This window comes from Corvus moneduloides, chromosome 1 (assembly GCF_009650955.1).
Source record: "Corvus moneduloides isolate bCorMon1 chromosome 1, bCorMon1.pri, whole genome shotgun sequence".
NCBI lineage: Eukaryota > Metazoa > Chordata > Aves > Passeriformes > Corvidae > Corvus > Corvus moneduloides.
The window spans coordinates 33,958,554-34,102,732 of NC_045476.1; the positions used below are offsets into that span (position 1 = coordinate 33,958,554).

Below are 144,179 nucleotides of genomic sequence, written 5' to 3' on the forward strand. Positions count from 1 at the left end.
AACAAGTTCAACTGTTCTTCCTGTACTAAAATCAGCAGCAGAGTTTCCAAAGGGATTGGGGCAAAGTGGCTGAGTCACTTAATGAAAGCTGTAATTTTTAGGAAAAAAAAAGAGAGCTCAGACTATATTGTCCCATGACTAAATATAGGGGGAAACTAAGCCTTTCTGTCTTTTTTGTATGATTGCAGAGTGGTGAAATTCTCAGAGGATAAAAGGACCGATCTGGGCATGATATTTCCTGAGAGAAGGATGTTAGTTTCATGAATCTAAATATAGAGAGTGGACAGACTGCTAAGCGTCACTCCTAAACTCAGTATGAGAGAATTATAATCACCAGGAGTATAAAATTGCTATTTGTGTAACGTCAAAAGAATCCTGACCCATGCCAGAAAGAAAGAAGCCAGAAAGAAAGAAACCAGAAAGAATCCATTTTCAGAAAGTTATGTTATTCACTGACAGGAGCTCCTAACATAGACAGAAGGATGTGCCCTGCCATGTGAGAATGGATTTCCCGCAGAGAAGGTAGATATGTATAGAAAATGAGATGATGAGAAAATGCAACTTTTTGAGAACCCAAGATTCAAAAGATTAGCTGCAGAAACTGAATGTAAACAAAAAACATTCCACTCCAAAACTGTTTTTATACAGAGATCCAGACTGTATTCCAAAGCCTTTCAAACTTCTTTTCTCACTTGACATCCATTTCCAGGATGCGTATTACCAGGAAGCATAGAGCAAATTCCTCTTATTTTATTCTTCCTCCTCTTCAGGGCAAGAATTAGTTTTCACGAGGTTTTGCTCTTTAATGCTGACTCCTGCATCTCCTTGGTTGTTATCAGCTCACACTGAGCGTTATAGTAAAGCTCAGGTAGGTTACTTGAGAAGAGTTTTGCGGGGAGGCCTTTGCCTTTTGATTGCAAAGCAGCCTTTAGAGAAGGTACTGTAACTGCACAGCTTCTTACCCAGGGGGAAAAAACCTATAGAGAAGGCCCTAAAATCAAGCAGTGAGTGTGAGAAATTCCCTCTCAGTCTAGAGGGAGGGTGGTTACTTCACAAGCTGGTGGTCTTCCCTTTTGTGCTGCCAACAGCTATCTCTCTTCTATTGACAAGACAGAGAAACCAGAACCACTCCGACACTCACTGCTGTCCCTGTTCTGTGGGGAATCGGGCAAGAAGCTTGTCCCTCTCATTAAATGCAGAATTTGTCTGCCTGGGGCTGAGTGGAGTGATGTTGTATTGAACGTACTCCACTGCACTGAACCATTGCACTCAGGAAGGGCTTTTGAGTTGTATCCCTTTGAAATAAAAGGTTTGTTCCATCTCTACCAAGAGGGTTTTTTTCCAACTCCAACAGCATGGATCACTAGTGGGTTTTGTGTAAGTTGCTAGTTAGGGAACAGTTAGAGAGAATTATTTACCTCAAGGGAAACTCAAATAAAAATTCTTTCAAATCAAAAAGCCATGTCTGTTCTTTAATACTATTTTTTTTTAAACTTTAGTCACAAAATAAAAAAAAAATAATGATGAAAAGATAATGGGGAAATATTGAGATGGTAAAGAAAATAATTTGATGGTCTTAATGAGTTATATCACTGCTTTGCTTACCATCTTTTTCAATTTCTAATTAGCAGATAATGGACATACACACAGGAGCGTTTCCTCACACTGGCTTGTAGCAGAGCTCTAGGTTCAGCTGCTTATGATCCCTCAGCCAGTCCTCTTCTCTGCCTTTGGATAAGTAACTCCTCAGGATGCTATTGCAATGATTGGATATTTGGCCATTTCCAAAAATAATCCATTGTGAATGTCTCTGAGTTTGTAAAGGAATCATTTCAAACTATGAATCACTGAGATGTGCTACAAGGGGAAAACGATAGGCCCAGTCACAGTTAAATTTACGGTTAAAAAGCTATAAACCCAAGGCTTGTAGAAACAGAATTCTAATTTGGTGAAATACTCCAAAACCAAGATGGAGAACAAAGACAAGAGCTGCCTCTGAGCACCTTCTCATCAAGCAGCTGAAGCTGTTGTCTGTGGTTTGGGGTGTTCAGCTGCAAAGCTCTCCTGTGCTGCTCCCAGGAATGCAAGTCTTCAGCCTTCTCTCCCACTCAGTGTTTAGCAGAGCAAAAATGGGACACTTGCATCTCCTGGGAAGCATTCAGATCTTCTTTAATTCCCAGCAGATGCAATCAGCACTGGCACTGATGACCATGACTTGGGTGTGTATTTCAGGCATGGTCTTATGTGGTATCTTCTGCTTGCACTGCCTGCTATATCCACAGAATCTAAGTTGCCATCATTAAGGCAAATGAGAAACTGCCCTTCCAAAACAAGATTCTTTTGCACTGCCTCCATATTTTGGTAGCATCAGCCACAACCTAGTCAGTTTTATTGAGATTGTTGACATCTTCAAATGGACAAATAAAATAAAATAGCTTTCCTGGTGTACTAGTTTGAAAACAAACCAGTGGGAGGCACCAAGTCAGAATAACAATTTAATGGAAATTAAAGAAAAGGGGAAAAAAGGTAAAAGAAAACACTGTCAAACTGACAGAGTCAAGGTACAACCTGACACCCTGTTAGGCAGGGTGGTGGTAGCAGTCTGGTAGAATGGTGGCTGCAGTCCTCTGAAGCAGTGATCCTGTAGTAAAACAGTCTGCTCTTCCTCAGGAAGTCCAGTGGTGGCTGTGTAGCTCCTGTCCTCTGGAAATCCAGTGAGAAGCCCGTGTCTCTGGTGTTCAGCCTCAGATTATATCCACGATGGAATGCTTGGTTCCTCTCTCTGGGTGGAGCATCTCACAATGGGGTAATGAGTCATGAGGCAAAGTGTTGATTAGGCTCATTAACAGAAGATAGTCCGGAGGGAGTTATCTCTGAGTCAGGCGGCAGGATAATGATGGGCAATTAACAGAAAGATAGTCTGGGGGGAGGAGGCAAGGAAACACTGCCCCACCTGATTTCAACAGCTGATGGGGATGGTAATAGAATACACTGCAACCCAGGACACCTGGCTACAGAAACTGCTGTGATTTACATTGAAAAAGCTCAATAGGCCCCAAGACTATGGTAGAGCATTTGAATTACTGCTACACACCACACTTCTTCAGCTCCACCTGTGAATTTCAGGTAAAGGCAGGGAAATGTCATCCTATTTAATTATCTATTTATATGTGTATGTGTTTTTTCTCAGGAGAAACACATTATGGTGTATCTGCCACAGAGCACAGAGCCAGGACATAATGTTTTATAATCCTTTTTATCCTCTCTTCTTTAGATCCCCCCAAAAATATTCTTACAAATTATTTTTCCGTTTTGTCTTCTTAATGTTTTTTCCTCCTCTTCCAGCCATAGTGGGATTATCTACCCTGTTCCTAATTTTTTTATTAACCAGACATGTTTTTGTACATTGTTACATATAGGTTGTTTTGCAATCTTCTCCAGCACTATACTTTTGTAGATATAAATATTTTTTTCTGTCCTGGCATTCTTTAAACCTTCTTAAAATGTCTCTAACTGACATCACCACATTTTTAAAGTGCACAGAATGCTAAGTGTGGGCATTTGTCTGCAAGTATGTTTTATAAATACATGTCTGTGCATGGAGAAATGGGGTTTTTTCTTCCATTATTACACATTTTTCATATATGATACGATATGATTACATTTAGAGGGACCTGAGGGTCCAGTGTGTTAATTCCTAGTGGGTGCTAGTGAATTCTAGGGAATGTGCAATCAGAAAAGACCAAAGCTTTTAATATACTTCATATAAATGTGTGGTTACTGAAATACATATGATTTAGTTCAATGTGCAATTACTACTTGATTGAATGGCATACCTGATTTTATCTATCTTTAAGTAAATGTTAGGAGATCTGGAAAGTAACCTATGAAATGAGGTTAGGATCACTGAACTGTTTTAGATAAAACTGGATGGAATATTAGATTAAAGCAAAAGTTTTCAGTCACATTGTTCACTAGCTGGAAAATCAATTTTTGCATGACCTAAACAATCTCCCAGTGGGGAACTAAGTTCAGAAAAAAAATTCCTTCTGGAAAATTAAGGATCTTATAATATTCTTTTTCGTATTTCTTGCAGCACTTTCAAAGTGAAAATATTTTCTCTTCAAATCCTCAGTTTAGATCATGAGAAACAAAATTAAAATTTAAGAAAGAGATACGCAGTACTAATAGAAAAGTGCAGCTTTAAATTCTAAAAAAAAATGGTTTCAATTTTTCTTTCATCTAGTGATGAGTTGGAGGAGGAAAGCACCTTATGCAAACTATGTTTTATTTGTTGCTGGCTGGTTTATGCTTTCAGTCACTAGCCCAAAATAATCAATTACTTCTGAAGTTCCATCTTTCCAAGAGTTATGATGAAAAACAGCTTAACATATTTAAGACTTTCATTAATTATTCCTACAACCATGGACTTCTGTGTTCATACAGAATTTGGAAAATTGCAGGAGGAAAGCTGTCTTGCTTTTAAGTATGGAACTAGAAGGAGGTGTTTGAGAAACTCATGAGGTGACCCATTTTTACTAGACACAGAGAACTTGTCAAAGCTGACCAAAATAAAAAAAAAAGAGCCATCAACACCACCAACACAAAAAAAAACCCACCCCAAACCCAAAACATTGCAAGACCTTCAGAGAAATATTCAAAAGGCCTCATCCTGCTATAACTGATTCCTGAGCTTCCCAGCTGTTAAGATTCTGCCACCTTTGATGAATTAGTTTCACTTGAGCAGAAAGAATCTCCTCCTGTCTACCTCTCCCAAGAAGAATCACCTGTAGGGCAGAATATAAAGTGTTAGGTTGTTTTATGTTGGGTTTTCTTGGCAGGAAGTTCAGGTTAATTATTCTATGTGTTTTATCACATTCCTCAGGAAAACAAATGCCATTTTAGAAAGTGTTCCTGGTTCTTGATTCTGAAGTAATTTTAAAAATGCTATAATAGGAAGTCTGTTTCTTTAATCTTCTTTTTGTGTTTTTGTCCAACTAAATACATTGTTTTGGCCACTGGAAAGAAGAGAGAGAGAAAAAAATCAATAACAGGAGTTCATCATATAATTTCCTCGTCAATCTACTCAGAAATTAGCTGTCAGGTTAAAAACAAAAGAAACAAACAAAAAACAAACAAAAAAAACCCACAAACAAGCAAACAAACAAACCCCAACCAACCAATGGAAAAAAACACAATGTGCATTCACAATGGGACAAAAAAAACCCCAAGAAAAATAACAAAACAAAACACTGGAAGAGCTTATCTGGGACTTTGCTGTTTATATCCTTGTGGCTGTAAATCTGTAGAAGTGAAAAGCACTTTGACATTTCATGGTAGCGATGGTGTCTATGTAGTCCTGTGAAGACATCTCCAGCAGCATGTTCAAGGCCGAATGCCTCAGATGTCTGCCTGCTGTGAAATTCTGGGAACTGTCAGGCAAGCACATCACCTGGCATGCTGGGAGTCCACAGAGGATATTTTTGGTGCACCTGCCCCTGTTGTGCTGGAAATAGGAACTGGTGTGAACAGCATGGCTGCAGACAGATGCGAAAGGCCCCTGATGGTTCTTGTGGCTCCCTTCCAACTCAGATTATGCCGTGATCTGTGAAACTCCTCCCTCCTAGGGCTGTGTGCTCATGGAGCACAGCCATGGAGTACAGACCTTGTTCCTGGAGAAACCCTGGGCTGTACCACTGATACAATCCAGTTTAAACCCAGAAAAGCAAAGCAAGCTAAGTCTCTGTGCATAAACCAGAAAGAATTTAGAAGTTCCAAAATATTCCCAGAAACGAGATTAAAACCAAACGAGGCTAGATGTTGATGCCAAAAAATGGATGTATTTTATTTAATAGTAAAAGAGGCAAAGAGAAGAGAAAAGAAAGAAAGAAATGAAAAAAAGAAGTGTGTATGGGGGGTGGGGGGACAGGGAGAGGTGACAGGGGTTAGGTGGAAGCAAATCACCCATCCGAGGGTCCCAACAAGGTCTCGTTGCTCCCCTCCATCTGGTCTGCTGGTGGTGAGGGTCTCCTGTCGCCGCCGTGGCCACGGCGCCACTCGCTACCACACCACACACCAGAGAGTGCAGAATCCCGTGGATTAATGTACGCTGTGGGCCAGGTGGGAATGGCCACGTGCCTCCTCTTGCAGGGGCTGGCTTGACACACTGTCCCTTGCAACACTGAGGCTCTGTTGCCTCATCTCTGGTGCAGGGTCTGGGGACCCCTTTGGGGGGCCCCTGTGATGGGCCATGTCACCCCTTCTGCTGTGGATGAGCTTCCCCCCCTGGGTGAGGGTCCCTCAGCTGGGCTCCTCTGCACAGGGGAGGATGGGCGGTCACTGCGCCTCTCACCAGAGGCGTTTCCAGCACGCACCCAAAGCCTCTCCTCCCTCCCCCCTTTGGTGCAGGGGGTCTGTGCCAGCCTGGCAGCTGATTGCCCTGGGGCTGTGGTCTCCACCTTGGAGGTGTTAAGCCGGTGCTCTGTGAATGTCCCCAGCCCTGAGTTGTTATCTTATCTTTGTCAGCAAGCAGTGTAAGGCCTCAGTCAGGGCCCCATTCAGGGTGCCATAGTCTTCTCTGCAGCTTTTGTAATACAGTTTTAAAAGTCCTTCAAGAAAATGTTTAAGTCATAAATTGTAATATTCCAGTCTCTGACAACCACCCTTTGCCTCACTGGGCATCCCTGGCACTGTGGCAACACCAGGGCAACACTGCTAGAGCTGTGCCTTTTGCAGGTACTTTTCCTACTGCCCTTACCACAGAACAAACATGTCACAACCACTTGGGACACCTGAACCCTGCCCTTCTCATCCTCATCAGCCGAGCCCAAACCACGGAATCTTAATAGTTTCAAGCAGTTTTCCTTCTGGCAAAGAGCTACAGAAAAGTTTAATCATTTTGGTCTTCCCTGAAATGCAAGCAGTCCCTCTTTATCTAAACTGGCAGACGGTTTTTATTTTTCCTTTTATTGGTTTTATGACATATTAATTAATTTTTAAAGTGCTTGTATCTCTTGCATGTTTTAGTGGTTCTTTAGATGTTTGTGAATCTAATCTGAGCACAAGTTAGGTGGTCCTCATGTTCCAGGCCAGATTCTGCAAATTGGTTTAATTCACAGTAAGTATTTACACACCAGGCTAAGAGGCTGCATTTTCAAAAGAACTCAAGAAGCTAGACTGTGTAGATGCTTAAAATTCCACCACAAATGATACAGCAGTAAGATGTTGAGAGTTCTCTAGTTTTCAAAACAACATACACAAAAAAAAAGTTATTTGTCTTGGTAAAAGAAGAGAGAATTGGAAAAATCATCCTATATTTGCAGACACTAATTCCTGGAAGTTGCACTGCAAATACTCCTGGATTGATTGTTCAATATATTCAGTGAAAACCCAGTTCTTCCTATCAGTAATACAGAATTGCAAGTCTTGTGTATTATGCTGGCAGATAAAGTTTATCTGCCTTTGTTATCAAGTTTTCTAGATTTTATTTTTCAGAACTTGAGTAAAACTTGTTTTTCAATCCAAAATAATGTTCAGGCAAATGCATTTTCGCTTCTAGTTTAATTGGAGGCGAGCATGTCTGGTTGGCTTTGTTTGATGGATTTTTCAGTTCCTTGAAGTTACAGTGGTTTGTGATGTCTTTTACTTGTAAGTAAAGGCACAGCCAGCTTTTTCCCAGGCCTTGTTATTCTATTATAAAGTTACATAAAGGAGTCAGTGACTATTGGTAATGAGCAACAATCAATACTGCTATGTAACCAAGTCACCAGCTTCTGCTTCCTATCTTTTCATTTTGTCTTCAAAGTCCCCTTCTCTCTACAAGTATTCTGCTTGTGCTAAATAGCTGCTGGTGTTGAGTGGATACAGAAACAGTGAGGTTGGCCCTACAAGGTCATACAGATCTCTAACTCATCTCTGTGAGGGCAGGGCTTTAGCATAAGCCATGCCCAAGGTACTGGATTAGGTTTGCACTTGGATCATAGGCCAAAAGGGTCCTGGTAGTGGGCTACATGGGTAAGGAAAAGCTGTGCTACTACTGATGCTGGCTGGAGATAATGACTCACTTCTTTCCAAGCATGATGCACCACAGTCTGATGTGATCTGCAGCACTTCCTGAGAGACCCATGGGTATTATGCCAACCTTAAGATAAAAATTGAGAGAATGGTTCTTCAATTCCACTTACAGAGGGGAAGGTTTCAGCTGTGTATTGAGGAAATATGTTACTTCCACAAAGTGGTAGCATTAAGGAAAGGTCTCCATCAAGCATCTAAAATGCCCTGTATGCAGCTGGGAAAGAATGAGGACTGGAGAAATGGAGAGGAAATGTAGAAAATTGAGTCAGGAGATTTAAGACCAGAACTGAGCACCATATTTTTTCCCTTTTCAGCCAATTAAAGAGATGATTTTGAAATCCCTGATTTCTTTTAATCTTTCCCCTTTTCCTCTTTAGAAGAATCACTCTGTCTTGCATGCCCTGTTAGGAACTTTGTTCTGTTCCTTTGTAGTCTCTGGCACATTCAGGACCCCTGCCTTTCATTCTTATAGGTGACATTAACAGCCGTTTGTCAGGAATCTTTCTGTAGTGACATCCTCACAGAAACACTGTAAGAAGTCTGCTGCTCAGGCGAGAATTATCAAGCAGCACAGAAGGCAAGCATTTCAAAATGGAGTCAAAGCTGCAGCGAAACATTTGCCTCGAGCTAAAATAAGCCACGTAGACTAGAACTAAAACAATCACATGGTGCAGACACATGCTGAGTACATGTAGCATTGTTATTTTATCATAAAATCGTCCCCACTTCATAGTGTAATGTAAAAAAAAAGCATGAGCTATGCAGCACTACCGTTCTCTACTCTCTCATGGCAGACTGACACCCTGTAGTGGCTCAGGGCTCCCCCACTATCATCCTGGTACACATAATAGAAAGCCACTCAGAAAGACTCATCATTTAATATGCCCACATTGTATATACTCACTATCTTTCTGATTTCAGTAAGATTTTTAATTTTTTTTTAATTTATTTTAAAGTCCCACTGCTTTGTTTCTCTCTCCTCTTTGTTTTTAACCTAAACTACTGGCTATAGGAGTTTTCTACAGAGTGCCCAGCAAGGTAACACAGGTGAAGCATGCTGAGCTCCAGCTGAAATTAATAAGAGGACTTTTCATAACAACAGGAATCCTGGCATGCGCTTAGGAGCCTGTGAACTGGATGGTGGCTTTTAAGCCAGAGACCTGGTGTCTAATTCCTCACAGGCAGTGGGAGGGTAAGCTTTTAATCTCCATCAAAAGCGCTCTCCTTGTCCTGGGTGTGGACCTGTTGAGTGAGTGGTGAAAAGGGAAGAAAGGCCTGTCACTTCTCCAGATTTCCGTAAGCTTCCTGCTTCCCCTTCATGACAGAAACAGTAAAAGAATAGTTTCTGAATGACCTAAAATACAGGAATTGCTCTTGTCTGACCTCCCCAACTGGCTGGTTCAAAGGAGGAAAACTGTGCAACTGAGAGATGTCAGAAGAGTAGATGAGGTGGTTTTTCTTTTTTGATTGGAAGTATAGAGGCATAATAACACTTGAGCATATATCTTTCTGAATTATATTAGCCCTGGGGAGAAGGACTTGTGCAGTCTTACTGTGTACATTGTTTTAATTGTGCAGCAAAGGAGGAAAAAATATATATAAATACCTACCTTTACCACCTTTAACCCCGCTTGTCATATATAAGGAGATCCTATCATTAGAGAGCAATTGAACTTGTTCTGGTCATACTCTACGTATATGAGAGTAGTAGTTGTTTCTATGATTCCCATTCTTAAATGTCCCAGCAGTACCTGAAAGGACTCAAAGTTCAGTGTAAATGTTATGTGCTGTCTGCTCTATATTGATATTGGGGTTGCATATTCCCCAGTAGCAAAGTGAATAATTAGCACATGAGAAGTAGTTATTTTTAATAAATGGCCTACAGTGCCAGATTGTCCAACATAAACCTGTTGGATCTGTATGCCTAGGCAGCACATATAGTCATTGGGGCCATGGCCTCAAGAATTCTGATACAGATAGGATAAGGGTGGTTGCTAAGTAGCTGGAAATCTGGAACCTTGGAGGAAGAGATGATTCTAGAGTTGTGCTTCTACCTCAAATTCACCATTGATCCAATTAGCTGTAGGGGATTCTCTGCCTCTGGATGTGCTGCCAGATTAATAACATTCAAAACAAAGGCTCTGAAGAACAGTAGGCAGAGCATAGTCTCATATGCCCTGCCATGAGAGTGGAATTTCCTATCCATTCTAGTAAGGATGATTGCAATAATGTCTGTCTCAAGTTCTTCTTCCAGGCAGACTGAACATGATCCAGTGAACCTGTCTGTGTAAACTGGTGCAGACCAGCTTGTCACACAGGAAAAGGTAGTCTAGTTTAGCAGAGGAGGCAGTGCAGCACCCTTAGAAAAAGTTTCCTAGTAAACCCTGTAACACAGCTCGATTTGGCTGAACAGTTGGTCTCTAACCCTCCTTTGACCTCCTCGAGAAGAGGTGAGGATCTGGCTTTTCATACAGGTGTTATTGAGAGGAGGGGATGGAGACTGGAGTCTACCTGCCTGGCAGGCCACCAATAAAGTTCACTCTCTGAGTGCCAGGAGGGAGAGCTGACTGTCAAGAGTAGGATGATGACCCCTTTTAAATTAATTTACAGTGGTCCAGGTAAGATTAACAAAGATAGCCCCTGAACTTCTTGCTACTTAGTGATGAAAGGAACAAAAGCACCAGCAAATTTAAAGATCACCCAGAGTCTGAAGAGTCACCCTCACTGAGTTGGCATTTGCCCAAATATGGGACACGAGGAGAGAGGAAGGGTATTGTGGGATAGCAGTGTGGTTCAAAAGAAATAGATTAATTAAGATGACTCCTTTCCTAATAGGAATAATGGGGTTGAATTTCCTTTTTCTTGAAGATGCAGCTTTCCAGAATCTGTAATGCACTCTTAACAGCTACACTGGATGATCCCAGAGGTCTTTTCCAACTCAGACAATTCTGTGATTCTTAGACTCTTTCCTTCCATCTGTCATGCAGTTATCAGATGAAAGGATAGTTGCCTGGAGCTTGAAAGTGAAACTTTCTTTACCTTAGAAGTACTATTTCTCACTCCTCTTTGTCATTTTTTGAATCACTGCAACATGCAAAACTGCTAACCTTAGCTCTCCTCCTCCTAATTAGGTAACAGCATTAAAACTCTTTATTAATGCCATCCCTCCCGGGTGGCTGCAGATATATATACTTTCACGGAGTAATTGCTTTCTGGGCCTCATTTTAATTGGTGTCCGTGGGGGGGGCCTGTGGAATTCCTCGGCCTTCATCTCCCACTGGCTCATTGTGCCCGTGACACAAATTTAGAAACAGGGAATTGCTTTCCAGATCTGCATCAGAAAGAAAATGTAAGTGAGGGGGAAAAAATTAACGATAGTTAGTAGATGAGATCTAAGAGGAATTAGACTGGAAGAAAACAAAGTCTTTCACTTTGGTTCCTTCTTTTACTGGGAGAAAAAAAAATGCGAAAAAGTTTTCTGGCATTTCTGCTTTCTGTCTTTTGTCTAATGTGGTGCAGCTTGTAACTAGGTTAACCAGATCCTGAAGGAACGTGAAGACCGTTTAAAGCAAAGCTTAAATAAAACCTATTTTGCAAACGTGACCCACAGCTTTCTAGGTCCTTGGAGTCTCAGGCAAGGAATGTAACCCAAATATGAAAGGAATTGCATCTTCCAATTCAGACTTTGTCAACTTCAGCTCCAGAAAAAATATTTCAGCTTTATTGAAAGTTCATATTTTGTTGAAAATGGACCCTTTTAAAGGCACTGAAAGAAATCATTTGCCTGAAGAAAACATTTCTGTCAGAGGAACTCCAAAAACGCAACAGGTTGGAAGAAGAATATATGTTCATGCTTGATTACACAGAATATAGTCCAGGAGGGTTTTATGCATAGAGACAATTCTTGGGTTTATGCTTAGACTTTTTGAGATGTGTGCTTTAGCTAGATATTTCAAATTAAATGAATAGCAGTAAAATGGTAATTGTATTGTTCTTATATGTCTTCAGAGTTAATATATACTAAGATGAACGAACTAATTCATATCCATCCAAGCTATTGTTTCAGGCAGTAACTGCAGACACTTCTACTCTGTATAGTGTTCCAATTAATGTTTTCTAAATTATAGTCACAATCATAAGGACTGGAAACTATAATTTTTTCAAAAAAGTGTGCAGCTACAACAGCATGAAAAGAAATTCTGTCTCATTTCAACATTTTAAAATAAGTTTTGTTCAATTTTTTTGTATTAACGCAGAAATAACTTCATAAAACTGCAGGTATATAATTGCCTCCTTTGGATTTTTTTTTCAACATCTCACAGTTTTGACAGTTTTCAATTAATTCCACTGGAACTTAATATACATCCTTCGTTCTTCTTACTCTTTTTTTCTCTGTAAGTCTAGCTACTGGAGCAGAGTTTCACCACAGGCTAAAAATTCCCCAGTGCCACACACACACAGACAGACAAGTTTCTGCACCTGAGTGTCAGTCCATGGTAATTGTGGAACTAGTGTTTTGTTTCTTTTCTCCAACAAAAGGCTGATTACTGTTGCCAGCTCTGTGCACAGTTGGGTCTTTCTAAAGAGGACAGTAGCTTCTCATCATGTCTATCTAATTAGGCTGATTGGTTCACAGTGCAGAGCCAACCTGATTGAAAGGTGTGCTTGGCTCAGTGTCCTTATTTCTAACTGCCTTTTTTTGTGTTAAATGAACCTTTGCTGAGGCCCTTTGTGAGCCACTCTGTCAGCTTGAAGCAAAGATGCATGACCAGTGTAATGCTGAAGAAGTAAAACCTATCCTGCTGATTAGGTGTGGGTGAGCTATGCTACAAATACTTCAAGGTCTTAGTTTTAAGTTGTGGCTGCATTGAGAGAAAAAAACAGCCTTTGAATGGAGTTCAAAGATTAAGGATTTGGAGAGACATTCACAAAACAGGGATCTAAACATGGAGATTAGTGCAGGCTGAATTCACCCCTTTTCCACTTAAAGGTAGTTTGGCCATCCCAGATTGCTTTAAATCTGTATTGTAGAAGGTATAAACAAAAAAACCCACTGTCCTTGTTTTAGGGGCTGTAAGCCTACAGCTGATATAGTTTTAGGCCCCAATTCTTGCAGCCCTTTCATAACCCAGTGATCCTGTTCAATTCTCCTCCAGGGCCAGAGACATTTGCTTAGGACCATTGACCACAGAAACGCAGCTTCCAGTGTTGCATGAGAAATAGATTTTTCTAGTAGGAGTATCATGAGAACACGAGGAGGCTGATGATGAGTTACACAGGAGCAGCAAGAAGCATGAGACAGGGCTGTGCCTGGAACGAGCTGTCTGACTTCTGTGCTGCAAGACCAAGAGGGAAACGGGAGAGAAGGAGGCTGCATAGTGTGAAGCAGAATTCAGATATTGGTTGATCTTTTACATCCTAAACTTAGAGATGTTTAGATTCATGAGATTTATTCACCCCATAGTGGTGGACCAGGAGCTAACTCTCTGTTGCCTGTAATTTTTGTAATCAAAATAATTATTTCAGCACACAATGCCTAGAAAAGCACTTGCAGCATTCATATATATATATATATGTGTCAAATTGGATTTTGAACTCTCCTAAATGTGCAATTGCTCTACTCTCAAAGAATCTAGAGCTCCTACATTACTGCCTTCAAGTTATCCATTGACTTTGACAAGCAGTCACAGGAATGCTGTGCTATTTAATATGGGCTGTGAATTTAATATGGGCAAATGTTCCTTTTTGTTGAACCTTGTGATGCAAATGTCTCTAAATATCTCTAAACCTGAAACTATCAAGTGCTCTACTGGGTTCAAGTTCTGCTACGGTTAAGTAACAGTTAATGTCAAGTGCATCAAAATTTGCAGAAATCATGTTCCTCTAAAACAGATGAACCACCTGACAGATTTACATCAAAATCACAGGCACTTTTTGCAGTTTCATTTGATTGCATGCGAGAGTGTTTCATAATCCGATGTTCTGCTGTGCAAATTTAGTGCTGCCATTAGCTTTGAAAGCATTGCAGTAAATCCACCATCCATGTATCTGACCCAGCAAAACTAAACTCCACATTCCTTTTCAGAAACTAAGTTGTTAATATTCTGCTCTTTTAACTTTGTTTATTCTTAAGGGATCCAAAAAAAAAAAATCAAATTGTTTCATTTTGGAAGAGAAGGAAGATGTTACAGCTGAAGCACTGTGCAACATTTGATCCATTTTCCATTTCAAATATACGTTGGTATGTACAGCTGACATCCACGAAGAATTTTGCATTGAGAATTAAAAGCTCATTTGAACACAGTATTCTCAGTGCATTACCTCCTTTTATAGAAAGACCACTACTCATGAGTAGTTGTCTAGAAAAAGTCTTACTTCAGACACGTCAGATAAGAAATCAAAGCATTGCAACAAGCACACTCCTTCTTCCTGTCATGCACCCACAAGACTTGACGAAGTTGTAATGACTCAGGTTTGAAAGGGCTTGTCCACATCATAAATGTTAAACACTGAAGAGATTTGTCTGAAGAGATGAGATAAATTGTGCACAACTATTGCAGTCAAAGGCCAAGGTAGATTGTGCCTGGGAGAGGGTAGTTTGCACTGGTCTGAGAGTGAGGGAGTTAGGAGCTGTGTTTGGTGTCTCAATAAGTATTATAGGTATTGGTTTTCATGCCTACATGGCTTAAGGCCATTACAGCTGAATATCTGGGCTTAGGGAAGGCTCAACAGTCTAATAGGATATGTTACATTGTTGAATTAGAATTTCAAGGAATAAAAAAACACCTCTTCAGTCTGAATAACAGATCTTCATGCTTGCATCAAGCTGAAACAGCCAATGAGCCTATGGCGCATAGGTGTTCCTTTCTAATAAATAGGAAGCAGTTTTTCCTCTCACCTCCATCAGCTAATCACTGACCAAACCCTAGCTTTCTCCTAAACATGTTTATAAATCTGCCTGCAGTCCGTTCCTGAGTCCACATGGTGTGAACACAGACACATAGGTTCTGTCAAACACATTGATAGACAAATCACCCTGTAACTCCATGGTCTTTCCTTCCCCACCTGGGGAAAATGGGAAAACCCTCAAGCAGCAGCTCAGACGGACGTGCTCACATGCCTTTAGAAACTGTCCCCCAAGAAGGCTTATAGTTGATGGATTTCTTCCAGATCTCCAGTGAGTCCTTAACAAAGGCCAGGATACCAGCAGTGCACTTGCTGAGCAGCAATTCACCTCCTCCACACTGGGAAAACTTATCCTGCTGGTTATCTAAGATGGCAACCATGCTGCTTTACATCTGCCAATAAATCCCAATAGAGATTTGTACTTGTAGTATAATCTGAGTGAAAAAATAGTAGGTTAAATTTGTTGGAGAGACCTGGCAAACCATTTGTTAGATAAGGTGCCCAATATCAAAGCTGCTGTTGTGGGGAATATATAAAATATTTACATGTCCAGGACAGATAGTGCAGTAAGAGCTGATAACTAAGGTGACTAATTAAAGCAGAAAACCCTTGCTTCCTGAATTAACATATAACATTTGAATGGAATTAATAGGAACCCCTGAGGCTGAAATAGGGACATGGCTTTTAAACTGTGCTGAAATGCACTGGAATAGTTACACTTCTTTGTGAGACAGACTATATAGAAAAATACAGAAAATAGGAATGTGTGTGCTAAAAACAGGGACTGTCCTTTCTGCGTTGGAATGTCTGACAGCTAAAACAAACTGGTTTGGCTTTGTCGTTTAAAATAGTGACAGATATTTTGTGAAGTTGTTCCCTTGTGGATAGATTCTTACAAAATGAGAGCAATGATTCCATTAATTTGTGTCTCATCTGTGGTCCCAGGTGATGTAGTTAATATAGTTTCTGTAATGTCAAGTTAATACTTGTTCCTCCTTTTGGTGAATTCTTCTACAAACTTGCCCTCAGCTCATATTATACCCTCTGCTAGTAGAGAAGTTGAAACTTGGGAACAGAGGTTTTAGGCTTGATCTAAAATAAAATTTATAAGATCTAAAAAAATGAAACTTCCACATATGTCTTCAAATGCAAGTTGGGTTATGGCTCCCCTGCTTTCCAGTGGGGGGGCCAACCCAATGCCTGGACATTTCACAGAATTTTCCCTCTTCTTCACTTTTGTTTCCATTTTCTGTGTGAAGAGCACAGTCCCACAGCATCTCAACTAAAGAGGATGACAAGGTATTTCAGCTGGAGACAGTGGGACAAAGTTGCCAAATGCAAACGTGCTGTTGACATGGATAATGCTTCCCAAGGGGCCTGGTCCTCAGCCCAGGGAGCCTCTAGGCAGAAGATGGAAAGAAGTAATACTCATCATGAGAATATCTAACTCATTTCTTGAAACAAGCTGGACATCTATGCAGAGAAAATGTATGCTTTCAGGGAGAAATTTCACCTTAACTTTAAATACATTTTTAAGCATTAATCACAATTGATGAGCTTAACTATTCAACAGAGCAGTTATTTGTATTCTTTCATCCCTTTAGGAATTTTTGAGAGGTCTTGTCAGAGATAAAATGAACACTGGTGTAAAACTCTGTTTCACAAAATAATGTTGTATGTTTCAGGAGATGCTTCTCTCACAAGGATGGAAAGAAAAATATAATTAGCATAATTTGGTACAGTCAGATGGTACAAAAAGAACTGGGAAGAGGTAAGCACTTGAGAGTAATAAATCTAAGGATTTTCTTTTCTATTTTTTCATTCCACGTGGGAAAAAAAAAACAACAACATAGTTAAAACATAGAATTGATGCTGATCACTCTGGCTAACATCTCAATGAGTTAAAACTTCAGGGATGTTTGGCTGTATTCCAGTTTTTTTCAGTTCTGTGCTCTTTTAGGAATTTTAATTTTTCTTGGATAATTAGATCTCTGACATTAGACGCATATAATTAACAGGGAAAATGGCTTGCATGCTGACTATAATAGCACTGTCTGATCTGTTTGCCAGATAACTGTTATGACCTGTTTTTTTGGAATCATTTTATTCCCACAGATAGCAGCAGACATGCCTAAGTGGAACCACTTCAATTTGTTTGAAAGGATCAAATCCTGGGACCTTTTACTGATTTCAGTGGTCCCAGGATTTTGCAGGCATCCTGAAAATTTCCTTTTAAGATAATCCTTCAAAATATTCATTTTTTTGCCAGTTGAATGTGAATACTCCCCCATGTCAATAGAATAATAGGACTGAAACTTCATGTGCAAAGCATTGCTCAGAGATGTTTCTTAAAATTGTCACAGAAGCTTTTACTGTAATTTTCAAAATGTGCCTCTCTGGGTGTGAGGGAAATGTGTTCTCTTTAAACTAAAATATTAGCTTTATCTGCCTGTTGTTAACCAAAGTTCAGGACTTGAGTGTCATTCACGTCTTTTGGAAAATTGTCCCCAAGTCTTTTTTAATAGCCTATTTACCAACTGCTAAATAAACAACACCTGACAATAAAGGACTGGAAAAAAATGTTTTCAGCTGCTTGTTTCTATGTCTTTTATGCTACTTACAACTTACTTTTTTGCATTTAGATCAGAGAAAGTTTTGTTCACAAAAATAAAGCTTTCACTCCTGATTTTTCAAGGAGTAAAAAATATGGCTATGAGGTGAGTGAAGCCAGCACCATATTACTTTTTATTTTTGTTTCTGAGCATGAGGTCTAGGAGAAATTTTTAGGCGACTAATAATAAAAATTTAAAAAACCCAAAACAAACAAACAAACAAACAAAAACCCCACCAAAAAAAAAAAAAAAAAACCAAAAAATATACCAGCCAGAAAAATAGGCCTAAAGTGTTTTGGACCAAAGTGGTGGTAGAATTTTCAGCTGAGTGCTTGATTATGGTCCAACTTTTTTGGTCTAGGCCACAGGAAGGCAGGTTTCACATCTGTGGCATAAGAGAAAGGTCCATTAAGCATTTTTGAAAAATCCTGGGATGATCTGAGTACATTATTACAGTTCATGGAGAAATGGCTGTTAAGATATGTTCCAAGCACCCTTATAATTCCACTGGGTGCAATGGATTAAAAAAATAGATCACAAAGAATTCAAAACCTTTACCAGCTATCTGCAGCTAAAGCATGTCATCCACATCACTCTGCATCCTTTGCTTTTCTATGTGGGAGATAAAAACATATTTCCTACACAAAGATCACATAAGAGGGTCAACAAATACAGAGCAGATTTTTTTTTCTAAATCAGATTGTTCTCTACTTTTGATGTATGGAGTCCTCAGTGCAGTGATTCTTTTCCCCCATCTCTCCTGAGCATAACTCCCTATCATTCAACGTCTTCAATACATGAAGCCACTACTGTGATAAATATGCAGCCTGTGAATGTATGTGGATGGGTGTGTATATATAATTAATGATTAGGTTCCATCTTTTCATTTCTATGTCTTTGCTTAAGATATCAGGTTTGAAAACAGCAGTGGGCTTCTTTCTAAAAAGAAAAATGGTTTTCTACTTCTTCCTCCAGTTTCTAGTAACCAGTGCAGAACAGAATTCTGTTCATCATATCAAACTGAGAGGAGGGGAGCAGCAATGGGAGAATTTTGGTGATAAAATATTTGAACTACGGTCATTTTATTGCACAAGTTAGATTTACAGTGCCACTGGCATTGAGTAAACGCATATCCACTTTTTAAAATGTTTGTTTGTTTTCTGTAAAATTTAAGACCAGACAGAATCTCAAACTATCTACTAGTTGCTGTACAAGCTCAAAATAGAACAATACGTAGCTGGAAGAGCTCGCAATTTACATACAAATTTTCTGTGTTTGCAGAAGTTCATATCAGAGGGCTGATCACATCACCTCCTCTATATTCCAGTTTGATTGCTAGAACTTTCCTTTTCATATTTTCCTGTGAATCAAACCCTTTTTCTGACAGAAAATATCCTGTGTCTCATCTCTTGAATGTTGAATGTGGAATGCAGAGTCAGCTAGATTTCCTGGTGTCTGGCCTTCCAGAGGAAGGCCCTAGTTTGAAACAATCCCTTACATTAGGAGATGATGGATATCCCTTCTGCTATAAAATTCTGCTTTCTTTAGTTGTTGGTCTATTGAGTTTACGAAAGTCCGACAACCTGCACTCATTTCTGTTAGTTCTGCTTTTGGCTAAATTTCAACCATCCTGATGCTCATTTCTCAGTAGTCTTTTCTTTCCTCATGGTCCAGGTAAAGAGGCTAATAAGACAAAGAAGTATTATGGATTAAAAATTAAAATAGAATTTTAAAATTATGGAGATATATTACTTAAATCATCATTCATGTAACTTTAAGTGTCTCAGTTATCTTACCAAAATCATTTTGTCCAATTATATGGATAAATCTCCAACCTACTTCAGTACCCTGCTTATTCAAAGTCTGAAATCATGGACCTCAGTTATTAGGCATGTGAATTTGAGATACCCCTTTCCATGGAAACAGCAGGAGAGATCCAGCTCTTACTGTGTCCGGTGTGCAATGCCATTCTGCCTGAAGAATTCAGACAGCTTCTGAGACATCAGAATGACAATTATTGACAGGTTTTACAGCAGGTGGTATGACTAACAAACATAAGGAAACCTTGAGCGAGTCTTTCTTGATTCCAATGAAAATATAAATAGTTATGAATGAGGAAGGTAAAGACATACTTTGGACAATTTCCCCCTCATTTTTCTTTTATTTCTCCTTTTTTATGACATTTGCACTTCTAAAATCCTGAATATCTTTGCTAGTAAAATCATTTGCTCTTGCAGCTGAGCTTGACCCTTTGAATAATAAGAGGCTGTGATATGTAACTCTCAAAAGAAGTGGTGGCTCCCGGATGCTCTGTGTTGAGATTTCAAATGGACATCAGTGATCAAATCCTCTCCTATTGCTTTAAACATCAAGATGAAACAATGGTTTGAAATGAAGAACAATAAATGTAGGTGTTATTTCTATGAAGAAACCAGGTTTTAAAGGTTCTCAACTACAATACTTAGTAGTTTAAGTACAGCTTGTATTCTTAATAGTAAGATCTGATTTTTTCTATGTAAATTGACCTGAATACTATAAAATAGTATATTTCATAGGCTCATGGGATTGTGATAGTCTTGTCTTTATTAAGAAGACAAACTTACCTTCCTATTATCAGTTTTCACTGAGCTCTAAGACTTTTTACTGCTTCAAATAAAACAATACAAATCATTATAGATAATCTCTTGCAGTGTTTTTAAAGTTTATGTTTTGCTCAATTAAGATTTTATTTCTGTTTCTATTTTGAATTGGTAAATATATGCAGAGCTAAAAACCCAGCTACCATCAATATCTTTCAAATTTTGCATCTTATCAAGAATCATGGAATAAACCGAATATACTTGGTCTGCAAGATATTCACCTTTTCATCTAATTTATAAGGGACTGAACAATTACTTTCTTGATTCTTGTTTGAGAGCTGTGATAGATCTTTATAGTAAGTTACATAATTGTGGGCAACCCTCATCATACACACTTCTATTCCAGTTGACACATGCACTAATCTGATAGAGTGAAATGTTAATCTTGATAATAATTTCTTCTATTTCTACAAAGCTTTTCATTCTTTAATGTCCAAAGGCATTTGAAAGATTTGCTGTGCACTACTGAGTTCTACAAACCCTGTAGAAAAGCACCCTGTCCTGACCAAGGTCATCAGCACATTGAGAAATCTTTTTTTCTTCCAAAGCAAAATATGTTAGTACAGCAGTTGCAGGTTTGCAGTCAACAGTGAGGTTCGTTTTGCATTCAGCATGCATATTTGTGCCTAAATATTACAGCGATAAGCGTGCTCTAACTACCTAAGACAGGAAATACTGTGCATGCACAGCCTGTTAAAAATTGGTGCATACCCGTAAGATATCTAAACAAAAAAAAAAAAGCAAACGATATAGATATGGATATAGATATAGATATAGATATAGATCCTTGTGTTCACCACCAGTTATGCTGGGAATGTTTGCCAGACCTTATTTTGGATTCTATTTACAGTTTAAGCAAAACATTGCTCTCAATGCGTTTTCACTGACATTAGTTAAGAAATAGCTCATGATGATGGTATTCAATACCAGAGCAAATGGAAAGAACAGGAACCTGAAACAAATCCAGTAAAACTCTGCAAGCTGTAATACCCAGCTCATGCCTGGAAAGAATAACAACCAGACAAAGGAATTTAAGGAGCAATTTAGGTCAAGGAAGGTCTAGGGAAGAAAGAAGTGATTGAAGCCCCCTTCTATTAAAAACCTTTCAGGAAAAAAAAAAAAAAAAGCCTGAGATCCAGCATGGTTACCCTGTTGGGGCTTCCTCCCACCACATCCTGGAAAATGCTGAGGATAAAAGAGACATAGACCTGGCTGAGACGGTATGATTTTGTGAGACCATTTTGACTGCTACTGAGAGTCACGAGGAAGAGTCTTAATGACTATCCCAGGAAACAGAAGTGAAGCAGAGTCTAGAAAGAGTAGAGGAGATTATGTTATTTATCATAACCCTATTATCTCCTTCGATTTTTTGTGGCATGGATACTCTGAAAGGGCTTAGTACATGGCTAAAACAGCACTGCCTCAACCCATTGAACTGGTTCAGGTCATTCCTGTTATAGTCATATTGGATCAAATCAGTAAATGGCTATTAAAAGGCAGGAATTTCTAGGAGCATCTGTGAGTTGCAGGAAATGTTGCTACTGATTCTTCTTTTTATATCACATTCCTATAAAAAGTGAGAAGGAATCTTATTGCCAGCAGAGATGTAAAATCAGGTCGGGACTGTCGCTGGTTATTTAAAGGTATTGCCATGCTTTTTGTAAGACTGAACATATTACACGCTGTATCTTGGCTAAATTCCATCTTTTATAATTACATCCTCTTCTCCCCTTCTCAAACATTTCTCGCTGTCACAAGAGGATGCAACATTCTTCATTTTCCTAGTCTAGATGCTGTGTAGCAGTGTTTCAATCTCATCATGACCTCCCTAAAAGATATATTCAAGCTACCCAAGATGCAGCGTGATCTCTGCATCACTCCCTGTGGCATTGTGTGGATGGAGGGAGAGAGGGCTTTGAAATTAATACTCAGGCAGAGATTACGGTTTTTTCCCGCTTAAGTACAAGCACAAATGTGTTGGTTTGGCTTCCTCCACAGTTACTCATTCGCTACACTCCCTGGAGCAGTGGGAGGCTTAATACTTTACCTCTAAAAAATACTTTGAGATTATTTAGTCAAAATGCAAACCACCAGTGTTCCATTAGTACTGGGAATGCTTTCAGAGCATTGACCAGCTTTTGCTTCCAGCTTGATGAGCTGATGATTGTAGCCCTGGGATGGCATTTAGATAAGCAGAATCCACAGGGATTTGTTAGTATGTTAGCTGCTCAATGAACTGCCAAGACTGTATAGTAAGCACAAGGGGTGTGTGATTATAAACAAAAAAATCCCAGCCACGTGATACTATTTTATTCTTGTTTTCCCTGTGGGTACAGTGTTTGCTGGAGAGAAGAGCCCACTAGCCTGTCATTTGGAAACATGAAAGATACTCTGGGCAATGGTCCTTGCAGTCTAGTAGCCAGCTGTGGGTGAAGCAGATATTTGAGAGAAGAGTCCAGTGAAGATATCAAGCAGTACATCTGGCCAAAAGCACCATGCCAAAAGTAAAATTCCCATCACAGATGGCACTAGATGGGTATCCTGTTGCCAGTTTCCACAATGACAAAGTCTATTCAACAAAGAAACAGAATTATTTCTCACCTAGAATGCTCAGAAATTGGACTGAGGGACTTGGGGTGAGGCTGATCAAGTTTCACTGCAAGTGCCAGAACTACAACTAGGTTTTTTGTGTCTAATAGATTTCTGTGGCTCTCAGTCTGCATCCTCTTGAAAGTTTGACTCTCGGTGGACTTAATTCTGCTTTCCTTCAAGAGTCTGCTTTAGAGGAATCCATGCTGCAGCAACCAGACTGATTCCTCATTGCTTTGTGAATTTCTAGAGTGGCACATAGTGATTTAAACCAGAGTCATCTATAAGCAATATCATCCCTATATGCTTCCTTAGACCCTCTTTGCTCAGAAGCACGGGATGGTTCATGCACCAAGCTGTGAATGCTGATAATTATATCTCCCGCTTTCTTTTTAACTTATTTTTTCTCTAGTAACATGGGAGTCTAAACAGAAATAAAATATTTGATAAGTACTGATTTTTTATCATTCCTTTAGTGAAATCCAGCACTGTGCATGTATATTTATGGCAGAGAGGTTCTCAAATATTTCAAAGGAATGTCCATACCAAAAAAGCAAAAAAAAAGGGAGGTAAAATACACAGCATGGGCCAAATCCCATCAGCTTAACCTTGCCACTGTGGAGGTCTCCAGCAGGTAGGACTTGGGGGTACAGCAAGTGTGTATTTATATATTCCTGGAGTCAGGAGCCTCAGGGATGCTCTTACCATGCTGGCTTCAGCCAGATCTTAGGAATAACTGCTGGAGTCCCAGCGTAGAGGGCTATGCCACACCACACCCTGTCACCTTTGTGTGAGGGACCAGAGAGTGGGAGTGAAGGAGAGCAGACAAGACGCAGCACCCATGCAGCCAGCACCAGACCACCAGCAGAGGAATGCTTGGCAGGGACTCCAGGCAACGCTCAACAGCCTTTACACAGCGAAACAACTTCAGCTGGGGGCTGAAAATTGGTGCTCATGTTTTATTCATCCAAATTGCTTTTCCCCACTCCAGAAATCTACTCCTCTCTACACTACAGAAGCTGTTCAATTTCCTCTTGTTTAGCACTGTGCTGCAGTGCTCCCATTTCCACTGAGTACCCTCATGTAGAGACTGATCGGCAGTAATCACAAGTCCAGCTTCTCAGGAGTAAAGTGTGGGTGAGAGATGTAGGTTCGTCTAACTTGATCAGTCTGTTTTGTTATACTGAATATTAGATTTTCGATAGCCAGCTCCTGTGGAAGGAAATAAAAATGTTACAAATCCAGTTTCTTTTCCTTTTTGCTTTTTTGGTAAAATTTTATGTTTGAGTCATCTTTCCCAAGCTAATTGTCAAGAAACTGACAAATCCATCGTGGTTGACAAGTGAGTAATTGGGAGAAGAGAGGGAGTGCAGCAGGTGTTAGTACTAATTTGGTAAAACAATTAGAGTAAAGAGTGGTATGATAGTCACTTACACAGTCATGACGTTACAAGCTCTTCATACAAAATGCATGCAGGATTTTACAACACTTAGAGAATTAACCATTAACCGGCCACTCCACATCCATTTCAAAGGTAACCTGCAAGTTCGCTGTGTTTGTGAACCTCTTAATGGGAAAGACCAGATCACAACACTAGTGGGGAACCAGACAAAATTTAGTTTTATGATTCTCACCTGTCAGGTTGCTGGGCACACAGAACAGTCCTTGCAGGGGACAGATGCCATGCACTGGATATGGCTTGGCTGTTCTAGGCTGGACCATCAGGGAAGGATGCTACTGCCAGAGCTGGAGCATTCAATTGCTGATGCCCTGCCAAAATCTCCATTGACCACAGCTGCCCTAATTCTCCCAAACTGTGGCTCTGAGCAGTCCCTGCTCATTACTAAGAGGATGATTTTATAGCAAAGCCCAACTCTTACTTGTTGAGTGAATGAATGACCTTTGTACCTGGAGAATTCCTCTGGCTCTGAAGGGAGTGGTCTAAGACACTGCTGCATTTTAGAAAGCAAACCCTTGGAAATAAATTCTTCTACTTACCTGCCAAATCTGCCCCTCTGAGCTCTGTATTTCCTTGCTTCAATCTCAGTTGTCACTGCCACTGCCTCAAGAGCAAGCAGTGTTGTCGTTTAGATCCCTGTAATCGTGTTAGTGACTACAGGCCAAATAATAGGTTCTGCTGGCAGACCTTTAAGACACTCTTTTGTTCTGAAGTAGCTGTACAAATAGCATTGCAGCATTTCATCTTTATTGTCTGCTAAGGATTTTGGTATCTTATATGCTCTGTTTCAAAAACATAAAGATCTTTTCCCCATCTAAGTTCTACTCCTGAAGATTCACTGGGGATTCAAAGAGAAGCTAATTTTTTTTTCTGACTTCTGCATAGTTGTTAAGAACAGAGAAGCTGCAGGGCAATTTCTGCTCTGGCTTTCATCTGTATAACCCCTACCATCTTGTAAACTTGCTTTCACTTTCACACACTGATTATTTGAGGTGAAGTGGGCCTGCAAGGCAGCTCCAAGTAGCAGTTGTGTTTCTAAAGGATGGGGCCAGAGCAGAATCTGGTGTCCTCTCCCAGAGCTGCAAAGTACTAAAGATAATCTCTGACTCAGACTCCAGCAAATCACCTCCAAACACCTGTATAGATCCACTAAGCAACTCTTTTTTTTCTTCTCACTTTCCAGGATGTAAGTATTGCTATTAGGAACACGTTTGGGTTGGGGTTTTTTTGTTTTCTTTAAATGAAAGAGTCATCTCCACCAGCCATATGGAGTGGCTCCCGCTCAGCAAAGCATATCTGGTGGGAAGCACATCCATTCAACCTTTCACAGTACAGACCTTAATTCAGCAGGGAAGAGAGCTGACAGGCACCTTTGCAGCAGATTTAAATCAGAGGCAAAACCTCAAGCAATATAAAGCAATCTGAGCCAGACAGCAAAGTCATGCTGACCTTCTGCCGGTAGTACTGCAGACCCAAGCGTGACTTCGGGTTCTGCATCCTCAGGAATGACAGCACTGGGGAAGCCACCAAGCTCTTCCCAATGGCTGCCTCTGCTCTGCTGCTGCCTGATGGAGTGTTATCACTATGACAACCTACAGGTATGGGATGTGCACGATAGTGGGAGCTCCGGATGACCCAGATTGCGTGTGCATGGCTCAGAGCTGGGCTTCCCTGCCTGGGAGGGAGCAAGGAACACGTGGATACACAGGTAACTCTCCCCTGACTCTGTCCTATCATTTGCTAGCAAGTTTGGGTTGTGGGCAAGGTAGGAGCCTTAGAGACACTGAGTAGCTAGGATTTTAAATAATCTGCTCTGAAACGAAGAACGGGAAGACTCATTTTTCTCCTCTTTCTAGTGCCCTTTTCCTGGGCTTTTTTTCTTCAGTAAAAGACATGAAAGAATATAAGGGCACCCTTCAACTCTGTCTTCTCCAGCCTGTTAAAAGGTAAAATGCTTCCAAACTTCATATACACTGCCTGCCTCTGTGTGTGCATGCGTGTGTGTGTGTGTGTGTGCATGCGCGCATTACTTTGTTTCACTACTATGACAGCACATGCTTCTCCGAAGCTATTCACAGCATTAGAAATACAACTCCTCCCTCCAGTGCCCCGTGTGTGTGTGTGCGTGTGTGCGTGGCTTGGGCTTGCTGCTTCAGCTCACTCCTCTCAGATTGTGGGGCTGGCGGTCACGACTCTGCTCCACACCTCCAGGCTTCATATGGAGGGGAGGAGTACCGGGGAAAAGCAGGCACACAACTGACCTACAGAACCATCGATAACTTACTCCCTCGCAGCACAATTGCATAGGAAAGGGGAGGGAGGAAGGAGGGGAAGGAGGAGGAGAAGGGGGGGGAAAAAAGAAAATCCAGAGAATTCTAGTCTGGCAAATATAGTGAAACCAAGCGGTTGGAGTTCATTTGCTCTAGAAGACCAGAGAAGAAAGAGGACGTTAAATGAAAAAAGCAAGAACCATCTGTAGCTTTTTTTCCTGATAGTAGCAGTGTTTTAGAGGTAAAATGATTCCTCCAAGCAGCACGACTGAAGTCAGCGTGGATAGTGTGGAGAAAGAGAATGAAGTGGAGAGCACAGAGCAGCCCCCCTCTCCAGCATCAACTACCAGCCAGGAATCAAAGGTACTCAGAGAACGAGATTTGTTGGGGGGTTTTTTTCCGTCTTTCTTTGTTTTGAAAAGAGATGCATTGCTTTGATTTTCATTTGGAGCCCTGTGCCAGGATCAGCAGCAGAGTGCTATGAGCCACCTCTGACTGCGGTGCCTGCTCCGACACTCCTGCTTCTGAATTCTCCCTGTCACCTCAGGAGTCTGCACTGGGAAAATACCTGCCTTTTGAGATGTTTGGGTTTGTGGATTTTTGCCTGTGTTTTCTCCTCCTCATTACAGTAACGTCCTGGGGTAGTGACAGAGCTCAGGGAGGGGATCACTGTCAATGGATATTGTTAGTTATTTTCACATCAAGTATCACTGAAAGGGTTTGGTTGGAAAAATTGATTTTTCTCAAAGGTTCAGGGAAAATGATTTTGTCTGGGGGCTTGGGGTATTTCACCTGATTTTCCTTCTCTGGCAGACTCATAAGTGAACTTTCACTGTTTAATGAGTCTGTTAAAACAGGAGATAAGTGACAGTTTTATCACAATGAACGTTATGTACACCACCCAGAAAAGGATTTTTGTTTTCACAGCCTTTTTTCTGAGTTTTCAATGTGGTTCAATTTACCTTACTGAAAATCAACTTTTAGCTTAAATGGCATAGCCTCTGAAATTTTAATTGACTCGCATATGAAAAGTTTTTCAGACTGCCAGGATGTTACTCGGAAGACAGAGAGGTAAAAGGTAGAGCAGTAACCTTACATAATGAAAGTTCTGTGCATTGGATAATGTGCTTTTACTGATCCTCTGTTACTTATGATTGATTCCATGATAGCACCTGACAGATCTTTCTGTGAACTTCATAGTGATGCTGTGTAAACATGTAAAAATAGGGAGGTCCTTGTCACTAGGGGCTTACAGGTGGGTAAAGCCTCAGGAGGTACTGTGTGAGGAAAACAGCTGCTAGACAGGGAAGGTTTGTGCTGGCCTGAGTTTAAAGGCAGTGTCTTCCTGGCTTTGATATGGAAAGACTGCTACATTATTCTGCAGTTATAGCTCTCCACTTTCTGGAGAGTGAGTTGAAATTGTCTGTGTGGGTAGAGTTTTGACGTGGGCTTTGGGATTTTTTATTTTATGTATTTATTTAGATGCTATACTCCAAGGAGGAGAGCTAAGGTATTCCCTGTGTAATACACCCTCTTTAAAAGAAAAGAGCTCTTCCAGCAACAATAGCATACAATATTCACTATACACATTTAGCTCAACTGGAGTCTCCCTGATTCATGGAAAATGTAAAGCAAATGGATTATTGGTATAAGCCCAGGCTGTAAAAGGATATGGTACCTAAATCCCACTCCCCTGAGTCCACTTCTCTGGAACTGCTGAACTGTTACACAGCAGTGGGAAGCTTTGCCCCTAGTGAGGTCCCAAAAGTAACTGCAGCCTTCACTGCACTGCCAGCACCAGCTGCTCCAGTGTTCTGGGCTGTGCACAGGGCCCGGTGGGCTGTGTGCTCCCCGTGATCCCAGCTATGCTCCTCGCCCTGTGCCAGAATGGTTAAGGAGCTCCATGTGCCACTTGATAACAATGGTGCTTGAGGGACTTTCCCGCTGGATCACAGAATGCTGTTCCCAAAACAAACTGACTGGCATGGATCCAAAACTGAGAGAAAGTGAAGAGCTTCACAGAGGGTTCCTTCTTGCTGTTTGTGCTTCCAAGGATGACAACAGGAATTAGGCACATCTGGCCAGGGAACAAATAGGCTACAAACTAGTTTATAATCAAACATTATCATCATCTATTGTCTTTTGAGCATTTGAAGCAATACACTGGAATAGGCAAAAGCTATGACCATGGAGTTGATGCCATTACTTGGATAGAGATATTCTTAGTAAACAAATTATCTGTGTGTTCACATTTTAGAGCTGCAAATATGATCAGATAGCATGATGTACTGTCATTTCAATAGATAGAGTCAAAAGAGTCTTCTGATCACTGGGGTAATAAGCTTTCATTGTTTGGTCCAAGGAAACAGGAAGATGGAAAAAATTCTGTGATTTCATAAAGATGTTGTGTGTGCTTGGGGTTTTTTTTTATTTTCTAGGATAATTGATATACTTCAAAAACTAGAGACTGACAGAAGCATTGGTCAGTGCTTTTATCCTGTGGTGTCCCATGCTGAGGGAGCTAGCCTGTCATTCACAGAAAACTAAGCTTTCTTCAGGTACTCTCTGCTGCTTAGGTTAACAAGTTCATCTGCTGCATTTACTGCAGAACAGTTTGTGCAGTATCTAACTACCCCACAATGACTTTTTTGTGTGGCAAAACACTCCAACCTTGACAATTTTTTTGTGTGGCAAAACACTCCACTTATTATGATTCCAAATGTATGAACAGAACCAACACGGATAATAGCAACCTTCAAAATGCATTTGATAACACTTCAGCAGAAAAGCAATTTTGAAAAAATAACGTAGAATTAATAGCTGCAAGCTTGTGTCCAGTCCAACTGAATCATAGACATTGGTGGCACATAATCCCTTGTCATAATAAAGCCCAGAAATCAGTTTTATCTTGCACCCTCCAAACTGTACTTAGAAGATGTCAGGGAACAGGTACTGCAACTTCTGACTAGCGCTGAGTTTGAGAGGCAGAACTTCAGGCTGCTACAAGCAGCCAAAATTTGGAAGGATGACTCTCATGTGTTAGTCACACACCTCTGTTACAGGAAAGCAGCTCACTCTTAAACTCATGTAAAAGCCTCCCACCACCTTTTCCTATGGATTAGGAGCATTGTTGCAGGTGAGAATACCCTGGCTGCTGAAAGAGCCATCCTGTGGTACTATGGGTACAACTATTGTGCTAAAAACACTAGAACCTGAACGGCTAAGAATGTTGCAAAACTAAAAATTAATTTATTAAATTTATTGGCTCTTGAAAACATTCATTTCACACCTTAGTATGACTTGAGTGAATACTTAAAGTTCACTAGGAGAATGACTTCAGGAGAGTACCACAAAAATGCATGTAATTGCTAAATTTATTACATTCATGTGTTTGTGGTTATGGCTCCCACCTGTTTGGGTCCTTTACATCTGGTTTTCAAGAAGGCAAATTACTAGTTTGCCAAAGACTTTTTTTAATTTACAACTCAGCAAGGGAGGAAGTCATCATTTAATGAATCCTGAGGGAAAATTTCTTCCTGGTGGTAGCAATTAAAGACACACTGCACACTTGTTGAATCACTAACTTAGCAATATAAGCAGAAATCTAGTAACAGCAATCAGAGATCATATTTCTGATGTCTTTTATCTAAATGTACCTTGGAATTTAATAAAGAAAACTAAAATTTGAAGGAATATGTGTCCAAAGAAAGGAGTCCTACACATGGCATGATTTCTTTATGTTTTGGTGTAGCTGGCACATAATTTTAACTTTGTACTTGTTTTATTTCACTGACGTTTGTATATGAAGAGGAAAGAACCCATCTGCTCATTTCTTTAGTATGAATCAAGTTGTTATCACTCTTCTGTGAGCAATGGCTGGGGTATTCCTGGAAAACAGGGTCTATCTTTGAAAATTCCCCTAGCACTTTTACGTTTTAGGGGACACCTGAGCATCTACAATGTTTGAGCTAGTACCACTAGGGTGGATTAGCACTGCTGATCTTCAAGCTATTAGTTTCATGTCAATATGTTAAATGTCTTTCAGGCTTTCTCATACACCTCAGAAGGGGTATCAAGTCCTGCTTCTACCATTTTAGGCAATCACGTAAAAGTTACTTATTTAAAAATATTGATGGATTTCTGTGAAGACCAAATTTTATTTCTCACAGTTTTTCCATTTCCACCTACTTTATTTAATAAAATACAGCTGTAATTGGGTTGTACTGTAGTCACGCATCTTTGGAAGGATTCAAAATTTTCCTCTGAACCGCAAATTTGTGCATCTAAGAAATTGCTTACACTCAGGTCAGCTAGGTAATTTGAACAGCTAAAAAACTGAAGAAAAAAAGATAAATTGGATCTCCAAATAAATATGGTATCTGGACTATGTATTTCAAAAAATAAATGAGTCAGTCTCAGTCTGACACTTTCACACACTGACCACCTAGTGGGCAATATTCAGGGAAATGCAGACCATTATCTTCAAATTCAGGTGTGGCAATTCAGGAGATGCAGCACAGTTGTTCCAACATGAGCTAACCTGATAAGCAGTACATAAAATGGAAGTTAAAAAGAATAGGAAGCCAATAAAAGGATTTAGCATTGAAGTTCAAGATGTAGACTTCATTTATTAATATCCCCCACATCGATCAAGAAGATTGAACTTACAGACCTGCTGGATCAGTAGAGCAATATTGCTTACATGAGGTTTCAAAACCAGGAGTTAATATTGGATATTGAGCAAACATAAACAGCTTGAAACTCTTTGGATTGTGTGGGATTTAAATCACATAGGACTTGTGCTATGCTGTTAAGCAGAGATCTTCCCCACTTAAAGAGTTAATACTTTATGAGGCTCCATAGATGGTTACTCATCAATATTTTAAAAGGGCAGGGAGTATGGTGTGCAGTTAGTGTTTCACTCTCCACACCAGTGATAAATATGCAGCATGTAAACTACTGCTGTAGTCTTCAAAGGAATACCAAACAGCTTAAAAACATCCCGTGAAAGGGGAAGAAAGAACAGTTCTCCTTCTGAGTGTTACTTCCATGCCTCTGTGTAAAATGGTGAGTACATGCTGTGAAGGTAAGACTAAGGGAAAGAAATTAGATTAAGTATTTTTATGTGTTTTGCAACAAATTATGTAAAGGAAGGTTTCCTTAAAGCAGGAAAGTAATACTCTAACCTATCAATGTCTCTTCAGCAGACTCATTCTTGTGTTTACACTTATTTTGAATTTTCTTTCTTACTCTCATTCTGATTGAAACTCTCTGGTATTGTTTTTACTTTGATATATATGTCAGATAAATTTCTAGGCACTTTGGGATATCTAAGACAAAATAGAAATGTGATCAGTTCATTCTCTTCTATCCACACTTTCAATGGTGCCAAAATGGAGAAGACATCTATTATCCTTCAACAACTAAAAATGACTTGACTGAAATCTAGTGTGGTAAAAAGAAAAAAAAGAAAAAGGATTTTAAAGAAGTGCAAATTTTCACTGAAAGAAAACAAGTTGTTTACGCAGATGGAAGAGAGTTCAGTCCACAGTCTCAGTCTCTTAAGCTGTGTTCTTCTTCAGAAAGTCATTCTGTTGAATTCAGCTTTTACCGCTACTTTTGAAAAGCCTTTCCAGCACCTGTATGCTCTAATAATGTCATGGGGATGTCCTCTAGCCTTCACCCTCTTGTAATTTCAGTCTATGTTTATTTTTTTCCAGCTTGTGTGGCATTGTAATTTTAATAATATTGCTTTAGCTTAAACATCTCTTTTCCATTCTTGGTGAAGGTTTCCATCACATAAGAATAGACTTTCATCTCTCTTACCAGCCTTTTATTTTCTATACTAAATAATCTGGACTGACATAAAATAAACTCTCCATTCTTCATCTCATTCTAGTAGCAGAGCTGTGCCCCCATTTCGGTATTGAATAATCTTTCTTGGAAAAGGGTGACTGAATTTGTGCATGGCATTCTCTACGAGAGCTTGTACAGTATCACTAACTCCCAGAAACCTTGCCTCTAATGTTGTGTCTCCTAGTCACTCCTTGGTGAACCAGAGGTCTCCATTCTATTTTTCTGCAATTTCCAGGGGATCCAGGCAGGATACATTTGTCTGTCCTCATCTACAGTGGCTTGAATCAGGTCTCAGGCACAGAAGTTTGGATTTCCGCTGCTGAACTTCATCACATTTCCCTGAGCCCATCCCTCAAGATCCAGGCCTCCCCACATGTGACAAATGCCTCCCACCTCATGTTAAAGAAACTTCCCTGTCCAACCATCCAGGAGCCACTCTGGCACAGTCACTCTTGGACCACCCAAGCTGGGACCGAGGCCCCTTCCCAGCTGCACATCCCATACTCATACAGTCACACCAGGTTTCCTTCCCCACTTGATCCCAGATTTCCCATAGCACATTCTCAGCCATTTCAATCCTTAACACAATTTAATCACTGTACAATAGCAAAACAACAGCTTGAGGTGGATGCCTCCAAGGAGGGACCCCAAACCAAGGAAACCCTGGGGGTTTATACCTTTACAGGTAAGCGTGGGAGAGTCTGGAGTCCTCGGCTCTTGCCGTGTCTCTGAGTGCCACCAGGCTGTGCCACAGGTCCCCACACCCTTTGTTATGCAAAGGGTCAGCAGTTCACAGTCTTGCCTGGGGTCCTGCCACCCAGAGCTCAGTCTGCAGCTGCACACAGAGCTGTCTGCACTAAATGTATTCCTCAACAATGCCAGAGGGAAGTGGCCTTATGACGTGTAATCTTTGCAAAAAACCCAGTAATAAGAGTAGAGAGAGCAATATTGACCCTAAGACTATGTCAGTGCTGTTCTCTGAAGAACTCTGCCAATAACCAACCCTCAACTTCTCCTTTCAACAGTAACCATCTCCCGCTGAACTTTCCATAAAACTTATTTACTATTTTCCTTCTTTTCTGTCTTGGCTAACAGATTTCCTTTCAGCAGCATATTCAATAATTCAAACAAAATCCAAGTAGACACAATCTACCTTTGACCTAAAACATTTTCCAGAAAATTGTCTAGAAAATTGTTCATCTTATTCATTACAACTGATCTAGGAGGATTTATCTTATTTTTATTGTTTCATTTTGATTTGGTTTTGTCAAATTCTCTTGAGGTCAGATCTACAAATCTGTATTTGCTGGGATCACATTTTCTGCCTCTTGACAGAGACCTCCATTTCACTTTACATCATTTCTGTCTTGATAAAGCTTGTTAAGGAAACTTGTTTCTAGACTTTCAAAGTAAAATTTTATAACAGAGTTTAACTAGTTTCTTTTCTCCCTTTCACCTCAACAGACACATTCAACTGCTTTTTTATGTCATGCCATAAATTTCTGTAATCTCTTTCCTATTATTCCTTCTGTTTTTCCCCAGGATCATGGTTCTGAGAAGAAGGTAAGCTGAAGTGTTTGCTGAAGTTCCAAACCAGTCTTTTACCCTGTCTTTACTGTGCCACAGCCTTTTTCTTCTTTTTCGTTCTGTAGCCCAAATCTGTTCATTGACATTTCCTTAAATACTTTTTCAAAGAACTCACTCAGCTTTTCTTGATAATTAATATCATTTGACCTAAGGAACTGTGCTTGAAACATCCAGGGTTTTTTTCCATACCATTTGTTTTACTATTTTCTTTCTCTTGTTCCCCTCCCCACCATTCTTTGCAGACTCTTTTCTTAGTCCAAATTTCCTTTTTGAGGTAACTATTTTCATGCAGTTTTCCAAGAGCACCCATTCACAGAGCCTTTTTATTTATCTTCATTTCATAGCATTCGTATTAGTATTACAGCTTTGAAGAAATTATATATCCCTTACACATCCAAGCACATTCAAGACAGCTCTGCTGCTTTCCAGACCACTGCTGAGACATTCATACCTTCCTACTGATACTAGTTCAGGTCCTTCTGTGCCATGCTCCAAAGAGTGATGGAGTCTAAAATATACCTCTAGGTATCTGAGAGTGCTGAAGGCTTGAACTTTCTACAAGGGAATGGAGAACATCAATTTTGGATTTTTGAAATCCAAAACCTGGCTTAAAGGTTCATTTTTCCCATGCATTTTATTTAATTTAAATGCAAGTAAATCATAACAACTTGATAGAAAACTGTAATTCTTTGTATGACAGGCATTTTGCCTATTGCCTAGGAGTCATTGCTGTATACTCCTGATGGGTAGAAGTTTGCATATTTGATAAATTTATACTCATGTTTGTCAGGCAGAGGACTAGGCTTTCAGATGTGAGCATGAGTTGAATATTCTTAACACAGTACTCAGTCCTGCACAACTTCCAGTTGCATAGGCAAGCAGTCATTCAGTCATTCAGTGTTAAATGAGCACTTCCAAGGCAAGTGCTGAAGCTTAAGCAAACTTTGCACGTTCGTTAGCAAGGAGGACCAGCTGTGAAAATGAAAAATCTATGTGTGAGCAACTGACTTGACTTTGTTTTCCTTTGACATACACCTCAGTTGGAGGAAACTCCCTTTAATTCAGTAGACCAATTGATAGAGTAAATGCTCCTTGTCAGGGAATTTAACTCAGGAATCCTGTAAAACGTATTTACAATGGATGTCTGAAAAAGAGTTTTCTGGAGTCTCTGACATCAGCAGTTAAATACGACAAATGGCTTGCACATCTTCTTATTTATTAAAATGAAATGAGTTTCATGTCTGTAGTCTCACATAAACATGCTAGAGGCTCATGGAATATTTCTCCCTGACAGGTCAGCATTTCTTAGCTGACCTGTTTCTAAGTGATGAGAGTAGTTTGCTAAGTACTGTCAAATGGAAGCATTACTGTTTAGGGGCTACAGTGGTGTTAAAAATATCATAGCATGAATAATTGTGAGAGAGAGGTATTTCCCAGCACAGGAGGCTGCAAGTTCAATATGGAACTGCAGTCCTTTAGGCAAGTAACAGCAACAACTTTAATGCTTTTCTTTTCTGTAGACATAATATGCTCCATCTCTGAGTGCCATTTAAAAGCTTTATTAAAATGCCACACATGCACTGCTTTATTAATAAAGATCATTTTAGCAGTCTAGTATTCTGAATAGAAAAGGAAAATGAAGCTGACCTATAGTAACCGATGATTAGGCTTAACGAAGAAAGGAGCAAGATATTATAAACTTGTATTCACAAAGCTATTAAAATCTGCATTTAGAATATTTTTTTTCACTTATTCATCAGAGTAAGACAAAGAAATGTGTGTTTTGGAAGCACAGCTACAGGTGAGAGGGCAAAGTCAACCTGACAGATTATTATAGCAAATACTGTTAAATACGATCTTACAGACAGATGCCATTACCACAGTATTTGACTTCTTTTTTTTTTTTTTTCCAAAATTGCTCATTCTTAGTGAAGGGAGGCATCAGCTTTTGTCAACCAAGGGTCAGATTTCTGGCATGATGCAAAAAACGTCACCTTCTAAAATGTCACTTATATAGGTGCACTATTCATCATTGATTTAACAGTGTTTTCCCTGCCAGTTTAAATGCTGTGGTTCCCAAAATCAAACTATCTTGAGACTGAAATGAGAGTCTAAAAGCCCTTACCCAGCCTTTGTGCATACAAAGGGTGAGAAATGGCCTTGGACTGGGTATCTCCATGATCACAAATAATAAACCTTCCAGGCAAAATTCAGCATGGTAAACTTCTGTGCAATTAAATTGAGAATCCAGTTGTTCAGATGTTTCAGCCTCATATGCATTTTTAAAATGCACCTACTGTTATCAGCTAGTATCAGTCAACTCAAGGACCCAGCATATACCATTATTGTTGTACCTCTTAGTGTACTTATTTATATTATTTGTAAGTGTTATTAGATAATTTCTCACTTATGTTCACACATCCTCTTTTAATTTAAATTATCTAATCAAGGAATAATTTACAAATAAACACAAGGTAACTTATTTTCCAGACATTTCTGGTAAGGAGCATTCCAGTGAAATGCGTGCTTTAAATAAAAGCACTTAGTGTTTATTTTTCAATGTCAAAACATCTGATTTTGAGGAATTGTTCAGTTTCTTGATTGTATAAATTTTTGCTGGGGAGGTTTCCCTGACAGCAGGTGAAATTTCCAGAGAAAAGAGAAAAAAAATTGCATCCTAGGTTATGTTGTACAGCCTCACCTGTAATTAGAGCCCAGCTATAGGCAGGTAAGTTAGTAGTTCAGTTCCCTTATGTTATAAATGGAACACAGACCAAAACTGTTTTATCAAAGGTGATTTAGAGGAAAAGCCTGCTTTGTGTGATCTAAATTAGCCTCTCTGAGCAGAAATCTTTTTCCATTGACCATAGCAGGCAGCTACAGCTGAGTTAAAAGCTCAGATTTAAGTGAGGTGAAAACCACTGGGATTCTGTCAGAGCAAGGTCTTGAACCTTGCGTACCAAGACTGGTCAGCTGTCTGTTCCCCTGCATGGCTAGTCTGTCTGACTTTCCTCTCTCTGGCCCACAGCTCTCTCAAAGACATTCTGAAAAGCTGCAGTTGTTTTTTATGCATACATGGAACAAAATCATTCAAACTTTGAATATTTTTGCTAAGCAGAACTGCTGTTTTCTAGCCAGTCCTGTAATGGAAAGCTACGCACCTATGACAAAAAGAGAGAAAAGTGTGAGCCTATCCAGGCTTCAGAATGTGAAGTGCTGCTGTTAAACTGTAGCCACAAGATGAATCATGTACCAGTTTCGTGAAGTATGGGCACGCAGGAGTCTTTGGCAGGTTCACAGCAGTTAGATCTACCTCCTGTAGTTAGTTGTAATGATAAATGGATTTCATCCTCCTGACCGTTACACATCTAGGCAAACAGTTACCTTTTTTGTTACCTCACCAACTCACTCTCTGCCTTTCTTTCTTCCTCTCTGTTCCTATTCTCAAATGCTGTAAACCATGACGAGGCTCTCTGATACAATGAGTCTTTACAGGAAAAACTTCCATATTTCCAAGCTTAGCCAAGTTTAGAGATTTCTGTTAAGAAAATGGATGGTGGTTCTTCTGTTAGGGAAAAGGCCTTTTTATAAACATTGTGTGGATGCAGACACTCATGCCATAAGTACACTTGGGAAAAAAGCAAACCCACAGTTTGTACTTTCCCTTTCACCTATACTTCAGCTGTACTTGCATTATTCACTTGCATTTAATTTCCTCACATTTTCTGGTTTTACGTAGTCTGTTCCTCGTGTGTGGATGCCTATTTATCTCTTGATGTAACCTCATCGTGCCTTTGTATGTAGATACAGGAAACTATACACAAATTTAAAATGTGGACAATGAGGTAATACAAAACATTCCTTAAGGAGAAGAAGTAAAGCCTTCTTCCTAGTTTTTCCATCTTGTCCCCTCCTTTCTGGGTAGGTAGCTGGGGACCAATGCTACTCAGAAGATCCCTTTTCAAGTGCAGTGCTGGTGAAGGGCTTTTGAGCTCCTGCCTACCCCAGAAGCTTAGGCTCCCACAGACTTCCCCAGGCTGCAATTCTGCCCTTCAACAACACTGGCTTTTTTAACAGTTCCTGCCTGGCATCCAAGAAAAATGCTCTGGACATCTTCCTTAGATATTATCAAAGCTAACATGAATGCCAACAGCTGTAATAGACCTACCTGAGTCCTGCAAGAATGTAAACAAATTGAAAGCGTTTCATAAAGGTCCAAAAAAATGACAGTCAAACCTTAAATGAAAAATCTTAATAGAGTGATTTTCCTTTGAGGATAATGCAACTATGACTAGATGCTGGCCAGAAGTAGCCACTCAGTCTGCTCAAAGAAGCATCAGTTCTTTTTTAAACAAGATGAGAAAGCTAGCCTATTTTTTTTCTGGCATTGTAGGGAACACACTGTAATAAATACAATATTCCTGAAGTAGCAATAGAGGTAATGTCATTTCATCTTTACTACCAGCTACTGAATTCCAGGAAAAAAAAAAAATCTCCTTTCCATGAGTTAATATCCTTCCAGTACAGTCACGCTCATAGCCTCTGCTGCATATATTAAAAAAAAAAAAAAAAAAAACAAACAAAAAACTAATGGGAGAAAATTGATATAAATCTCAGAATTTAGCAATACACTTGATCTTTAGTTCAGCAGTAGGCAGTAACTGTATTTCTGCTGTAATATTTCACATGCCTTATAAGTCAGTGTTACTCAGCTAACATCAAGAATTTTACCTACTCTGACTGTAGAATAAATGAGACAAAGCTAAACTCTTCCTGGAAGTCCCCCCTCTTTTGCAGGATTCATATTCACATTCTTTAAAACTCTCTTTTAACTTGACTTTCCTTTCTTCTTCCTTCTATGTCCCTGCTTTCCTCCCTGCCTGAATCCCTCCTGCAGCCCCATGCAATATGCTGTTCCTGTTAAAGTCACTGATATTATTTTTGTCAGACAAGGCTTCACAGTTTTACTGGTCCAAGATCCCTGACTTTCCTATCAAAGCAGTAACTCCTATTACATTAAATAACTGATAACTTATGTCAATGACAACAGCTCTTTTCTCTTGCAACACCAAAATTATGAAGCTCCATTTATTAGGTGAGCACAACATCATGACAGTATTACAAGCTTTTTTTCAAAAACATTATTACTATTATTAGGTGTTTGTGTGCAGGATTTCATTAGCAACAGTTTGACTTTAGAAAATTTTGATGAACTTAAAAAAGATTCTTAACATTCAGAAAAAAAAACTTAGTTCTTCAGAAAGAAGAACTTATAGTCTTAAATTCTCTTTTTTCATATGGCATTCTGTATGCAACTATCTTTTTACACAAAACCAGCTATCTCAGTATGAAACCACATTTTTACAGTTCAGTCAATCTTGAAATTTTGATAGAGGTAATTTGAGAAGGAAAGTTGTGCAGCTGGTGAGGATAAAAATAAAATGTTTTTGTTTTGCAGGGTTGATCTTGAAACAGTAGCTGGCTAAAGATATGTTCAGCAGCTTGGAGGTTTAGGAAAAAATATAAAAGAAATGGATTAGCCTGAGGCAAAAGGAGTCAAAAATAGATCATAAATCTCATACTTAACAACTCCTGCTAACATCTCCAAACATATGTATTTACATTGTCAACTTCTTGAAGCAGTGTTTAGGCCTTCAAATGTCTCCATAAAGTGCCAAGTAACTGTGTGTCATCTGTATGACAGTATCATCATCAAGTTAAACAGATTTTCCATGTGGAGAATTGGCCTATTCTTTATGTAGGACATTGAATGCAGTTTTTGCTGGACATGACTAAAAAGTAATAACTAAAAGACAAAAGACAGAGTGAGACGGAAACTTTCTGTAGCAGTAACAGATTCCTTGGAAACTGGTACTACAAGCACAATTTTCCCAAAAGTTTTTGGAAATGCTTTTTGAAAATCAGAGAGCTGCTAGAGTATATTTGCTTAAAGGGATAAATGCATGCTGTATTTTGCACTTTGAGAAGAGCTATAATGGAAAATGTACCAGATCTGGACCAGATCTGAAAATAAACGATCTTTGTCATGATGGACATTAAGATAACTGGCTGCAGAACAAATGACAAGGAAAATGTTATCAAGGTAGAAAAAACTTTTAATTGACACAGCATTTTTTATGTATGAGGTAGCTGCCATAGAACTTTAGAATTGAAAATACAAGATGAAGGAAACCCTGTGGGTACCCAGGAAAAGCATGGAGAAGCCCAGAGGGATTAACTAACTTTGCTCCTCCTATGCTATCAGCCCTGCCCCCAGATCCAGGACTTCATGCCAGCATGGTGTCAGGGCAGCAATGTGCACCAGGACCATGTGGATCCTGTTAGACTTGTGGTGTCTAAACCAGCATTGCCAGGGTGGCCAAGTGTCCTGGCCTTCTGAGTGGCTGGCAAGAAGCAGCGTTCACATGATGAGACATGCAAGCGTTCAGGAGGGATAAAAGGCAGCAAATTTGCTAGCAGGTTGCAAAAGTATACACAAGAAGAGGAAGGGAACCATGAAAAATTGGAAGGGAACCAACAAACACTGCTAATATTCTGTGTATAAGTTCCTATGCCATATCTCACTGAGAAGGGCTTGAAATGGAAACATGGAAACGAGTTATAGGATTTGGATCTGAATCTCTGTTTGTGAACAGGGAGCAAAGAAGGCAGTGAGAAACCTGTGGGATCAAGTGAGACAAAATATCTGCTTGTAGGCTTCTCTTAAGCCAATAGGCCATACAGCACCCGAGTTCTGGCATTGTTTTCTTTCTTTGACTGAAAACCAGAGTAATATAATCTCAAAGTTAAAGCACAGTAGCTAAGCAAGAATTGGACAGAATTTATTCACACAAAGTATGAATTGATACAAGTGACTAGGAAAGACAGAAGAAGCAGAAGTGTAATGTCTCCTGGATCTATCTACATTTGGTTGTGGAGCAGCAGAAGACAAAGGTGGTTTAAGAAAAAGAGGAGGGAATTTAAAAGTCAGATAGAATCAGCCAGGTAATAGAATGTCAAATGGGGCCAGGTGTTTTTTCATGCTGCATGAAACATAAAAAGAAACATAAAAAGTTTTATTTCAAAATATACAAACAACAAAACGACCCCTCCAACCCTGAGCCATTACTCAGGATACATGCTCAATGAAGTCAGTGGGAGTTAGCAGTAAGCAAAGACCTTAGGATTTGGACCAGTGACAATAACTTTTTTGTAGAGCTGAGTACTTACATGTTTTTGTTGCAAAGCAATTTTAACAGTGTAAGTTCTGAGCCCCAGAAGTAAGAGTGGAAACACTGACAGAATATTAACTATAACAACTCCCAGTAGATCTCACACTTCCTTTTTGTTTTAAGATGACACAAATGTGATAATTCAGTATGTGGGTTGTGGTGTTCACGTTAATTTGCCCTCAGTTAGTATCAGCCTCTCTGCCAGATGTATTTCCATATTTGCTTCAAGAGATATACTACCATTTAAAGTATTATGAAACAGCTCTGTTAACAAAAATAAAAGGAAAAAAAAAAAAAGAAAATGGATACAATATATTAGGGGAAACTACTGCTGTAGGTAGCCCAGCATTTTTTTAGCAGAACACTGTCGTGGTTTGGGTTTTTTTTAGAGGTCCAAGGGTGTTATACTGAGGCACAAGATCGATAGGGGAGATGCACATTTCATAGAGGTACAGACATGAGATACTGTCAAGGATGATTAATTTTACATTCACAATCACATTTGCTCCAGATTATTCATGAGAAGGAAAAGAAGCAAAACTCACATCCTGTTATTGTCAATCTTGAAGACTCTCAGCAGGTAGTTACCAGAGTAGCTTCTTTCACCTCATCAGGGCTGCCTGGATTTACATCACTCTGAAACCCAGCCTTTTAATCTCCAAATTTCATTGTGCCACTTCCACCTCACCAAAGATTAGTAAATGACTGAATCAGGAGTTACCAAAGGGGAATCAGTGTTCCATTTAGAAGCTGAAATGGAAAAGAGCTATCCAAAAAGAGATGCAAAAGATGAGATTCCCAGAAGGGACCTCAGAGATAACAGTCCAAATGCCTTCTACACCAAGGGGCAAGAGATAACAACATCCTGATAGAGGCAAAGTATGGAGATGACTGGCTGCTTAGCAACCAGGTGCCTGAGGTGAACCCCAAAGTATAAAACAAGACGTTGTAAACACCTACCTGTCTTGAAATTGAAAGTACAGGCTGATTTTTAAAGAAATGGAAGGACTATTCCTAACCATGCATTTTGGTTTCAGGAGGAAAATTTGGAGACAGTTCAATTGTCAGACCACAAAAGGGAGACAGGACTTACACAGAGGTCTGCACCAGACACCTTTCGTAACCTGAATTATAAAGGATGTCCTGCAGCTGTTGCCACCCATGTGGGAACAGTTATTTAGCAGCAGGGAGAACAGAATCCTGGATATAGGTACAGGATTTGTAGTCTTTGCCTCTGCTCCTGAGAGAAGCAGCCTGTCTTTTGTTAGGTGAGGCAGCAGAGGAGATCAAAGAGACAAAATATTTTGCAACACTGATATTTGATAATGACTGGAGTGTTCCTTAGTTTGATTTGCAAAGTGTTCTGATTTATGCACATGTTGACAAAGGAGGGAGAATTGATGATCATTGAGCTCAACACAAGGAACCCAGTAGATCTTACTTTGGGACTGTTAATCTGATTTTCGTCAATTGGATTACAAATTTAAGAAAGCTACAGTACAGATTCTCTGAAAGGTATTGTGACTTGTTATCTTGAAATACTGCAAATTTGAGAAAAATTTTCTCCTAGAAGCAGGCTGGAGGCACACCATGGTTGAGTGATATTATAAGCATTTTCCACACAAAAAATAAACTTGAATCAAACCTGTTAGGAAGTTTGAAGAAATACTGAGATCTCATGAAGATAATGTAGCATGCACTCTTTTCTTTCTAGATTACTCTTTCTAACACAGCTTGATTAAAAGAAATCAAAGGAATACATCAAAATAGAGCTGTTCAAAAACACAGAAGCAAAAATAGTGTTAGATACAAAAATTGAGAGTTTGGGTGTGGATTTTACTCAGTTTTTGATAAAAAAAGCCTTACATTTTTCTTCATTTTCATTCATACAAGTATTTATTTTGCATATGTTTCCTTCTTTTTATAAGATATTTTAAACTGTTTAAATGACTGTTAGTCTTTTGAAGTTACTATGAAAATATAATTTAGCAGGGAAGGAAACATGAGCACAGGGTAAGTTACAATTTCCTAAAATCTAATAGAGTGTCTTCTCTTTTTATGCCTTAGGACTAAGTAGACAGTTTTGACCATAATAGAGAGAAAAAAGGATTTCCCTGAGATGTGATGGCAATTGATACACTTAATAAATTTTGTTTCCTCAAATCTATCACTCCCTGTACTGCATTACTTTATTCTGTCATATCTGATACTGAATTTTGAAAATACATAAAGAGACTTTTCATATTTTCAGGCCTTAGAACTTTGTGTACTTTATTTCATGTTTGTCTCACATATTTGCCAATCCTGGTTCCTTTCAGTGTTAGAAGATGACTCACCTTAGGATAAGTTCAAACCAACTGCAGGATAAATTGTTGAGAACCATGTGCATTTTTAGCTTGGCTTAAACCAAACCAGAGTCATAGAGAGTGAACAGCTCTGCTAAGCAGTTTGGCTGTAGGCTGACCTCTTGACAATTCAGAGGTCGCTAACTAGAGATGCAAACACACAGGTGGCAAGGATGTAGTGCATCAGGAGAGGGCTGAGGACATGGGATTCACAGAGACATTTGTGGGAGCAGTGACACCTGGGCATCCCTTCAGATTTCATGCTTTCAGACCCTGAGGCTCTTTCAAGGATTTTTGCTGCTACACTCTGTCATGTCAATCAGAGCATTTCATTGTAGTTTAGGACTCTGTGTGTGAAGCAAAATCACAGAAAGAGCCTTGCCTGGAAAGGATTATATTCTAAATAGGCCTGAGAATCCGTGAGTGGATTTAAAAAGTAATATAAGACAGGGAGGAGAATCTGAGGACGATGATCAGAGCTGCAAGAGCCAAACAGAGTAGTTGTAGGTACCCAATGAATCACTAATAATATTACTGGTAGATATTATGGAAAATGTCTCCTCTTTGACTATTTCAGTAAAATATTCAACCAGAAAGTTTGAATTATTTGCTTTTTACAACAATAAAAAACATATCTGTTCTAACGCCAGCTATGCAATCTTCTTTGGGAAAATACACAAATATAATACGTAGCAGATTCTGCAATAATGAACACTCCCTCTTTGTCTGTAGTGGATTAAAAGGATACAGCTTCCAAGAGAGCTGACTAGAGCAAACACAACTGCATGATAGGGCCAGATTCTCAGACTGTATAAATCATCTGCAATTGAAGTCAGTTTAGCTAATTGTACCAGCAGAGTATTCTGACTATTTATTATTTAGAAAGAAGATGGTAGAAATCAGCTTTGCTTACAAATTTTATCATGGGTGCTTTGCCAATAAACAATACAACTCCTTAAGTATTAGAAAGATCCTTTTATCTTGTTATAAGACATGGTACTCCTCTCATCAACAGGCAAACACATATATTGTTTATGAAATTGCATACTGCCTTTAGGCATGTTATAATCTTATTTTTGCTCATTAAAATGCCAAGGCAGACCATTTTCAACTCAAAATGAGTAAAAAACCCACTCTTGTCTGTCCTCAAAATTCACTTGCTTTTGTATCTCTCAGTTTTAAGAAGAAAATCATTAGCCTTCACGCTCACAAAAAGTAAGCACTCCTATTTGAGCTGGTTCCCTGTTGGCTCTGGACCAGCACAGCTAGCTGGAGCCCAGAAAGGCCGCCAGGGTATCTTACACCCTGGTAACATCCAGTCCTTCAACAATGCTAGTAAACAACTGAAGTACGTTCTGAGAGTTGCTAATACAAATTGAATGTTCTTTGACCCAGAAAATGGACTGTACTCAGTAGAGGAGATGCCATTCATCAAGGCTTTGTTCTCTCCCTTATTTGAAATGCTTTTGGTCTGAGTCCCTTTTGGTAATATCCCCTGTACCTGACATTTTCTCTAGCCAATCTACACATCATCTGAGCCAGGTGTGTTGAAGTCCTTCTTTTACAGAAATGTTAGAGTCAAATAATTTGGAAATTTGCTATAAGAAACTGCAAGGAAAAAGAAGTGGCTCCTTACAGAAGGTGGATGTTTATCTCACAGCAGAGTGAAATCTGTTGACAGAGCAGTTTTACTCTGCATACTAAACAAAATAGCTACATTTTATAAGGCTTGCGGGATTCAAACTGGCTTGATGGCTCATTCCAACTCTGTTAATACCCTGTATTACTTGTAGTAGATCTAATAATATCGTTAACACCAGTGCAAAAAAAGGGATAGAGAACAGCAAGCAATATTTTTTTTGTTTATTGCTAGCACAGTAACAATATAGCAAACAACTGATGCCTGAAAATGAGGGCTTGGTTATATGGTCGGTCAGTGAATTAGGGTTGAGAAGTGTGTCTCACTTGTTCATTTCTCCTGGAAAATAGTTAAGAGTGGGAAGGTACAGAACCAATCTCCTCATCGGCCCCACAGTGCACAGAAGCCTCTGCTGCTGTCAGGGATGGTTAATAGTGTCTGAGAAAGCACCAAGACCAAGCGTGTTGGGAAATTACCTGATGTGTGCATTCTGGGGGCTCAGCAGCCCCTGCTTCATTCTTCCCATCCGCTTCTACTGAGCCCTGCTGACTGCCAATGTAGACAAGCTGGAGAATCAAGGGGAAAATTGTTCCTGGATACCAGGGAGCACTTAGGAGCCTGAATACAGTACTCCGCAACTAGGACACATGTCTTTGTAATTGCAAAGCTAGGGATTATAAAACAGCTCAAATCACTTACATCTTTCTGATTTTCATGGGAAGTTCTTAAACAGAAATTGTAGAAAAGCATTGGGTGCTTATCAAATAAAGTCCTGGTGAGGGCAGGTGCAATTGCCACTCACAGAAAAAGCAGAATGAATTTGAATAACTGTTCTTTTGCTGCCTCCTGTTTTCTGCTTATAGCAGCTAAAGAGTTGTAGTACAGGGGAATTAGGAATGGAGGAGTGCTGATAACAGAGCTTCCAGATCCCTTGTAGCTTGAACATTCAGTGACTTGGAGGAAAATTGAGATTGTGCTGCAAGATACAGGAAAAAAGGTTAATCAAGCTCTGAGATTGAGCTATTGCACTTATCTCTACCTTGCCTGTGGGGTTAGTATGTGCAGTCACTGAGAGTCTGTGTGACTGATAAAAAGCCTTTAACTAGAAAAAAAGATTTTCCCCTTACTCTAATTTCAAACCACAGGAACATCCTGGCTTTAATATCAAGGATTCATGTTTCTGAAGTGTCAACACTGTGAAGACTCCTGATGCTACCACAAGTCTAGAAAACCTCCTGTGCTTCTGCGAATGTTATTTTTATTTAAGTGAAAGCTAAATTGCAGCCTTGCTTACAGTGGAGAAAATGTGAAAGTCTTAAGAGATTTATTTCAAATATGTTTCTTAAAGCCTTTTTGTGCTTGGCTTAGGGGTTGTTTCAGTCTCAATACGTGATTTTTCACTGAAGAGTTGAAGTATTGAATGTAGGACAACCTTAGCTGCAGGGTTTTTTTCCAAAGTTTTGTAGTGTTTCTTCATAAGGTTTAACTTTGAAATCATTCACTCTGCAGAAATAAAGTATAAGTAATAAAATTTGCATACATTCCTCTCTATTGAAAGATTTGATTTCCACCTCAGGTGAACACTCTATTAGGAGTTGTGGCATCACAAGTGCATTAACTCAGTTTACAGCAGACCAAAATCAGACATTTATATTACATGCCTATTACATACATTTGAAATCTTGCAATAAAAGAATGGGGATAATCCACACCAAATTTCAAAATGAGGAGATGGTACTATTTAAGTAAGGGAAGTGATGCTTGCTCAGCTGTAGCCTAATAATTACTTAAGCTTTTATGGTTTTATTGTTTATACAATATGTATAACAACCAGCCCTTGCGCTTGCTTGGGCCAACTTTTCCTAAGTAAACAATCACATACCATTACCCTATTTCAAATTCTTTCATGAGCCTAATATGAGAAAGGAAAGTTGGATCCGATTTTAAAACCTGATGCCAATCTTCTATGGCCCTGTATACTCTCTCTTACGCATGAAGGGCACAAAACATGCTGATCTGAGAGGTATTTTTAACAGTGAGAGTGTGTAATTAGCAGTGCAAAATGCTAAATATTGCCAATATTCTTCATTTTCTCAGAGTCACTTCTGTACACAAATAACCTATTTGGGATGTAATAGTCCCAGACTTCCACTGGTGTTCTAGGTATGCAATGCAAGCCAAACATGTAGGTGTCTTCCAGTCTGAATGCAAATGGGCATGAAATCTGTGTTTGGCTAAAGACAAGGATGCCCATCTTGTCTGGGAATTATTGAACTGCATGAAAACAGGATGGTTCTCAAAGAATTTCAGAGGGCTATCAGCTTGTGCAGAGATGCCTGCCAAATCTGTGAAGGTAACTTTCTCAACTCATCCTTGGATATGTGTCCTATGTACATTCTGTGAGGGAATGTACAGAATATGCACAGTTTCATGCTCACCGTAGAGTTTATGCGTAGAGTTCATGTTTGGGCATGTATGGCCTGAATTCTGGACTGTTCTTCCTTGGAAAACTTGACTTTTCTGCTTGGGGGAGGAAAGGCTGCTAGTAGATTCCTCAACTGGTAAATAGCTGTGCACAGGAGAATGGGATAAGGACAGTAAATGCAAAGCTTCTTAAAATGTACTATATACATGGTCCAAACTAGCAGGACTGTTGTTTCATGATAAAACAAATATTGCACAGCTTAGGTTTCCTTCTCTGGCAGGAGCAGCATTTTGAAATTTAAATAGCTTCATGTGGGACTGTAGAAATGGATGGCAAATCAATAATGGATGCCATTTCAGTCACCTCGTGGTGTTGTAATTTTCTGTGTTTTGCTACACTAATTAGGTCTGACTTCAGTGAGAAACATTTCAGGAGCAAGGGGGTGAATTATTGTTGTGTCCTGGCTGTCACTGGGGAGATGAAGTAATCTCAGAACTGAATAACCTCAGTGATTTCAAGAGCCTGTAACTTAACATTCAAGAGGAAGAGGGAAGGTCTCACATTCTGATGGTGCATTTTACAGTGAGTTTTGGGCTCAATCAGTCCATGTCTCAGACTCCAGATCAAAAGAGCATCAGAAACCATAAACTGCACTTACCTCATAGCTAGCATTTAATTACTTAATTGCTCTTATTTTCGCATTGCCCTAGAGACTGAGAGTTTCCTGCAAATAGGTATTTCCTTCATTTGGATCCAGGGCTCCTCCCCTGAATCCAGAGTGAGTTGTGGGTGAGGTAGGTGCATGTAGGATGGGCTCCAGGCTCTGATGCCTCCCTACTCCCAAAGTCACTGTGGAGGAACAACTCAGGAAGTAGAATGCAGTTTACTTCCATGTAGCAAACCCAAACATTGTTAACTGGAGGCAATGGCAGCTCCTTGCCCATTTATTTGACTCTGGGATTTTATTGTGAAACATTGGGTAGAGAGCTGTTGTCTCCCTCTCCAGGAACAAGCTACTTGTTTCTGAAGGTGGAAGAGCGGCTTCCCCCCAGAGTGTCTTGACTCTCCTCTCCAACAGCATGCTGTCAGCCACATCATAAAGAAAACAGATGGATCAGGAACAGAATCTAGGGAGAGCAAGTGCTCTGAGGCCACTAAGTCAGTGTGACTTACCAGTTCTATGCTTTTTTGGGAAAGCATGTGAACTCCTTCCCTTTATATTAGTGTGAATTATGATTCCAAATAATCATTGCTTCTAACATAAACAGTTTCTAATATAAACCATTCCTGCTGGTTACCACAGACAGCCTGAGAGGCATGGAAAATTTCAGTTGTCACATCACAGTCACCCAGAGAATAGCAGTGGTGATTGAAATCATTTTGCAGTGGTTTGAATAATGCTGAGTGAAAGGTGATACAGAATTATTGCACTTCAGAGAGGGAAATAGCAGACTCAGAAGAAGCAGACTCAGAGCTGGCTTTCCTTTTACCTGGCCTCTCCCTGTGGGATGTCGGAGCTGACAAACCCACTGATTTGTGTGGCTAATTTCCTAATCCTTTCTTTGCCTCATCCAGTGCCCTTTGCAGCCTTATACCAAACTGGGGAGGAGGATGGATGAGAGGATGGCTAATATGGCACAAGAGAGTTTACAGATAAAGAGTTCGAGCTAACAACTCTAAGTTAGTAATGCTTTATTGTGGTGCTTGATCATCTGACAATCAACACACAATACAATAAACAAGAACATATGTGAATGTGTGTTAACTAGTATTAATTAATGCATTAGCTATCAGTTGGCCAGCTAATTACACTCTTACTGCTGTTAAGACTTCTTTCCTTTAAAAAAAATAAATGAAAGTAGAATTTCTTAGTCAAAGCTAATCAAATGCATATAATCTTTGTTTCTGCCAAATTCAAAAAAATTAAGTATATCAAATATATTTACTGAATTCAGTTGGCGTGTACCACCGTATAACAGCTGTTCCTGTAATGGTTTTACAGACTGCTTAAGTACTGTTAGAGGGTGAATAATACTCTAAGTTCCCATATGCTTGAATACAAAGGATATATTCTCCAATGCATACAACTTTCAGCAATGCTTCTTTGCTTCATACCTGCAAATAGAGACCAAAAGAAGCATTCATTAGTGCTATCAAGTTTATTGTCCATCAGAAAATATATGTAGGGTAGGTTGTTTTCTGATTGGGATGTCTTTTTTTGCTCGGAAATTGCTGGTTAAATTCTAAACTTTATTAAATTAGAATTTAAATTCTAAATTTTATTGTTCAGGTGGTTCAAGGCCTGATGGTAGCTCCCAGGTTCACTTGGCAACAACACACCCTAAAACCAGCAACCTTGCATTGCTTTTAAAGTAGAAAAAAATTGTGATTATAACTGTTTTATTTGCTGCAGCTGCAGAAACTGAAACGATCCCTCTCCTTCAAGACTAAAGGCTTGCGGAGTAAAAGTGCGGACAATTTCTTCCAGAGGACTAATAGTGATGTGAAATTGCAAGTAGACTTGATGCCTGAGGTGAGCACAAGCACTGGGCAGCTCCCCAACTCAGAGACCCATGTGTCTTCACCCACCAGAGTCCAGCAGCTGCCAGAAAACAAGACTCACATCTTCCAGGAGCACATCTTCAAAAAACCAACCTTCTGTGATATCTGCAATCATATGATTGTTGGTAAGAAACCTTTTTTTTTAAATCTCATTGTGTGTCCATGCTAGAACTTGCAGGGTGACCTTTCTCTAACTTCTGTGAGCCCAGATGTCTACTTGAGAATATTCGTGCAGAGAAGTTCTGGACTTACATCATATCTGCCACAGGCTAGCACAAGTTCTATATTGGTTGACAGATGTCTTGCCTTGTAGACACATATTGTTATCACAAATTACAGGTGAGGGATTCAGCTGGAATCAAACTCCTCTGTCATTCAGGTTATACTGAGCACCAAGCACAAGTTCTGTTTTATGCTACACTAGAAGCAGCAGAAATCCATATTACAAATATGTCCACTATCCTCACTCTTTTCCACACCAGTAATTTAAACTCTCTTGCTCCTCGTGTCTGCCCTCATAGCCCACATGGCCCCCAATTCCCTTTCACTGTGGTGACCATGCCTACCTTCCTAAGCTGTCCCACATATGACCTAAGGGACAAGAAGTAGCATCTTTGGGGTGGTAGGCTCTTATCTGAGAGTGTGTGTGTGTGCGCACGCGTTGGCTGTCTAGGGGGAATATTTTGGGACACCGGGTCAAAACCCAAATGTAACAGCTGAATTTACACTGCAGACTTTCTTGGGATTCTTCTACCTGATGCCTGCTCTGCACAAAACCTCATATTAACTTTATACCCTTGAAAGACAGGCCTCTCTGCTCACTGAAACTGTCCATGAGTATGTAAGTTCCTGCCAGGGACTGAGTGACAGACACAGAGGAGCTAATTTTGTTATTGTCTCTAGTGTGCAGAAAAAAACTTCATGCTGAGCCCCTCTTGTAAGGTAATTTTCAGTGCAGTGTGAAGATCTAAAAAGCCAGCCTTCATGCAGATAACCTATGGGGCTGTGCAAGGAGATGTCAAGAGAGAAGTGCAAGCGCCTGGAGGTGTAGAACGTGCATGGCCACCACAGTGGGAAGCTGCAGGAGTTGCTATTCAGAAATCTGATCCTAGAAACTCACATCCTCATGGATAGTGCTGTGCACGTGATTTGGTCTTCTTGCTTACTTACTTACCATCTATTTGTCCCAGCACAGTAGAGCAGGAATAAATTCAATGGCAGTTTACCAATGTGAAAGTCAGTGACACGATTTCCAAGCTTTTAGGCAGGACGAGGAGTTAAACACTGATTTAGCTTCATGTAGAAGTAGTACAGGTCTTTGGGTATAAAATATTGCCAGTAATTTCTACAGCTTACTGTAAGAAACTTATGTCCCTTAGCATGGAAGTCATTGCCTTTTAGGTAACAATATGGTAAGTTCTTGAAAGATGCTGAACGGACTGCTCAAGATTTTTCAGATGAGGGTGCTCAGTGTTCCCCACATGGGTGAGGAATTTGTGTTCTTTGGAAAAGGCAGCTGTCTACAGAACATTACATCTCATGCAAGACAATCTTGCTTCCATAAATTAACTTATATTCTCACTGCACCACAGCTGTACTGAATCCAAGGAAACTGAGGAATTTTAATCCCAAATTTTTCATGTAATTTTCCAGTCTTTTAAGGTTTTTTTCTACTTGAAGTGGTAAAATAAATGAAAGACAGAAGCAGTAAAGTATCAGTATCAGGGAAGTTCACAGTCCAGAGATTGACAGGAAGTCTGGGAGAGCAGTTAGTTTATATATGGAAAAAGGCCCAGAATTTGTCTCCTTCAGTAATGTGGATGGATGTTCTATCAAAGCTTATTTTCACAAATATATCCTGCAAATATAAGTTCTTTGAATTTCTGGCAGCTTCTTGTGAAGTTGTATAGAGATTAATATCATCACAAATCTGCATGACTCAGCAGTACTGTTTCAAAATACTGCTGCTCATGACGGATTATTGCTGGCAGAAAACTTTGCAGAGAGTAAATCCAGTTCATAAACACCCATGCCCTTCTCCTTTGCTGGGCAATCTGTGTCCGCCTGGAATAGGAAAGTCCTGAAGCACAGCCCTAAGCTTCAAAACATCAGCTTTAAACCCCCCATGCTTTCTGAAATTTTTTCTGTTCTCTCTGCTGAGGGCTTTGCTTTTCTCTTCTGTATCTCAGCCACTTCGATAGCTAAAGAGGCCTTTTATAATTGCTGCAGAAACTAATGTGACCTATTTTGTCTGGTAGCAGTCTGAGTCAGGTGAATTGCTCTGACCTCCTCCAGCTCATCTTTGCTTGGAGGTAAGGCAGAGAAGATGTTGAGAGTTTTACCTTGTAATGCCTTAGAGTATAGATGCCCTGATTTTCATAGACAAATGTCTTCTCTATTCCTGCAATCTTCTCTCTTTGATCCTTACTGCAGCCATGTGTAGTTTTGCTGTATTGTATTTTAAGCAGCATGGTAGATTTAGATATTACTGTTTGCTGTTCAATTAATCCATATAAGTTGTGCAACTGTGGTTATAGGAATAGTGAAACGAAACAGGCAGCTTTCAGGAAACCCTGTCAAGCCTGCTCCCAAAGACAGACTGAAAAAGCCTCACTTCTGTTCAGGGACTCTGAATTTATGCTTGAAACATGGAGCCTATTTGTTCTCTCCATTTTTATTTTTCACAGACAGTGACATTTAAGAACAATGAGTCTATGACTTTAAATTCCTCATTGATGAGAATAAAGGCAAAGACAGATACATGTTTTGAAGACTGGAGGAAAGAGTCCAGGAAAATTGTGTCTTGACTTTAGATGGTTTCAGTTTTGCCACCAAGAATGTTTCCAGGTTCACCTTAAATGGCTCTCTGATCTATGAACTAAGCAGCTCTGTTTGGTACGCGGCAGTGTAATGAACAGTGCACAGCATGAATGTGCACCAACTGCTTCAGTCTCACTCGTGCGACAGAATCTCTCTGTAGCTTCAGAGTGAACAGGACACTTGGAGCACAGGCAGCAGGTTCCCTATGCTGCTCTTTTCCCAGCCAAATGAAAGAATTTGAAACATTATCTTACTACAAAAAAATACGTGCACCGTCTTTGATTCCTGGACACTGTGAGCCAAATATTGCCTTTGGGATGCAGTATAATCAGTATATATATATATATATATATATATATATCAGTAAATTTACTCTTTCAAATGTTTTTCATGCATCCCAGAGTGCAATGCAACATATTCACAAGAAAATCTGTTTATTGATTTGATTTCAAAAAAGAAAAAAGAGTATTAATAGTGTGCTTCATACCTCACTTCAGAGGCAGGAGTCAGAGTGTTCCTACTAACTGTACTAGACTGGAACTCAAGTTCCACCTCAGTAAACAGAAGAAAAATTTGATACAGAAGCAGTAATTTTCTGACAAATTAAATAATGGAGGAAATTTCCCATTTGAGGGAGCTTTGAAGAGTGCATGCAGAATCCATTTTACAGCATCTAATACTCCAATAAAATCATCAGTTCTAATAATGAATTCAACAGTAATAATTCACATAATTTCAGACCAAATCAATAGTGTGTTGGAGCAGACTCTGTACTCCTCTCTCCCACTCACTGTTTTGCTGCCGTGAGTGCCTAGCATCAGTTAGTTTAGGACTGAGGTTTCAGCTCCATGGAGGGCTACATATTTTCCTAAACATATCCACCCTTGAACATCCTCTCACAGTATGTCTCTTAGAAAACCATTAATTTACTGGGTTTAGTAGTAGTATTTATTATTATTTTAATATCTAACCCCAGCAAGGGAAAATTTTGATAATCAAAGTGTCTTGTGGAATGCATTACTAGATCATCATTTAGGAGGCACTGGATTTATGGGGTTTTTATTTCACATCACAGTGAAAAGAAAACCAAGTCAGAATACCTCTGAGTTTGCTTCATGTTATCTACCACTTTCTGTGTTTAGCAAGAATGTGGTAAGCTTTGGCAATGGCAAGTTAGGGGAGGAAAATTGCCTGGCACCAGCAAAAATAGATACTGTTAAATTAATGTTGCATCAGATTACAGTCTTAAACTATGCTGATCAGAAGCAAGTTCTTGCTCTTCTTCAGTCTCTGGTGTGTCATCAATCATCTCTGTGACACTTCACTGTTGAAGAAAACATGATGTCAGTACTCTATAGTTGAAAAACATTGTGTATTTTTTAAGAAAAACCTCCATCTGTAGACTTCTCAACGTTTTACTCATTTCCAGATCATTTCCTGTGCTGATTCACATGGAAAAAATGTTATTTTTCACATATTCCAAGAATATTACATGTAATTAATATATTCCCATCTTGGTCAAATATAAGTAATGCAGCAAAAAAGTAAGGCGCCTTGCTTTTAAGAATATATTGCTTTAAAGTCAATCTTTTAAAGCTGTGTTTTAAAGAAATAGATGCTCATTTATAACATCACATGTTTCTTTGTGTTTCTAAAGTGTACTTAGCTGTTTCACTCCATTCTTAACCTTAACTATGGTACAGAATTTTAACCAGACACCTGGTGTTTTGGCATACCTGTCAGAGCATGTTTGCCTGGAACAAACTTGCAGAAAGACCAGAAAAAACTGTGGTCTGCAATGCCCAGTAATAGTCAAAACCAGGTCCTTCTGGATCATGCCCCCCCTGGCTTAGGTACCTGAGATATATGCATGTATAGATGTTCTCAGGGCAACCAGGTTTCTGGTTTGGATGCAGATTCTCTGGACCTTTGCAGCTCTGGAGGTAAATAACTCAGTACCTGCCTTCTCAGGGAACTAACCAAATTCCACTTAGAGAAACCTGTGGAAAACAAATAAGCTAGTAAAAAAGATAAAACCAAAATATAGCTGTAGCATAATTTCCTTTCAGTCTATTAATCAATAGTGCTTAAGCAGTGAAATTTTGTTATCCCTTCAGTATTGACTCACTCCTATCACCGTCTGTTCCGGTTTAGCCAGTCATTCTGGAGTTTCAGACAGCCAAAAAAGTACCATGAATAATTCTTTCTCACTTCATCTTTTAAAAGCCGCCTGTATTTCTTTATTTCTCTGTGCAGTTGTGGCTGCTAGAACTTTCAACCACTTTTATCCCCAAAGCTGTATTGAAACATCCTCCAGAAAGTTAGGCTCAAAGCTGATAAATTGGCAAGGTTTTCAAATGCAGGAATAAAGGAAAGAAAGAGGTCTGGATTGAAGCCATGGTTCCCCTTTTGTATTAGATCCTGCATTTGAATTTCTTCTCTTAGACTATCAGTAACTGCGACTAATAAGTACTGGAAAAACTCCATGGTTAGAGGAAGTGTTTATATAACTGTAATTTATGTGGATGTTTATTAAATATAGAAAAATTTCACAGGAACTATGACACAGTGCTTTCTGCCTCCAGTCTGATCAGCTCACTCCTAAAAAATACGCTTGAATTTTTTTAAGCTTGCTGCCTCACTTCATTAAGTAGGCATTCTGGTTTGGTCCAAACCTGCTATGCTGCCTATATGCAGCATTATCCAGGTAGACAAAGGTGCAGTAAACAGTCACAGATGGATCACCACTTCTTGGCAGCTAGACAAAGTAGAAGTACTCTTGGAAGCGTGACTCTAACTGACTGCTTTCCCAAGGCTATGGTGGTTTGGAAGATTCCTTGGACAGAGATCTTGGAAAAACCAAAACCAAAAAAGGGCATTTTTATTTATCTTGCAGGATGAAGGAAAAAATAATGTTATTTATTCAGTCCTGCCCTCCACTCTTCCCAGTCTCTCTAGCGTCTCCCAACACAGATGATCTTGAGGGAAGAGCTTCATCAGTATGGGAGTTGCAGGGAAGGGTAAAGAACTTCCAGTGAGGAGGACATACTCCTGGAGCAGGACTTGTGTAGTCACAGCCGAGCCTTCCCACATCTACTTTCCGGATGACAAACTACTGCTACTACTATATCAATTTCTGTGTGAATGGTGTTTGTTATTAAGACTTTTCCCATGGAAAGAGGCTTTCAAAAGCAGACTCCTTTTGTTTTGATTGTGAGGAAAATCCATGAAATTATGCCTGACCAATCTGACTGCCTTCTGTGATGGCATGACTGGCTGGGTAGATGAGGGGAGAGTGGTGGATGTTGACTACCTTGACTTCAGCAAGACTTTTGACATTGTCTCCCCTAACATCCTCATAGGCAAACTGAGGAAGTGTTAGATGAGTGGACATTTATGTGGATTGAGAACTGGTTGAATGGCAGAGACAGAGAGTCTAGATGGACACTCACTGCTAGTGGTGTTCCCCAGGGGTTGGTACCAGGTCCGGTCTTGTGCAACTTATTCATCAATGACCTGGATGAAGAGGCTGATACATCCTCAGCAAGTTCACTGGCATTACAAAACCACGAGGAGTGGCCAATACCCCAGAGTCCTGTGCTGCCACCTAGTGAGACCTGGACAACCTGGAGAGTTGTACGGAGGGGAAGCTCCAGAAATTGAGCAAAGGCAAATGCAGGGTCCTGCACCTGCGGAGGAATAATCCCAGACACCAGCACAGGCTGGGAGCTGACCTGCTGGAAAGCAGTTCTGCCGAGAACGATTTGTGGGTCCCAGCGGAAAACAAGCTGTCCACGAGCCAGCAGTGCCCTTGTGGCCCGGAAGGCCAATGGCATCCTGGGGTGCATTAGGAAGAGCATTGCCAACAGTGCAAGAGAGGTGATCCTGCCCCTCCACTCAGGCCTGGTGAGGCCACGTATGCTGTGTCCAGTTCTGGGCTCCTTGGGCAAGAGCTACATGGAGCTCCTAGAGCAGGTCTGCTGGAGGGCTACAAAGATGACTGGGGACCTGGAGCACCTCCCTTAGAGGACAGGCTAAGGGAGATGTGTCTGTTCAGCCAGGAGTAAAGGCAGCTAAGAGGGGATCTCATCAATGTCTATACGTACCTGAAAGGGAGTGTTCAAGAGGATGAAGCCAGGCTCAGTGGTGCCCAGGGAGAGGACAAGGGGCAACAGGCACTCATCTGGCCATTATCCTGTGCAACCTGCTCTAGTAGAACCTGATTCAGCAGGGAATTGCACTAGATGATCTCCAGATGTCACTTCCAATCCCAGTCAGCCTGATTCATTGAAAAAGCGCCATTGTATAACCTTTTCAATAACTGGTACCAGGTGCCATCCCATATATTACTAAATGATCCACAATTCCTGTCTCTACCTCCTCATTCCCTCCACTAAATTTACTCCTGTATTTAGGAGACTTCATTTCAGTATATGACAATGCATAGCTCTGGGCACGTAAATCTTCTTCTTACTCTTTTCAGAGTCAATATGAGTGAGAATTGCTTAAGTAATCTCTGACCTGCTGTATTAAGGTTTAGGGCAAACAAAAACATGGTCATCTGGACTCTCCAAAATTTCCAAACAGTGGATAGTTTGTCTGTTAAAATAAATAAAATGGTAATAAACAGATATAAAGATGCAGAAACACATATGGTATGCGCAGTACAGGTGTACTCCATCTACTTCTACTCCTATTTTTGATAAACATGACAAAAAGTATCCAATTCGCACAGCCCCACATTTGTAGAGAAGCTACAGGGGGCTACACATTATCCCTGCATTAAATTATTATTTTGCTTTGTTAACAAAGAGTTAAACACACTTTAAAGCAAATATTGAAAAGCAAATATTTAGTTTCTTTATCCTCTGGGAGGGCTTCCTCCTCTGAGATGAGGCAAAAATGTTATCAGTAAATTGGATAATCAAGAACTGCTTAGCTGAGAAAAGAGGGTGGAAATATATTTTAAATTCTAATTTGTCCTTGAACAGCATCAAACATGTTTCACATTTGTTACTAGATAATTTTCAAGCTCACTTTAATTTGGGGGAAATTGCTATTAATATGAAACTGCAGTTAATCCTTAGTCAAAAGAGACTTTAAAAAATGTTGACCAACATTTGCTGTTTAATTAGGTGGAAAACAATAAACATTTCTAGAACATCTACAATTAGTATTTAAATGTGATGTTAGCCATGGTGGTTTTTAACCAAAAAGTACATTAAAAAACCACCAAACACCCTACTCAGTAGTGAGCAGGCTCCTGGTACCATTGCTCTTGGTATCAACTCTAGTGAATAACATAATGGAAAGCTCAAGGTTTTTTAAAGGCCAAGTAATGAAGCAGAATGCAAGTGGGGTTTTAATGTCCTGCTATGTACTTTTCCAGAGCTCACATGGGACATCAGGTGTTTACAGATAAGGAAATTAAGTGCATCTTCTTTAGAGCTGACCTTCTTGTAAGAACATTATTTTTCTCTTTAGAGTCCTTGTCTATCAGAGTGTCACTGTTATGTGGGTAATTATAATGCTGAATAGCCAACAAAAGCATTATCTAGAAGCAAAATTATTAGAAGCTTTACCTTACTATGAGTTGCAGAAGTCTTAAAATGAGGCGCTCAACAGAAATGCTTTTGCAGGAAGTAGAGCACTGCCATCATGTAGAGTAAAATGCCTACCCACATTTGCTTGTTGCTGTCCTTAATATAGAAGGATGTCTCAGAGAGCAGTGATCCTTGTGGCTCACATGGAGCATCGCATGTTTTGCTGCTTTGGTAATAGGAATGCAAGTAACTGCAACTTCACCAATGCTCTTCTCTGAACTGCCAAAATTTTAGTTTTCCAGGTATACACAACCCAGAGCTGTTTTCCTCTTCAACATAAGTTTATCTTGTACACTGAAGGATGCTGCAAACACATGGCCTGACTTCTAATTCTGAAGACATGGTCTGTTAAAAATGACATGCAGTAGAAAATTATGATTTCATTGTAGTTTCCTTTATAATATGCAGGGAGTGATCTGTGTTTATCTGCACGTCTGTTTACAGCAGCAAGGTGAGATGTTGTCTGTCTTGCAGTGTTTATTACACTGTAATAAATTCCAACGTGGGGAGCATCTGGGTACCAGGTTTTATTGAAGAAACAATGACATTACAGACTTTACCCTATTTATTTTTTCTCACACTAACTCGCTCCCTCCCCACCACCCTTTCATTCCCTAAGTTTCCCCTTCCCTGCAGGGGGCGTCACTACTAGTGGCATTGGACAGAAAGTCACGTTTGTTCCTGCTGTGATGCTGCTTGCAGTTGCCCATCTCAGACACAGTCCCTCGGCATCCCCTGGCATTGATGTCCATCACTGATGTACAACATTGATGTCCATCATCTTCAGGATCTTCCTGCATTTCCCAGATGCCTCCCAAGGCCAGGATCTTCACCTTCTTCTTCGGCCTCCTTCTGCTTTCTGAGACCACTTCTTCCTTTCAGGAATTCATCTCCTGGGAGCAAATCTTCTTTCTGGAAACCACGTTCCCAGTTCCTCCAGTCTAAATAATATATGGGCATAAGAACAGCACATGATCAGCCTTTTAACTAGTGCTCTGGTCTCCTGTCTCTTTATTAACTGGAGGATTTGGGATACACCGCTTTTTTTAGCCTACGTATCATCAACATTTCCAGCAGCCAAGAGTGGTTGCAGCTTGCAAGTAGCAGCCTTCTGCCTGAGAGTTCAGGGGTTCAGTTTCAGGGGTTCCGTTTCATACATTCACCCACACACTTACACAGCAGTTACCTGCTGCCTGCTCCTGTTCACAATTTCAGCAGTTCTTTACTTATGACAGCTCCTAAATCTTAGTATCTGTATTGACATTTAGCTGTGTGCCAGTACCTTCTGGCACACTGATCTGCTTTTTGCTGGACTTTTGGTATACGTTATAGCTTTGTATGCTGCACAACTGTGCAACAGACTGATACAGCTGCCGAGTCTTTTGCTACTCCTATGGGTTTCCTTACCCCTGATAGTGGTAGCACAATTGTGGTTGATGTTAATTAAGGTTTTTGGACAACAAACCATGTATCCATGCTGGTGCAAAACACATTTGTAGATGAGAAAATGTATGGCTTGTGTTGGTTTGGCTTGTTCCTATGGGAATCCAGGGTGAATTCAGGTAATGCAAATACTGTCTAGCCTTGGACAGCTTATAGGTAATGCACTGAATTATTTCTGTTGATAGACAAAATCCTAAAAAGAAGATTTTTGGTGGTTTTGATTTAATGATATAAATACTTAGACATAGAGTGAAGCTCCAGCTTAATGTCCCTGGTTTTTTCACACCCCAGATTGACCCCTGGGTAGGTAATGTTCTTTTTGCTTTGCTGAGCTACATAAACTTCTGTACAATCATTTGACAGAAGTTTTTCTTACTCACTTAATTAGTAATTGATGCCACATGGAAGTGTACCTGTAGGTGTGTGTAGTGGTTTGGTCCAAAATACTCATTACTGTTTATCTGCTGTGAGATAAGAATTAGGAGAAATGCAAAACAGGCACCAAACTTGAAAGAATATAAAGCAGTTTATTAACAGACCTAAAAGAAGAAAAAAAAGTTATACCACCTTCAGAACTCTCCTCCTCCCCCCACCTTCCTCCCTTCTCCCACTGACAATGTGAAAAGACAACCCTTAAGATGTTCAGTCTGTTTACCACTTCCATAATAACCTTGTTCAGTCCATTTAGAAAGAGAAGTCTCTTCTTGCTCATGCTATGAAAACAGTATCACAACGAGACAGCCGCCCACTTCCAAATATTGTTCAGTCCATTTAGGAAGAGGAGTCTCTCTGCCTGCGTGTGAGTCCCTTTACCGGACTTGCAGCTTTTCCCGCAACTGCTTTCAAGGGTCCACTCTTGAAGTTTTTTGGGGTACAATTTTAAGGTTGAGCCATTCAGAAACAAAAACAGAGGCCCTTCTCCTTCCCTGGGAGCAAAGGGTCTTCATCATCTTCATCTTTAGGACTATCTCTGGGAGCATCTCTAGGGACTGAGGTTTTCTCCTTTCCCGTTTGGAGCAAAAGTCCTCATCTGGTTCATCTCTCCCTGTCCAAACTTCTCATGAAATTACAGCTGCGTCAGCATCTGCCTATCTCAGTGCAGGTGCTTTTGCTTACGAGTTGAACACTCCACCCCCCAGATCTTCATGAAATTACAACAGGATACTCTGATATATCATAGCTTCACAACAGAATTTCAGCTTTAAGCATCTCCTCTCTCTCTTCCTTCAGGTTTTCAGCTCTTCACAGCAATAAAAGGGTTAATCTCACCTCGGCCTTGCAGCTTTGAAGCTGGAATGTTGAATTTTTCTTATCGCAGTGGAGAGGGGGGAGAGCCGAGCCGCTCCGGCTGCCCACGGCAAGGCAGTGGGGGGGGTTCCATGGCTGGAACAGGTCCATGGCTTCAGGATGGCCGTGGCCCAGCCCGGCCTGGCCCAAGCAGGGCCTGGCCGGGCCCGCTGGCCCCCACTCGGGGCCCGCAGCCACCTGTCCCAGCGCCGGAAACGAGAGAGAGCTTGGAGGGGGAGTTTGCCTATTCTTAAATGTGGATCACAGAGGCGGTCACAACTTTAAGTGGCTTAGAGAATTGTCCGTATTCAAACTGGCCAGCTGATAGGTTCTATCAGTTCCCAGAGGAAACTGTAAGCACCCCTTAGCAAGGACGTCCCTTCCGGGACTATGCTTGCTAACCTATGACAGTGTGCTTTAGGCCAGTACTGCTATGTGTCAAGTAATGAATTCTTTCAGACCATAACAGTGAAGGCTGAGACTGCCTCTTTGGGAAGATGACAGTAGTTAATGAAGTGTTTTTACTGCCCAACCTGTGTGATTTCACTGAAATCGGTAACTATTTCTGGAAAAAAAATATTCATTTCCTCCACACACACACACCCCCCCCCACCACCCACACCCACCCTCCCCCCACCCCACCCCAACTGGCACTTGGTGTGAAAGGTTTCACTTGAATGTTTTTCCATTGGTTGGAAATTGGGAAGAATTCACAGAAAACATGATTAGATATTGGAAGGGGCTGCCCAGGGAAGTGGTGGAGCCACTGTCCCTGGAAGTGTTTAAGGAAAGCCTGGATGTGGCACCCAGTGTCATGGTCTGGTTGATGGGGTGGTGTTAGGTCATAGGTTGGACTTGATGATCTCAGAGGTCTTTCCCAAACTAATTGATTCTGTTATTCTGTGATTCCATATTTCCCACATGGAAAAGAAACTGAAACACATTTTGCTATAAAATGTGGTTGTAAAATTATGAAAGGTAGAAGCACACTGTGGCTAACTGTAGAAACAACTTCCCTGAAAACTGATCCCACCAAACTGGTATAACTACCCAGTTACTTATGGTGAGCTCCCTCTAGTCCAAGCAAATCATGCTGTTGATTACACCTGTAGCTTCTGATGAGGTCCTCCTTAGCTATGTGTGATCCAAGGGAAGAAATGGGTTTGGAACAGAAATATGTCCATGTGGCCAAATCCTGACCAAGCACTAGATTTTAGCCACATGTGGTTATCTTCTGTTGTTCCACTTCCCATGTCCATCACTAGTTACTGTAAAATGGAAAAAAAGAGGGAGGAAGAGTGGTCCTGGTAAGTCACCCTTCAGTATTTTGCCCCATTACCGCAGGCACTGCCAGTCAGTTTGTGCTAACACAGACCTGCAACAACACTGGGAGGCTGCGCTGGTGAGGGAGTGGTTTTACTGCAGGAGGAAAGAGCCAAAACCCTCAGTAAGTCTGAAACAACAGAAGGCCAGTGAACAACTGTCTATATATATACCATGGGGCTTTTGGGGCTTTTTAACTAAACATTTTATAGTTCTAATTGATTTTCCTGATCTTCTGGCAAATAGCAGTCTCTCATTTCAAGCCCACTGATGACAATGGAGCCACATAAGCAACAGGCTATGTTGAAAATCCATTAGCAGAGCAGAGAGGACGTTAAATCCCTTTGCTGAGGACAGACTGTTCTTTTGTTCTGTAATTCTTTTCCCACATTTTCAGCAAGCTCAAAGTCCTGGTCTTCATTTCACATCATAGTTTTTGTTCGGATTTCTGGTTTCTGTTTTCCAACTCCTCTGAATTGGTGCAAGGCCTTTGGAAGATAAATGCTTTGGCACATGTGAGCAGCCCTACTAATTTCAACTGCTTTTTCAAAGCATTTCAAAACACAGGAAAAAAAAGGCTGCAACTGGGCAACTTTTCATTTCAACACATGTAAGAACACAGGTGCAGATAACCTGAGCCTGTCAAAACCGAGATCTTGTTTGAAATCTGACTTTCATCATCTTCATTCATCTCAAGAAGAGTTACTTAAGATGCTATGTTTACTAATACTGCAGAGACCAAGATCAGGCATTCATCTCTGCTTGTCCTCATTTGAGATAATGCATAAAACCTAATTTCTCCATGTTCCCTTGTCCTGTTCAGCTCTGGCACCAACACCTCCCATAGGCAAGTCTATGCCTATCTTCCCTGAACTATTTTCCTTCTCAGCAAAGCAGCCCAGTGCAAAGACCTATAAGCACAGGCTCATCAATTTTGAAAATTATCTAGAAAAGTAGATGTTGATATATCAGTGTCAGTTAGTTCAGAGCAAAGAACGTTAGACATGATTTAGCGTGTTTAGAGCACTGGGACTTTTTCTTTCAATAATAGCTGTTAGTTTATTTACCATGGCTTTCCAGCATCCTAATTAACATTTAGATGATCAAAAACCTGAGATGATATTTTAAGAAGTGCGGAGGTGGATATTTCCTTTCAGGGATAGACTTTTATAGCAAAGCTGCTGAATATGTGAAAAGTGCATTTTGAAAAAACTTCTTGTGGCCAAATTTTTAAAAGACTTTATTTTAGCAGGGATATTTTTCATCTCTATAACAGTCTTGCAGAAAAACCTGCCCATTACTGCCTCATTTTTTTCTCAGCATGTCATTTCTAAAGAAAACTATGTCACTAGGAAGTCAGTTCTAATTTTATGCACTGTTTTGTAGCCTGCCTACATGCAAGGCAACTTTTCTTGCTATTTAAACATTGGATATTGTTATGGAGAAACTGGGGTAGGCACTCAAATGGACCCACACCTCTCAGTGACATATAATCTAAAATTTATTCATTTGACAGAATAGGTACCACGTTTGGATATCAAGTCCTACTCTACGGAACGTAAATATACAAGTTCCAGCTTCTCTCCACACCCCATTTGGTTTAGAGTGACACAAGGTGGACTCAAGGGAACAGGACACTTCAGGCAGTCAAGGCATCAGGTCAAGACCTGGCAGCTTGGGCCCAAGTTCAGATGTTCTTCCTCTAGCTCCAACATGTTGTTGGATGTCCCTGTACAGTATAGCCCATCCCAAGAAATTATTGATTTAACACACCCAGAACTCTGTACATTTTGAACTAGCAGATTTAACTGTAAAAAACAACCCAACCCAAACCTTAATAAAGAAAAAATCTCATTATTAAAGAGTAACTCTGTGTCCATCAATTTGAATTCTCCATCAGGCATCAGGCAGCAATGACTTCCAGTGTTCAGCCCTCTAGGGTGGCTGGGGAAATCCGTGTTTAGCCCTTGATCTATAGCTCACCTGATGACCAGCTGAGGATCTGCACCTCTGTACTCTCCAAAATGTCAGTTGGGGCAAGTGATGAGACAGCATCAGTTAAAAAAAAATAATCAGAAGGGTGCCAGGCGTTAGGACAGAGGGTAGTTCCCAAGGTGGCAGGAAACACTTGGGGAGGCTGGAGGCCAAGGAGGGGTGAGAAAAGGACTTCCCAGCTCATTCTTACAAACCTAGTGGTTTGGATGAATTAGGCTCAAGATTTTTACTTGAAAGATCTGGATCTCTCATGTAGAAAATGCCATTTTCTGATCTTCTCACAGCTCTTGATTGAGATAGAGCAGGGGAAGGAGGAGCGCTTGTCCAGCAGCAGCCAGCCACAGGGGCAGGAAGCAGCTACAGAGGAATTTTTAAAAATAGTCATCACTTTCAGCATCAGAGCTTTTATGCAAAACCAGTTAATTAAAAACTAAAAAGGGGGCATGAGAGGAGACTGCACAAAGGCTTAGAGATAACTGCAGAGGCACCAGTCCCATTTTGGGGATTTCCTCTTTTTAAGGTCACATCCTAAACCCTTCACTTCTGCAATACTGGCCCAGCTTGCTTAAAATTCTCCATTTCCCATAAATTTTGGCATGGATGCAGGTTTCTGGTGACAACTGTACATGCATTTAGGGAGAAAGGGGCAAGACACTTGTTATTTTTATCAGCCTCCCACAGCAGAAGTTGAAGTTTTATGGAAATTATGTAATTTTAAATGTATTTGGTTTTGAAAGTTTTAAATTAAAACAATTTCTGACTGGTATGTTCCTCTCAGGTGGAATGATAAAAAATAGTGGTCACAGCTGGATTAGCTGGAGGTGACAGTCTCTCTGTGTCTCTTTCCCTTCCTCTTTCTCTCTTTTATAGACTTGAACCTTTTTATCCTCTCTTTTTTGTTTTTTCCCCACTTTGGCGTAAGTGCCTAATATAGTTATGTTTATATAGCCAGTATAACATCATGTTGTTACCAACATTTGCAGTTTTCTTTGAAATTTCTCCAGGCTGTAGGCCTTGTTCTCCCTCTCCAGCTATTAATCTTATGTTGAGACTTGAAACAACAGGCAAAAAGCATCATCCAACAGTGCTGGGACCATAGCTGTGCTGGCCAAGAGGATGATACAGGTTCCCTTTGCATGTGTGTGACAAGCAGATTCTCATTTGCACTCCTTAGGAAAAATGTGACTTTCCTGAAATGCACAGTAGTTACTAAATTGCTTTTGTAGGAAACACAGACATAAAGAGTTGGAATCAAATTCTGCCCTGTTCCCTCTGCCTTTCTCTGCCTTCAAATATTTCCATTCACCTATATTGAGGTGTTCTGTTTCCATTTTGGCTTCCTCCAAAAAAGACTTAGATTTACAAAAAGTGATGCAGTGTGTCCTTTTAGTGGTATTTAAGGTCATATTATCAGAACAGTTTAAGATTCAATTTTCCATGACTCTTCTGGAAAACCTAGCCACTGGTTTAGATATTCAAATGGGAGCTGACCCAGTCATAGAGTATTTCTGGCAAGGTGTTATTAAACATGACCTGCTTCTCAAAACAATGCATCATTCCAGACCTAGGTGCCTGGATACATTAGCTGATATCTGAAGAAAATGACTGGGGAGAGCCTCATTTGTAAGTTTATTTAAGAGCTACTTGGGTATTCTGACATGAAATTTCCTCTTTTTTTTTTTCCTTTTTTCCAGTGAAATACTGTTTCTTTTGTCAGTTTTGGCTTTTTTTGTTTGAGAAAGAAATATCAGCCTCTACAGACTGGGAGATAAATAATACATTAATGAATAGAACACAGAGGACATTTGTTCAAACATCTGTGTGGTTTTTTCCCTATGTGAATTTCATTACTACATTGACACTACTTCATTCACTGAACAGGACATGTTTAGTGTTCATGGACACTATAAGTCATCTAAACATATCTAGTACTTTCCATTCTAAACCCTCACTTTTGGAGTTTGCAATTTTTACAACTTAAACATTGGCATGTGGGCCAAAATAGTATTAGTGCAACCTCTGACAGTTTTACCCCTTAGTCCCTCAAAGGAGAACCATCTCATACAACTTTTGGCAAGAGACAAAGACAGTGAGCCCAAAAGAAAGCTCATGAGGCTATTAATTACTTTGTATTTAGAATAAGGCTAGTGTGGTACTCAAGAGATGTTGCTTAAAGACACACACTGACTGAGGAAAGTAAAAAAGAAATGTTGAATAGAACTGCCCATTCACCAAACACTGTCTGTCCTGTTTGGTGAATGAAGGTATTGTGCCTTGAATTAAAATAGTGAAAATCACATCCCCAGACAGCAACCAAAAAGTGACTGAGCAGAACTTTGCTCTGTCCTACTCAGTATTTAACAACTGGCTTAAGCAACCTTAGTCAGGGTCTTTGGAAAAGAGGGTAGGAGGGATTACTTTTTGAAGGTAATAGCAAAAAGTCCATCAAAGCTGTTAGTCTATTCCCCCTTTGAATGAAAACCAGACACAAAAGTAGTTAGGTTACTCCAAGTGGAGCTTAATTGTTAAGCCTTTAGTTCCTGTATTTCTGATCTACCAGTGACGGAAATTATTCCAGGTGGGCTAAGACATAGCAGTGAGTACAGAATGTGAGTATCAGTAGCTTCCAGCTTTGCTTTAAGGTTGGCATAGGGGAATACCTGCTGGTGGGAATAAACAGTAGGCTGCAATCAAGCCATCAGCTATTTAGGGGGTCAGGAAGCAACCTAGAGACTGATGGTCAGGCTTGCAGGTTGTCAGTGTGTGTTCAGCAGAAGTCCCTGAGGAGACTTTGTTAGTGTCTGAGACTTCACTAATTGGAACACTGCGCCTTCCAGACAGTCCTGTGACCAGCTTAAATACGAACTCTCTCCTTACCCTTCCTCTGCCCCATGCTTCAATACAGAGGAAGATTAACCCCGTGGGAATAAGCATGCCACAGAAAGGCTTTCAACTTCAAACAAGGCTTGGTACCCTATGGCAGTGAAGTGAAATTATCCTCAAATAGTCTGCCCTATTGTGTTGTTGTAGCTATTGCTATTATTATTACTATCTTTGTCATTGCCTTTTTTTTTTACCTTTATGAGTCATTAATGCCACTTATTTTCTATTATTTAATGTATGTTTCAGACCAAATTCCTAACTTTCTTATGCTCTCTGGGGGAATTTATTGGAAAATAATGTTTCAACACATTGCTATATCCTGTGCCACTACTTTACGCATAATGAAATAACTCTCTTATACTGGTGCATGACTGTAGAACCCTCACTATATGCACTCAGCTTTAAATAACTTCCTTGCAAGATCCATGTTCTGTCTGCTTTTCTCCTATTTCAAACTACCCAGATGTCTTCCAAAACCAGCCCCATTCAGACATCTGCATAAATGGGAGGCCAGAAATTGGTTCAATGAGTCAAGCCCTGGTCTCATTTGCACCTGTACTGAATGTGATCTCTTCTCCATGATGTGAGCTGTGACTGTGCCTCGGTTCTGAATCTCAGGAACTTTTGGGTCAGATACACTGCCAGTATGTATTTGTCTGATTCCTGGCATGCACTGGTCTCGACACTGGCTTAGACATGGGTCTCTGAGGTGGTTTTATTTAGTGTAATGGGGATAAGAAATGGAAGAAAAAATTATTCTGTGGAAAAAAAAGATGTGTTTTGTAGAAATGCCATTTTCAGAGCTTGAGATATGGTGGTTAAGTGTAAACACAGCATAAATGCTTCTTCTCCAAGCTCCTTAGTTATTCCTCAGTGAGAGGCAGGGAGACACAAGGAAATTTTTTTCCAAGCTAGTCCCACCATAAGCCAAGTAGTTAGAAGTGAAAATGGATTGAATATTGGAGCTTTTGGTAGTTACAGGGATTTCAATTTGATTTACAAAAACTTCTTGTAGACTCAAGTGTGTGGCTGAAATACTTTTCTTCTCTTTGAAGCCACTACTTAGCTACTCACATAAAAAATATGGCATTCAGTAATGGAAATACAGTGTTGCTCTTTTGTAATTCTCTTACTCATTTTCACATGACCACAGATTATTCTGAAGAAGTTGGGGTCTGATTTTTGAAAGCAGCACAGATGCTTCACATTCATTTTGCTCATCATTTGGACACACAATTGTTTTGACAAATGTGTATATTCTGTGATCACATGGTTATTACATGTAAGGACCAATATGCACCTTGTAAAGTTAACACTAAAATGGCTGGAAGAGCATAACATAGTCAGCAGGAAGGACTGTGAGGCTGTCTGCCTTTACACAGCTAAATCTTAAGAGTCTTTTGGTACAGCAAGTAAGAGTTATGCTACTACAGACCATCATGAGAGGAGAATTAGACCCAGTGTAAGCACTGGGCCAACTGTGATGTCATTTTCCTTTTTTTCATTCTGCCCTATAATTATAATGAAAAACTGTGAGGGAACTACTCTTTTCTTAGTGCCAATTGTTGATCACCAGGAAGGGTGATTCATCATTTCATCATCAGTAACAAAAGCACAAAGCCACAGAAGTCAATATTGGTTTGGGCATGTGTGATTGAAAAGAAACTATAACTGAAAAAATCCTCACAGCACACTAATCCAAGTGCAACCATGCTGAAAAAGAAACCAAACGAACACGCATGTGTTCTTCTAAGAAAGCTTGGAAAAAAGACCCCAGAAAAGAGGCTAGAAAGGATGTCTGCACACACTGAGAGGTGGCTGAAAGGCGCAACAAGTGGGGAGCAGGCACTGACCCCAGTCTATGGAAGTCCCTAGGGCACACCCCACACTCAACCCCATTCAGTCCCTATCTCTCCAGCAGTCTCTATAAGAAGGTGGAGAGGATCTCGGTTCCCTATCCTACAGGAAGCACACAAGTGAAACACCTGAGCCTGGTTCACTGAAACCACCTATGGCTACCTCAGCCTGCCTTATCTGGATTGAAAGTGGCCACTTCAGACACCCCTTCCTCTGAAAGTGGAACTTAAGGCTTGGGGTTTGGCACCAACTTGATGAAACCTTCCCTGAAGTGCTTCTTTGTCTTTGAAGGTAGCACTTCACTGAATGAAACTGGCAGCATGTACGTGGTGTTGACTACTCAAATAACCAATGAGCTACATGAGTACTTTCAGATGCAGGATCCTTCTGACTAATATTCCTATCATGTCTGACTAATGAGGGCTGGTTAAAATGTTGAGAGTTTTTGGGGGTTTTTTACTACTTTGTTTCATACTCACTCTCACATTAGATATTAATGAACAGATCTGCTGTTTACTTGTTCTGTTTACACAGTCCTGTAGGGATTTAAGAGCTACTGCAGCATCACTGGCTGTATGAATAAAAGTGACTGTTCCTGACTGCAAGCAAGCAGTCTTGGGTCTGTCGTTTAGAAGTAGGTCCATACTGAAGATAATGCAGAACTTCTGTTGGCCAAGTGGAAGAAATCTGCATCTGTAAGGCAAAATTTCTCCTGTAGCTCCCCTACCCGTGACAAATAACTTTTCCACTGGCAAGGAAGGAGAGCACAGTCAAACTCATGGCACCCTCACTGCCCCACTCAGGGACATGCAAGGAGCCCTTCCTGCACCCTCTGAGTAGAGGATGGTGAGAGAAGCAGTCCCTGGGAGCAATTGTCAGTATTGTTTTGAGCATGTGTAATTGAGAAGAAACTAGAACTGAAAAAAATCCTCACAGCACACTAATCCAGTGTAACCACACAGGAAAAAGAAACCACACAAACAGGAATGTGTTAGCCTGTGGGTGGGCAATGGAAAGGGAGCTGGCTTAACTTTCTCACATACCCCTGGAGCTACCTCTCACCCACACAACCTGGGCCTCCACTGATGGCTTGGCTCCCCAGAGCCTGGGTGCTCCTTCAGTGGCTCCCTCAGGCATGCACAGCCATGCCAAGATCTTTCAAAAGAACAAAGGGGTTTTGCTTGGTGTTCATGAGGCAGAGACACTGTTGGTCAGATTATCATATAGCAGAGCATAATCTAATACGTATCTAAAGGCACCAACAGCCTGGGAAAGAGCCTGGGGGACAAATGGCTAAAATGGAGAGGCTGTAAAGAAAATGCATGTACAAATGTGCACTTTAAAAAGTAGGTAAGGCAAAGAATGCTGTCAATATTTGCTCTACTGCAACTGACCTCATCAGTTCTTTCAGGTCACTTGCTTAAATGGATGGAAACTATTGATTTTGTCTAACTCAATCATTCCCGTGCATTTCCCAGGGATGAACGCTAAGCACGGACTGCGCTGTAAGGCTTGTAAGATGAGCATCCACCACAAGTGTGCAGACAGTATTGGACAGCAGCGTTGCATGGGCAAGCTGGTAAGTGAGCAGCTCAGGGCAGCTTGTGTTGGAGCCACTTCCTTTGTGTGCCTGAATTCCATGTGTGCCTTTAGCTGCCGCATTAACAGAACCCACACCAGATCACTCTACTGAGGTGGGAAAAGTGAAGACAGGTGGTGGGTGCCCTGTTGTGAATTTGGGCAATTGCTGCTGCACAAGAACACAAACAAAACCAAAGCACAAATCTGGTCTGCTTCGTGGATGTGAAAATACAGTTACAGAATACAAATTTAGCTAGCTAACAGAATTAATTACCTTGATTTCAACTGTGCTTGCTGCAAACCTCTCAAAGAATGCTATAAATTAATCATAGTATTTCAGTGGGGTTTAACAAATCAAAAATCCCTCAAATTATGTTTTATTGTCTTCTCCACTGCTAGAGCTTGAATAAAAAAACATAATTCACCTTAAAAAGAAAACCAAAGGATATTTCACAGTAAGACACTACAGAGTTTGAAGTAATCTCTCAGCAGGAGGGGCTGGGAGGAGCCTGCCTCTGTATGGACACAGCACATTAGTGCCTGGGTTGCCTTCTGAGCAGCAAAATCTCATGACTGGCAATGGCAGCACATTGTGACTGAGATAATTCTAACCCACCGTGTTGACTGTTATGGGAATATGGTTCTTTTTGGTTACTTTTGGAAAAGGAACTTGGAAAAATACCAGCTGGAATGTGAAAACTGAATACATATATTCATGTTGCAGATGTTCTCAGATTTGTTGCAACTTGAAGACACTTGAGACAACTATGAGCTAAAACCAAAGAGTTTCACTATGTTAAGTGATGGGAAAACGCAGGCATTGACTTCAAAAGGGCTACAAACCCCACCTTTCACTGGAAAGATCTTTTCTCTCCAAGAGTGTTCACTGAAAGCTACTGTTGTTTATATCCCTGAGGCAAGTCTTTAGGTATCTAAACCATAATCATAGTTCTAGTGTGAGGCATTCTGGTATAAACAGTTGGTCTGTGAAGAGCTGAATGACAAGCCCTGGACAAGGCAAATATTACATCATGTTAATCGATTCATGCATTTCTTGATTCCAGCCTCAGCTCTTGTGGTTACCAGTTTACAAAAACACAAGAGTAGAGACCAAATTTACATCAGGAAGTTGTCAGCAAAGTCAGAAGTTTTGTGAGCTCATGCTCATACTCTGTCTCAATCTAGCTTGGAGGTAAACCAAGGCCAAAGAATCTGGAACTTATTCCTCTAAGACTCCAAGTTTATCAGTCGTCTCATTCTTTTTTAGTCTTTTCTGCAGCTCATTACCTAAAGAACTAGTTGTCTATCAGGTTTTGATGTACACTGGAATGAGGATATGGAAAATACGCGTATCTCTGTGAATCTTCCCCGCTTCTCACTGTGACTAGAAGTTCTCACAGCCTGCAGACATTAGAAATCAGAGAGACCATTTGTGAAGCTCCAGTGCCTCAAAGGCATTCATTTTGAGTACTGAGCATTTGCCTGAATTGAGATATGTTTTTAGAGTGATATGGGCCACTATTATTTGCCATATTTTGGTATTCTTTAATGGTATAGCTTGAGTTGTTACAGTGCATTTCTCTACAAGTGGACACTGTGGGGATATCTGGTAACAGCTTGGAGAGTTTTTTGACCTTAGAAGACAGAAAAAAAATAAAGCAGTGGAAGTTGCAGTCACACAGCAGTAAACCTTAGAAAAGCCTATAGAAAGGTTCTAAATTCCTTGGGTTTCACAAGTGCTTGTGTGGGAACATGAGGATTTGGAGTTAGGGTGGGGAAGGATAATCACATGTCTAATACAACACAATGAAATTCACGTTATATAAGAAGATAGGGAGAGGGAAGCTTCCCAGAACCTCTAATGATTCAGCACTTCTGCTGTAATTAATGAGTGCTGCTTTTGTGTAAGACGAAAAAGGGGAGCTGAAAATGAGCCCCTCCTCCCAGATAAATATGGGTAATTGTGTTTTTTCTAGGAGAAAAATCAAATAAATCTCTGATCTCTAAACCTCACAGTGACTGAACAACAGGAGGCAAATTTCCAGCCTGACCACAATGTTCCACCATTAACCAAAGAGCTGAGGCTATTTCTACTTCATCAATCAAGGCATGCAATGCACTTCACTTGGTTTTGTTTTTTCTCCCTCCAGCCAAAGGGATTTCGACGGTACTACAGCTCACCACTACTCATTCATGAACAGTTTGGCTGCATCAAAGAAGTGATGCCTATTGGTAGGTTTTGATTGCTTTTCCATTCAGTGTTCTTTTGGCAGGGCTCTGCAACAGCAGCAGCAGACTCCAACCTTGGTCTTTACCCTCAGCAGCCTTCCAGCTCCTTTCGGTGACTGGATGCCCTTCTTCCGTCTCAGGAAAGGACCACCTCAAAGATACAAAGCTGGAAGAGGAGAGGGTGTGTCTATTGTATCTTTCACTCAAAACCCTGTACACATACCTTTTAGCAATTACGCTGTTTATAATAACAACTACCTGAGATCAAGGTAGGAACTTGGAAGGGGAGAAACATTGGAATATTGAGATGAAGGTCAGAGCTGGGAAGAAATCGATAAAAGACGGGGAGATCAAAACAGCAGGGGACATTCAAATCACTGGTCTGGCTTTTGAGGGATGCTGCTAGGTTCCTGTCCTTTTTCGTCCACACTTTTTACTTTCCTCATATTTTTCCTTATTTATCATGTCTACACATTGTCTAAGAACTTGAGAGACCACTTTTTCCTCACTGTAATACCAAACTTCTGAAAATAAACATTTTGAAATGGAGAAGTTAAGTTTATTCTTGTAAATATTTTTACCCACCAGTACTCTAACCAGGCAAAGCTGGAAGTACAAAAAATGAAAGCTAAAACTAGGCAGGCAGTTTAAAACTACTTGTCTGATAACATTTGCATTGTTACTGTCAGCAGTTTAAAAAAAACTGATTACAAGGATTTCATCTAAGTTTCTCTTTCTAAAAAACACCCATCATTTTTATCAGAATAGAAACATTTTGAATAAACCCTGGCTAAAAGATAAGGTGTGCTTTGCTCTAATCAAAATCCAAAATCTCTTGTATTTTCTCAGATTTTGGATAAAACTTCTCTCCTACATAGTGCTACAAAGGTACCGTATTCTACATGCCCACTGCCTTGTGTCACAAGAAAGGTTGAGGTCTAAGAATGCAAGATATAGAAGACAGTTTGCACTGAATTTGCGTATGCCCTTTGAAGACATCCATTTCTCTTCCATGGGAGATGATTTTTGTGGCTAGCTATGAGGGAGACCCGCTTTTGAGAGCAATCCAAGAAGTCACTTGTAGAGACAAACATGGATTAGAACCTCCTGGTACTTTGTCTTCCTACCTCCACACAGGCAGCACAAGTGATGATTAGGGAAGGAGAATGACAGGTGAAGAGAGACAAGGTGATGGCCAAGAATTCAAGAGCCAGTATGAGAAGAGGATGATCTTTATGGGAGTAGAGAGGCAACAGAAAATTGATAGCAATTCCACTAAGTTCCACACTCACTTTTTATCAGGATAGTCTCTCAACTTGTGTCTAAGCATACGTACATGTTGGTAGAGGCAGGTGTTGCTCCAAGTTATGCAGGAACATGAAAAGAAATACCCTCAAGGGTATTGACTGATGCATGTTTTGCTCCTTCTGTTGCAGCCTGTGGAAATAAGGTTGACCCCGTGTATGAAACTCTCCGCTTTGGGACTTCTTTAGCCCAGAAAACCAAAAAGGGAAGTTCTGGCAGTGGCTCTGACTCTCCCAACAGAAACTCTGTAAGTATCCCACATCTTTCTTCTATTTTCTTTCTGGAGGAGCAACCGATACTCATTCACATGAGTGTGTATCAGAGTTCACAAAATTTGTATTTAAAACTGTAAAATAAACCCTAAAATCTTACTCTCAGCTTCCATACAGAGACCAGAAAACTTGTTATTTTTGCAAATTCAAGTTTTATGTATCTTTTAGATGACTCTTGGGAAAAAGAGAAAAGTACTAATTAAATTAGTAAGCCGTTTTCATCAGATTGGGAAAGGAAATAGTAATCTTTTTTTTTTGCATATCCATAGAGAAGTGTAACAGAGATATGGAACTGTCAGGCTGGAGTAGATGCATAGCGCCTGTTGTTGATGGTGGCCATTTGCCCTTCACAGAAGTGATAATGATGAGTTAGGAGTCCTCAGAGCCTAGATTTAAAAGTGCATGACCCCAGTACAAGCCCAGACAAAATTAAGACACTGCTACTGCCATAAGGCAATAGAGTGGGACCTCCCCCCCTGTCCAGCGCAAAATCATGAGGGAGGTATTACAGATGGGGGCTTCTCTCTCCAAACCCCAAATACAGACAGGTGTGCTCAGGTTGTTGTATGCAGACAGGGATGTTTTAGCCTTCACGCTAATGTTTGTCATTCGCTCTCTCCAATCATAAGTCACTTTCTTCAGGACCATGACAGGAGAAGTGGAGAAGAACAAGGGAAGCTATATCCTGCATTTGCTATATCCATACCCTGTTCAATAGTAACAATTGCCAATTTCATCCTTACAGAAATGGTTATTTATCTCAGTATTGGGATCCGTGAGATCAGGAGCTCCTTCATGGTGTTGAAAGAACATTTCCCACCCTCTCAGCCTCTCATAAACAGGCACTTATGCCTATGTTTGGGGATCTCTTCCATTCCCAAGAGATCCTCCCCACTCCACCACTCCCCCACCCCCAAAAAATAATAACAAAAAAAGAAAATCACACCTGAATCCACTGGAGGCTAAAGCTGATTGTCATCTCTAAAAATCAGACCCATAGTATCTGACAATCTCTTCTGCACTCATCTCAGAATAAAAATCACTAGGCACAGAGACATGACGAGCCTTGGTCTCCAGGTCTCAAAGCAAATACTTATATGCTTAATATCAAGTCATGCTAATATCTGTGTATGTTTGTTACAACATTTCCCTGGCATTTAAATGCATTCTCACTCACACGGCTGACCTATAATCTCAGGTGGTATAGGTGGACTCTAAACAGACGTCAATTCATGTCAGATGGGAAAGAAGACAAATTAATTTAAGCAAGAACTAAGTGAAATCTGCAAGGGATTTATTAAGGCACATGTCCTCTATCCACCCCTATTTGTGCCTTAAAAGGAATTTGCTAATTCTCATTCTTTTTTAAAACCCAAAGTGACTCTACCACCTGCCGCATTGTTATTACATTTATTTCTTTCAATTATTTAATTTCCTTTGAAACAAAATTTCTACAAATGTAATTATTGCTTTCTAAATCAATAAATTTTATGTTGAATTATAAATGACAACTCAAGCATAGAAATCACTAATGCTGTGTCATTTTACCCTAGGGAGCTGATCATAACTAGGTGAGGTGTGGGTGTAGAATTTAAGAATGCAAGTTCATTACAGGAATTTCTCCAGGGTATTGAAGCTGAGAGAGAATATAATGTGTCAGCATACAGGAAATAGAAAACATTATAGAATTGAATAAACAGACTTGAGAAACCATAAATTTTGCCAGCACAAGACTGTGGATTGAGACAGGGATAAAAAACAGCTTAGACACAACCCTGAACAAAATTATGGGGCTATGGTGGTTTAAAATTGACTTGTGACCTGGGAATGGGTACTGACCAGTGGCTGCCACAGGGATGTGGCACAGGGGCCTGAGAAGCACGTGTAGTTAGTAACTCAGAGGGACTGAGGCCTTTCCCCAGTGATCCTCACTTCTGGGCTGCTCTGCTCCCCTCCAAGAAGAAGCAGCAATGCAGCTGTGAGGCTGTGCTGCATCCCAGGCCTGGGAGATGGTGTGTGCTTCAAGGTTCTGCCATATCACCTAACCAGGAACACCAGGGACATAGGGACACGTGGGATACCACTTCACCTTGCAGGTGGTGTCCAAGCTGTCGGAGGCTTTGCTCCAGGTCAGCACAGCAGAGCTGCTCCTGCTGAAGGTGGTGAAAAGCATAGGTGACTGGCCTAGGAAGCCATGAAGCTTCCATACTGCACGCAGTTCATGTCTCTGCAGAGAATAGAGACAACCACCTTCCTCTAAACTAGCCAAAGTATTTTTAACACGACTGAGCTGTGTGGACGTACTCACTGATTTTTCCGCCCGGATTCTGCATTTCCCATAAAAGAAAGTGGCCATATGCTCCAGATTTACTACCTACTGCTTGCTTCAAAACTGTGCTTTTGCAACCCACATTTAAACAAAAAGGCACTTGAGGTGATGTAAATGTGAATCTAGTTCTTGTTAGCTTTTTGTGGATCAGCTCCTCTAAAAAGCACCTTTGCACCTCTATCGTTTCTATTAGACCATTTGTCATGTAGCCCTTGAGTGAAAAATCATTAAGGGTAACTGAGGTTACCTCAGAAGGTTTTGGATGAGGTATATACTGAAGAGACAGTCAGAACGCATCCCATATGCACTAGAACCTAACAAAATGACATTAGCTGCTAATCAGCAATAACGAAGCTAGTCCATGAAAACTGAGGAATATGTTGTAGCAATGAGCTGAAACATAGCTGGGACTTAATCTTTTCAACAAAGCCAGTCTTTCTCTTCTCCACCCAGCAACCAGAATCCATAGATATGTTCTACACTGTCTCTGTGTAAACTTTGCTACTGCAGTACCTTCTCATCCTTGGGTGACCTATTTGGGCAAGATGCAAGACAAACATGACCTGCTGCAAAAGGCAGGGTCTAAAAACAAGGAGCAACAGAGCAGCAAAGTAGAGGGTTCTTAAAATAGCAAGGGAAACAAGACAGCCACAAGATACCTATGGTACAAATCTACTTTCAACCTCTTTGTTCATTAGTTTCCTTGGATGGAGAAGCAGCTAGGAAAGTACTAGATAGGAGAAATAAAACTGTGGAAGTACTTTCTAAAAACAACTCTTTTGTCAACGCTAGTAAAAGGAAAAAACCCCAACGTATAAAATCTGTAAAGCAATTCAGATTCTGCTCCCTGAACAAAAACAGTGAATGTTCCTGTGATGCAGGCAAAGCTCTGCAAAACAATAGAACGAGCTATGTGTACAGTACAATTGTAAAGTGTCATACAATAACATTAAATCCTTCTTATTACTTCAAATCTAGAAATAACTAGATTTAACTAGATATTACTAGTTATAACTAGAAATAAATAAAGATTAGGAGAAATGTAAGTATTCACAGTTCTTCAAATTAGAGAAAGCACCTGACTCGAGTTCAATCTATGGGTTTTTTCTCATTATCAAAAATGTAGAGAGTTCAGTAACTGAAGTTTTGCTAAGGTCAGACTCACACAGAGTTGTTGGAGCAGCTCCTCATTCCTGTTGGGCTATACAAGGAGAAGCTGACTACCCAGCCTAGGAATCTGGTGCCATATGCAGGATATACTTCTGAGGCTTAAGATTATGTCATCCCACGTTTTCCTATACGCTAGAACACTGGGTCCCTAATCATGATTGACATTAATATGGTACAAAGAAGAAATCATACTAATTCTAAAAGCAACACTTAGGTTTCAATTTCCCTAACCATACTGGCCAGATGACTGTTTAAAAAGAAAGTGAGGACAGATATTTAGAGATTCACTTCACCAACTCCATTGCACTCCAGCTCTTTCTTTTACAGCTTTTTAACAAAATGAAAATGATCCTTACATTACAGTTATCTTACTGAATAATGTATTCAGGACTAATATATTAAAAGTCAGTAGTTTCAACTAATGTTCAGTCTCCTTGGTAGATAGCTATTTAGTATACCTGCAGAACCTGCAAATTCCCTCATGCCCTCTCTGTTTTGTACAGAGAACCACATTGCTTAGCATAATCCTTTTTTCCTTAACTTTCACTTTATTTTATACTGCAGAAATCTTTTGTGCTCCAGACTGTAAACTTGGTCTGGTGTTTTTTTCTGGGCTTTCTCTGCTCCCTGTGCAGTAGATATGTCCTGTGCATCACCAGACCCAATGTTTCCTTCCATCCCATCAGGCTGACTCTGCTCTGCTCTGACACCACTCAAGTACCACATTTCCCAAAGACCCTTGCTGTAGTTTTATTTCACTTCATCAGTCCCTTTTTCTGGCTTATCCCATCTCATTTGCTGTTTCTGTCCCTGCAGACAGCTGACCTGGTAGAAGTTCCGGAGGAAGGCAATAGTTCTGCAGGCAGCCTTGACACGAGCAGGAAACGCAGCAACAGCGGTGAGTGATGCCGAGCCAGAACAGCACCTTCAGGTGTAAAGGCCTGTGTACTGCCTGTTTCACATGGGGGGTTTTGGCATGTCCATGTTGTAGCAGCCATTCTGGTTTTCAAAGCAGGAGGTGAGTTGGTGCAAGAATTTGGGGAATGCTTTTTGCCATTCAGATGAAATTGAAGCCACCACTTTTCTTAATTTGCTGTGTGCAGAGCTGCCACTGCATAAGGTTCAGGTCCATTCCCTATCTCCTGTCTTTACTTCATGATTGTAACTCTAGACTTAACATGTTTCACTTCCACATTGGCAAAGTGGAACAAAAGTAATACTTTCTTTCTTTTCCATATGTTTGATTTTTCTGCTTGATTTTGTATATCATAATCTCTTTGGGAGAAAAAACAAATCATAAAAGATCTGTGTGTCTGTAAAATATACAACACAATGAATTTTGACTGTAATTGCAACTTCTCAGTACAACTGTAGTATGTGCCCAGTAATGTTAATGGCCCAATTCCTTTGTTTGATTTGCAGTACAAAAGTAATGTTTCTTACAGCATTGGCATGATGAGATTTGAAAACCATCATAGCATCGAGATCTTAGTAATGAAATCTCCGCCACTAAGAGTTGGTGTTTGTTACCCTGTTCTTGAATTCAGTCATGGTGGAGGAAGTCATAAACAAAAATATTATTGCTAAGCACAACTTCAGGCCCAAACCATCAGAGCAGCTTCTCTAGCAGCACTTGAAATCTGCTTTGCTGAATCTCACAAGATATACAGAACAAAAACAAACCACACTGAGCATACCTATCTTCTTCGTGCCACCCCCCGTGCTCCTTACGTACTGCTACCAATTCATGTAGGTGAAATGGCAGCTTCAGCTCTCTGTTTACATATTATGTTAACTCCTTATTGCTTTCCTCCCCTCTTGGTCCTATCACCTCTCCTCACTGTGTTCAGTCATTTCCTTCCTCTCATATTGTGACTATCTCATCCATGTTATCTGATTTCTCCTGAAAATTTTGTTAGGTTTTCTGTCTTGCAAGTGCAAGTTGACCTGACCTGGTTAAAGAAAATTCAGTCTGTACCACATTGTTTAATCCCACCCACCTGAGATTAAATCGACCCTGTTTGAGTGTTCAGATAAGTTTTTATTTCTTTGGAAGTCAATAGTTTCATTTCTGAAACCCAAAGAAACTTTTTTTCTCTGAGATCTGTATTCACTGAATGCACAGAAAGGCATTCAAGGAACTTACTTAAAGAGATTAGTTTAAAAACTCAGCATGTGTCAAACCACCAAATAACTTCTGCAGCACATTAACGATTCCTTTGATCAGCACTGGCTTTTTTACAATCCATCCTTCAGAGGCTCAGGCTATAAATTATGCATCAGTCACTCCAAAAATTTCCTCTTGGTAGATTTTTAATAAACTGCCTGCACTGTTTGCACAAGCTATGGAAATGGTAAAATCCTTTTCAGAGTGTAAAAATCCCTGGTTTTTACTTTTTTTTTTTGTCTGCTGCTGCTAGGACAAACAAATATGAAAATAGATGGATTCCTGTTGTGTGGAGATATGAACGACATACCTCTATGGCTTTCAGATTCAAGTGCTTCCCATTAACATCCAGAGACCATGAACTAAACATAGATTAAAAATTTAACAAAGTACATTCAAAATATTGTTAGAGTGACTCATGACTCCTTTCTCCTCAGTTGTCCACTGCCTTTTTATCAGGAAGTTTCACGTTAATGCTTTGATGACTCAGGTCCATTCCAGTTGGGTTTGTGTTCTTTGGGTTTTTTCCTATTAAAATACTGTCCTCTGCAAATAACTATTTAGGAAAATGTATGTCTGATGCTCTTCAGTAAAGGGGAACAGCAGAAAAGACAGCTTGCAGAAGGGTGAAAGGACCCAGCACATGTGTGCCCATGTAATTGCCCATGTAGAACTCCTATGACAACAACTTCAAGGGGAGACACTTTCATTCAGGCCCTGGTGTAAATCCTATGAAGCAAAGCTTCCCAGTTTACAACTGTGAGATGGCATACCTAATTTCCAGCCCTTCAGCCTCCTCTAAGCCAGTTACACTCTTTCACTGCTATGAATTGCCATCTGTAACAGAAGTCCCAAAAGCCAAAATGCACTTTAGGTGACATCTATGAGCCTATTATCAACAATGATTTGAGCACTTTCCCCTTGAGTCAAATATGGGATGTCCTCCCTGCAAACCCAGTTTTGGTGAGCACTTCTCAGCCACAAAAGGGTACAGTTCAGCTCCATCCGCATGTGCTGGGTCAGCTCCACAGTTCATGAGGCTGTACATTAGAAACTTGCTTTATTTTCTGTCACCAAACAGGAATTACTCCAAACATGATGGTGAAGTACTTTTACTTCATTTGGTGAATGACTTTTTGCAAGTCCAAAAGATTCCTAATTACCCAACTCAGTATTCACCAGAATGTCTTCAATTTGCCTCCTAACTCCTTTTCCTCTGGACATGAAAAACAAAGCATAGTGATTTGAGTAGGATTTGAACACTGCCAAGCTGTAATAGCACCACTTTAAAGCCCTTCATACCGATGCTAGACATATATATACCCCTACATTAATGATACAGGAAATTAGGTTTATTTCTAAGTTTTTCCTTCTGGTACATCTGACAGTCTGCAGGGTCAGAGCCCCTCTGCAACAGGAGCTGGTGAGGAGTATACTGAGGCCCCAGGTCCACTGCAGTCAGGACAGCCAGACAGAGCTTGTGACATTTTCAGGTTAAATGTGGCAGGTATCAGCTCACATGCTCCCTTCACATTCACACATTGAACTTTATGACTACAAGATTATCTTATATTTTGTCAGAGAAGATGTGTGTGCCCATGAATGCCTGTCACTTTGTACAAAATCTTTCTCATGTGTGTTGCAGCTGCCATTTCACTTGTCTTTTATCTGTTACAAGAACAGTGTCTTGTTTTTCAATATCCAGGTACAACTCCCTACTATCAAAGAACCTTACTATTTCCCTCAAAAAGCTTCTCCACAGACTGTTAGGTTGTCAACTACCATGTAGACTAGTCCCAGAAATATGTGTTAATGAAAGAAAGGATGAGCAAGTGAAAGAGCAGAGGAGCAAAATTCAGCAGTTTGGTTTTCCCTGGATATTTTTCCCCTGAATGCATGTAACTGCATGACAGATAAACAAAAAGAAAATGCCCCCAGTCAGCCTGATACTACCACTTTGGAGATTTCCAAATTGTTAGACATTACAAAGTCCCGCTTCTGCTCAAAACACCTACAGAGGTAAATGGTAGGAGAAGACACTGATGGTTCTAGCTGCTCAAAGACTCCAGCTATTAAAATCATATTCAGACTTTACCCAGAAGCAAATAACACTGGGCAATTCTTAAAATGTGAAGGGGGAATTCAGTCAAAATGATAAAGCCACTGTGTTTTTTCTTGGGAGATAACTGAGGACAGGTATCAGTCAGCTCATGAATCAATTACAATAGCGGGTAACTGGTTATCTATCAGGTGTGTTAGGTGCTGTGACTGTTGTCTCATTCCATGAGTTTCTGATTTAGTAACTTAAAAACAAATTTCAGCGTCTACAGGCCTGTGTCTGAGTTAACCCATCCTGATTTAAAAGCAATTCAGGTACCTCCTGTAAATTCAGAGAGAGAAGCAGTGTATCCAGCGCACCCCAGGCATGGACTATCGGAGAGAGGGACCAAAGAACGCTATCAAACACTTAGAGATAGAGGTTAAAGAGGGGAAGGAAGGGGTTTTGCATACAAACTTCCCCAGTATTGCTCATATATGATCATCAGCTTTTTCAGGTGCTTTAACATGGAAATACTGCTTATCCTAAACATGAAAATACAGTACTCAGTGTGAGAACAACACATTTTAAATAGCTGGACTTTAAATGGTAATGCACTTCTAGTACCTAAGTTCTGTTTGTAGTGCTGTACTTGTGTATATTCATCTGATCAAAAGGGTTTATTTGTTACACTTTTAAATTCTTGAGGACAGAGATTGTGTCACGTGCCAAAGGCATACGTGGTTTTTTTGGGTGTGGAAGGGTTCAGAGGAGACCACAAGGAATCAAAGAAAATAAGGGAGAAAGGGAAGAGATCAACAAAATCAAGGGGATCCTGTTAAGGTGAAGAGTCTTTAACTACTCCTAAAATGTCATGTGTTTTGTTTATTTCAGTGTTTACATACTCCGAAAATGGAACAGAGCACTTTGGAGAAGAACCAAAAAGCATACATTCCCCGGTATGAGCATACATTTTGTGAAGATGCAATGGTAATGGGAAGTCATGTAAAATTCTTGTTTTTATGGCTGGCTGAGGACCTTGAGTAGGTCTGTTGGACCACTGATACCTGACTGTTGTGTTCTTATACCATTTCTGGGACACTGGCCACAGCTGAGCACAATATACAGTACTAGATGGCTTTTGGTTTATCCTTTGTGGTCACTTTTATGTTTTTCTGCTTATTGCAAATTGATTTGGGAATACAAAAGATCCAGTGTGCAGGTCAAGTAATTACAATAGAACTGCTGTAATGCAAAAATCACAGACTTCATTTGGAAAATTATTTAGTATTTGTTTTAGCTGCTTTTTCTTTTTTTCCCCCAGATTAATAGTGGAAAAAGCGAGGAGAAACAGTAGCCAGTCTTCTCCGTTGAAAACCCAGCACAAAAAAGCTTTCACACATTAAAATCACTTTAAGAAAGTGATTCTCCTGCTCTGAATTTGGACCTGTGCACTGCACAATTCTAACTCCATCCATAATGAGGACTGTAGACTAGACACCTTATATAATGCCAGTAATACACTGCTGGGCTCATAAGAGCCATACATACCACAGAGAGAGAAAAGGCAGACTCATTTTTAATACCTCATCCCAAAGACCAGCCTATGCAAATTTCTGCTTGTGTTCCTTGGAAGCCTGGAATTTGATCTTGGAGTTCAAATAATCTTATTTCTAAATTAAGATAGTTACTGCCTTAATGGCCTGCAATGTACCTGGGCCATGGTCCTCCAAGCTGTGAAACAGTGAGATGATTCTGGCTAATTTATTGTAAGATCAGGTTCAGAACCAAATTCCTTTACAGAGCAAATACTTAAATTTTCTCTTTCTCTTTTTTCTTAAAGGGACCATTTTATAAAAGCACGTTACAAATGAACACCTATGTTGCCTTGTACAAATTTGTACCACAAGAAAATGAAGACTTGGAGATGAGGTAAACCCCAAAATATTTGTTAGTTGATTTGACCCATTTGCACTGATGGTCATATGGTTATATATGACTTTGGGGAAGGGAGGGTTTCTTCTGACACTTTCAATACACATTTTTATAGAGGTAACCACTTACAGATAAAAAGATATTCTCACAGTTAAAAAAAAATGATGACCAATTCTTTTGGCAAGGATACAATAGATTGAAAGTTTCAAAAACACTTATATCACTTTAGGAGCAAGATGGCTTTCAGCTATAAAATGTTCTGGCTTTCAGTTGCTTTGTTTTTCAATCAGAAGTTTTCAGCTAGGAATTCTCCACCAGGTCTCATGCTATTGCTAAAAGATTTACCAGTCCTGTTTGATCCTCCCTCTTATTCAATTATGTCTGAAAAAAAAGAATGATGTCCAGCTGCTGGATGGCAGTGTTTTCACATGAGAGTTTTGCAAAATAAACTTGTTAATTGCTATTTTTAGCACTTACTTCCTCCATTCTGCATCAGTTGCTTGCATTCATTACAAGGTTTAATCCAAGCCCACTGAAGGAAAATGACAGCTTTTCTTTCACTGAAATTATTTTGCTCATGCTACTCACATTTTGAATGGTCTTTCTAGCATTCTTACTGTGAAACATGTCAGCTATCTTCAAGGCATCCTCTCTATCAAAATAATCATGTGTGTGCCACAAAATTTAGGGAATTGCCAGAGAAATGCTCCTCTCCTCAGCATCTGCAACACTGAAAGTCCTTTTCCTGTTCCCAGCTGTGCCTTCTCACTGCTCTGGAACTAAAGGGCGCGATGTAAGAAATTACAAGTTCTCCTATCATTCTGCTTTGCTGGCATTTCCTGATCATTATTTTAGGAATGTCAGCTCCTCAGGAAATAACCACAGTATATGGTAACCTTTAGTGCAACTTGCCAGCTATTCTGCTTGAGGGATTCATTTTGCATCCTGCTCTTTAGGAGTGTATTCCATCTTGCACATTTCTTCTATTAAATAGAACACCTCTCAGACAAGCCTGAACTGGACTACCATCCTCATCCAGATACAGAAATCCAGAGAATACATCATCCTTCAAAATTCTCCTGTCCCTCATTTTAGGGGAAAAAGCAGCCTGTGGTCTGAAATGTGCTGTTTCAGGGGACACCAGGCTCTTTCCGGGGATACCAGCTAGGTTATAAACTGGCATTACTCAGCCACAGCACCACTGTTTGTCGTCCCATGGTCAGAAATTCAGTAATGTACGTGTTAACACTGTTCCATAAGGGATGCCCAATAGCTGGTAATGCTGTTTTGTTACTGCAGAGCGAGGCAGGATTCAGCTCAGTTGCAGGAGTTCCCATCTAACATAGCTGAGGTGCTGGAGGTGGGTTCTGCAGAGCAGTATTGTCAAGACTGACAAGTACTGTCCTGGGAACCTGAGCTGGTAACCAGCCAGGCATTGATCAGCTCCATCATAACAAAGGCAAATAGCAGGGGAAGGACCTGAGTTGAGAGGAAGAGTTAGGGCAGATTTCTGCAGTTCCCGGCTCATCTCTGAGAGGATACCGTGAGTGTCAGATTACTGCAGCGGAGGTGTGTAGCCCTGCTTTCAGCTGAAATTCGAATTTACCACAACCTGGATTTCTTCCCTAACAGCAGGAGGAGCCAGTCAGATTTTCCAATGCTCTGGCATAAGTAAAGTAGGGCATTGCAGTAATACACTTATTCTAAGAGATGGCCTATTATTACAATAGAGAATCCTGAAGACAAGCAACCCCATGTTTCAGACACTGCAATGAATAGAATAGAACAGAACAGAACAGAACAGTTGGAAAGGACCTACACAAGCACCTATCTTGCCACCTCCTCAAATCTAGATCACTGAGGCAGAGCAGACAATTTATCCAGGGTTGTGATTTACAGAAGAAAAAGATGAGACCTGACTGATTTCAACCAATAGAAAGAACCAAGTGGATTAGTAGCCTAAATCTAGGCAGCAAGAATAACAGGTCCAGCTTGGATTTCTATTTTGATAAAGACATCAATATCAGCTCTCTCCTAGAAAAAAAAAAATCAGCAAAATCAGCAGGTCTTCAATCTACAGTTCTCAGTGCTCAGACAAGTGAGAGGGAGAGACTTTAGGTTCAGTTGCCATCTTTCTCTGACAGCCAAATGAATTTATATTTTCTGGGTTATTTTTCTAACAACCAGGCTGAAGAGTACTGGGTGGACAAGGCTCTCTTAATCCTTCTTGTTGAAAGTGGTTTTCCTTTCAGTCTAAGGGCTCCAATGATGTCCTAGAAAGAGCCACGTTTTCTATGCATGTTCTTAAAGAGCATGTTAAATTAGACCTGTTATCCATCATATGCTTCAGATGTGTTTTCAGGCTCTTCTGCTGATACCTTAACACTACAGTGAGCCTAACAGGGAAAGCTGAATAAATAGGGGTCAACAATTAATTTTATTAAGATCCAAGAAATGTCTGTTATCAAATAGACAGACCTTTCTGGAGTTAATCCCTTTGGAAATGGTCTCCCACTTACTTTCTACAACATACCACTATAATAATTACATAGGAAAGTTGATGAAGTGCCAGCAGTGGGGGAAAAAGGTCAAATAACTGTTCAACTACCTGCACAAAATCAGCTTAGCAAATTTTGCTATTAGTGTTTCCAGTCTAATTATCCTCCTAGGTCTGCTTTGGAACTAGTCAGCTGGATGCTGATACTTAGCAATTACAACCCAGCACCACACATTATAAAGGTAAATATGTCCCATTCAAATCAAAAATACATTCTTGGGCAGAATTATATCCCTGCTGACTAATTGCCTTTGTCAGTAAAATATTTTCCTGCTGCCTTCCTTCTGCAATCACAGCTTGAAAACACAGATGATGAAGTAGTGTGTCCCAACAGTGTGAAATGTCTTAAAGCCAAGCCATAATGCCTTTAACAAGTAGGGACTGTATTTTAAACAGCCTTTTAATAAACAAGCAGCAAAACTTCCAGTTCACAGATGTTGTCTCAAAATAAAGATCCAGCCCCAAGACACAGAGGCTCTCTTTCTACATTACCATGTGTGACTGAAGTACACCTTGCCACCTTATTGAGCCTACCTGCCGTGAATGCTCAGACAAAATAACCATGGAAGGACTGCCTTCCTATTAGAAGGGAATTTTGGAAGCTGATTCAACATGACAATTAAGAGTCAACTTACATACTATTCCTCTTCTAATTACAGGCCAGGGGATATGATCACTCTTCTGGAAGACTCTAATGAAGATTGGTGGAAGGTATGTGCTAGTCATTTTCTATCTGTTTTCTTTCCACATGGAAAAATATCTTGTTTTCAATACTGAATTTGTATTAAAGCTGCTACAGTTAACAATCTTTTACTATCAATATGTTTCCTTCACAGGGGAGAATTGATGACAGAATTGGATTTTTTCCTGCTAACTTTGTTCAGAGAGTGCAACAAAATGAGAAGATTTACAGGTGTATCAGGACATTCATTGGCTGCAAGGAACAGGGACAGATAACTCTGAAAGAGAATCAGGTAAGATCCTCTGTGCTGGACCCTCACTGGACTAGAGCATCCAGCAGTCTTACCAATAACTGGAGGGAAAATTGTGCAAGATGAGGACAGGCAGATTTTTTCACTGCAATTTTGCAAGATTTATTATTTGTATGGTAACAGTGTCTAGTAGCCAGTTAAGAGCAGTGGTCGCCTTGTGCAAGCACATACTCAATTCCTAACACAGCCTGAATTTCCAGTGTCACGGACATTCATAGTGATACTTTACATATTTCACACTCTCTTCCTGACTTCAAAAGCGATTAACACAGAGTCTTAGCAGTAGACCTTGTGTGCCTGAAAAATGATCTGGTTTTCTCCTCACTATTAGAGCTAATCTAATAAAAGACACTGGCTCCCTCCTCAGACCTTAACTTACCTAAAGATCTAAACACAGCCCGTTGTCTTTGCTTCAACAGGAACAGAGTTAAGACAGCATCACACAAAGCTGTAAATCCTAACTGTAACTCTTCTTCGCCAGTTGCAAGGTATATTTAATCCTTAATTTTTTGTGCCACCACTTCCATACCCTCTCTACAGGCCATATTACATCCTAAACTATAAGTGCTCCTGTGAGCTAAAGGATACCACATACAATGAGTACTTGCAGGGTCCATTCACCCTGGTGTATTTAGAGCAGCTCCTTCTACTTTGTGTCCTTTAGGTGGGTTCACTAGGCACAAGCCAAGACTCAAAACATGCATTAAGGGACAGATTTGTGGCATAAGCTAATGTAAATAGGAGGATGACATACGAAGGGTGATGCACAGCTTGAGTTCTCTGACACCTGGATGCAGTAACAAGATTTTTTTCACGGCATCTTGTGAGGCCTAATGTTCTTCCACATCATTAGGTCTTTCCTTTCCTGTGACAACTGTGTCATATCACCAGAAATGGTTTGCCTTACAGTGCCTGGACAGCCACTGATTTTAATAAAGTAGAGAAGAAGCCAGAACCAGTGTGGACTTCAGGGCCATGGATTTTTCCATGCAGAACTTCTTTAACACTTCACTCCATTGGAGGATAAGATTAACTTACAGCTTTGCTGCTGCTGATTTGTGGCATAGCAAAACATACAAGTGCTAACAATCCTTGGGTGCACACACACAGTTTTTAAGGAAGGCACACAAAAACAGTGACCAAAATATATTTTAGCTGTCCCTGTATGCACAGTACGTTGGGCAGCCCTGCAGCTGCTAGAAAGAAAGTTCTTACATTCTTTTTACCCAACATCTCTTTTAATTTTTTTTCTGTCTGTGCACACAGACAAAAGAAATATTACCAAAGTAGAACAAGAGCCTTTGGAGGCTTTGTGTTCTAAAATAAGCAATACACAAGGGCAAAGGTAGGAAATGGTAGTGTTGGAATATGGCATGCCAGCATGAGGGAATGGTCAAGATCTGCACCACTTCTCATTAGTGGGCATACCAGATCATTTCTGTCAGCATGGCTACTGCTGCAAGCAGTGAGAGCCCATTTTCTCACAAAACCACAGTTTCCAAGTGGGCAGGTCTGGTAGCTTCATCTAAACATAAGGACCTTCCTATTGTCCCTACTTCATAATAACCTCACAAAGGGAGCTCGTAGTCAGGGGTGCGTCATCGTCTCTGGGAAGACAGGAGGTAAAGAAAGGGATGAATCTATCCTGTCTCTCTAATATCTCCTTTTTTTTAGAAAAATTTTCATCTCTATCTCAAGCCCACAGAAATGCTGAGGCTGAATATGAATGCTGTCGGGTGCTCATTTGATGTGGGAGAGGCTACAGTGGAAGAAAGAAATAAATATTTGTTGTGAAACAGGGGGCAGAGACCAGACTGCACAAACACATGAATGCAGAGACATGAGAGGAAAGTAGCACAGCAAACAGACCCTGCCCCACTCTCACACAAATTATGCAAAAGGGGAACATTTAAGTAGCTCGAAGGCCATTTTGGGTAATTTCCAGATGGGATGGCCACAGTGAGGCCATGGGCATTCATCTGCTTCCTGCTGTCTCTCCATATAGGGCATAATTTTTCGTATTTTTCTTGTAAGAGAACAACTCTGCCTTCACTGTGGAAAAACTCTTGCTGTGAAAAACATTTTAATTATTATTGGGAATTTTTGACTTTAAAAATTTATTTTATATTTCCAAAGTCAAATTTCCTTTCTTCTTTCTTCAGCCATTTCTCTTATTTTCCATCCTTTTGTTCTCCATTGTTTTCCATGTGAAGCAGAAAGAGAGGTGCAATAGGGGAAGGCATGAAACGAAAAAGTCATCTGAATGGGAGTTGTGGGAAAACTTTGGCAGAATTTTTTGTTTGTCTTTTGTTCTATTGGGAATTTCTGTGGGATGTCATCAGCCGTTTTACCTGTCTCTGGGCACAGTGTTCAGAGTGCTGTGAGTGCAATGTATCTACTATGTGCAAAACACTGACTTCTTCCAGATCAGCAAGAAGGGGAGATTATTCGTCACTACTAATTCCTGTCAAATCTCTCTTTAGCTAGAAAAACTCATTAACTGGTCTAATAAATTCCTGTAACGGTAGTATGGCAAAGTCACTTCACTGAGTCACTTTCCGTGTGGTCTAACAAGAGTACAGAACCATTCTGACAACGAAGACAAGGATGATATACTAACAGAAAAACTAATCCAGTGACAATAATATGAATTTTCTTTATTTTGCTTGATACCTTCCATGGTTTATCCTTCAGGTCTCTGTCCCCATTATGCCCTATATGAATTTTTCTGGGTAGAGTGGCTACTCTCATAAGGCAAGAGGCAATACATTAACCAACAAAGCCACATGACTACCCGAAGAAAAGCCGTTTCAGGCAAGCAGAGATATTTTCAAAGTTTGAAGCACAGTGAGTGAGACTTTTTCTGGAATCGTTTGGCAGTTTCATGCCTCGGAAATAACATTTGGAGTTTCAGCTTCATGTAAACCTTTTTGGCAAAGCCAATATTCAAGGAGAGGGCTGAAGAATAACCACACAATTTGTTAACCCATCTTGAGCAATGTGCATGAGCTAGTCTTCACAAAGGATCCCTTGAAAATTTCACTATGCAATATGAAACCCAGCCTGGAGAAGAAAAAGTGTACTGCTTCAGAGACACCAACATCTTGGAGTTTAGGGTTCACTGACAGATTTTTGAGACTTAAAACCAATTCAGAAGATGACTGGGCACCACAGGGCTCAATCAGGGATCTGTAGGAGGTAAGCAGGCATAGTCCTTCACATAAGTAAAGCAAGATTATCAATAAGGAAACCAAACCCCACCAATTTCTGTGGCCTTCCACACTTTTAAGCTGTCTCAAAAACAAGATGAACTGCATAATTTCCAACTCTGATTGATTTTACCATCACTTGTATAGATAACATTTTCTCCAGCCTGTAACTTCTGCCCTAGATTCATTACCTACCCAAATTCATTACCATACATTATACAAATACTTCTTTGCATGACAGCAGGCTCTGATTTGACCTCTGTTCACAAAAGAAAAAAATCACAATATCGAATACATCATCAATAGTTAGAAAAGCATCTCTTAAAATGTCTTTAAGGTATTTGTTCATGAGTTTTAAAGAAGTCAGAATAATCTGCTGTTTGAATGTCTGCTTTTACTTTGAAAAAAATAGCTACTCACACCCTTTCCTGGCTGCATCTGACATCTACAGTCCCACTAATGCAAATTACTTTAGAGATGGGCTTTTTGTAATTAAACACAATTGATTTTAAATTGCACAAGTGATCATGGGCAACAGAAATTACCCCAAACTGTGGCATTTGTAACAAACTGGGAATCAGGAACTCTTTGCCTCATCCAGATATGCACTGTGAGTTTACATAAAAGTCAGTGCAACAGATCCATTTCATGATGGGTGTTTTATAAATGTCACATATCCACAAGACTAGGCTTAATAAGGCAGGATTGGAGAATAGGTCTACAGACTCAGAAATCCACGTCTCTCAGGTTTTCTGATTAGCCTGGATGCTTTGTTGCTACCTGGCCTTTCACCTCATCTTCTAGGAGTTACTTTATGTCCCCATATTTTTGGGATACTGTAAAAGAAGCTGAGATTCTAAGAGCATGACTCAGCTGCCTTTGAAAACCAGTTTCATCACAGTGACTTATGCATTCAAATTAAATCACTTAAAAGGCAAACTCAGCACTGAAAGCGATGTTGCAGTTCTGCATGTGCTCCCCAGCTCAAAGTGCTGCACTTCACAGCCAGGCTGAAAAGGAACAGGGTCTTTCTCCAGCTATGTCTGATTTCTATTGACATCAGTCTTACTGAGAAGGGATCGGTGTCCCCATTCATTCAGGGATGCTAAGTGGCACACAAGATTTGCAAGAGTCCAAAACAAGGGCACAGATCATTATGCATGCACTTCAGTCCAGGTCTTCTTTAAAATCCTAAGTGACATAGGTAAAACAAACCGGTGTTCTTGGTCCAAAAGCCAGTGAAACAACTGACATAAAACCGTTCATCATCGTTTTCACTATAAATGAATGGGTATGGAAACTGAACTGCTTAACATTTCCATCCACAAGGGTCACATAGGCAAGGACTTCAGTGCACTGGCAGCAGCAGATGTAGAAGCTCACAGTGTCCCTGTGCTGTCATTCTTGCAAACAGAAGACTTGATCTTGCAGACCTCTTGACCTGGCACTGTCTGCGGGCTCCAGGACAGCTCTTGAAACTGTACTGCCCTCATAACCAAGGTCCTGCTTCATCAGAACCAGTCTGTGGCTGACAGATAGGTTAATTATGTGGAGGAAAGAAGACAGCTGCAAAAAGTTACAGCAAGTTCAAAATTACTCCCAGAAAAAGAGAACTGGCCACTTCAGCCCAAATTCAAAGCACAGGACTTAGAAGAACAGGAAAGTATTAATGACCATACAGCTTGAAGGACAATTTCCTAATTGCTCATCTCCCCCACCTGCTTCAGGGCTGACTGACAGATAAAAAATTCTCAGGGAAGATGTTGACAAGTTCAGACAACAGCCACAATCTGAACATCTGTTTGTTTTGTTTTTAGTGTTTTGAGTATTTTTTAAAGAAAATTAGACTAAAGAATGGGGAAGTAACTTTATAATATTAGATCCCACTTTCAGATAGTTCTGAAGATAACTTGTTGAGTGAGAAATAGCCTGAATTGTGGTTTCTTATCCTCTGGCTTACTCCACTACTAATCTCTTGAGCCAGAGTGCAGGGATAAAAACCCAACTCTCCCCCTTTGTGTTCCTACCAAATTCACTGGAGAGTGGCTGCTCTGGCTCACTTTTCTAGTCAGGCCAGTGGCCTGCCCCATAAAACATGCCAGCCTGAGTAGCTGCCATTTTAAGCAGTTTCCAACTTTATACCTGTCAGTACGTGTGGCACCTCATGCCTTCACAACCATCATCTTTGCCATCTCTCATCAGGGCTGATCCTCAACAGCTGATTCATTGGGTGGGATCCAAAACTCTGGATGCTACCATACCTCATCTGGGATTACTCTGGATTTACACCCATGTAAGAAATTCAAGAGCCAAATCCCCAGGCTACAACTTGTGGGTGATATCCCTGGCAGCACTCATAAAGGGATGAGAGCAAAAGTGGCCATAGATGGTGTTTTATTCAGTCTGCTCTGAAAACTGCAGAATTTGGAGCAGCTCCAGGGCTTTGCAAAGTTCCAGCAGCTGTCACAGACCCAGGAGACCTCCTGAGTCACATGGGATTATGAAAGTGTGGCATATTGTGGCCAAGCTTACTCTGCCCCTGAACCCTCCCCTTCCTTGGAAAGTAGTGGGGAAAAAACTCTGCCATCTGGGATCTGGCACATGAAAGGCTTCGTGTCTTAGTATGAGAGAATTTCAGCTGGAATTTGGGAGAATTCAGACCTATGTATTGGTATGTAGAGTGAGAGTTCTTACATAAAGGCATTGTACTCCTCATGCCCAGTGAAAATCTAAATGTATTGCTGTAGCAAAGCACTCTCATTGATATCCAAGGAGCACTCAAACCATCAACAGAAAAAAAAAATAATAATAATAATACTCCACACCACTGAAAAAAGAAGAAATTTTCACTACAAAAACAAAGAAAAACAGTTTTCAGAAAACTCGGTATTTTTCTTCTGTCCACAAATCATTCTGCTGACAATACGAGACAACAGGGAAAAGCACTCCGTTCTTCCAATATGTTCTGCACAGCACCAGAGAGGTTAAGCAAAAAAATGCATCAGGGTCAGTGAGCAATGTAGACCTGCTGGAGATGTGATTATTCTTTGGATCCTATCAAAAAGCTAGATATCTTGCAGACATCTTCAGTTAAGAGAAAAACACAGTGGTGGAGTGAATCATTCCTATTAACCAGCCAGGTCTAGGTGCAGGAGAAGGTGCAAAGGCACACGGCAGTAGGAATCAACTGAGAAGGGGAACTTTTCAACTAGTGCTCTTTCCCACTCTTGGATAGTCTTCCATACTTGGCCATTCTTAGTCTTGTGCTTCTTTGCAGGCTTTCTTTTCTCATTGTGTCTTTCTCAGAGACAGAGACCAACATGGAGCAGTAGCTAGAAACACCGTTCCATGTCCATGTGCTTTGCACCTCTCTGTTTAGAATGGTGATGTGACTGCAGAGGAAGCAGATGCTGTGCTGGGGATTCATGACATAACTGAGTTGGGCTGTTTTGCAACAGAACCTAAACTAGACAGCATCAATTCTAGACCGCTCCCACGCTTTCCATGTGGTTTAGTCCAAACAACAATACATTATTCTTTCTAATTGCATGTCAGCCCTGTTGGTGTGCTCAGTCATTCTGCCCCAGGGATGCAGTTCAGTTAGTGTTGAGTAGGCAGGTTAAGTAAGAAAATTAATGAGTCCATTTACTTTCCAAAACTTTGTTTGCAGGTAAAGAGATCAACCTCCCTATTTCCAAATACTGGAGGCGACAAATATGAAGCAGCTTCACCTCCTTCTTATGACATTTCATTTCCCTCTGGCAACACTAGTGTTGCTAATAAATTTTATGTATGCAACAACAGGACAAGCTGGCCCAGAATTCAGATGTGGTATTTAGGTGTCACCCATAATAGTCATGCTGAAATGGATTTATCCAGGAACACTTTGGAGCTATTTTTGTTCATTTCATATCCTCTGAATTATTGTAAATAAACATTGCAAATACTTATCAGACAGAGATGAGTGTTAGTCCAGATAGAGGGCTGGCACTGACATCATGAGAAATCAGTTTGTGGAGTGGTCTCAATAGGACTGTCAGTTTTCCAGCTATATTTTAACCGTGTTTGACTAGTAGGAAATATATAGTTCTTTGGCACAGACATTTGAAAACAATTCTTTATTTGGTGTGGTGCTGTGCCCAGTCTAAAGTGCCTATGCCACTAGGCTTCCAAATGGTTCGGCCATTACCAGATGTTTCAAGAAGGGCCTTAAAGCGGAAATGCCTGAAATCACAAAGGTCATGAGGAAATGTAAACCTTTACCACAATGTAATATTTGTGCCATTATAAAGACCACATTATAAAGATTTCACAACTGCTTCCCTGTGGAGTAGGTGTTATGGAAACACGCTCACAGAGCTGGATTCAGGTCACACATTTTGGTATCCAAAACAGGCATCTGTAGGCGCAAGGGCTGAGTAAATAACATAATCCTCTGCTCATTTGAGAAGTGCCGAGGCCTTTAACATGCAAAAGAGAATATGCCTGCATTCAGATCAGCTGCTGGAAGTGACACACAATTACTTTTTGCCACCAGGTATTGAGGGAGTCAGATAGCTCATGATCTGAAAAACCCATTCCTCTCATAAACAGACAAACTAAAGCATGATCATTACAGTAGGCTGAAGTCATAATTCAAGTTTCAAAATCTTTTATCCACCACAAAGTTCTTTACAATTTTAATGTCTCTCATGTATATGTGGCACTTCAGGGAGACGGGGAAAAGGTAACTCTGTAAATATATGAGTTTGAGATTCTTATCAAAGTAGTGAAAGTCCAACAGGGATTGTTCTACTTACAGAAATAACTAGCGGGATGTCTAACCTACCTGATAAATACCCTGGAATAATTTGTCTCTTTGATCATGGCAAAGAGTTTAACATTTTCATATCTTTTTTGTATTCAGATTTGTGTGACTTCTGAAAAGGAACACGATGGCTTTATCAAAGTATACAGCGGGAAGAAAAAAGGCTTTGTTCCCATAGATGTCTTAGAAAACATCTGATTCCAACAGCCCACTCACTGCAGTAGGAGCCCTTTGTTGGCAATGCCTGTCTGCCTCATCTCACACTGTGTCAACCCAGATGGGCTGTCTTGCAGATGTTCAGGGAAATAGTGAGAAAACTGCAGCAACAAGAAGAAAAAGACATTTAGACTGCCACAGCAACACTAAAAATAAGAAAAGTTGAATGTTTGAAAGAAAACGTAGTCAGAAAACACCAGGGAAATGAGAGGTCCTTGGATACTAACAGGAATAAGGTAAGGGGGGGAAAAAAGCCTGGGCTGATCTCTGGTGCAAGATGGCTGCTACAGCCCTGATGGAGACAGACAGCTCGTTCTGAAGGACTAAACTTGCGTCCTGTTCTTGTGTCTTAGAAAACTGTTGGACTGCTTTCTTGTTTGAAGTGTGTATTTTGGGGGAGGGGGGAAAATACAGTTCAAACTGTCCTCGTACTACAGTCCAATGCTTGTAGTAAAGTGTGGCTGTGGTTCTACAGTTTTGTCCCCAATACCAACCGAGTTTAAGCGTTTAGTCCTGGTGTTTAGTCTCATAACAAATCAGTTTGGATATACCGTGTGAACGTCAGTTCGAGAAATGCACTGTGCCCTGGAAGCTGGCAACTTTCTGTGCAATCTTCCCATAGGAAAGAGTAGCGAACGTGTGTGTCCTTTGTTTTCTCTGTATATGAACAAAAGCTCTCAGCGTATGTTGGGTGTGTGTTGGCTGCTCTCATCGGTCACAAAAATAGCTGGTCCTTGGATTCACAAGCCTGGTTGGAAGCATCGCTCTCTGTTTCCTTCACCTTTATCTGGTGATACAGAAAATGGGCAAAGTGCTGGGAGACAGCCACAAGCTTGAAACATTTTATATTTTTCTGTGTTTATTGCACTTAAAACATTTTATATATTAATCCTATTTATAAAAAATGAAACAGTTATCTAACCCACTGGAAGACTGAAAATGTTAGGAAAGGACATTAGGCTGCACACAGGACTGAAGTCTGTAATTATCAAAATGCAGAACTCCTGACAGAAAGGCGCTGAGTGTCTTTGTGGTGTGTTCACACACCAGAGCTCCCTTCTCCATTTGCTAAACAGAAGTTTTGCAGATTCAGCAGTAGATACACCAACATAAATTTTTCCTTGGCATAAACCACCATGATCATCCCTTGAATCTTTTCCATGCTAGTGAGACTGTGCAGACATCCCTGTTTTGTCCATATAAGCCCCCATTTTCAAACGCGTTTCGGGCGCAGGAACCTTTTGGTACTGGGGAGCAGTCTGTGAGACCTGTGGGTCTTGACCAAATTACACAAGTCAGTCAGTGCCAGTTCTGCTGTAGAGCAGGCACCCTATGGTATTTGAAGACAGGGAACCTAATTTCCAAGTATTTAATTGGATGTAATTGCACCAAATACACTTAAACAGCTTAGCATGTATTATGACGTAGAGATTAAGCCCTATCCTAAAGCTCCCTGCTGAATTCATGCCTTCTTTGACTAGCTTGAAACTGAATGCCTGTCTTTTCTGTGATTAACCACAAATTGGTGTCCGAAATCCTGATACTGCATGCCAGGCTAGTATAGGCCTTTGCAAAGTTGATGCTCTTTCTAAAAAAAGCAGTTACTGGTCCTTTTCCCATATATTGAGGCAGTTGGAATCTGTGTTGAATAATCCAGGTCTCAGTAGCTGAGTTGCCCTATTTGAATAGCTGATCTTGCTCAAAGCCTTATAAAATCCAGGGGAACTCTACCCTTGACCAGAAGTTCTCAGAGCAGATTGGTCTTCAGCCTCTTAAAGATATGTTTTGCAGCTCTTATGTATGTATGATTTAATTGCAGAAGAAGTTGCAGGGCTGTGAGCTCCTGAAACATGGCCCTTTGTAATGTAACTGGTCCATACCGATTATTGACAAATTCCTGGCTGATCAAAATATCTGATTTCATATCTTCTGTGGGAATATCAGTAGGCTTTTTTTCCACTTCAAGCAACATTTGCTCAGCTCATTTTCCTAAGTAACCAATAAACTCAGTGGGAGAGGATTCTGATAAGATTTAAGGATCAAGAGGAAAAGCAGTAGAGACGTATTAATCCACTCTGCTTTATAAGATTATTTTTTTTATATATTCACCCGCTCAAAGGAAAAACTCAAGTGTTTGTTACAATTAAAGTATTTCCTATCTTTGATCAGGCCTGTCAAGTGGACAAAAGAAAATCTATTTTAATCTATACATATGTGCCACTGTTTACATGATTGCATCATACTGTGATTCCCCCTTTTTCAGTCTTCTATGACTTTGATTTATTCCTACAATGTGCATCGTACTATTCAGAGAATTATATGAATATTACCTACAAATCACGATGGCCTTTAATCAATGACAGTTTGATTCCTTTTGATACTGAGCAATAAATAATAAAGTGACTGAGTAAAAACAAAACAGGCCTTATGTGGACTGCATTATATCTGAGGAACTATTGCTTCTGAACCAAAGCTTTCATGTTTATCTTTTCTTTGTGGTTTTGGTTGGTTTGTTTTGTCTTTTTACTGGGCTTTTGCTGCTGTTCAATATGTAGATGTAATTTATGCCTAATTTAGCAAGAAGCACATATCATACATGAGTCTTACTTTAAGCATGTGATTCATTGGCTATTTCCATGCTTAAAGCTGAAGTACTTTGCTAAATTAAGGTCATTTTACTCAAATTTATTTTGGATGCCTTACTCTGAATCCAGACAAGTATCTCATCACTTTTTTTACTACCATATGCAGTTTGCAGTAGGTACTGTGTTAGCAAGCAGTAAAAAATCAGACAGAAGATGGAATGGATTTTATCTGACATATGCTCAGAAAAATTGAATTTTAGGAGATAAATGCTGCTCAGATTTAATTTAATATTCTGCTCAATAAAGACTATGTGATGGTTGGAAGGAGAATAGAAGTGTATGTGTCTTAGCTTTCTTGCATCAGACTATGGAATCTTCAGTTACCCACCTTGAAGAACATCCACTAAACCCATCAGCAATAGCTGCTACTGAGCATTTCCATTTAAAATTTACAGCACTTGCATTTGCCACATTTAGCAAACCATTTCTAAAGTATTCCTGCACTGTATGTAACATGTGTAGACTCAGAGGGAAGTTGTGTGGTGGGGGCCACCCTGAACACTTGTTTCTGGCATATCAGAAAGTAGTTTTAGCCATCCAACATCTCATCACAGCATAAAACTGTCTCTAGAACATTTTTATAAGTGCTAGGAACAGTTGACCAATGTGAACTGAGAATGAGCTTCCTGAATCATGATCTTCTCCCATCAGTAAATAACACAGTATCTCAGTTTGCTATGACCTCTTTCTACACCTGGCCATTTTGACTCAGTCACTCCATCTGCAGATGAGTGCTGCAGCACAACACCATTCAGCTGTGGATTCATTGCCCCAGAGGAACTACCACACTTATGCCTACAAACATTGGATACCTTTAGAATTGCTTACAGGCCTTTTCTCTAATTATTTGTTGAGATTCAGTTGACTGGATATAGCACTCGGTGCCATCAGAGGAACCTGCACAGGGTCAGCAGAAAGTGACATGGGAGATTTGGAAGAGCTGCAACTTTCTAAAGAAGCCACTGGAGACCATGTAGGTTTTCTAAAATGGAACTAGACAGATGTCTTTGTAAAATGAACCCAACTCATTTACTTTAAATACGTGCAGACAAGTCTGATTTATTGAGCATTTAAAAGACATCTTTCTTTCCATAAAGGATGCTGAATAAATGGAGTATGCCATCTCAATCTTATCCCATTTAAATCCAAAGGAAAAAAGAATCCTTGAATGCCACAGGGACTAAAGATCATTATCTCGCAAAAGGTTCATCAATGTTACTGTTCTCCCAAAAATCTATGATGTAATTTGTCTGATCTAGTTATATATCTGTACCAGATAACATCTGACTACCTCATATTTTTTACAGTACCTCTGAAGTTACTGGTCATGATTACTATTAGAAATAAGAAAAGATGTGCATTTTCCCCCCTTTTTCTTTCTATAGAATTTCCTTTACTGGCTGGTGGGTAAGGGTGGCTTCCTAAATGACACACATAAAGTAAAAGGAGGGAAGAGTGTGAATGATATTCCCATGCATACTCCTTCTGTACTTTGCTCTACTACAAATAGGATCAGACCAACACAAGTGTTTCATTTCATATTTGAGCCATTTCATAATAAATGTGGTCCCAAATTATCATCCATATTTTGCACACCACACTTTGCGAAGCAAGGAGAATAAATATTTTCCCCAGTGGGAATATGTGTCATCACAATGTTGAGTTTTCCACGGCTAAAAAGAGCAGCTGGATCTAAGAGGTACATGAGAGTTATTTTTAAAACCATCCTTTATATAGAAAACGGTTATGTGCCTAGAGAATGAACACTTGGCAGGGTTGATACAAAAGAGGCCCTGAAAAACTTTAGTAGGACTGCTGCAGGTCAGCATGTACATCCATCTCCTGAGTGGCCCAAGAAACTCCACACAGAACTTGCCTACATTAATGTCATTTGCTCAATCAAATAAGATTAAATTAATTTCTTATTTTATTCATGCACATAAAAGCAACACATGCATGTGTAAATACACACGTGTATCTTACGTTCATTAACATCAACCCAACTGCAAGAGTACATGCCCTTAAAAAATATGTCATGAATTTTTCCTTATCTTACTGTGCTCAGCACCAAGTTAAAGTGGTGGATGGTGCCCAGTAAGTACTGAGACAGGCAGCTAGATGGACAAAGTCTAGAAGTTTTATCTGTTTTAGACAACGTAGATAATGTAGAAAGCCAGAATTGCAGCAGCTGAACTGGAAATAATGCAATACATTGAGCAGAGTCTAGATGCTCACTGAAGTGCACGTCGTTCATCAGGCAAAGAGAGGACTGCATATCATGTACAAAGTGGCAGCCTGAAAACATTGTCAGAACATCATGTAAATCATACTGCTTTGACCCAGGTGCCTCACAATAATGAGATATTGAAAATAAGGAATAACTTCTCCTGGGATGCCTGAAGGAGAGGAAGCCAGAAGGCCTTAAAAAGTGCTAATCAGTCATACATGCACACTGTGAGAAGCACGCCTAAATCTACCTTTGTTAGAATGAAGTAAATCAACGTCTGGATAATTACTATGCTACCAGCAGTTTGCCTGCTGACGGGGTCAGAGGCTGACAACACAAAACTGAGACCGTGAGAGCTGTTTCAGTTTTGCATCACAAACAGGAAAGAATGAGACATAGCTGTAGGTAAAATTCAATGTTTAACCGAAGCAGTGCAGCAGTGGTACTGAAGCAAACCCTTCAATGCGTGTTGTCTGTTCCATGTAGCCCTCTCTCCCCAGCAGGGCCAGTCGGGGCGGCCACAGCAGCAGATCCCACCCCTTGCTCTCTTCCAAGGGCAGCACTGCAGGTGCATGGGCACAATTACAAAGCAGACCACTGGGCTCTTTCCAGACTATCCACCCCATGCCAACTGAGCCAGCCACTCTTCATTTCAGCCACTGTCTTTCCAGCCACTCTTCATTTCAAGCCAGTTCAGTTGCTGTCTGGCAACTGCTTGCCCTTGTGTCTGGCAGAAGAAAATAATAATAATAATAATAATATAATCTCAAGGAAAACAGGAGCCAAACAAAGCAGCAGTCTCCAAAACCTTGGAGTCTGGCCTTCCTGCACACCCCTACGGTATTGCAAACTGCACTGCAAAAAATGGTGGTTCTTTGTGCCTCCCTGAGATGTGTCACTCACCTCTTCTGCTCCTGGTCCTTCTCTGTCTGGGCAGGTTGCAGCACCTTTCTCACCAGCCATCCTCATTTTACACCCACCAAGTCCCACTCTTTCCTGCCAGGAGAAACTTGTCAGGCCCATCCAAAGCATTTGCTCTGTTAAATATTTGCTGTCAAGCTAGTTGTCCCAAGAAAGGCAAGTCTGGCACTGGCCCTGGCTCAGCAGCCTTCCCACATGGACATCTATGAACCGCTTGAAAAAGCATCTTTCAAAGGGATGTGGGCCTTCTGTGAGCCCTCTCCCCACCAGCACAGGGGATGGACAGGGTCCATTTCCACATGATGAAGGATGGAAGGGAGAAACCTACCTTATTTTGAGCCTTTGGAACAAGTCTGTGTCTCTAAGCTGAAGCGTTGCATCAGTCATAGTAAACATGGAAGAACAACTTCTGGTTTTAGCCCATCCACATTCTTTATGTGTACTTCATTCTTTAAAAAGTACTTTATGTCCACATCTTGGCTCAAGAAATGCAAAGTGAATGCAAACCTCTCCCGCTTTCTCCTTCACTCACTCCGCATTCTAATCAGCTGTTGCCTTCTGTCTTTCTGCTCAGTCTCCCCTCCTGGCTTTTCTCCTCCTGCCAAAGGTGATGCTTTCTGCATATATTACCCAAGGTACAGCAACATCATCCAGCCCCATTGGTGTACCTGTATCTCAGCCAGGGCTGAATATGGCCAGCACAGCCATATGGACAAATTCATCCAAGTACTATTAGCTAAACTGATAGCTACTACTGTGGTGTGACAGTCTAGAAAAACCCACTGGAGCAGGGAGGGATGGGGGGAGTGTTATTGGTATTTATATAGTTTGTAGCATTTTACCATGTAAAATATAATGGTAAATACACAAAAATATAATGGTAAATACACAAAAATAGTCCAAGACAAAATTAATAGCTTACTCGTATCCCTCATCTTATACCTGCAGCTTTTAAACTGCCTGCTGTAGTTTTCCTGTAGAGATGCATACAGTCCTGTGGCTTCTAGAGGTTACTGTAATACACATTATTAGTACAACTGGCAGGCATATCTGCTTTACTGACATCCCAAACTAACTCACAGGTGTTTTATGGAAAGAACAGAAAATTAGTTTCATTCCTGTATTTAAATTTTCATTGGATGCTAAGGCATTTCTTACAGTTTTCCTTAGGAGTGCAAAAGCTCCCACATACCCAGACTGGAATAGAGACATTTCTTCCTGAAGACTGCAGCACCAAAAGCACTTCTATCCTCCACATCAGTTGCAAGGCTCTGCCCTCTGAAGACCCCAGAGACACCACAAAGAACCTATGTTGATTCTCCACCCAAGTACCAGGAGTGCAATGGGACATGCAAGCCTGCATGCAATGTTAACTGGGACAACTTCTGTATCCTGCACTCTTACCCGCATTTTGTTCAAATAAAAGCTGGCAGGCTGGGCCTACCTGTATCTACATGCAAAGCCTTGTTTGTAGGCTAGGTCTCAGCTACCTTGCAGCAGGGCTGGAGTGCAGGGTCAATTAGCTGTGCAGAAAGCACCACTTCCCAGTCTGGGGTCAGGCAGCACCCACTCAGGTTTGCCCATATTGTATTCACAGGTCATGATGCTATAGCTTGGTTTCTCAAAAATCCCAGTGGCCTTTATGTTAGCTCATGTGACATTAGTAAAAGTTGTAAAAACAGTCTGCTTCTCTGCATAATGCACCCCCCAACACACAAACCCAATTACCATAACACATCAGCTGAGAGATCAGATGCTGGAGCAGACACACAGTTCTTTATCTGACTGCACTGTACTCACCCCTCAAACTTCAGTTACATGAAGTCTGTTAACTGAGAAGGAAGCACCTTAATTTCTTCTGTTTTAAGTGCTTTTTAAGAAGTCTTCCTGCTTCAGTGCTCCAATTACACCCCTCATAGATTTAGCTCACTAGTCACATTTAATGCTAGCAATTAATGAAACAATCTGCAGCAGGCCAGAGGCATCAAAGGAGCCTCTTGCCTTCAGTGCTGTCTCTGTGAGTGAACTCTGCCTGCCAGATCAGTGCAGCATTGGGTGGTAAACGGAGTAGGAATAGTCACTTTTGCTCTCATGGTGGTTCCACCTCCAGACTAAACCAGATCATCCTCAGCCCCTGAAAGTCCTTTTTTGAAAGCACGCATCAGCAGGTAGTGGTCTTTGCATGTTTTAACTTAAAGATCAGGATGATACCCCCTGGCCCTTCATAGCCAGCTTTCAAAGACACTGCCCTTTTGTAAGTAAGATTTCACCCTCTTTTAAGCAACGTCACTGTGGTCTTGCTCTCAGACCAGTCAAGCAAGGACCTGACAATTAGACAGAGCAGCATACAATGTAATGTAGCCTCTGAGTCTCCCTACAAAAAGATAAAGACTCAGCACCCGCTTAGTGGAAATCCAAACACAGATGGGATAAATGCCTTGCCTTCCCCCCCACCCCCACTGTCTTGGGAGCCAAGGAAGGAAGAGCTGACAGTGCTAATGAGATATGTAGCAGGTGATGTAATTATCATCTGAGAGCCTGAGTAGGATGAGACAGATGTTACTTTTAGGGTTCATTTTTCTATTAGTGACACCTGTTAACTAGCTTATGTCATCCACCCCTTAGCACACCAGATACAGACTAATATTAAAAGAACTGTTTTGAGTAAAATCAAATAAGTGTAGGTGATACCAAAGCCATACTCGAGGCTTCCCTTACACAGTGGTAGGAACTGTAAACAGGGACATAAATGGCTCTTAAATAAAGTAAGTATGCCATTCCTGCTTCCTGAGAATCTGTCTTGAATATATTACGTCACCACAAGTCCCTTATTCTCAAAACAGAATCACCAGTTTTGCAAAGATGTCTTAGTTTTGGAGACAAAATTTCAGGAGGAAACACTCCAGAGTGAGTGTCTGCTCCGAAGGGAAAAGGGCCTACCCTTTTCCTCCACCAATAAGACAAGTGGGTCACAGCAAGTCAAAGTAGGAAAAAACAAACTGTTTATTAACACACAAACAAAACAGGGTAGAACAGGATAAAAATAAAACCTCAAAATACAACAAATTCCCGGAGAGGGAACAGACACACAGGCTCGGACCAGCCGGGGCTGCCCCCGCAGGCTCCCCGGACTGGCTAGGAGGGAAGGGGGGCAGTGAGGCAAGGGAGAGAGAAGGGAAAAAGAACAAGAAAAAAAAACCCAACAGAACCTTTTCCCAGCTATGCGGAACACAAAAGAAACCCAAAGAGCAGCACAGCGCTCCCGGCGCACTCCCTCCGAGCCCCGCAGAGCCCCAGAGCCCCCCGAGCCCTTGGGCTGAGCCATTAAAGTGCCCCGCACTCGGTCCCACGGCCCCACCCCCCGGGCCCATCTAAAGGCACAGCGGCCTTGGGCGGTGAGCTGGTGGTTTAGGAATAAAGCGGCTTCATAACATCGCCCCAGGACAACAGAGCTGCTGGGGAATGGTGACTCTCTGCTCATCTGCAGGCCGAGAAATAAGCTAGTTAACCATGGGTTTGAGTTTATTGTAGGAAGGAGGGCCCAGCTGACATTCAGCCGATCAGATTATGTGGTGCTGAGGAACGTAGGCAGCTCTCACCATAGAGGGAACGGAACAAGGAGCCTTCAAGTGTGTAAAAGCCACAGGTGATTGTCAAATCACAGTCAAGCACTTGCAAAAATACCCAACATAACAGGTCATCACTAAAATAGGCAGGATTTGTTTGGGTGCTTGATTTTGCCCTAGAGAAGATGAAGGGAAGAAAGAAGACTTGATGGATCAATTTAATTCCTTGCTTCCTGTGTGGAATATCACAACAGTTGTATTCTGTGTGATGTTTGGATCTGTGTTCATCCATGCTACTGAAGGCTGTGGACAAGGGTGATAAGAAATCCATTAAACATGGGACTAGGTAAGTGAGTTAAGACTGTAAAGCACTTTGAGTGTTGTACCTCTAGAGTCCAAAGTGCTACCACAAGACAGACACTGGGCAGCAACTAGTGCTCTATAAATCACTGTAGACTGAATTAGATTGTCTCTAAAATTACACCCACAAAAAGTGTTGCTCTTGCTCTTAGGCTTGTCTGGATTGTGGGGAGCAACATAAGAGCTTAAAAGAAGGTGGTGTTAACAGTGTCAACAGGCACAGAAATCTATTTTGTGCCACCAGTCCAACTTGACAAGAGAAAAGAACTTTACCTTTCCAAGCTGTGTTCCCTCATTTAAATATTTTTCAACTAATTAACACTGGGCACCAACAGATTTGATGTTCCTTGAAGAAGAGTGAAACATTTATTACCCTTCTTGTCTTCCTTCCTGAAATGATTGAGGTGAAAGAAAGGTTAGAAAAGAGAGTCTTTTCTTGGTTGTCTTATTTCTCTTTTGTCTTTCACATTGGTTCCAGAAATGGAAAGTCATTAATCACCTATCAAGACAGCAGATAGGAGTTGCCTTGGGGTTAGAGAGGATTGGAGAAGATCATTTTAGCATGACAATTAATTGAAATGAGTAAAATAGGGACAGACTCTTCATTCAAAAGTAAGTAGCAGGTGATAGGCAACAGATTTGGACTGGTATTAAGAAAAATTGAGTGAGGAATCTTAGCCAATGAAGATGGAAAGTAGAAAATTAGTTATAAATTAAAAAGAAAACACAGTAAAAGAATGGAGAAAAAAGTTTATAGTGATAATCCCAGTTTATTTATTGTTTCATTCAGCTGGAAACCTCTGGCTCTGCCTTTCCTCCTAATTATGTTAGCTGTGTCAGTACTACACAGGTGAAGCAGTGGGAGCCAAACAGCAGCATTTTGAGACTCCCAAAGAAGAATGTTTGAGGCAGCAATTGCATTAGGCACGTCTGTGACAAAGTTTTCTCTTCCAGTTAGACTCCAGAGACACTGCAGGTATATATCCTGGAATTCTGCAGCTGCTGACTTGCACGAGCTCTCATTTTATCTTTTGCTGATTTTATTCATCCTGTGCTTTTGGCACAGCTGCCAACAATTCCACCATCCTTCTCTTCACACAAGCTTTCCTCTGTGTAAAGGACACACTGGGCAGCTCCTGCTGACCACTCACCTCTCCCAGATTTGCTGCAGACTCAAAGTGAGGTTTTTACTGGGCGGGCAAAATGACTGCAACACCTCCTGCTTTTATGTCCTTTCTGAAGGAAGTGCCAAAAAACTGAGGAAACAGACTGCTTTGAAGAGCCAACACAACACAATAAAACCTGCCCACAATCTAAAAATACCAGAAAGATTCCTGTGAGGCCTTTCCTCTGAAAAATCTTACGTTAAGAACAACTGGGGATTAAATGCTTTTTACCATGTTCACCAATTAAAAGCCTGCATTCATAAAAGTCGTTGGGAGATAAGACTTGACCAGCATACAATATTTTAATTGCAATCAGTTTTCACGTGGCTTACTTCTACCTCTTCATTAAGCTCAATACATTCTCTACTACATAAACTTGATGTACAATAACCCTGCAAAATGCAAAAAATTTCCTGTTGGAAGCTCAAAAAATCCCAACTTCAGCTTCTACAAAGTGCCATTTCTGTAAGAACATGGCATTAAAAAAAAATTAACATGGCAATGGATGTTGCTTCTTATATACTTAGATGTTTAAAGATGCTGTAGGGCTACAGGGTTAGGTGGTGTATGTTTGCAGGGTCTGCTATTCTTTCCTGTGAAGATCATTTGAATTTTCAGCCACGGTCTGGTGCAACACAGGGAAAACACACTATGCTGCAGTCACAATCCAAATTTTCCATTGAAGGAGCTGCCAAAAAAAACCCCTTTGGTCTCAGAGGAAACTTGAGAAAGGGAAAGGTTTCCAGGAGGAAAAATTAAATTCACTAATATTATCGGCTGACTATGAATTGTTTCTAACTAGAAGAAAGGAGGAAACAGGACTGAAATTTTATTTCAGAGACAGCCACATTTTCAGAATTTCTCTCCTGCCTGTTACTGAATAACTCACAGTCTTTAAACTAGGGTAGAGGCAACCACGACTAAGTGTTCATCTTTTCATCTTCATCGTGTCCTGAATGTGCATCTCTAAGTGAATCCTTGCATGCAACCATCAAAGGTTAGGGCCTATTGAAAGTTACCTCTTGGAGCAGACTTTGGTCCCAGAGTGGTGGTTTCCAGGTAAATTAGTCATTACTCTCCCTTTCACCTTCATTTAAAAAAAAAAAAGGCAACTGAAAGGGTCCCCTTTGAGTTGTGAATGGCTTAATAAAAAGGCATCCACCCACCTCTTGGAGCTGACAAGAGGTTCCTCTGCTACATGTGTGAAGAATCCAGCTATGACTTCTTAATTCCTGCTGAACAAAAGACCAATTTTGATCCATCTTTGATGACTTCTATTCAAAGTTCAGTATTTGGTGCAATAATCATTTTTTGCATAAATATCCTGTTCAGCTCCTAGGCTAGAGCATGTGGAGCCAGGTTGATTTAAGCATCCATCTTGAGGAAATTAGAGAAGTTCATCATAAGCTCTCAGACATATTTGCACTGCAAAGATAAACACCATTTATGCATGACTTGGCTCATTCTAAGTCTCGAAAGAGTGATAACACCCAAAACAGCTGTGACTGAGGTTCACACACACTGGGCTGTCATTTAGTGGACCTTATACAAATTACAGTCCTGCTGGCTTCAGAGAAGAATTGTTCTGCAATGATATGTGATGTCTTTTAAGGCTGCTGTAATCACATGTATCACATTTTCAGGAACTGGAAATAAATCTCAAAGACCTGCAAATAAATCTAGGGAAAAAAGTTCAGGTAGCAATTTCATTAAGATTGGGAGCTTGAAACTAGCTCTGCTGCAACATGGCAGATTCCACTTTTCAAAAATGATGTTTTCTTCGGATATGTTGGCTGGTACAATTCTCTTCACATTGTCGCGGGTTCGGTTTGTAACCGGGCAGAAACACCAATTTAGTGTAGCGGTTTGGTCCAAAATACTCATTACTGTTTATCTGCTGTGAGATAAGAATTAGGAGAAATGCAAAGCAGGCACCAAACTTGAAAGAATATAAAGAAGTTTATTAACAGACCTAAAAGAGGGAAAAAAAGAAAAAAAAAGTTATACCACCTTCAGAACTCTCTTCCTCCCCCCACCTTCCTCCCTTCTCCCACTGACAATGTGAAAAGACAACCCTTAAGATGTTCAGTCTGTTTACCACTGCCATAATAACCTTGTTTAGTCCATTTAGAAAGAGAAGTCTCTTCTTGCTCATGCTATGAAAACAGTATCACAACGAGACAGCCGCCCACTTCCAAATATTGTTCAGTCCATTTAGGAAGAGGAGTCTCTCTGCCTGCGTGTGAGTCCTTTCCCCCGACTTGCAGCTTTTCCCACAACTGCTTTCGAGGGTCCGCTCTTGAAGTTTTTTGGGGTACAATTTTAAGGTTGAGCCGTTCAGAAACAAAAACAGAGGCCCTTCTCCTTCCCTGGGAGCAAAGGGTCTTCATCATCTTCATCTTTAGGACTATCTCTGGGAGCATCTCTAGGGACTGAGGTTTTCTCCTTTCCCATTTGGAGCAAAAGTCCTCATCTGGTTCATCTCTCCCTGTCCAAACTCCTCATGAAATTACAGCTGCGTCAGCATCTGCCTATCTCAGCGCAGGTGCTTCTGCTTACGAGTTGAACACTCCACCCCCCATATCTTCATGAAATTACAACGGGATACTCTGATATATCATAGCTTCACAACAGAATTTCAGCTTTAAGCATCTCCTCTCTCTCTTCCCTCAGGGTTTCAGCTCTTCACAGCAACAAAAGGGTTACTCTCACCTCGGCCTTGCAGCTTTGAAGCTGGAATGTTGAATTTTTCTTATCGCAGTGGAGAGGGGGGAGAGCCGAGCCGCTCCGGCTGCCCACGGCAAGGCAGTGGGGGGGGTTCCACGGCTGGAACAGGTCCATGGCTTCAGGATGGCCTGGCCCAAGCAGGGCCTGGCCGGGCCCGCTGGCCCCCACACGGGGCCTGCAGCCGCCTGTCCCAGCACCAGAAATGAGAGAGAGCTTGGAGGGGGAGTTTGCCTATTCTTAAATGTGGATCACAGAGGTGGTCACAACTTTAGTGGCTTAGAGAATTGTCCATATTCAAACTGGCCAGCTGATAGGTTCTATCAGTTCCCAGAGGAAACTGTAAGCACCCCTTAGCAAGGACATCCCTTCCGGGACTATGCTTGCTAACCTATGACACACATGCACTATTACTGCTCAGTATATGGGGCATGACTCATGATATAGCACAACACAGAATGATAGCTAGAGAAAATTGAGCTTCTGAAAAGTGAAATTAAAGGGGAAAAGCCACAGGAATAAATAATGCAATAGACAGACAAGGCTGGAGCATACAAATGAGATGTCTCAGGGTAAGTTTCAGCCTGTTGTCTAACCCCTGGCAGTGGGCTGTGGACATGCTTTATCTTTCTAGCATCCTCAAGGAAGAGTCAAATAATTAAAGAGCAGCATGAGGCCACCTGCTACTAAGTGCAGGTATGCTGGTACTTGAGGATCTAAGATTTGTATTTTTTTTCCACCATCCACTTGTCTTTAGTCCTCTGATAAGCAGTCCCAGACTACCAGCCAGCTCTGCCCACCTGCATCCTGCAAGGACAAACACCCACTGCAACTCCACTATGATTCAGGCCTCAGCACTGCAACCCATTCCCACCCAGAAAACCTCCTGTTTGCTCTGGATGTAGTGGGTCCAAGCCCTGCCACACACATTCCCTTGGGAGGAAAGCCAAAGTCCAGCTTTGCCCCCACAGTAAAGACATCTGTGGTACAAGTACCACAACTTTTTTAATGTTGTTTTTTGATAGTTTCTTTGTTTGAGTTTTTTTACTGAATATCTCAAAGTTCTTACTATGAACTTCCTATTTGTCAGGTGGGGTCTCTTATGGCATCACGTGACTTCAAGCACTGCTTACAACTAATAAATATTTGTGCAAACTTTGCCCTGTTTGAAGGAAAAGACTCTTTCTTACTTCCAGTATTTCATACTGAATGGAATACACATGCAGAGCACAATGCAGGAGCTGAGCAGAGCATGACTTACCGCCTCTGCTGCTTCCTTTGGAGAACAGAAGAGATGGCACGTTTGGCAATTGGAAGGCAAACAAACAGAAGGAACAGTCCTCTCAAATCTCTTGCTGCTGTACTGGCTCTGTAGATAAACACACAAAACTAAGTTAATTATCAGGCCTCTTTTTTTTTCCCAAATGACTATCACTCAGTAGTAAGATGCAGAGGCTGATGTTATAAAAGGGTGGACAGTTTTAAATTAAATTAAAATAAAACAATAACTTCATAATGGCTTTTCCAGAACATAAGCGTCCTTCTAGAAAAAAATAATCAGATGTTATTGTAAGAGCTGATAAGATTTCACACCCAAATTGCCACAACATTGAAGCCTAAATCCAGGCAACTCACATGTTGTTTGTTATCCTTAGCCATATATGCCTTTCACTGGGCATGCCACATGCCCTTTCATTCTGCCTTGTTTTCCATACTCAGAAATGAGCTGCAAAAATTCTTCTCAGAAATGCTAGGATATATGTGCCCAGGAAAGTCATCTCGTGTTGGCCCACCCACTCACCCTCCCACTTGACAGACATCTTTTGTTAAATCAATACCACAGAAAAGCCCACAGAACAAGTTATATCTTTCTCTGAGCAAGTGCATATAGCACTTCAGCTTTGATCACCCTTGAAACAACTGAGAGCAAAATAACACTGACAATGCCCTCTATTTTCCTGAAGAGTTGAATCCGAGAGGAATAAATTAAATACTTGTGCTCCATCCTTACTTTTAATATGATGGCCTTCATCCCCATTGAGTGAAGTCCCAGAGGTGCCATCGGGGTTTTGTGTAGGCAAAAGTTTTACTTGTCATGGTTCAGACTAAACAGGTCCTAATCCTGCTTCTGTTGATGACAGCTGAAAGACTCACAGAGAATAGAATCTGACCTCTCACTGCCTGTGTTATAGCATTGAAAAGAGTTAAAGAGCAGAGCAAGAATTAAACAAGATGGATTAAGAAATTTATTTTTCAAAGAAGGTACGATGGAAGAGGCAGAGAAGGAAGAGATGGAGATTCATGCATTTGCGAAAAAGCTTAAAATTTCAAGACGAGAAGAGATACATTAATGAAACATCATCATTAATAATTAGAATGTTTAAGGTGAATGCATATGTATGTATTCCTGAAAGAAAAACATATTGTACCCAATGAAGTTCATATATGTCCACCTAAGAGGTTACAGCCAGGGTGAGGGTGATGCTATGTAGATTGTCACTAGAGAAGAATGCGTTTACAAGTCAGGTCTATGGGAGAAGATATGTTCTGGGAAAAAAGGATGCCAGCCCAAGGACACCATCAAATCCCTGTCCCTGTTTATGGAGGTACTCTAGTGCAACAAAGTGAAAGCAATCCTTTGCTAAGTACTCCCTCTGGTTCTCCAATGCACTTGCTGATATTAACAGACGGAGAACTAGAAACTAGTAGAAACTGACATGGAACAAATTACAACACCTAAAAAGTTATTCTAGATTTCTCCTTATCCTTTGATTTTCATTTTTTATGTTCTATAAATAAAAATTCTGTGCTGAAGATACCAGGTTAAGATCTAGGATGGTCAGGATTGGGAGAGAGGAGTTTTCAGAGTACGTCTATTCAACAGAAGTTTTATTAAGAACTGCTAATGTTGATGCTGAAGTTCCAGTTCAGTACTAGGCAAATACAGCTCTAATCTTTTTGGAAAGTCATGACAAAAGATACTCACAAGGAGGTGAATCACCTGGAAACAGACCCATTCAAACATGCCCACAGACACAAGATGTCTCCCAGACATACCTTTAGAGATACCACAGACCTTCAGATCAGGACAGTCATATCCTAGAACTCACTGAAAAGAATGTAAGTTCTACAGGTTTCCCACCTAGCAAAACAGAAGTTTGAGCAGGAAGCCCTAAGGATTTAATAACAGATCCTAGGACACATTTGAAAAATAAGCATGTGACCTGCTGTCAGGGAGATTGTGCTACCTGTGCAGGCAACAGAGAGAAGTTGAATACCAGCTACAGAACTAGTTACAATTTTGGTGCTGAAAAACCTAGTGCTGGAAAAGGCATAAAAAATGATGCCAGACACATCAAAAATTACTTTCAGCAAGACAGTTACTCAGAAACTCATCAAAAAGATGGTTTCTAAGTAATTTTTTTCACCTGGTGTTATTGCTTTCAGAGAGCAAGGCCAAGGCCAGTGACAAGTTCTTTCATCCAAAGAAGACATAAAAAGCACGAAGAACTCAAAGATGAGAAAAATTCAGACCTATGCTTTGAGGAGCAAGGGTAACTGACTGATTGGAAAAGATGGCAGAAGAATGATAGAATTTGACAAAGAGAAGACTTAGAAAACTACCTTCATTCTGCACAGAAGCTACTAGCCTCAAAAAAGCAGTAACACTGCAAGACCACGAATAACCCAGGAAATGTGACAGATGGTGTAAGGGTCATGTCAGAACTTAACCTCTGACCTATTATTGAAAATCACTGTTATTAACCTGAAACATAAAATGGGAGTCAGTCACTGAGAGGTGTTTCCCTGTAAGTGTCCTTGCACTAAGCTATTCAGAGCATTCAAAGAAACAAAAAGGAACAAGGAGTTTAAATGATTTTAAATGTTAAAAATGGCACTTACTTTGTCAAGAAAAGCTGCCCAAGAGTGCCCAGCTGCCATGGTTTAGCATAGTTTGGGGTTTTAGTTAAAGAGGGCTCCATCAGTCACAGAAGTGATTCTTTGCAAAGAGGTGCTTACAGTTTCCTCTAGACACAATAGAACCAATCAACTGGCTAGTTTGAATATTGGCAACTTTTTTAAAGCCACTTAAGAAGCTTGACATGCCTCTGTGATCCACATTTAAGAATGAACAGAGCCCGGAAAAGCTCTCTTGCTTCCAGCTTTTGGACAAGTAACTGGGGGACCCGCGGCGCAGCCCAGCGAGGCCAGGCCGGGCCCTGCTCGGCGCAGCCCGGCCAGGTCGGCCATGGCGCGGCTTGGCTGAAGATCTCAGCCGCTTCTGCTCGCTGGACACCCGGTGCAGCCCCTCGGTGCGGGTCGGGCCGGCCGGGAGACAGCCACCCCGGAGCCTCGGAGCCCTGTTCCATCTGCTGCCCTGCTCTGTGCAGGCAGCACGGCCAGCAGCGCAGCTCGGCCAGGCCGGCCCTCACCCAGAGCGGCTGAAATTTATCTGAGGCCGCTGCCCTGCAAAGATCATGTGAGCAACAGCGATAAGGGAATTCCAGCTGCAGGGCCCGGGTGAGATTAACCCTTTTAGTGTTGTAAATTTCCTCCAGAACAGATGAAGCCTGCAGACGTCAATCCTCTCCCAAGTCAAAAGAAAAGGAAGGGTGAGGGCACGTGAAGAAAACACCATAAAGACACCAAAGTCAGTGAAGAAGGAAGAGCTGAAACCCTGAGAGAGGAGAAAGAGGAGATGCTTCAAGCCTAGAAGCTGAAATTCTGTTGTAAAGCTATGGTGATGGACTATGATACATCAGAGTACTTGTTTAGTATCATAAAAGCATGGGGGGGTGGAGCATTCAAATTGCAATTATGATCAAAAGTAACTGTGCTGAAACAAGCAAATGTTGAAGTAGCTGTGATTTGATGAGAAGCTTGAACAGAGAGAGATGAAAGTGATGAAGACCCTTGCTCCCAGGGAAGGAGAAGACCTCTGTTCCTAGAGATGAAGACGCTCCCAGAGATAGATGAAGAGAACCTTTTGCTCCTGAACAGCTCATCCTTAAAATGGTACCCCATTAGCTCAAGATTGGACCCTTGAAAGCAGTTGTGGGAAAAGCTGTAAGACAAGGGAAGGGACTTTCACATGCGAGCAGAGAACCAACCCAGGCGGCTGGCTCGTTGTGACACTGAAGCCATGAGAGAACTGTTTCTTGTGGAGATGTCTCCATAGCATGAGCAAGAGAGACTCCTCTCCCTAAGTGAACTGAAAAAAAGATATTATTATAGAGGTGGTAAACTGACTGAAAATCTCAAGGGTTTTCTTTTTACATTGTCAGTGGGAGAAGGGAGAAAGGTGGGGCAAGGAGAGGTGTTCTGAAGGTGTGGTCTGATTTTTTTTTCTCTTTTAGGTCTGTTAATTAACTTCTTTATATTCTTTTAAGTTTTGTGCCTGCTTTGCTTTCTCCTAATTCTTATCTCACAGAAGGAAAATAAGTAAGTTATGGATATTTTGAACCAAACCACTACACTTAACTGGTGTTTCTGCCCAGTTTACGAACTGGACCCGCTACACCAGCATTAACCAGAGTTTTCAATTGTCTAACCACAGTTAATCTCATCCTTGCAACCAGTTAATAGTCAGGCAGTCATTGGGAAAGGAAGGGAAGGAGGGGAAGGGTTTGGTGACACAACCCTAACAAAACCAGAGAAATCACAATAATGTAAAGCACATCTGATGTAAAACACACACATATTTCAAACCACACATATTCTAACTGTGGGGATTGCATCCATGACACCATGACTGGCACATGAGTCAGTGGCTGTAAGAAGCAGCCCTGGGTGCTGACAGACACCTGCTCAGCCAGTCCTGTAATATGCAAAGAGCTTCCCCAAAATGCACTCTCCTAGCCAGGGAGGGGCAGCAAGCACTTGAAAGACTGGCACTGGAAGGAAGTACCAGAAATTAATCCAGCAGACACTTGTACTCTCCTATACCCTGAGGCACTGGTTTTATGGAGGAAAAGCTGGTGGGATCAGACAGGTTCCCTTGCTGGCCAGACCTGACATGGAGTGATCAGCCATATGAGTTTATATGTCATTGGTGGGAGCAGAAGACACAGTGGCATGTCTCTGCTGGAGACGACACAGAACATCCCTGATCAATGCTTTGAAAGCAGCTTTTCTCCTCCTCTACATAACTGTGCAATCTTTTAGCATGGTCCTGGGAATTATCCTTTTTCCACTACCCTGTTTGACTTTGTTGTTGATGTCACGGAAAAAAAATAGTCAGTTGTTTACCAGAGCTTTTGATTTCTTATCAGCAGATCTGGCTATGAATAATTATATCACTTATTAATACCATAGTAAGCTAGCTAATGGGCTACAGATGCCTAACAAATAACAAGATGAGAGAAGAAAGGGCAGATTGGCAGGAGGTTGTTTGCTTTTGCGAGAGTTGAATTATAGAACTGGCTAGGATTCAAAACGATGAATCATTAAGAGCATGCACACAGCAGTTTTACATCAGTGAGCTCTATTGACTGTAGAGGAGCTAATATTGATCTACTACACATATGGGAATGGGGAAGCAGGTCCCACATAGTTAAAAATGTGTTTTAATGTATGAATTTAATGTTTGAATTGTATTGGTTCCCTGAAACACCCACACATTTCTGACATCTTGACCCAACCTTTATCCAAAGCCTTTGAAAGCATAGATGTGTCTTTTCAGGTTCACAGTGACAGAAATCTTTGAAACATGACTAGAAACAAGATCATTGTGACTTACCAGGCTTATCTTGTCTTGTATCTCCCTCATCACATTAGCTCAGTTTGCAGTACCTACACTGATGTTTCTATTAACAGAGGAGTTTCTGAATATAACATAAAAATAATTAAAGCATTATCTTACCTTTCCTTAGTAGTTGGGATTTACTTTTTTTTGTGCAAATGGGACAAAAAACTTGCCTCACTAGGCTGCAGATGTAACTGTTGTGAGCTCTGACATCAGCAAGAAGCTGCTGTACAGTGCTTTGATCTTCACTCCTGAGAGGGAGGAAGAATGAATGTTGCGTTCAGGGAAGGGAAGTCGAACTAGGACCGCTTTTCTACCCATAAATTTACTTCATTGTCCATTATAGGAGATAGCACAAATTAGCCTAATGCTGCTAGAGGCTACTTCATGGGGCAACAGCAAAAACAATTAGACAGAAATTATACTTAACCTGTTTTATTCACAAGATTTAGAGACCCTGGACTAACAACAATTAGACCATGATCATATGGGCTTCCACCACTGTGTTCTATCACATATTTGCATACAAATAGTAAATAAACATTTAGCATGCTGGCATGTAGTAGGTAAACAGTGAGTTTGGGATCTTAACTATAACATGAATTTTCTTTATGTGCTCAGTTCATGCCACAGGTCATACACAGATCTCGAGTACATATTTGCATCTCTCCTCAGATCTTAACATTTGCTTGAATTTGTACATAAGACCCCTCAGCAACACAGTCTCCCACCCCCAGTGACCTGGTGCTGACACCCTCTTATTTTATTATTCCAAATATCTCAGTCACTGTGTCCGTGTCACTGTGAGCCATAGTACAAGCCTAGAAAAATGGAAGCGGAACATGGTCCTCTTCTTTCATTCTGACAAGCAAGAGCACATCCACAAACTTTACTGTCTTGGCAGCCTTCAGTAATAATAATCAGCCTATTGAAATACAGACAAGAAACTCTCTGCAGGGTAGGGTTACTTGAAATACAAGACATTGTTCAATTCAAATGCTGATCTTCCATCTCTTCACTGTAAAGAAGCAGTGAGTGTGAGATACGCATCAGTTTCAAGGCAAAGTCTGTTCACAACATGATCTCCAAACATTGTGGTCTATGCACCAGTAAACAAACTAAGCCTGATGGAAATCTGTCAATTCAGGTTTGGCTATTGAAAACCAAGAATACGTGTGATTTAATTTTCAGCTGTTTATGAAAAGGAGGAACAAGGTACAAGGCTCTTTCATTTCTCCTGTTAATCCAACCTGCCTAATCGAGAAACTGAGCCATAGCCCTTTGTGGCCCTTTTCCTTTGCTTTTATGTAAGAGAAAGAGAGGGAGACTAAAGGAAATTTAAAAAAAACAAGGGAGATAAAGTGATGTCTCAAATGACCAAGGCATTGAAAAAAATTCTAAACCAGCAATTCACCTTAAAGTTTCCAAGTCTCCAGTTTCCCAGGCACTTTCAGGGAGCCAAACGTCATGCCTTGCTGCGGTCCACAACATTATTGGCCTCTTCTACTGAGAAAGCACGTAAGCTTTTAGACGATCAGGAACAAATAAATACTTGCTCTAAGACTAATCTTGGCATGAAAGGTCCCACAGAAGGACTAATTTAGGGCTGATTGGCCTCACACAGACATTTGGTACTGTAAAATTTGACCACTTTAAGTCACTCAGTCACAATCAAACTGTATGCCTAATTGCATCCCTGCTTTCCCTAAAATGCTTTTGGAAAAAAATTACATCCCTGAAAATATAAGTTAGTGCAGAATATATTAGATATTTATAATCTATGTGCAGTCAAGAAATTATTTTACCATAGAGAGGAGAGTGTAAGATAATGGAAACAGACAGGGCACGGCAGAAGCTTTCTTTTACTATCAAGTTCATTTAATGCAACTGTTTTATACTTCTGAATAAAATGCAGCCTTTCTGACTGCAGTAGACCTGCATCTGCACAAATAAGAAGAAAATCTAGCTTACAGAGCAAGAGATAAAAAAATAAGTAGAAACCGTTATTTTCCTGAAATAAGGTGGGAATACTTCACTTAAGCAAACTGAGCAGCTTTCAAGAACTGGAAGTTATTTATGGCACTTATACAATAATCAGATTCACACTTTTTGCTATATGATACATTTTAAAATATAGTTAATGAGAAACAGTTTGATTAAAAAGCAATCTTTGATATAGTGTCAATTCATTTATTTTGTACAGGGCTTCTAATATTTCTAATTATTGTTGTAATGCTCCTAACACCTATTAATTGTCCTCCCCTTCAATTTCACATTCTTTAGCTCAGACAAAATCCTGGTAAAACTTTCACATCAATTCTTCTCAGGCATTGTGACTGTTGGATTTAAACCACTGTGCTGTGGTGAATATCCTCAGTCTTTAACAGGTCTTGCACCTGCTGGACCTTGAACAAACTCTATAGAGGTAACCAAGCAGTCCTATTGGAAAAGGAGACTCGAAAGTTGCTCTGTCAGAGGCTTCTGTCACAGTGCAGCCACTTGGCTTGTTGAAAGGGAAGAACTGACCAGGAATGGTGGGCAGAAACCAGAAGAGGTTAGATCTTCCCCGTTTTGCAGCACAAGGCAATGCAGTTCTTCAATAATCACAGGGTGGGAGAAGACTTGTGGTGTTGTATTTCACACTGATTAATTTATTAAATGCCTTTCACATTTCCCCCCCACCACCACCTTCCCCTGCCCCTAGCCCTGGCCACTCCCTTGAGCTCTCCCTATTGGTTCCTGTACCCCAACTCTGCCCATGCACCGGCCTTGGGCCCTGAGAAAACCCCCCTGCTCCCCGACTAAGAGATCTCTCTGCCTCTGGGGGTCTCTGGGACAAGATGTAACTATTAAAAGATCCTCTGAAACCCTCATGGGGAGACCCTTCTCGCCTCCTTCGCCATCACTGTGTTGTAAGGCTGATAGCTGCTGGAGCAAAACCGTGGAGCCGTCCGAAATGGACTGCGGGAGGGCGAAAATGGTCGCACTGCTCTAAGCAGCTCTGCTGAGCTCTCAGGGAAAGCTGCAGCTTGCTAAACTAAACCTAGCATTACAACAAATACTCACTTTAAAAGGGATAATAGAAAGAAGAACCAGGAGTCTGAGTGTTCATGGAGACATGAAAGAAAACAAGGCAAGATTCTTGCTCTTCTCTATCTGAGATCTGGATACCATGAGGTTACCCCATTTTCAGTCTTGTGTTTCTCACCATCAGTTTATTCGATGCTGTCAAAGTAATACAGTCCAGTGAAATGATATATCCCCACTGCTCCTTTCCACAGTGATCCTGCACTCCGCTTAGAGCTTGGGTTTCAAAGTTTTATATTCATTCCCTGTACAGAGAACTAATTACCTTGGCTAGACAGACCACATTACTTGCAGAGTGACACTGGTCAACCCAGAAAATTAACTGAGGATCTCATAAACTTCACAAATCCCATTTCAATGAGATCTTAAAGTGAAAACCTGAAGAGAGTTCTCATTCTCTGGCTCCTCTCCACCTCCCAGAAGAATTCTGTTCAAGAAGGGAGCAGCAGAATGGAGATTGCTATCAAGAAAATCAAATTTGCAAGAGAAAGGGCTATACTGCTAGCTTCTTAATGGAAGGCTTCAGTTACCTGCACTGTTGATTTGCTTTTTTTAATAGAAATAAGTACATGGAATTGGAATAGAGATTTGATCATAGGAACTAAACTGAAAATAGGAAACTGTAAGCATTCATGTGGTATTATTCATAATAGAAGAGGACATACTGCTGCTATTGGAATTAATGACCATTAATGACCAAGAAAACCTGAAACTGATCCCCCCAAGGAAAAGGATTTACAATGCTGTTTCTCCCTGCCCTCATTTTAAGACTCAAACTGGTTCACACTGTTAATGGGATAAATATTCAGCATTTTTCTCTCCTCTACCATCTGCCTCTCCTATTTTTAGCTTGGCAGGCATCATTACCATAATACAGTCTCATTATGTTGTGCATTGGACCCAATTTTAAATGTTTAATAAGAAATCCTCCGTTGTCCATGTACTGCTGTTGAACCCAAAGGGACTATTTGTGGGGTGATTATTTACATAATTAAGGATTGTGCTACAAGGTGTGCAGTTGACTTAGCAACATGTACTGTGTATTTAACAAATTCTCTTAATATATTTATTAAACAAATAAACATGTTATAACATAACACAGTCATTATTATTTGACTCTTTTAAAACAAGTGAGGGAGGCAGAAGGGAGGGGCAGAGAATCCACACTTACAAAAACCTCAAGGCAGGTCTCAGAAAAATGAAAGGAAGGAAAGGAAGACCCTAGGCAAATAGAATAATGAAGAGAGTAGATAAAAAGGAATATTTAAAAAAAATTGTATGAAAGATGGCAGAAGAGCAACTCTGATATCCAGTGATTTTGCAAAGCATCTAATACCATGTCGCAAAATCTCACTGTTAAAGTCAGTTCAAATTTCTTTGGATGTGAGCACTGTCACCTGGACAGAAACTTGATAAACCAGCTGTGAGTTCTGGGTGACGACAGCAAGCAGAAACATGAAGCTGAGAGATGGCAGAGTTGTAGAATCGTTAAGGTTGCAAAAGTCCTCTAAGATCATCAAGGTCAACCATTAACCCAGCACTGCCAAGTCCGCCACTAAACCATGTCCCTAAGTGCCACAGACAGACATTTATTGAACACTTTCAGGAATGGCAATTCCACCACTCCCCTGGGCAGCTTGCTCCAATGTCAGAGCAGCCTCTCAGTGAAGAAATTTTTCCTAATATCCAATCTTAACCTGGTGCAGCTTGACCTCAAGCTGCATGCCCTGTTGTCCTGTTGCTTGTTACTTGGGAGAAGAGACAGATCCTCACCTCACTACCACCTCCTTTCAAGTATTTTCAGAGGGCAATAAGGTCGCCCTGAGTTTCCTTTTCTCCAGGCTAAGCAACCCGAGCTCTCTCAACCTCTACTCATCAGACTTTTTATCCAGAGTCTTCCCCAGCTCTGTTGCCCTTCTCTGGACACACTCCAGCACTTCAATGTCTTTCTTGTAGTCAGGGCCCAGCACTGGACACAGGATTCAAAGTCAGGCCACACCAGTTCTGAGTGCAAGGGAATGATCGCTGCCCTGGCTCTGCTGTTCTTTTCCATTAGACAGATTTCCAGCCAGATTCTGCCCATATCTGATGTTTTGAGAGCCAGGACACTGTGGCAGTGTACTACAGAAGTGAATTTAGAAGTTTAATTGAAAAAAAAATAAATGGTATTTGCAGATTTAGAGAAAAGGAAAAAAGGTCAATGAGGAAACAGAGCAAAGAGTACTTAAGGAGAAATACACACATTGGTCAGAATGAAAGCACAGGGATTTAGATCTGTTGCAGTTGTCTTACCAGTGGGTATTTTAGTTCTGACAGTATGACAGCATTACACCTTATTTTGTTCTGTAATTGGAAAACTCAGGATTCGTGTGCAAAAAGTTATTTTCATGTCCATTTTAGTAAAATAACCTTTGCAAGGGGTAAATGCTCTGACATCAACAGTAGGAATGAAACAGGTTTCTTAACCAGGTTGTCTAATTGCCTTTCCATAGACTCATGGGGGACCACCTCAGACCCAGAAGATGCACAAACACACTCTGGGGGCAGGGGCTTGTGTCTGCTTCCTGCCCTGAGTCAGTGCTCACAGGCGCACCTCTTTGTTTTCCAGGTCAACATCACACCTTTCTGCTATGCCTCATCGACATGTTTCTTGCCACCTCTGCTGTGCCTTCCCTCTCCATCACCAGAGTTCATGCATCAGGATTAGGTCAGTGTGGGAAGGTTCACCCTCCTTCTTACCCCAGGACATGCTTGCTGTAGGATGGGAGACAGGATGTGTTGGCGAAGGCAGGAGTGCTCCTTTTCCAGCTTCAGTTACTTCCCATCAAACTGGAATAAATACTCTGCTGACCCTTTCCACACCTCTCCACTGGAGGGATAAGGAAAGGAAACAGAGAGAAGCAGAAATTCATTCCAGCTTGACTTCAGTGCACTTGTTAAGAGTGCTCCCTGCCTGCCAAATGAGAGCACCATGGAAACAGCAACAAGCAAATTAGTGAATTAGAAAACACTGATCTTTGCAAATTATAGCTGTAGCCACAAAGCCCCATACAAGGAAAAAACATACAAATTCAGAGGCATGCGACACAGATCTAATACAACTGCAGAGCTCCCTTGCCCAGCTAGAGAAGGATGCCAAATCATAGCTCAGTGCAGGGATCTGAAGGACTGATTTCAGATGGGGAGCTGTTGTTTTCTGCACTCTGATTTTGTGGTTTTGTTGCCATAAAACTCTTGCCATGGGAGGCCTTTGAAGAGGAATTAAATCTCTTGCTATCAAAACAGTAGTTGGATTTACAGTGAAAATCATGGGACTGTTCTCCATTCCAAACCACACTGCTTTTAAAAGTGCCAGCTTCTTGCTCAAACAGCAATACTAGCAAATTTCAGGAAAAAATCTGAATAATTTGAGCCTCAGCTTAGGAAAGAAAGCACTAGTAATTGTAGGTATTCATGAGGTGCTTGCCTTTTTTTGTTGTTTGGTTTTTTGAGGGGTTTTTTGGCCTCCTACAAAAGAGAGTTTTATTGGGAGATTCAACAAAAGATTAAAGATCACTTTTCTGGATGCTTAAGAAGTATCTTCTAAATGTGAAGATGGAAAGAACAAGCAGAAAATTCAAAATATTTGGAAAAATACAAGATATGGGCAACCTATCAAACAGCAGAGCTGCCCCAAAAGAGGGAGAGATTGTTGATAACAGCTAAGAGTTGTGATGAAGGATGAACAGCTGAGTTTTAGCTTTCTTGAACTGGAGCCGGGGGTGACACATCGAGAGGAAATGCCAGACAGACAGGCTGAAATTTCATTTGGACACAAGCAGATGGGTCTGGAACAAAGAGATTGATCTGAGGCTTGTCCATATAAAGACAGTAATTAACTTTGTACTTACAGATGAGTCAGGTTCATGAGCAAAGAGAAGGAAACCACAGGCAGACTTCTCTACAAGACTCAAAGTGTGAGCTAATATTTTCCTTCCCTGTTTTCCTGCCCATGAAATAATGTGTGCACGTTCACAGCCTGTGCTTCAGTGATTTCTTAAACACAGAAACCAGATTTTCCACAGACCTGATCCTTCAGAGGAATCCTACAATACTAAAATAGGGTACTGACGACAGTACACATTGTCAGAAAAAGAAGATGTATTTCAGTTTTGGGAATCTAAAGGGTTACTGACATATGTACAAACTGTGAGTTATGTATTAAATACTGCATGTGAGTGAGAAACATTTTATATGACACTTTGAGAAGAGAAAAATAAGTCCCACTCGTGCACCTTACTGAGAGACCTGGAGACTGACACTGCTGATCTTCCTTTTCACTGACCAGATGTGGACTTCAGGTTGTTTCTGGAGCCTGTCAAGAGGGCATCAGACTGGTTTAGATGAAAGAGGGTAATTCCAGCACAGAACTTTTGTGGAGCATGAAGAGGTTCTTTGTCTTCTGTGGACACTCAGAAAATGAGCATCCATCACAAGACAGGGTCTGAAGTGCTCTATGGTCAGCTCATCTTCATAGAAACGCAGCTTCTTCAGTGAAATTCCCAGTAGGACATGAAAGGTGTGGGATGACCCGTCATATTAGCAGCAGGGCACCTTAATGTGAGCCAAAACAAACAACCTGTTCTGGGATGTTTCAACACCCCTCATTTGCCCCACTCACTGGCCAAAATCAGTCCTGCAAAAGTCCTTCTTGGACAACTTGGAGATAAGACTACCTTGAGTCTGGTGCTTGGAAATGAAGCCCAGTTGCAATACCTCTAAAAATCTATGTTCTGTCAGAAACAGGCACATCCATGCTTGTTCTCAACATCTCTGTCAGCATCTGTCTGCCTCATGCTTTTGCCAAAGCCCCAATACCCACCCACATGTAGCAGCTCTCAGCTGACTTTGGCTGCTGCAGTCCTCAGCAGCCACCAGCTGGTCAACACCAATGAATGCTCTCATTGCTGTTGACTTCTGCACATCCCCTTTGGTGCCTCTCCCACCTGCAACACCTTCTTCAGGTGAAGGCAACACAGGTGCCCAGACCCTGTGGAGATGTGCACTGCTGTTCTCCACGGGTACCACAGCATCCACAATGTCCAAGGGGACACTAAAGCTGTGAGATGGATAAGGATGTAGGTGTACACCTGTAGAGACAGCTAAAAAAAGGAAGATTCTACTGCATGTGAATTTTTCAATGCAGGGCTATGTCTTTGAAAAACATCAATTTTAGTAGATCCAAATTAAGCATATACTGTTAATTTAGTTTGCCATTAAGCACATTTTTCACTGATGTATCAGAATTTTCCTCAGCTTCTTTGTCTCCCTTTTTCTCTTCAGGTCATTTGATGATTGACAGCTCAATGTACTGCAGGAACATTGGAGGGTAAGAGATAACTGTGTGCTGCAGTCAGAAGGTCCATGCTCCATAAAAATGTATTCTCTTCATTATTACCTATTTGACAAAGATTTAAGAGTGTTTTGCAGCTAAGGGCCACATATAAAAGACTAAAGATCATTTCCAAAAGACAAATTGCAAAAAGTCTGGCTAATTTACAGTGAGATATACTCACCCACTTTAAGGAATAGATAAAAGCACATCTGCAGGGTGCACCTCCACATCATGGGAAGGAAATTGAAAATAGCAGACAGCAGTGCAGCTGGTTACAAATTCTAGGAATTATATATGCTTCCATTGGAAAATGGGAATTTGTCAAACTGAGAATCAGTGCAATCCCCAATGTCTGTTTCTCTGTTTGTTTTACAATTAGCAAAAGGAAAGGCACACATCGTATGCAGCTTATGTGAGAAGGAAAACCTGCTTCTTCTGAGCTGCTACTGAGCACTGCTGGAGTTGCAGTTCATTTCCCCATTGCTCTCACTTTCCCTGTGGATCCTCACCCCAGCTGGATCAGACATCCCTGGAGCCACATCTTCCTTCCCAGAGACAGTAGCAGTACTCACTGCACTGTGTCTCCCCAGCAAGGCAAAGGAGAAAATGTGTCACTGGAGGCACAGCACATCTGCACCGGTGCCAGGAGTGAAACACAGCCTTCTGTCCTGCTCTCCTCTTCAGTCCTCACCTTCCTACCCTGGTGCTGGGCCCAAATGCTTGCAATTTCATGGTGGACATGATCCCACATGGCACAGCCTGAGAGTCAGTGCTTGGCTAGAGAGCAGTACAGGAGGGAGGAGGGCCAGGGAGCCGGAGGTCTCATGAGGGTAAGTCAGGCAGATGGAAAAATTAATAACAGATCATAATGCACAAAGCACTCAGAGAAAGCCAGTGTTACATTCTTGCATGTTGGTACAGACTATGGGAACCCCATTAATCTCCTATTTAATGCATGACTGCTCTGTAGCACCAGCCACCAGGAGGCTCATGTGCTCCCTGGTTCATCTATATAATCCAAAGGTGCTGGCAGAGGTCTTTGATGACCTGAAAAGTCAAAGAGATGCTAACCCACAATGCAGTAGATCACCTTATACGTTACAGAAAAAATAGAACTGGCGGTCAGATGACAGATGCAAGAGGGGGCTATCCACAAGCTTCTGACTTCAAGCTGTTCCCAGTTATACACATGCTTTAGTCTGTGGGCTCCTTTGCAGAACTCCTGTATTTAGATAAAACACACCAAACATGGTTTGAATGTTCCATTAAACCAAACGTGCCTTTGCAGGAAGCATGCAAGGCCTGTATTACTTTAGCCCATGAGTGCTTTGGTTTTAGTGTTTGAACAGCACTGAAAATGCATTCTTCCATCTTTGCCACCTTGTAACACCAAAACAAAAGTAACTACTATAAACAATATTATAAATAAATGCAGAGGAAAGTAGGCATGTTATCAGGAAATATACCCTCTTGCCTAAATGGCAGTGACTCCACTCTAGAAGTAATTTCCATGAACAGTGTTGCCAGTGTCTCTTTACCTTAGTGTATCTCTGATGCCAGTGTAGCACAAGTCTCTCCTCTGTGAATGCATCACTCTCCTCCACAAGACATTTTCGTAAGTCTTGTAGGACATTTTGATCTTTGAGACAAATACACCTCTGTCAGATATGACTGATGCTGGCACAGAATTTTTAGGTAGGTGGACACATCCTCTGAGAGTGTGCTCACACAGGCTCATTTCCATAGGGACTAAACTGAAGAGGGCAAATCTTTGTGATAGGAGGCACTTGCAGCCAGAATGTGATGCCATCCCATCAACCTGTATATCCAAAGAAGGTTGGCCGCTTGGAGAACCTACAAAATATGTAATAAAGGGGCAGAAAAAGGCTGAGAAGTCAGGATGAGAAATGACTCAGTTGTCTGCTTTGGCACATGCAAGGAAATCCACAAACCTCCTTGTTCACAGCAATCCCAGTGCCTGCACCAACAGCATATTTGTCTCCTAGACCTCAGCTAACCCATGTTCAAGGCAGAGAAAGGGACAGGTGGATTGGCTGCCTGATCCCAGATGCACAGCTCTCCCCATTGTCCTGACTGGCCAGACCCCACAGAGAAAAGAAGCAGGGACAGCTGTCAGAGATGACATCCCTTGTCTCCCTCCCTGCTTTGCTGCACCAGTGACCTTTCCCCACCCCAGCTAACAAACTGGAAAGGGAACATCTGTTGGGGGACTGCTGGTGAGAGCAGGACCGACACAGCACAGATGCGAGGCCACTGAGCAGCAGGGAGGATGAGCATGAGAAGAGAGAAGGGCTGTCAGAGGGCAACTGAACAGATGGAGCAGCACGGATGCAGCTCCAGGAGTGCCACGGGAGGCTGGGGTGCAGGTACCGCCTTGCACATAGATTTGTTCAAGGGTTTACTTGCCTGGGACCTTGTGTTGTTCTTTTGGTCATTTCTGACTGAAATAAGGAAAGCACATAAAGAAAGAAAGAGTCATGGAAAGAAGAGCATCTCTAGTGCAAAGCTGTCACTGAGTAACTTGGGAGGCTTCATCCTAAGACAGAGGATCCAGTTCAGCTCACTCTCAAATTACAGGAAAGGCTCTCATGCTCTGCTCCCCTTCTCCTTGCTTAGCAAACTACATCTCTGCATCTGCCTGGTTTCATCTATTTCCATTCCTCAGTTTTTAGAAAATTCTCTTCACCTTGAAGTCAAGTCATCAAGAGATATATTCAGACCTTCTAAAAGTTTTACCCCACAATCCTCTTGCCTTAAGACAGGCAAACACCGATGGGTGCACTAATCTGGCTTCTGTCTCACTCACCTGGCCTGTGTACTTCTGCCTAAGAATGCAATCCTCTCCTGCCCTTTCCTCCTCCCAAAGATGTTCAAGCAGACAAAAACAGAGTAGTTGTTTTGTCGGTAAGACAAAAGCATATTTTCTGTAAGCCACCAAAATAGATGAAGTTGTCTAAAAAATCCCAACAGCTCCAAATTTAATAAGTGTCAGAGCATTGCTGATGCAGTGCTCAGCTGATGGATGGGGTGCTCAGAGCAAACCAAAAGTCAATGCCACTCTGAATACCATCTGCAGAATAAACTACCCATGTCATTGACATCAATAGGCAGCTGCATTAATGACAGCACCTTGCCTTGTTTAAATCAGGGCCAAGCTTTAGTCAAGCAAGGGCAGGAAGGGAAATTAGAGCCTGAAGCTGCTACAGCTTGAAGACAGAGCACAACTTAAAGGCCATACAGGGCAAAGAAGCAGCATGGAGGCAATTTCCTACCTTCATCCCAGGTTCAGTAAACACTGAAATTATATGATCCCAAGCTAATCTTGGCAGAACTATTTCACCCAGACAAAGGACCACACTAATGCAGCTGTATTTGCTCCATTATTGGAGCATATAATAAGTGTTTTGTGGAAACAACTTTGTCTTAAACAGGCTTGAGTACCCACTGGAACAAAGGGAAATCTGGAGTTTTATCCACACCCACATTACTGTTTCTTCTTCTGTCTTAACCTAGAATTTGGAAACAAAAGTAGACATTGAATTAGGTCCAATAAAAGAAATACAGAGACTTTTTTTTAACACTTTTTCTCCATCATCTTTGCTGGATTTTGGTTCCATGGAGTGCTGAGGAGACATTTACTTAATGGTTCCTCTGACTTGTTGCAGTGGGGATCCTGCAACACGCATATATCAAACCAGGAGTCCCGTGGAAAGGAAATATATATGGACAGACAGATTCTTGCTAGATGTTTCAGAGATGTTTATTTCTCCAGCCGCATGGCCGGAGCTCTGCTGAGGAACTGTTCCAGTCCCGGGACCAAGGGTCCTTCTGCCCGCGCAGGGAACACAAACCAACCCATGGGAACGAGGCTGAGCAGGGGCAAGGAAGCCCCGTGTCTGTGCCCTCAGGGCCCCTCTCCCAGGGCTACATGGCAGGGGAGGGACCCCAACACTGACTGGCCTGTGTTCAGTGTCCAAATTAGATCCCTGATTTAGTCTCCCAAGGGTTTTGAATGCTTTGCATTTGAGAGAAATACATCTGACTTTGGGTCTTTAGTAGGAATAAGTGAAACAAATGCTATGTAAGACCACACAGTCAGTCTGGAGAGGTGGAAGAGAGTCTCAGATGTTGTTAGAGCAACAACCAGTGTCTTGTCTGGGTCTGGGTAGTTGTACGTTGTCACATAATCTTCTGGTTCTACAGCCCAAGTGGCTTTTGTTATCATTACAAAACAACAGGGAATCTTCCAAAAGGGAATCTTGAACTTTAGACTTTGCCAGCTAATAAGAATAAATAAGTGCTAAAGAAGAGTCCTACTGACGACCTCAACAGAGGGTGGAGAGTAGGAGTTTAAGTCAGTCATGCAGTAAGTTAGGATGCATTAGTGGAAAAGCATAAAATGTTCACAATACTACTGACAGTACCAAAATTATCAGAGCATGTGCCTGACCCAAGATCCATCTTTGGGGCTTTCCTGGACTGTTCCATTCACATATCAAGAAAAAAAAAAAAAGCAAAGAGTTGGAATAAGATGAAATGGGTACCAGAAGATTCAGTTAGGAGAGGAATAAAGAATACAAACACTACCAGATCCGTGTTCTCCATTGCCTAGATGACAGAGAAGTTTTGAGGAGTTATAAAATTATGTCAGAGAGTGTGAATGTCTGTTTGTTAGAAGCCTTCAAGTTTCATCAGGAAACAGTTCATTAGAAATTCCTCCGCAGTTAGTACAGAATGTCTGCTCTGAATGACTCAAATATTCTTTAACCTTATTAAAAAACTCCAGTATAAGCACAGTGTGCCTAGAGTTGCAGTAGCAGACATAATAATAGTTATTAAAGTGTATGTATGATCAGCTTCGTGGCAAGTATTGTAATGGTAGTGTGGGGTGCTACTAGTAATGTAATTCAGTGAGTGTGATAGTTTTGACTACTTGGTATTTTTAGAGAGCATTATATTCTACTTTTTAATAGACATCTGGGTTACCACCATCAAAAAAATATACCATCTAAAATCATCACTGTAACTTAAATGGTGTTTGTTTTTAACTCTCTTTTTCTTGGTACCAGTATCAAATGCTCTCACTCCAGTCTTTGGCAGTACAAACCAGGTCTTAACCTGATTTGTTACCCAGAGGAAGAAGGTGGAGAGTGTCTAGCAGGCAGTTAAATCAGTCACATTCAGAAACACACAGGTGTCAGGCACATTGTACACCAGGAGGTTTCCTTTGCCAGCTCATTGTTTCATCCTCTTTCCTTCTAGCTGTGGAGGGGAATCCAGGTCTCACTGCCTAACATCTGGGTACCTACCTCCACAGAGCAGCTTTATTCCCTTCTCTAACTCTGCTGGCACCTGCCAGATGCCTCTGCTACCTCACTGGCAAGCAATCTCTTGACTTGTGACTGTGGCTGGCACAACTGCAACCTTGTGCATCTTTGACCTTCCCAGATAGTGCAGAACAGATCTCTATTTCTTATTTGTCCTTGGGCAATGAAACTAGTATGCAGTAACTGTCATTGGATGTCATTGATTTAATGCTTCTCCAAATTTACTTCTGCCTTGTATAACTTTTGGGGTTTTTCCAGTAAAATTCAGCAGGATTCACATGCAGATATCTTCATGCATTAGAGATTACAAAATCAGATACTGTTGTCATTCATTTTATCTTTTCTCTTCAAAGGGAAAAATACAACCAATAATTAGTTATGGGTAATGGCAGAATGGATAGCTGTTCCTTGTAAAGAGCACTTTTTACACTACATTCAGACTTCTGTCTGCTGCAATTTCATTAAGGTTTGTAAACACCTGTGTTTTCAATGGAGGTTGATCTCATCCACCACCAGAAAGTTAAATGTATGTTTACTGCTCAAAGCTACAGGTCATAGAGTCAAATACCTTCTCTGCTCTAGCTAGTTGTCTGACAAGCAGGAGCATTGTCTGGCAGCATCCCATTGGAGATGAACATATTCACATACCTCAAGCACCCAAAGCTTATTTCTCCCCGGTAGACAGATCACAGGCAAAAGCAACACCACAGTCCAAGCAGCTTCCACATGCTAAGTTTCCTTGCCCCAGAGTCCAACAAGCTCTGGAACAGGCTGATGCCTATGCAGTGGGGCATCAGACATCTAGCTCTTTTTTTTTTGTTTTTTGTAAGTATACTCATTGTTGGGGTTTTAAGAGATCTAGGGTTTTTTTCTGTTAAAGGAATTTTCCCCTATTCTGTTACTAAGATGATAAATCGCTGGGTGCTTAAGAGAAGACAAAAGGGCCTGGCCACTCTTTTGTTTCACCTGGGTGTGGGTTCAGTTCGCTCTCATCGTCCGGAGAGAGAAGCTGGAGAGAAAGGAGCTGCTGGTTCCTTTTTTCGGCCGTTTTTCTTTCTGCTGGAAACAATGCCGGGATCCCAAAAAAGCCGCTTTCCCTGACCTGCTGGAGGCCGGGCTGTGGCCACCCTGCCTCGCTGCTGCTTCGAGCTTTCGCTACGCTGTAGCCCTGCTCGCCCTGCCTGCCTGGACCTCCGGGGGGTTCCCCTTTTGGATACATCTCATCTGCCACCCGGGATTTGTGTTTGTGCCTGCCGCTCCAGCCTGCCGTTCTAGCCTGCCACTCTAGCCTGCCGTTCCAGCCTGCTGTTCCCGAGAGTCCGGGATCGGCTGCCCAGGGGTTTGTGAAGCCTTTGTTCCATCCCTTCCCGGGATCCCAGGGCACCGGTGCCGCGTGTGTCCCGAGCTCGCTCCGGAGCGCCCCCTGCAGCCGCGGGGGAACCATCGCACCTGCCCTGCTCACCGGGAGCCGCCAGCGCCCCTGCCGGCTGCGAGCGGAACTGCACCCGAGGGGAAAGGGCCTGACAGCCGAGAAGGCTGGCACTGGGTTTGTGTTTGCTGTTACTGCCATAGTTGTTGTTGTTCTGTTTGACTGGTTATATATATATATATATATATAGTAAAGAACTGTTATTCCTATTTCCCACATCTTTGCCTAAAGGCCCTTGATTTCAAAATTATAATAACTCAGAGGGAAAGGGGTTATATCTGCCACTTCAAGGGAGGCTTCTGCCTTCCTTAGCAGACACCTGTCTTTCAAAACCAAGACACTCATCCTCCATTATCTCTAAGATGCGAGCATCGCATATTTTACATTCATCACTTATCATCAGTCAATTAGATTAATAGAGATGGGGTACATCAAACATCATTTCCATAACCTCTGTGGACACCACTGGGTAAATTTCGCTCCCAGATGTAAGCATTGGCACACCCAACACTAGAAAATCCAGGAAACAGAATAAAAGTCCTGTGAACGGCAGCTACATGACAACTACTTAGACCAAGACATGCAGAGGAAATTGGATACAAATGAAGTACCGGGAAACATTAGATATGGATGGGATACCTTGAAAGAGAAAAGATAAGGTGATGTGTCACAGCCTTAAAAAATGAACTGGGTTGAAAGATTCACTGCTAGGAAAGTCCAGTACTATCAGAGACCTGCTGCATTACCTTGACAAAAAAAAGCTTGACAGTCTTTTGATGTATTTCAGGGAAGACCTATTCATCTGAAGGGTGAGGCCAAAAAAGGAGGAAAGAGAAAAAAAAATCCTGCCTGGAGAGCTTTTTTTAGTGCTTATATTTCAGAATGATGACAGCTAATTATAGCAACTGCTCTCGTTATGGGTGACCTGTGCTCACAATGTGTGGTATCTTGTTACTGGAGCAAGCCAGGGAAATTAATTAAATCACCTCAGTCTAAGTCCTCACACCTTCAAAGCCTAGCAGAATCTGGCCCCTGGTTAGCTACGAAGCCATCCTGTCCCCCCAGATTTCCACTAGAAAGGGCTTCCTGCTGTAAAGGAAAATGCTGCAGCAGTACATCTCTGAGTGGGCCATCTGAGCCCAGAAAGCTGCAAAAGAGTCCCTAACAAAAAGGAAGAGGTAATCAACATACCTAAGGCCTTACTTCAGCTTACTGTCAGGGATAAACTCATGGCTGGCTTTCTGATAAAGCACTAATGCTTAAGGGAATGTCTGTATTCCCGACTTGTTTCTGTCTCCATGAATAAATTCATGTCACAGACTCATGTCACAGACATCAAAGGAGACATGAAACTTTGAAGGGAGGGGCTGAGACATCACTGTGAAAGGTGGGCAAGAGAGATTTGTCTTGCATATTTGCTAAATGGTCATAGAAATGAAATTAAAACAAGTTATATTTTCTCTGAACAGAGGAGGAAAGTTGTGCCTATTTTCAGTGAGGTAGGAAAATAGAATCCTTGTATCACAACATTGTTTGAGCACTCGAGCATTTTGGAAGAAAAAAATCCTTTTAAACCCCAAAACATTTTTTTTTCTTTGAGAAATATTGAAAAGGTTATTTAGACAATGTGATGTTTCTTTTGGGGTTTTTTTTCCCAAACAGAATGTTTTCATCTCTGCTGCAATTTTTCTGCGGTCCAGTTTGACTTCCATTTTCATTCCATATGAGTCTCCATTAACCTCCAGGCTTTATTTTCTTATTCTAAGTCAAATTAATTGAATCACATTGCAAACCTGTAGCTTTTTGGCAAAAGAACTTTGATAAACCTAAAGCAATTTGAATGACATGTTACTGTACACCAAATTACTCTGCTAGCAGAGAGAGGAGTTCAAAGGCTTTAAAAATACAGACTCCTTTTTCTTTTTTTACAGTTTGTGAAGTTGCTAAGAAGCTTAATGCACTGTTCAATATCTGTATTCAGTGATAAAATAACTCAGATATGATGATGCACACATACACTTCAAAAGTAGTTTCAAAGCTTTGGTGGAGCACTTAAAAGACTTTGTGTACAAGCAATGCAAAGGGTTAAAAACTGCCAATTTGACCCAAAAGGGGAACAAGTGTGCTTTTGTATTTATTGTGCTGCACAACAAAGCAACATGTCTTTACTTTTAGAAAGGCTGGGGCTAATACATTCAGAAAACGTTAGCAATGCTATCAACCCAGAAGGTTAAGAGAAGGATTTACTTATCTGTAATGATTTATTGAGCTGACAAGACAGTGTACAAATGGGGCTAGGAAATGCATGGGCAGAAAATCTTAGAAGGAAATCACTGTGTCAGGGCACTGAGCAGATAGATCCTTTCAGTAATGAAGCAAGTATTCTAATTCATAAATCACATTTGTCAGGAATAAATAAAAACAGAATCAAAGCTGGTACCTCCTTGTCTTTAGCACGCACTGAGCAAAAAGGTCCTCTCCCTGGAGGACAGCAGAGAAGGAAGCATTATTTGTTGATCTACTCCAACAAGGCATGTCTTGTGCCGTTTTCCACCTTTCCTGTTGAGTTTGTGCTGTATATTATCAATATTGGCTGATGCCAAGATCTCTGTTGTCACCTAAGTGCTCTGCTGTGACTTGGGTTTTCAGCAGCAAATTGTCAATGTCCCTCCAAGAGATGGACACTGCAGTAAAAACTGTCATTTACTTTAATGGTCCAGATGTCAGTGAGAAGTTTTGTCATGGCAGATGAGGCTGTCTTTTAATTCTCCCCCTCCACACCGAGACTGATGGGATTGCATTCTTACCCACCTAGCAAAGCTCCACACATAAATTAGCCCGAGCAATTTCCCAGAGGGTAATAAACAACCATCAGCCTCTCACTGACATTCACTGCATGGCATTACAGATGAGATATATCCAAGGACACTTTACTGCGGTTCAGCAAATTTCAGCCTTGGGGCAAGAGCAATACTTGACATAATGCAAAAACTAACCAGAAATACTTCCCAGATACACACAGGATAACCATGATTTGAGTGGCATACTCTTCATCTTGTATCTATAACATGGTACAGCTTAGATCTTGGATCTAAGTGCTGGATCTTTCCCTGCCATTAAAAGAGAGTAGATGACAAATGTCACTACAAAAAAAAAGAATCATCTCTCTTAAGTTTTATGATTTAAAATTTAGACAGCTATTTTAAGTCAGCTGTCTGGTTGCCTTCCATAGCTGACAAAAAATCATCTCCATAATGCAATTCATGCCACTCCTTTTATGTATTTCTGCCAGTGTTCTTCAAAAGTGCCTCCCTTTTACCTTTAGGAAGGAAAAAAAATTCACCCACCCTGTTTGAGATGATTTAACTTAACAATGCAACTGTGCTCTTGAGCAACAGACACATTTTGTTTGCCTGAGACTGCTCACACTCTGCAAGTCTTCTTCAAACAAGAAGTGCAAACAACTATGCTGGAGCTATTAAAAACAGAAGAACAAAGATACTGGGTCTGACCAAAAGTCTAGCTAACACCATATCCTGAATCTAACAATTCCCCCATGAGACGGTCAGACACACAAACTTTTAAAAAAACCAGGATCACATAGTTTGATATTTTGCTGATTTATCTAGCCACCATCTAGCATCATTTTATCCTCAGCACAGTTGTACCTCTTTATGTACCTTTTGTCTCACCAGAATTGAATCAGTGACATTTTAATCAAAGCATGTGCAGATTCTCTGTATAGCTAATTCATCAATAGCACAATTTCCTGTCCATACAGGCAGTGTGCACCAGATCATCAGTCCATTTGTACATTCAGGTAGATTTAATTGGTGTGTGGATTTTTCTAAAAGTCTTTTTTTATAGAAGATTACTTCATTCATCCGCATTTCTGACACAAAGCAAAGGTTAAAAAGACTCCCTTTATACCAGACTACAGGGCAGTATCATGACCTCCATACCTGCAATATAACCAGCAGTATGAAAATGGGAAACCAGTCCTGATGAAAAACACTCAAAAATGCAACTATACTGCAGTGGACCTTGGTTTGGAGCAAACGTACTCAAAAGCGAAGATGTTCACTGTGCATCAGTGTGTCAGATGGGCTCACATTAGAGAGAATGGAGAAAAAAATGTGACCCATAAAACACAGAGGAGAGACAGGTTTGTGCCATCAAGAATAACCTTTTGTTTTGAACCTCCTGCCTTCACTGGACCTGCCAGTCCTAGAAGGAGTGTTCCCTTAAAATCACAATTTTGCAGGTTTGGGGCTCTATTTCATGCAATGCTGTGTAAGACAAGATTGAGAAAATTGAGTCAATGTTTCCCTTCACTGAAAAAAACTTCTCAGTGACTCCTGTTAGCTTTGGAACAGGTGTGAGTGAGGAGTCACAGAAAACACTGTGTGCATGTACAGATGCAGACACAGCTTGAGCAGGAAGTGTCAGTGCATTCTGTCTTTGCTCAGGACATGAATATGTAGAAAAAGTCCGCAGGGTTTGCTGCATCACAGAGATGACAACAAATTTCAGGAGCTGAGCAATGAGAGCTACGAACGACTGGCACTTTTACAGGCAAGAGAGAGTAGACAGAAAAGAAATCAGCTCCTTCTAGAGGTAGAGGTAAAGTTAGAGGTAGAGTAGAGGTGGAGGTGTCCTTGGCCAAGATAGGAAATGTTTGTAAATCAGGGCACTGTCTGCATGCTGTTTCAGCTTGTTTCCTCCAGTAGCAGCAAGCCAGTTCACAGCCCTCTATGATGCTCCCATGGATGATTTACAGAGCTGTTGACTGGGAGTGTCCAAGCACACACACTGCACGTGTCTGTGCAGAGCTGTTATGGGGACCTGTGTCTGTTACCCTTCTGCAAGGCACAGAGACATGCTCAGCATTTGCAGTGAGCATGTGAGGGAAGTGAGGCTTTTATTCATTTCCCTTTCTTCCTCAGGAACTTTCAGTATTTAGCCAAGCCTGTGAAAACTGCCCGGGAATAATGCTAGGAGGCAGAAATGTGTGCAGGGATGTTCTATGTTAGCCCTGTCACCAATGTTTCTCTTCCATTCTTTCCAGATGAGAAATAACAAGCCAGAAAACTTTTTGACTATTCTAAGAAACTTTCCTTTCCCCAAGGGCACCAAGCACGCATCACTCCATACCATACATCACTGTCTCTCACTGGCCACTCTGTTCCAAAGAACACAGGTCAATTCGCAAGGGTGACTTAGCCCAGTTAAAATTTCACTCAGGCTTAAAGTTGTTAAGGTACTATACATTTCACTGGCATTTTAGTGCAAAGTAAGCTGATTGATGGGGTGAAGGAAAGATTTGACTGAAGCACAATAGTGTTTCTTTTCTGTTTTTCATACATTTTCTACAATACTTCGCATCTAGAGAACTTAAACTCCTTTCAGATATTAACAAATTATCTTTATTCATCCTAAATAATGTATCTTTCCCCATTTTGAAGAGGCATAAAAACATCAAATGAGGTGTCTGATTTCCCCTTCTGAAAGAGCTAGGAACAAACTTGAACTATCCCTGTTCTCAATCCCATCCTTGGGGCGCATGGAAATATTTTTGAACCAGAGTACAATATGGGATCAACACCTCTCTATTACACAAGATCGAAATGAATCTTTCCCTGCATATGAGGAGCAGGCTGGAAGATTCCTTTGTTCCTCCTTATCTATCTCACATGAAGAGATGAAGGAAGGATAGAAATTGCTCTCTCTAGCCTCTAGGAAATAGTTCCAGTTCCTCAGGCTTACCCATGCTCAGATAAAAGTGGAAACAAGAAACTCTCTACATCCAAGGTATTTGTGAAATTTCCCCAGTTTTGCTCCTATCCATTCACACATTACATACAGAAGCAGAAAGGAGGGGGGGGGGGAATAAAAACTGTTAAAAGGAAAGAAAACCTCAAACCTCTTTTTGCTATGACTTGAACATTTTAGAATTTTGTTCATAATTCTCAACCTACACTGGTTCACAGTGTAGGCATGGTGGTTCACCCATTTCTAATCCTGTCTTATAGACTAGCAGTGGCAGAACTTGCTAACTTCCAATCAGTGCAAAGGAGGAATTAAAATATCAGCTGGCAGATTGCATCTTGTGTCTCCTTCCATTTTATGCTTGAACAATGGTAAAAACATAATTTTTATACATAGCTCCTCATTAAAAAACAATCGATTTCTCAGTTTTCTTGCTCCCAAACTATTTTAATAATTAGTTTTTCAATTCAAAATCCAGTTCCAAAAAATACAAGAAAGTACAGACAGAAAATACACTAAGATGTCTCCAAACCTTCCCTTCTGAGAGGTGTATGGGGATCTTCTTCCTTCTATAGAGATTTCTGGAGCCTTCATCAGAGGAAAGTTATATTGAATTAAGGTCAAAGATAATCATTGCCCATTTTTCCCCAGTATCTTTGTCATCCTTCGGCAAATGCAGAGTTCTACATGTATATTTTTATGTCTTAATTAAGGTAGTTCTCCACAAGTACCTCCATATAAAACCACACTCACAGAGATTAAATAAATTAACAAACCCACTAGCTAAGGAAAAAAAATAAATCAAACCTGAAACAAACAAACAAAAACCAAAGAAAAAAACAATCCAAAATAAATCCCTTTTTGCTTTTTTAAACCACCAACTGAAATACCACATGATGCCTAGGAGAAACTGTGGTTTGGATGTTTTGCACCCTTATTTTCTCTCAGAGCTTATGCTGGCTGGATCAAGCTGCAGCTCCCAAGGTTCCCTACAGTATCTCTTGCTGGTCTAAAGGGACTTGAGATCATAGCAATGACACAGCAGCTTTGGGAGCCAGAGAATAACTGTGGCACTGGCGAGGAGTTTGGAGCTATGACGGCTGTAATGTAGCAATGAGTGGTGTTCCAGAAATGCTTTGAGTTTAGGCTGAAACATTTCAGTTTGGAAAAAAGAGGTGCACGTGGGTGATTTTAACTTTCAGTTGCTCCCATTTTTTGAGTAAATAAAAGGTGCTGAAAGGCATACATGGAAAGTTTCAATCCAGCAGGGAGAAAAATGTGCAATAAATCATTATTTTTTGATAATGTACTTTCAATGACTGTTCTGTCAAAAAAAAAAAAAAAAGAAAGAAGAAAAAGGGGATGACAGATTACGGTTTCTTTACAGAACCCTTTCACAAAGTGGGTTGTGCCCTTCCTCCTCCCCACCACATCCTGTTGCATCAGGAAACTTCAGCTGCTGTCAGTTACAGACACAACTATCATGCTTAAGAAGGAAAAAGAGGAAGGTATTTTCCCGAGCCTGATCTCTTCAGAGCTATTGCCTGAGCAAACACCCAGTGCTCCCACGGCTGGGAACACTAATCCTGCCCATGAAGTTTTACCCAGGGAGTTTGTTGATAGGTGACAGTGTCCTTTCATTGCAGCTTGATGGGGAGTGCCTTCACACTGCCCTCCATGCATTGTTAAACTCACCTACTGATTTGCTAGAGGCTTGCCAGTAACATACCTATCTGTTATTACTGCACAGTTATGAGGCAACTTTACAAGCAGTCCATCAAATTACTAGCTTTCGCGACAAACTCTTATTAAACTATTAGTTACTTACACTTTAGTAACAGTGTTTTCTATGAAGTGATAAAAACAACCTGATGGACACAAGGTTTATCTGTGAGAATTCTTAAAATTGTGGTTTTGGAAAAATGATGTTGTCATCCTCAGGCTTCAGTACTTAAAAATAATGAATTCAAGGAATATTAAATTGAAATTGGGCTTATTTTAGGCAATTCAATGGCCCTTCTGTCCTTTCAATCTGTTAATCAGAGCTGACGCTGAGAAACTTATTGGAAACAAGCAAAATTGTGCTGCAGTTTAGAAAGCGCTATCCTCAAATAAGGTTTTGAAAAGTGATGCCACCATCTCACATTTTTCCAACTGGCTAGGATACGAATGTTTCAAAACATTTCTAACCATTCAAACTGAACTGTCAGGAAATATCCAGGACACCATTGGGAAAACTGTGTTTAAAGCAAGTTTCTGTGTTCTCCCTGAGATTCCTGTGAGGGCAGAAAATCCATACACAAAACAAAGATAAAGAATAAAGTGGCCCAGCCCAGGTTTAACAGAGTAGAGATGATATTCTTGCTGACTGCTGATATTACAAGTAGAGCAAATCATCCTCTTTTAGACGGTCATGGCCTTTTGGCTATGGGTAGTATCACTGGACCAGTCTTGTACCTCAAGAACTTTGCATGCACCATGCTTCACCCAGGGCAGTGGAAGAAGGCTGCAGCACACACTCAGCTACCAAAGTAACTTTACTCTTCTTTCTTGACCTGTTTTTTCTCCCCTCTCTCCTCTTTTGTGTCTGGTCAGTCCCTCTTCACTCCCCGCTACAGACTGTAGGGCCATGCCAGCCCCTTCCCACTCACCAGTTTTTGGGGGATAACATATCATGCCTTTCACAGGGCAAACTTTTACTGCTAGGGCTGGAGAGCAAGGAAGGGGGAAACTACAGAAACCAAATACAGATTCTGATGGTCACACACTGGAACAGGCCTCTGACTTTTCCTAGTGGTTTAACTGCATTGGTTTATTCAGAGCTGTGCCTGGCAGATCCAGGAGCAGCCAAGGAAAACAATGAAGGTTTTTCCTAAACATCAATAAAAATGCATCAGCTTAAACAAACATTTAGGGAGGTTTTGTTGCTCTGCAGCCCTTGTGGTAAATATGATTTTGCTGTCTAATGCACACATAGACAACTTGCTGAGAGCAGCACCTCTTTTGCTAGACATGAATTAGGTCCTTCCAGAATTTTTATTTTATATGTTTTGTGTTCATTCAAATAATTGAAAAGGTTATAGCCTTTGTAATAATTATCTCAGAGACATTAATGAATTATTCATCAAATGAAGGGGAACAAGTGTTATATAAAATGCTTTAGAAAACTTGCCTTTGTTCCAGTAATTTAGCAGCTGGCAGCTGCCTCATCTTCATGCACACACACACACACAGAGGGATTAAAACAAGACAAAAATTGGGCTTAGAGCTACCATGGACAAAGGCTAGGGGGTAAAATTTTCAAAAGACTCTGTATGGTTTACAAACTCACATCCTACCCAAGAACACAACTTTTGAATTTCCATGACACTTTTCTAGGAAAATTATCATGCAGAAGTACAGTTCCCCTGTTGGCACTGCAGCCCCAAGGCACAAAGGATATAGGGACATCCCCACCCATAACCACACTACACGGGCCCAGGAGTATGGGCTCTTCTCAGAGACTGGTCCCTACAGGGAAAGACCACTGTGACCAGAACAAAAGCACTAACACCCCATGCCCATGACTGCTTCCCCAGGCTGCATGTGAGAGAATTTCGATCCAATACTGGAGTTGAAATACTCCTTCTGCCAAAGGGTCAAAGCTACCCACTTCTACAGTCACATTTGCTTGCTTCATACCTGTGCTTTATCATCATTAGCTGCTTAAACAGAAGGCAGATGGCTGCTATTGTGCTGGGCTGGGGATTTTTCCATTTCTCTCCCTAGTGTGATGGGTAGTATGTTATTGAATAAACAGACAAGACAGATCCTGGGAAAGGTCAGAATTCATTATGAGTAAGAGGAAACAACTTATCCCCCACATGCATATAATTGGGCCTGACTTCCATTAACACAAGGCAAACAGGCAGCTTCCAACTGGGTACCTCAAGGGAGTGTTATAAAAATAGCTGCAGGCTCAATCAAGTTTATCCAGACAGAAGTGAAGGCTAACACAATAGCTAACAGGGAACCACAAAGGAGATTAGGAAGATGTGCAAAGCAGACTGCATGTGATTGCCTGAATCCCAGACAAATATTTTGCTCCATTCATTGCTAAGCCCCCCAACAAAGGGGGGAATAAAAGGAAGGAATAAAACATGGAATCTTCCAACTATTTTTGCCACCTCTTTTGTGAAGATGTGATACTAAAGCAATATTACTCCTTCTTGCTAATACTTACATGTTTTTGACATTATTCTTTCCCTGCTGTTAGTTTTCAGACAGACAGAGTCTAATTCAGTTGTCAATATCTCAGGAGGATCAGCTGGTCAGATGCCTGTTGGCTTTAGGAGGACTGGGGCACCAGCATAATTGATGCTACAGCCAACCTTCCACTCTGGTGGGGTAAAGGCCATTGTAACCAATGCCTCCAAAAAGTTAATTGAAGTCTTACGATGCCCCTGGAGAAGATAGGTGATGACAGTGTTTCACCAGCATATTTCTCCTTTGAACTGAGACAAAACAGAGAGAAACTCAAGCATGACCTGTCACAGAGTTTGCATCAGTGTGCCTAAATCCATCTCATATCATGTTAATTACACTGTTGTAACTCCCAGGATTAACAGCTGCACCTGCTTAAGATGCTTTAATTTAAATTTGTTCAGCAGATATTTCAAAACAGTGCAAGCCCTCAGCATAGTCAACCAGGCTGGCTTTGCACAAACACATCAGAACCATTCTCACCTGAGAGTCATTTGTGGGAGGACTGGGGAACTCAGTGTCAAAGGTCTGGGCTTTTCCTGGTGTCCTCAAAATCTTATGTGCCTCTCCACTGATTTAATTTGGACAAGGACAAATGCAGCAGACTGGATTTTACTCCACATGGGTTAGAGGCACTGCAGCTATTGTGATATGATATTGTTGGAATTGTGAGCTCACCCACTTCCCTGGGCATAGAAGTGGCACCAATGGAAAGTGGAAGCACTAATCAATTGGCAAGACTGCTAAATAAAATTTACAAAATAGGTGATAAAATGATGGGAGTAAAGTAAAAAGCCCTGACTCCTAGCTTAGCTACTACAGGGAAGATTCTCAACATTGCGAAAGCCAGGTGAGAGCTTCCTGCAGGTTTCTCACTGACAACAAAACTGGTAGATAGAAAAAAAAAAAGTATATATATTATATACCTGTCTTACAAAAATATCGTAAGAAATCCAACATAGTAGTTTGCCAATGGTAATTGACTGGAGACATTACTCTGCCCTCCAAAACACTTTGGTGGCTTTCTCAAGAGAGGTGTGATTTTTTTCTTAAATCTTTAATGACTCTCAAGTCACACAACAGGCAGTTCATGTAATTCATTAAGTTACATTGCTGCTTGTCTTGCCAGCAGCAAGCAGAAAAACACAGACTTGCCCTTGCACCATGTCAGTGCCTATTGATTATATCATTAGGTAAGCAAATCGGTTACCTCACTTCAGACTTGATACTAAATTACATTCGCTAAGGTTTGCCATCACCTTAATAGGGTATCGACTGCCATGAAAAGAATATGTTGAAAATCCCTGTATCCCAGGGGTGAATTGATTGTAAAGGAGCATCCCCAGCTCAGATTTACTTTCCAGCATGACACACATTGTCATAAATTGTCATTTATATCAAGGTCAAAATTCAAGTCATTGTATGTACTGCAAGTATTCATTTTAACAGAACAAGTAAGCTACCCATCAAATACAGATTTCCCTAGTAGTTAAATTGTTCTGTCAATGGGCAGGACACTGGCCTCTCTGCAGCCAGAAGCCCTCACAATGTGTTAGTAATGGCTGAACATCCTAAGAGACAGAGGTATGGCAGATTTACAGGAGTCTCCATCTGCAGGGATGCTTTTCTGGTCCTGCAGGTCTGACTCTTGGGTTTTATCTCCAGCTCTGCCAGTCCCTTTACTGAGGATTTTGGGCTCTGCTCACCTCTGTCCTGGTGAGCAAAGGGGATTGTGCTACTTTAACCCACCTATGAAACAGTCCCAGTGAGGGGAAAAATTGGTCAAAGTGACAAAACCTTACCAGGTACAGGAGTAGCCTAACCCCAGGTCTGGCTCTTCCTCCTTACAGAGCATGTGCTTTGAGCTGGAAATATAGCGAGCAAATAATCTACTCCAACCAGTGCTCAGATGCAATTTTCACCTTATAGCATAGATATAATGAGAGTGTTTGGTTTTGATTTTTTTCTAGGCATCTCATCTTAAAATCCTTTAGTAGCCCCAGAAGGATACAGCAAGACTGGGCGGACAGCACATCCTGAGTTTAGCCTCAGGGAAAGTATGTTATCACTGCTCTGCAAAATGCCCCAGCCTGTATTAAAGGGACAAAGTCACAAGGCCAGTTTGTTTAGGTCCTGAAAGCAGGGAGATGGGCAGAGATGGCTTTTGCTTGGGTCAGGAAGATATCAGGCATCCCAGAGGTAACGTCTCCCTCCAATGCAAACATACACTTCTGCTGGGCTACTGGTGAGTGAAAAAGTAGATACAGTCTTCTGAAAGGACCTCTCGGTTAGTCACAGAAAGCATTCATTGATTAGGCCCATAATTGTTACTAGCTTCAGCTGGGGACTGCAAAGCAACTCAGC

At 40.9% G+C, this 144,179-nt stretch overlaps 1 protein-coding gene across 1 annotated transcript; it reads left to right on the forward strand.

Annotated features, from left to right (window-relative positions):
- Positions 1-26,389: 26,389 nt before the first annotated feature.
- Positions 26,390-99,127, forward strand: STAC (SH3 and cysteine rich domain). Its single transcript, XM_032104737.1, has 11 exons — positions 26,390-26,911; positions 50,046-50,319; positions 70,884-70,984; positions 73,137-73,218; positions 74,652-74,767; positions 79,108-79,189; positions 83,391-83,455; positions 84,340-84,428; positions 87,648-87,699; positions 87,825-87,962; positions 96,096-99,127. The coding sequence occupies exons 1-11, from the start codon at positions 26,795-26,797 to the stop codon at positions 96,192-96,194; spliced, it is 1,215 nt and encodes a 404-aa protein (XP_031960628.1). The 5' UTR covers positions 26,390-26,794; the 3' UTR covers positions 96,195-99,127.
- Positions 99,128-144,179: the final 45,052 nt, after the last annotated feature.

Excerpts from the sequence above, each read along its gene's own strand:
- STAC (XM_032104737.1), top strand. The coding sequence starts at position 26,795 with ATGATTCCTCCAAGCAGCACGACTGAAGTCAGCGTGGATAGTGTGGAG. Across the intron at positions 73,219-74,651 it reads CAAAGAAGTGATGCCTATTG|CCTGTGGAAATAAGGTTGAC; the intron begins GTAGGTTTTGAT and ends CTTCTGTTGCAG. Across the intron at positions 87,700-87,824 it reads CTAATGAAGATTGGTGGAAG|GGGAGAATTGATGACAGAAT; the intron begins GTATGTGCTAGT and ends TTTCCTTCACAG.